Raw genomic sequence first — 144,179 nt, 5'->3', positions numbered from 1 at the left:
GCGTTTTTTGTCATCAGAATAGTATGTGCGTACTGAACGCGCACCACCGAATTTTTGTAACCGCGCATACTTTTTATGCACAGGTCACACGTGAGCATTTAATTAATTTATTAATTTTTGTTGCAGTAATTACTTTATCCACAAGGTGGCAGCCGTGTTCTGGGGGCATCGATTCACAAGGTAGTCGATGAAAAAATGCATAAACAGAACAGATCATTGTGGTGAGAAATCGAGTCAAAGACACTGGAAGGCAAGTCTGCAACCTTTAGCCAAAAAAGCGTAACGGCTAATGTTAACGATCTGGCGGTACGCAGGGAAGAAGTTTTGAATGGCGGGTACTGATGTCACTGCTATTACACGATAGGCTGAGAAGTGAGCATGTGATTGAGTTAGCCGTCACGCTTTCTCCAATGGTAAGAGATAGTCAAGTCAAGTCACCTTTATTTATATAGCGCTTTTTGCAATGCAGATTGTGTCAAAGCAGCTTTACATTGATAACTGGTACATAAATGTTGGCTGCACAGCAGCTCTTAAAGAATAGTGTCAATGCAGATAGATCAAAGCACTGTTGAATAAATGTCAAGAATACTGTTGAATATCAAATGTCAAGTCAAATGTCAAGTGTCCCCAACTAAGCAAGTCAAAGGCGACAGCTGCAAGGAACCCAAACTCCATCAGGTGACATCAGGTGGCAAACAAGTGGCAAATAGGTGTTAAAATGGAGAGAAAAACCTTGGGAGAAACCAGGCTTAGTTGGGGGGCCAGTTCTCCTCTGGCGAACAGTGCTTTGTTACGAATCAGGTTGCTACCATAAGTCTGATAGGATCGCAACAATCAAAGTATTTATTTCAGTTCCATCCAGTTGAGGATCGTATTCATCACGCCGGTATGGAGGGTTTGTTGAGGAGCTGTGCTACTGGCTGTCAAGTCGATGAGGCCTTCACAATGGATGATCTAGTTGACTCGATTTCTGCTGATACTTCAGGGCTGCGTTGTGGTCGTGTCCAGTTGAGGATCGTATTCATCACGCCGGTATGGATGGTTTGTTGAGGAACTGTGGTACAATCTCTGATCGAGTGCCCCCAGGAATCAGGTCAGAGATTGTATTATTGTAGGGAGATAAGAGGGTCTGTATCTCTTACCATTGGAGAAAGCATAAAGGCTAACTTAATCACGTGCGGCACCTCTCAGCCTATCATGTCGCCATTAAAAACTCCTCCCTGCTTACCGCAATGTGTACCGCAAGTTAGCATTAAGGCAGGAACACACCAAGCTGATGGTCAGGCAGTTTTTCTTTGTCGGCCATCTGATCATTCTGGGGTGCGTTTCCCGAAAGCATCGTTGGTGAACCATGGTCGTAAGTCCCATTGAACTCTATTGGTAACGACGGAACTTGCGACCATAGTTCGCTTTGGGAAACGCACCCCTGATTGGCTGTTCAGCTACTGCCGCCTGCTGGTTCGGAAAGGAATTTCATCTCACGCAGGCGCAGAACTGACGTGCTACTTGGCCGTCGGCTGTCGAGCGTCGGTTTGGTGTGTCAGGGCAACTTTGGACACAGGCGCTGCCAACGTGAGCCAACCCCACGGTCTGCTTTCATCGCCACTAGTTTGTCGGCATCGGCTTGGTGTGTTCCGGCCTTTAACCGTTACACTTTTTTGGCTAAAGGTTGCAGGCTTGCCTTCCAGTGGCTTTGATCGGGTCTCCTTTTGGACCCCAAGTGATCCCATTTGTTTTAACTGACTTTTAATAGCTAGTATTTTTAGCACCTGATTATAATTCACGCAAAAATCATGTTATGTATAACATTTAAAATGCTTTACAATGACCATTAATGTCTTTTAAATGACATGCTTCATATACTAGTATATAACTGAAGCAATAGGATGTGAAATCAAGCATTTCTTGTTCTTACTGTTTTTTAGTTGGCTTAATGTATTGTAATTTAGTCATCATCAAACCTCAATAAGTATAATAATCACCCAAAAGGGATTTATACAAAAAAATGACATATCTTTAAACAAATAAAAACATATCAATAAAGTGTGGGGGAAATGTTTTTTTAATAGCAGTGTCATTCAGTCAAATTCCACTCGAAATCAGATGTTAAACAATTGAGTTAACTAAATAAAAATTGGAAGAATAATCACAATTAATTATTTTTCTATAAATTACACTGACTTAAATCTAATACATACTGACAAACCAACAGAAGTACTGGCAATATTTTCACATATGCAAATCCTATGGCGTGATGGAAAACACTGCAGTATATATTAACCTGGTGGTCTTTTCATCTAAGATCAATGACTGGAAACAAAACCTACGCGCTGACACCAAGAACACCTAAAACAACAAGTCGTAATGCTTGCTGGCCTACAAGTGGATGGAGTTTATGGAACATTCTTGAGAGCATATGGGGCAAAGCACCACTCGTTTCTCCAAAAGGGTGTGTGTGTGTGAACCGAGTAGGACTTCCCTTCCTGCACTACACATTCAGCAGGCCTGTGAATCCTCTTGCCTCCTCCCAGTGCGGTGATTACTGCCGTTTACCCTCTTTAATATGTGTAATTCTCATTTTCTCTGACTGGTGAGTAAGAGGCCTCGAGGGAAAAGCGCACTCTGTGGCAGACTGCCAAAGCCCTCCTTTAGAAAAGATTCCCCTCCCGTTTCCCCCCACCCACCCACACACCCCCGTGTGTAGTCAGAACAGGCATGACAGTAAGTGACTGGCTGGATATGTTATTATGATAATTGCACTTTTTTTTTTCTAGGCATCGCTGATAACTTGATTACACGATGGCTATTGTTATGGCTTTCACACATCCCTCAAAATGACATTTACAAAAAGGTTGAGGCCCTGACAGGCTAAATGGCTTTAGTTTGCAACAGGAAGAGAGACCAAAGGTCACAATGGGCATCACATGCTGAATACTTATGCAATTTACACAGCACGACAGCCCGTCCGGTGGAGCTGCCAAAACATACCATTGACAGACACTAAGTATAGATGTTCACAGCGCATCTGTATTTGATCCACGCAGAGAGGGGCTTCTTACTGTCTCTTCAAAGGGATAGTTGAATAAACCACTGATTACTTCTTTCATATAAAGAGTTTTTCCATCTGTCTCTCTAAGCTGTTATGAGAAGCATGTGTTCTGAACAATAATGGTCAAACTGACCAAACACTCATTCCCATAACCACTCTGTGGTAAGAAGCAGTGAACTGGATTTGCACGCTGGCCTGGAAAAGATTGCTTTCAAATGAATTGTGAAATCATCAGCTCAAATGGTTTGGCTAAACTTTTAGAGAGAGAGACAGTCTAACAAAGCACCACAACAGTAGCTTGACTCATTCTGAACCTCATCCAAAACCACATACATTGACACTTTACAGCAATATGCCATTGGCACGAGCGCTCCTTTAAAATGGAATCAAATCACTGCGTGGGTTTTTAAAACAAATATGAGAGAGATGGTGATCGAAACGCCAGGAAGCGCCACGTTTAAGAAGTGGGGGTCCCACCTTTCCTCTCTCTCTTGGTCTGTGCTTTTCATCCAAGGTTTACATTACTGTATACGCTGCACAGAAAGGCCAGCGGCGTCAAAGCACAGCAGCCTGATGACAGAACCGCCAAGAATGTTGACCTTACCGCTATTGGTAATGTTTCACTGGAGTTCCCTTAATAAAGGGGTGAAATAATTTCCACCAAAAGCGGTTGGAGGTGATGACAGTTCAGATTAATGCACTCTGTAATGCCGCCAGAATAACAACTGCTCCCGCATGCATCATGAAAAAGCAGCAAGTTTGGCAGGAGACGAGAGCTGCCAGGTCCACAAACTCATGCATATTTGGGTCTGTGAACATCTGCCAGCACAAATAATTTACTGCTCTCCACACCCCCCAGACCCTCCTTCGCCCCCCCTCCTCTCACTAACGGGTGCTAGATCCCCCTTGACAAGCCTGTTCCAAGTTGCGAGGAAAACGTCTGTCGTATGCGCTCACAAGGATGCATACGCAAATACCTAAACATATGGGTGCACACGTGAAGAAAATTAGAGATTTATGCAGTTATATTGATGCTGTATACATAAAGAAATCTAAACTATTTTGTGTGTAAACCAGAGATGAGTTAATGGGTGTAAACAGAACCAAATATCCTGTATACACACAAGAGCACAAACACTGACATATGCTCTCACAACAGGGATGCATTGATGAAGGATGACTGGAAACACCTAGTCCTCCTCTGCAGCATCCCATACAGGCAGTTATTTTAAATTGTAACAATATTTCACAATATTACTGTTTTTACTGTATTTTTGATCAATATTTTTGAGCATGAGAGACTACTTTCAAAAACATTAAAATCTTAAATCTTACTGTAATGTACTATTAGGCTATATATATATATATATATATATATATATATATATATGATATAGGGTTGTGTAACGAGTTGTAGCCCATTAACCACTTTTAACCATTAACCACCAATAATCGCAATAAACTCTAGACTTTGTTACTTTTGATAAGAAACAACATCTCATCCATACTGTCTGTTTTATCATGAAGTTCAAACAATAAATGCTGTTTTGTCGCTTTTTGATGTGGCGTGACAGATTATCTTTTCCTTTTTACTTCTAGTTACAGAATAAACATGAATAAACATCTGAAGGTATGTTGAAAGATACAGAACAACTTACTTAAACATATCTCTTGTAATCGTTCAAATAGTGTTTCAACCACGGAAAGACGTCAATAAAACAGCTTGTACACAATATGTCATGTAGCATTTACCTCAGAAAAGCCATTCAGTGTTCACAGCTTGTTAGTTCACTAGAGAGATTAACTCTTTTGCTACATATATGCACTATATTAGCCTATATATGGGTAATTGACGAATAAGGTTTTTAAAAGTGTAAAAAACATAATAGAGATCAAATAAATTTTGAAGTTTTATTAAATGTTAACTATGATATTGTGTTTTTTATAATCAATTAACACTGCTTTTGTCATTTTTTACAAGATTTTTCTACAATTTTTACAAAATTAAACAAAATTTCGGTTTTACCTTTGACACTTTTGGTTACACCGAATGATGATATTTTCAAACAATGCTAACAGGCTGATATCTAGCTAGCAAAAGGACAAGCAAACATTATACATTTAGTACAAGTTTTTAAAATATTACAACATTTTCCATGTTTTGTACCGAATTACTTGATGTTTCAGGACATGCATATGTTCAAGTGAAAACATGAATTTTTCAAATAGCTAAAAGAGGGGATTAAGCTTTTTCTGTGGTTGGGCCTCGATTATGGAACAATCTGCCACTTGAGATTAGCGTGGCACCTTCCCTATCAATTTTTTGTTTCTTTTAAAAACACACTTGATTGATCTGGCCTACTAATATCCCATTCTTATTACAATGTATCGTGGTCTTGTTTATCTGTCTTTGGTTTTAAATTCATATGTTTTATTCTTTCTGTTTTATGTGTTTAAGGTTTGATTTTATGTACAGCACTTTGGTCCGTCTTGTGGCTGTTTTTAAATGTGCTTTATAAATAAATGAACTTAAAAGACTTGGACTTAAGAGAGAGTTAGTTACTATGCTTCATGATCATGTGGTCCTTTGCAGGTGTCTGAATGATGTCACATCCTGTCACATGATATTGACCCCATGACTTGATCCAAAATGGTCCCTTTATATTGGTTACTCCGAATGACATCAATGAAATTAATAATTAATCATTTTAATACCATTTTGCACTGTTGACATATGATGTTATAAAATATCATGCCAGAATAAAAAATATATACATTTATTACATTTTAAACATTTTTTATCACAAATGAAATGGCCTTTGGACAGTTAAACCGAATGACCTTTTGACACTTCAAAATCTTTAAAATACCTTTATATATAGCAAAATATAATTAAAACCTTTTGGATTTAATAAAAGAGATATAGTTGTACTACCTTACATACTTTGGATGTCATATCTTTGTTTTTTATTATTATCAAGACCTTTTTGACAAAAAAAAGACCCGTCATGTCATTTACCTATATTCATTATATTTTACTTAACCTGTCTTGATTATTTAATGTATATGTTTAATGTATGTTTAAATAAATCTGTCATGAAAACAAGTTATGATGGCCACTGTGTAAATGAATAGCCTATATTTTACCAACGAATTGGAGTTGAAACATAGTTCAATCAATATATTTGCAATCGACAGGTTTGCATACAAATTTATGCGAGTGTTGATTATTATCAAAAAAAAAATAGCAACTGAATTTAAAAGTTTGGGCTCTGTTGTTAATTGTATCTTTTAATATTATAGTAATGTGCAAGAAAGTTCTCCCTATCGTTATAGCCAGCATTAGCAGAGATAGATTTTTTATCCTTAAGAAATTTTTAATTATAATTGAATTTATTTAAAGACAGAGACACAATTTGTTCAGTAAACCACTGTTTAATAAAAAAAGGAGGGAAAAAAGCAATTTTATGTTTAGTTTCCTCCTGCTGTACCGAGCCTGAACTGAACCATGACTCCAACACCAAGGTACATACTGAAAGTGTTTTTAAGTGTGACTCAAATGTCCGAAAAGTTTCTGTGGCCTCTGTACATAGAGCAGAACTAATGGCTTTGTGCCCACTGAAGAAGCCCCATAGCAGCCTCAACGATCTGCAGAAGCCCAAAGAGGGGCCTATCTATCCGGCGGGCTGAGGAGAGACAGATAAAACAAACTTTGCAGGCAAGCAGGCAGACTCTGTGTTCCAGTCCAAAGGTATCAGATGATTAAACATCTTGGGGGGACTTATTATTATTCAAAACGTTCTTGGCTAACAGACGCTGTATAAATCATTAATGCCCTCTACCCAAATACCTGCCGCTTCATTCAGATCACACATAAGCGCTGTGGTACAGAGGGCAGAAGTACTCACAGACAAAAGCAGCGACATACCAGTGATCTTTCATGCCCACCTTAAGCCTAACCACTACAGATCACGTTTTAATAAAGGGCCCTTCCAGTGCTTGTGTTCCCTCTAATCCAGCTGGTTTGAGCCTGACACTAGTCCGTTCTTGCTCAAGGGCACCTCTATTTCTCCATCATGGCTAAGCTAGCAGGCGTTATTAGGAACATCTGGACACTCCAATCCAGTGCTTAACGGTGGGGGATTTTACAACAATAAATTCAGCAGATGTTGCGGGGCAAGAGTAAATATTTGTAAAGACATCAGTGATTTTCCAACGTGCTCCTCTGGTGATCCGCAGGGGAGGGCACATTCCGGATTACTGCTCTCTTGCTAACATACCTCCCGTCCAGGGCTAAACTGTTTGATAAATCCTTACCCTACTTCAACTCTCCAGCAACAGCTTTTAAGCACATCCACTATCTGTAAAACGTCTGTAGAGTTAAAAGTAAAATTAGGTTTAAAAGTAATGCTTTACAATATTGTGGTACTTCCTTTTATGGAAAGTAATGTGTTACGTTACTTTTATGTTACTTTTTCTGATCTGATCTGTGCTGGGCTTGCTTGTTTGTTTTTTAATAACAAAAAAAAATGTTTTGGGGGAAATGTAAATGCCCTTTCACACCAAAAGTGAAATGAATAAGCCTCAGTCTGAAGGAAATGCAAATTTATGCCTGTACAGTAGAGGGCGCAGCTGAAAAAAACCTTACAGCTGTGATGCTATCTGGATTGCAGAAGAATAGAATGGAGGAGAGGAAAGTTCAAGTTCAAAGTTCATTCATTTTTGTTTATTAGTATGGTTGGATATTGAAGGTTATCAGCAAAGACACTGGTTAATAACGTGAGATTAAATACATAAAGTATATTTGCACCTAACATGATTATTTAAAAGTAATGCGTTACTTTACTAGTTACTTAAAAAAGTAATTTGGTTACATAAATTGTGTTACTTGTAATATAAATACAGTGGGTACGGAAAGTATTCAGACCACCTTAAATGTTTCACTCTTTGTTATATTGCAGCCATTTGCTAAAATCATTTAAGTTCATTTTTTTCCTCTTTAACTCAGGTGCTGTCCATTTCTTCTGATCATCCTTGAGATGGTTCTACACCTTCATTTGAGTCCAGCTGTGTTTGATTATACTGATTGGACTTGATTAGGAAAGCCACACACCTGTCTATATAAGACCTTACAGCTCACAGTGCATGTCAGAGCAAATGAGAATCATGAGGTCAAAGGAACTGCCTGAAGACCTCAGAGACAGAATTGTGGCAAGGCACAGATCTGGCCAAGGTTACAAAAAAAAAAAAAAAAAATCTGCTGCACTTAAGGTTCCTAAGAGCACAGTGGCCTCCATAATCCTTAAATGGAAGACATTTGGGATGACCAGAACCCTTCCTAGAGCTGGCCGTCCGGCCAAACTGAGCTATCTGGGGAGCAGAGCCTTGGTGAGAGAGGTAAAGAAGAACCCAAAGATCATTGTGGCTGAGCTCCAGAGATGCAGTCGGGAGATGGGAGAAAGTTGTAGAAAGTCAACCATCACTGCAGCCCTCCACCAGTCGGGGCTTTATGGCAGAGTGGCCCGACGGAAGCCTCTCCTCAGTGCAAGACACATGAAAGCTGGCATGTGAGAAATAAGATTCTCTGGTCTGATGAGATCAAGATAGAACTTTTTGGCCTTAATTCTAAGCGGTATGTGTGGAGAAAACCAGGCACTGCTCATCACCTGTCCAATACAGTCCCAACAGTGAAGCATGGTGGTGGCAGCATCATGCTGTGGGGGTGTTTTTCAGCTGCAGGGACCGGACGACTGGTTGCAATCGAGGGAAAGATGAATGCGGCCAAGTACAGGGATATCCTGGACGAAAACCTTCTCCACAGTGCTCAGGACCTCAGACTGGCCCGAAGGTTTACCTTCCAACAAGACAATGACCCTAAGCACACAGCTAAAATAACGAAGGAGTGGCTTCACAACAACTCTGTGACTGTTCTTGAATGGCCCAGCCAGAGCCCTGACTTAAACCCAATTGAGCATCTCTGGAGAGACCTAAAAATGGCTGTCCACCAACGTTTACCATCCAACCTGACAGAACTGGAGAGGATCTGCAAGGAGGAATGGCAGAGGATCCCCAAATCCAGGTGTGAAAAACTTGTTGCATCTTTCCCAAAAAGACTCATGGCTGTATTAGATCTAAAAAGGGTGCTTCTACTAAACACTGAACAAAGGGTCTGAATACTTAGGACCATGTGATATTTCAGTTTTTCTTTTTTAATAAATCTGCAAAAATGTCAACAATTCTGTGTTTTTCTGTCAATATGGGGTGCTGTGTGTACATTAATGAGGAAAAAAAAATGAATTTAAATGATTTTAGCAAATGGCTGTAATATAACAAAGAGTGAAAAATTTAAGGGGGTCTGAATACTTTCCGTACCCACTGTATATTATTACGTTATAGATATATATCTATTACAATATCTATCTATCTATCTATCTATGAGCAAAACATGTTTAATTTAATGTTCTTTAGTGTATTTGGAGAGAGTCCTGCAGATGTTTGCCCTTCCTCCCAAACCACATACTTATTAATTTGTTCTTACGCTTAAAAAATATTCAGTAGATTGCAGCTGTAACCTCAGTGGAAATCTGTGGGAAAGGAACTTCAGCTCTGCTAACTCACACACTGTTATCCACATTACACTTAGCCAAAGTACTAACCCTGCCTCCCCTGAGCACCCACAGGCTGTGGGTCAATTCCAGGCCACCTCCAGCCAAACCCACAGGGAGTGGAGCCTGTCAATGTGCAAACCGACAGTGCTGAGGTCTGTGGTTTACAGGGGGGTCACAGTACTGACTCTGGCTCCACTCTCCACTGCACCTCAGCTATCCACACACCCACAGCAAACAACAACGGTCAGCAATGATCTATTTTTGGCAACTGTACATTAATTTATGTAACACTGAGGTATTGGTATGTCTAAAAACATTTCTCAATGTAATTAGTCTGAACAATTTAGTTTTTAAATAAAACTTTGTTTAATTGCCTCTTATTTAAAATGTAGCTAATGACTGATGTTGCACTCACATACACGCCTTAATTCAAACCTTCTTTAGAGCACCTAATTCATCAGTCTTTGTTTAAAGCAGCAACACAAGTGCTGTAGCTTTTGAGGCTGCCATCTGCTGGAGTGATAGAAACTGCCTCACTGATAGACACTGATGTCTCACTGCAATACAAGCCTGCTCTCTGCTGGAGAAAAGGAGTATAGCAGATAGGGGAAAAAAATACTCAAACCCCATGTTTCAGCGACAAGGCTTAAACCTAGTCCCAGACTAAAATGCATGTTTGAGCTGTTTTAACTGAAAGCAACTTAAAATATCTTAAAATGTCAGTGCCATTGTTTTGTCTCAAGATGCACACCAGTAGAGTTTGTTTTCTAATTGTTTTCACATATTCACTATTAACTATGACTTTTGCCTCAATAAACTCTTAATTTACTGCTCATTAGTAGTTAGTAAGGTAGTTGTTGTAGCATTTAAGTTTAGGTATTGGGTAGGATTAAGGGATGTAGAATATGTTCATGCAGAATAAGGCAATAATATGTGCTTTATAAGTACTAATAAACAGCCAATATGCAGGCTAATAAGCAAGTTAAAAGTGAGATTTTTTCTCTTCTCTTCTCTCAAAGTCTTTTATATCAGTTTATGGAATGAAGAAAATTCATCCTCACGTGAACACAAACGCACACACATACATGAATTCACAAGCATCCTATTTTTAAGGCAATTCTTGCATTTTCCAGGTGGATAATCACCTTCTTAAGCAAATTTCTTTTTTCAGCCTTAAAGTCACTCATCAGGGAATCTGCATTTCAATTCACTCACAAATTTGTGGCACAAAGGCTCAATCAAAGTTTCAGGATCACAGGAGGATCAGAGTGATGAAAAGTTGTTGAGGATCCGAGATGAAAGGGGCAGACGAGGCCGCTTGTAAAGGTGACATTAGAGGCTGTTTTACCCTCTATGCAGTCTAATGAGGAGCGAAAGACAAAGAGAGCGAGAGAGAGCACTGTCAAGCATATTTTTCCTCTTCAAACACTCAAAACCGCCCATACAGAGCTTTTACACACCCCTGTGTACTTCAAAAGGCCCAATTCTTCATTCTCCTAAAAAGGTGAGCTGGCTTATTTTTAGTCTCAGTCTTCATTAAAACATCCTGATGATGCTTCATACAGCCTGTTCTTTTATGCCATTATCAATGTCATCCTTTCAATGTTACACACCAGCATGTGATAAAAAGTGTTCGGTTAGGGTTTACTTTGAAGTGCTATACTACGCAAGCTATGAATCTCCAAAGCACAGCATAGAGGATAACTGCTCAACAACTCTGACGTCTCATTAAAGAGTCTCAGGCGTAGACTGACACGTTTCCATAATTGCTTCGTGATCTATTGCTAGCCAAATCACATTTTAATCAGGTAGTTTCTAGTCTGTCCTCAAATTTAGCATTTTTAAAACAGTTCAAGTCAACTAATGAAGACAATGATGTTCCGCAAGACCCACAGCAGCCCTTTCAATCTCAAAAACAGTGTTTCTAACTTTCCAAACAGAGCATGGCTTCTATTAAACCCATAGATGCCTCTCAAAACATGTCGATAATACTTTAAGAGAGAGGATGTGATGCAAGTCGGGTGGGAACTAGTGAGTATATGGGGAATCTTTGGCTGTCCACATCTCAACACTCATCCATTGCAGCACTCCCATAGGAAACAGATGGCAGGCTAAACTTTTTTCACTCTCTGAAGCGAGTGAAAATAATTTTCAGTAAGGATTACCAAATGTGGCCATCTCTGGCTGAAACAAATGAACACAGATGTAGTTTTCCATTTAACAGCCTGTTTATATCTTGCGGATTCCTCCCTCCGGAGGAGAGGGGTTTGATCTTTCGAGTTGTAATAGATGGCGGGGACCACAGCCCCTGCCTGCGGCCAAGGCATTTTCCAATACAAATAATCAGTCAAGCACACATAAACACACCAAAGAACCTCACACACACATACTCATTTACTGTACATATATACACTGGGGTCTAAAAATCTGTGACCATGATGCTTGTGTTTTCTCATTTCCTTTATTACGAAATAATATCATCAGCATACCAATTTGAGTTAACTCAATTGCACAATGACAACATGAGAGGATGTGTATCTCACTTACTCTCCAGTTTCTAAAGGCACCTCTGGGAATTGAACCTCTATCTGTGGAGCCCTAGTCTTCAACCATTAGGTCACCACCCCATGTCACAGAAAACTGGATAAAGTTTCAGCTTCCTGAATAATGCAGGAATGCCCATTCTTGTGTTTTGTTAAGTTGGTTCTTTGAGCTGACACCAAGGTACATCATGTGGTTAGAGTTAAATTACCATCCTTACTAAAATGAGAGCATCTTTTATCCTTTTCTATGATGTCATCTACCATGTAAATTTTTTTAGAGACATTGATTTTGATTTAGTTGTTATTTGGACATGGTCAAAAAGGTGTTTTGAGGTGTAAAAGATGTGCCTAATAATATTTTTATGAAATGGCATTACCATAACTGAGCATTTTATAGTAAATTTACATGGTGACATTGATTGACAAGAAAATGTGTGACACAAGTTAATTTTACAATTGCGAACCATAATTAGGGGTTCAAGCAAGTAGCACTGAAACCCTATTTTAATTGTAACAAGGATCAGCATTCTTCCCTAAAAGTCATCGGGCAGACCAAACTGTAAGTCGTAGAGACTTGAAACAGTACTCACATTGCCTACATCATCACCAAGGCATGCCCTGATCGGCCTGATGGGGGCGCTACAGCGGTGAAAATTACGTAATCGTTCATAACTCCTAAACCGTTAGGCGTAGGCTCTTATATTGTTGGAATCCTTGGCTTAAGATGGACAAAATGCCTCTGAATCGCTCGTCGAGATTTTGGGGTATTTTGGATTTTTTGAAAAACCTACTTTTGCGAACTAGTCTTAGATATTTGGCACGATCGGATCCAAACCAGTTAAGCAGGTTTCTCTGGAGTCTGACTGTCAATAATTATCCCAAAAAAGTTGAAAGTTCGATTCACGGTCCCCAAGGTCCCTAAGTGGCCAGAGCCACTTTTACTAAAAGCTATAAGTTGTAAACAGAATGAGGTATTTTCACCAAACTCAGCACACCTATGTAAGAGCTCATTCTGCGGTCACGTGAAAAAGGACATGGCCACTTGGTGTCACTATAACAGAGAAAAAAAACATTAAATTGGCTATAACTACTTCACCGTAAGTCCATTCGACTTGAAAATTGGCATGCTGTGTCTTCATCCAAGGTGCTATGATTATCTATGAGGACATTGATGCATCTCAAAAAACCACCATTGGCCAATTAAGTTTGAGCAGTTATTAGACAAGGTTAATAGAGGCCGATTGGAATGAAATTTGCTGAGCCTGTTTGACTCACGGCCCTTAGAGGCCTGTGAAAAATTCAAAAGAGGGGGCCTTCGCATTTTTCACATGTATAAAGGATCGTGTATCGCACAATTTTTCGCACATGCCCACAACATTTGCTGCGGCGCCCGGGGAGCACTTGGGGGTTAGGTGCCTTGTTCAAAGGCACCTCAGTCGTGGTATTAAGGTTTAAGCAGGCATTTTCTTTCTAAAATGACAACAAAAAAACTCTCTCTTGCTCTTGACAGTTTCTAACAAGATCTCTAAGGATTTGACAGATGATTGCCTCATTATGTGGTTTATGTAATGAGAGAGATGTGGGGGAGAGTCTGATACAGACACCCTGCAGTAGAAGTATTACAGCAGAACGAGCTCAAACCTGACAACAGCCTGATGGATGAAAACAAAGTCATCAGGACTGGAATATATCATCAACATTTCTGTCAGCAGAGTATATAACCAGTAATGCTATAAATACATCCCATATGCCTTGTGGTTGCGACGTTCCAGCATTTCACACACTAATGTGTGGGTTTGGGGTGAGGAGCGCTCTAACTCTCTTCTCCCATTACAGTGGTGCTGTAACAGATAGGGAATGTCAGCGCCTTGTGAGACGTGTGAATGTGGGATGTCTTCTCCTCCAGGCATTTGTAATTTGTGCTAGGCTGGGACAGAAGAGGAGAGAATGAGAACAGGGCCTTGATCCATTGGTGGTTAACCGTAGCTTAATGAGGGGGAAAAACAGTGACGCAACCCTCAACTCAGATGTCACAAAGCTCTAAGAAGCACTTGAATGGCCACAGCAGGACTAATTTTAACACGGCTGGCATGATCAGAGACAGACATACTGACACCATGACTGAAGAATCTTAGTGAGATTTGATACCACTGTGGAACACTATGCCCAATAAAGAGAGTTTAAATGGTCAAATGGTTTTCTCTGATACTGCTTTCCAGGACATTAATTGATATGGGTCATATTAAAACATTACCTAAGTTAAAAATGCTGGACTAAGTTCTTAATTGTCAAGAAAATGCAAAATAAAATTATGTAAATAAATAAAATTATATATGTGTGTGTGTGTTTTACTTTAGCTTTTACATGATTTCTATAGTGTACACTCTAAACAACCCAAGTTGGGTTAAACATGGACAAACCCAGCATTTGGGTTGTTTTGACCCAATAGTTGGGGCAAATGTTTGAAAAACCTGCTGGGCAGTTTTTTTTTTTTGTTTGTTTTTTAAATGAACCCCAAATAGGTTGGAAATTAAAAATCAGACATATAATTACTACAGGCAACAGTAATAATTAAAATGACAAAATTATTTAATTAATATATATTAAACTTAATAATAAATGTACATTTATTAAACTTTTTTAATAAGTGTTCATTTCCATCCTATTATTGGCTCATTTTAAGTATGAAATAGTCATTTTTAAACAATAGTTGAGTTCAATAAAACTACCTAGCAGGTTGGGTCACTTTTAACCTAATCGCTGGGTTTGTCCATTTTTTTAGAGTGTAGCTTAAATTTAATTTGAGTTAATTAACTTGTGATTTTAAATGACCATGTATATACTTTTTAATATACACTCTAAAAAATGCTGGGTTCAAAACAAGCCAAGTTGGGTCAAATATGGACAAACTCAGCGGTTGGTTTAAATGTTTGCCCAACGTGCTGCGCAGTTGAAAATTATTGTTGAAAAATGACTATATGGCTGGATTAAAATAAACCCAAAATAGGCTGGAAATTAAAAAAACAGCGCATAATTACTAGAGGCAACAATAATAATCAAAAGTTATTAATAAGCAGTTTAATAAAGGTTTATTGTTTAATTATTATTCATTAAACTTTGTTCATATATTAAACATCTTAATAAATGTTAATTTCCAACATATTTTGGGTTCATTTTAAGCAAGCAATACAGTAATTTTTAAACAATAGTTGAGTTAAATAAACTATCAGCAGGTTGGGCAAACATTTAATCCAACCGCTGGGTTTGTAAATTTTCAACCCAACTTGGGTTGTTTTTAACCCAGCATTTTTTAGAGTGTACTTTTTAAATCATATAAATAACTTAAAGTTATCAATCTTTTTTGCCTTACAGTAATGAGAAGGAGTTTTTAGCATTCTGGAACAGGGAAAATGTAGTTATATTTAGGAAAAAATGATCTACACAAAGACAAAAACGTAAAGGTGTACTACAGCAAGACCAAGAATGCTCATATCCATAAGGTGAACATGGTGAAATTACCAAAATTGTATTAGGTCCAGTTGGGTTCTGAACACTTTTTCAAATGGATATGAGCAGTGCATTAAAATCAGCATTACTTACTGTGGTCACGCCCCCTCAGGGGAAGAGGTGTGGCTGACAGCAGTCAGTATTTGTTAGCAGATTGTTAAAAACGATCACCATGCTGTGATCTCGAAGCATACCGTAATATGAGACAAACCGAGTGGGCATCTGGTTCTGGTTAGTACTTTGGAAATCTGATTAAAGGAAAAATTTCCAGGCACATTGAGAAGTATTCACCATAATTACTGAGAACAGCTTAGGCAGATCAGACCACAAATGACAAAACATGAAACCAATGTTGTGGTTCTCTCCTCTATTAAATATGAGACACAATAATAGCTAGGGAGGGAAGTGGGTCTCAAGTGAACAAATTGAGGTGGTTGGAGGGGGGTTTAGGTTGTACGTGGGGAGGGGCAGGGTTCCTTCAAAGTTAATGGGGTATTATGTTCCTTTCCTGTTCAAAATCTTCAGACTTCAGTGGAATAAAACGCTAATGCAGTGCCAAAAAGCTCTTCTCAGTGTCATGAGCTTTGATAAACTATAACTACAACATGAACAGCCAAGCCAAGAAACTGAATGAAACCACAACGACCACAGTCAGTTCATAGAAGAGAAAAAAAAAAAAACAGGTCTGTGCAAGCGTGAGGCTCAGCCAAACCTCAGTGTAGACAATAAATCGTATTAGCACAAATAAAAGTCTTGATGGATGACTGCGCTGAGGTCAGTGTTTAACAACAAGTCTCTCATTTTTCTGTTGAGTGCTGAAATCAAAACCATATGTTGAGTATTTGTGGAGTCGGTATATTAGGGTTTATTGTAAGGGCTCTTCTTGGAAAAAATGCACAACAGAGAAAAGCTTTTTTTTGCCAAGACCAATGGATAGATTTCATTAAGTACATAAACAGCATCTTTCTACTTTACAGATGTTCATTCTTTTGCCTTATTAATACAAATCAGTAAGTAGCACTTAGTAATATGATTTTTCAGGACATTAGAGATGACTACAGAAGCTTGTTTCCACCACTGAATAAAAATAAAAAAGGTAATTGCGACTTTTAATCGCACAATTCTTCTTTCCCCTCAGAACTGTGAGATATAAACTCACAAATTCAAGTTATAAAGTCCAAATTTCAAGATATACTGTCAGAATGAGCCCGTACCGTTTGATTGACAGGCGATACAAATCATAAAGCCGAATCCTCCATTTTGTCCGACAAAGCAGTCAGGGGTGTTAGTAGATTACTTCGGTGGACTTGAACTTGAAAATGGTGTGTACTGACGTCTTTCCGCGGTTAAAACAGCATTACTTCTGATGTTCATTCATGTTTATTTGATGCTATAACTGAACTAGTTGGAAGAGATGATCGGTTCACGAGCCGCTACAGCGATCTGTCACAACACATTAAAGAGCCACAAAAAGGTATTTATTGTTTAAATTTCTTTACAAATGAAAGACTTTGTTTCATATCAAAAGTAACCTGCTCTTGTCTGTCGATGCGTTGTGAGAGCTGCCTGGCTTGTCTGACTGGCTAGCTGTATGCTGATTGGTCAGTTTGAATGTCTCACATTTGGGTTTCAGTCTTAAATTGCCCTAGATTCAAAAATTGAATTTACCTTGGCATAGTTGAATAACAAGAGTTCAGTACATGGAAAAGACATACAGTGAGTCTCAAACTCCATTATTTCCTCCTTCTTATATAAATCTCATTTGTTTAAAAGACCTCCGAAAAACAGGCGAATCTCAACATAACACCGACTGTTACGTAACAGTCGGGTGTACGCCCCAATATTTGCATATGCCAACTCATGTTCCCAACATTATGAAAGGCATTAGACAAGGGCAGAACGTCTGGATGTGCAGAGCTGAATCAACAGACTAGGTAAGCAAGCAAGGACAATAGCGAAAAATGGCAGATGGAGCAATAATAACTGACATGATCCATGATATCATGATATTTTTAGTGATATTTGTAAATTGTCTTTCTAAATGTTTTGTTAGCATGTTGCTAATGTACTGTTAAATGTGGTTAAAGTTACCATCGTTTCTTAATGTATTCAAGGAGACAAGAGCCCTCACCATTTTCATTATTAAACACTTGCAGTCTGTATAATGCATAAACACAACTTCATTCTTTATAAATCTCTCCAACAGTGTAGCATTAGCCGTTAGCCACGAAGCATAGCCTCAAACTCATTCAGAATCAATGTAAACATCAAAATAAACACTGTACTTACGCGATTAGACATGCTGCATGACGAACACTTTGTAAAGATCCATTTGAGGGTTATATTAGCTGTTTGAATTTTTTTTATGTTGTTTAAGGCAAGCAAAGCGCGAGCTCTTGGGGCACGGGGCACAAGATTTAAAGGGCCACACACCCTGAATTGGCTCATTTCTAATTATGCCCCAAAATAGGCAGTTAAAAAAAATAATTTAAAAAATCTATGGGGTATTTTGAGCTGAAACTTCACAGACACATTCAGGGGACACCTTAGACTTATATTACATCTTTAAAAAAAAAGTTCTAGGGCACCTTTAATTTCTCTGGACTTTTCTCGTTTCTTTGTCTCTTCTTCTTTGGATCTTTTTTTTTTACAGTCTAGGTTTAGGCCTTTGCTCTTCCTCTCCATGAGCTCTGCCTTCCATCTCTCGGGTAACATTTTATATACATGGGTACAATTAATGGTATATGATTTTATCATCTCATACATCTATTGTGTAACTATTTCAGGTGTAACCGTAACCAGATTTTGTCATTAAACCCTTTCAATTACAAATGGAGTACTAACTAGTTTTGATTCAGTATTAACTTTGAAGTGCTAACAGTTACCTATTGCAATACAATATCGTCACACTCTAGCAATGCTCTCCCACATATTTTGCAATTCTAACTGCGCTTATTTTCGTCATTGGAATAAGAAGCAGTGGGTGGTAATGGACAAGAAATGTACAGTTTTACACAGTCATAATGATAATGTTTCATTAGTCATTTGGAAATCCTGCAGCCTGAATCAATGTAGTGAAACCACCCTTACAGCTTTCATAGGCCTACTACTCAGCATTCTACATTCCTTCTCACAGCAAAATATATACCCATAGAGAACACAAAATCCCCTAACATTTTTTTTTATTTTTTTTATCAAAAGGCAACCGTGTGTAGTACAGAACACAAGAGGGCAGTCTGAGCCCTTCACATTAAAGAACACATAGTGCAGCTTTGTAAAAGGTCTGACTGTTAATGAATAACACAGGAACAAATGAGTAACACAATTTTAACACTCTAGTAACTACTATTAACTAACAAGAAACTGTTTATTAGTAAGTTCACTATAAGCTAATCAATAACTGCTATTTTTTTCATACCATAATGTATAATTAATTCTATAGTTAAGATCATGGTAACCCCTAGTGGATAATTAAATAAATTAATTATACCCTAATGACTCATATTAGCCTATCAAATCTGTCAGAATGAATGACTAATTATTTGGAACAGTATTCTAAAGTAAAAAGCATGATAACTCCCCAATAATGACTCAAGTCATTGGAAGCATTTGAGATTTTTGAAAAGGTCCTTGCACAATAATCCTTTTTTGTTGAGCCCTGACAGGTGAGTTAAAGGATTAGTTCACTTTCAAATAAAATTTTCCTGAATTTACTCACCCCCATGTCATCCAAGATGTCCATGTCCTTCTTTCTTCAGTCAAAAAGAAATTAAGGTTTTTGATGAAAACATTCCAGGATTATTCTTATTTGTAGTGGACTTCAATGGACTCCACTGTTGAAGGTCAATATTACAGTTTCAGTGCAGCTTCAAAGGGCTTTAAACGATACCAGACGAGAAATATGTGTCTTATCTAGCGAATCGATCAGTCATTTTCCAAAATATTGTAAATGTATATGCTTTATATAAACAAAATCGCCTTCCAAGTGGTTCCACCAAAACCGCACTTTCGTATTCTTGAAAAAGCTTACACTGTATGTCCTACGCCTTCCCTATTCTACTTAAAAAAATGGAATTGGCGCTGCGTTCATTCTGTAAGTAGAATAGGGAAGGCATAGGACATACAGCGTAAGCTTTTTGAAGAATAAGAAAGTGCGATTTTGGCGGAACCACTTGGAAGGCGATCGTTTGTTTATGTAAAGCAGCACTTCTCAAAGTCCGGACTCCGGTCCGGATCCGGACCCGGAGGGAATTCAATCCGGACCTGCCTCTATTTCGTATTTCAACAGCAGTAACTGTGTGTAAGGGATTAAAAATCTGGATTTCTTACTTTGAAAAACGCATGTCAAAATCATTTGTTTAGTGTTTTATGTCTTTTTGGAGATGGTCCGAAATTAAAGCGAAGGCGAGATATTTAAAGTTTTCCTCCGTGATTCGGTTGCCATGACATCCAGTGAGCATATACTTTTGATGTAATTGGACACGAGTCGCGCGACGCAGCGAGCGTTTGAATGGGTGTGGAGCAGTGGTTCTCAGCCTGCGGCCCGTCACAAATGTAAATGCTGCCCGCGATATGCCGACCACAATAATAATAATAAACAAAAATAGCATACAATTTATTTTTGTTTTAAAATTTAAATTAAAGTGAATTAAATAAATATAAATGAGCTATAATGCTTTATTTGTCATATAAAATAATTTTGGTGAGCATTTATTATTTTCAGACATCAGGCAACGTAGGCTAATGACTCAATCACTCAGTTAACGAAACAAACACAAGTGCGCGCTTTGGAAGAATTCAAACAGTAGTTAGGCTAATTTTGTAAATGTAAGCCTCAAAATGGTCAAATTTGTTATTAAAGGAGAAAAGCTAAATGTGGAAGATAAAATGACACGACACAAGAAGAGTCGCAGCATCAGCAGCAAAGGTAAGAAGAATGGAAGAATCAGTTTGCTGTTAGGCCTAATGAGCGAGATGGGCAGCCTTCCTGTTTGCTCTGTAGTAAAGTACTTGACAAGCAAAACCTACAATTTCAGAAGACTGAACTGTGAATTCGAGTTGTTTGTTTGGTGTATTTTAAATCAGTAAAATAACCGCATCAGCGCACCCGCGGCTGGATGAGCCCAACTCTGCGCGCGCTCGCGGATTCTATGCTGCGCGAGGGATTGCGACGTGACAGAATGCTTGATATCGTCAGAGATTGTAATTAGCCTAGAGTGCGCTCAATGTTGTTTGTAAAAAGAGCTGAGTAACATTTGCTTATTAAGGCGTTTATGTGATTGTTTGGTGACTATTGCGATGCTGTTGAAAAGAGTCATAAAGTCATACAGAATTAAATAGCAACTTAAAGTGATTGTATATACAGTTTGTGTGTTCATTGAGCATTACTGATTATTATTGTAAAGCTAATGTCAGTAAGTTAGTTTTTATTTGTTATTTATTGTGTGCAACATCTTAGTATAATAATAGTATTATCTGCTAATACCATAACATTAAATCTGATTGGTTTGCATTGGTGACGTCATATGCAAATTATATGCGGACCGTGAGACTTGCACTTGGACCATTGTGCGGACCACTGGGAAAAAAGTTTGAGAACCACTGATGTAAAGCATATACAGTTGTATTTTTTTCTAAAATCACCAATCGTTTCGCTACATAAGACCATTATTCCTCGTCTGGTATCGTTTAAAGCCCTTTGAAGCTGCACTGAAACTGTAATTTTGACCTTCAACCATCTGGAGACCATTGAAGTCCACTATAAGGAGAGTAATCCTGGAATGTTTTCCTCATAAACCTTAATTTCTTTTCGACTGAAGAAAGAAGGACATGGACATCTTGGATGACATGGGGGTGAGTAAATTATCAGGAAAATTTTATTTGAAAGTGAACTAATCCTTTAAAAGAGAATTCATGCTTTAGCAGTAATGCAGATGGACAAATGCAGTGTCAAAATAAAGGTGCTTCTCATAGGTATCGATTTCCTAAGCATTGCATCGATAGATCATATTGTTCGTTAGATCGATGTTTCGATCCATCCATATCAATGTATTTACACCCCTAATAAATTACACACATCACCTTTAATTTCACCAAAAACAATTATGAACAAATGTAGCCTACACAACTAAAACTCAAAGGCCCAAAAAAAGAAACAAAATATGAGTTGAGATTTTTTTTTACAGTGTAGATATATTTAATTGTTTAATAGTTACAGTTTAATTGTAGTTTAATTAGTTACAAAGAGTCACAGTTAATTTGCACAAGCCATTGGTTAATAAAAGGGGACATAAAAAACCTAAATTACATCAAATTTGATTCTCTGTTTTCTGTTAAAGAATTAGTCATGTCTACACCAGACACAACTAGTTTAATGGATAGGTTTAAGGTGAGGGTTATGGTGTGGTTGGACCTTCTAGCTCCACCGATTAGATCCAGAAAGAGGACTTCAACAGATTTGCAATGGTCCCTTCATTGTGTCAATTAAGCTGTAGTGGCGTGACACAACAACGGTCATGTCTGTTGTAGACACGGTGTAATGCATATATTTACTCTACATTTCAAAAGTTTAGGGTCAGCAATGTATTTTTGACAGAAATAAATTAGTACTTTTATTCAGTAAGAATGTATGAAATTGATCAAAAATGACAGTTATACATATACATCAAAGAATCCTGAAATCATATGGTTTCCACAAAAATATAAAGCAGCACAACTGTTTTCAACATTGATAATAATAAGAAATGTTTCTTGTGCATCAAATCAGCATATTAGAATGATTTATGAAAGATCATGTGACACTGAAGACTGGAGTAATGATGCTGAAAATTAAGCTTTGCCATTACAGAAAAAAAATTTACATAGAAAACTTTTCACAGTCTATCCAATAAAGGCAGCCTTGGTTAGCATACGAGACTTCTTTTGAAAACATTAAAAAAATCTTGCCAACCCCAAACTTTTGAACAATAGTGTATATACATATGCACAATGAATGCTCAGCACACACGCTCCTTTCTCATCTTGGCGATCTGAAGCAGAGCCACTCTGGCCTCTTCGTCCATGAAACCCTGCAAAAGAAGACCACAGCTTCTAGAACATAAACACTGCTGTTTTCATGGGTTTACTTCTGAAAGTGCATTAGATAATAAGAAAATATACATCATAAAAAAATAAAATGTTACCTGTGCTGCACTGAGCAACCGTGTTCTGTATATTGAAAGCACGTGTCTGTAATGCTTTTCAGAGTTCTGGCAATAAAAAGAGAACAAGTTCATAATGCATTGGTTTTCACATCAGTTACAAAAGAAAAATGAATAATGCATACTTGCATTTCATTTAGAAATGTACAATACATGTCATAAAATGCTCTGTTTTGCTGGATTACAGTAAAAGCATTGCGAGAATGCGAGCACTTTGAAAGTTAAGATGTCTCTTGAGAGTGATTCATGATCATGCAGTTTTTGATCACCGTCACAGCAGATTTCTTATAATATCATGGGACTATCTCATGTTACTCTGTGGGATTGCAAAAAATGGCTTCAGCCTGGTGTATCCTGTATGAGTTTAATCAGTTTCATGTTTCCTTTCTATTCCCAGTTCTCTCCAACAGCAACAGGTTTGACTCAACTCAAGGGGCCTATGACATGGTCTGCTTCAAGTGGGTAGAACGTAACAAAGTACATTTACATAAGTAGGCTACTGTACTTAAGTACAAATGCGAGGTGCTTGTACTTTACTTGAGTATTTCCATTTAATGTAACTTTATGTTTTACTCCATATTTCCGAGGAAAATATTGTACTTTTAACTTCATTGCATTTGTTTGACAGCTTTAATGCCCAGAATACTTCATTTTATGTTCCCATCTTGCACACAGTTGAGTGCGCAAGCCTTTCAAAAGTACACGTCTTTGGCTATCTAATGGACTTTGTTTTCAAGTTTCAAGTCACTTGCACATACGCTGTTGTACGCGCACCAAAAACTGGGCTACGCTCCTGATGACGAAATTTACATCATGTGGACAGTGCATGGACCGTCGCAAAGCTTGTACAGATGAAGTATACTTTAGGCTTTAGTTACTGCTGTGATCACAGAGCGGCGAGATCACAGAGTGTCGCAACTCTCTTTTTCAACAGCTCTGCCTATACTAAATGAATCCTATCACAATTGCACTAAAAGCACTGACCTCTCTAAGCGTAAACAAAACAGAATCTCAAAAAACAGCCCCAAGGAATGGAGTAATTGGTGAGGAACTGACCTCTAGCTGCTGTTGTAGGCTGCAGACCTGAGCCTGGAGGGAGCTGTCTGACTGTGATGGTTCACAGGAGCTGACGGGTTCTGATATGTTGACCTCAGCCAACCTCTGTTCCTCATGTTTCACTGATGACTGAGATAGAGAACATGTAATTAGACCTTTTTCTGGGGGGTGTTCTGGTTGGTTGCTGCGTGGTCAACTCAACCACTTTGGTTGTATGTTTAAATTAGAGATGCACAACACATTGGTACTGTAACAGTTAGGCTATTTGCTGATATTAGAGATATTTAATTGTTAATTTCCCACATTTTATTACCTTCGCTGCCATCTAATTCTCTCTTAAAGTTGATTTTTAAAAACATTAACAATTTAATAACACTTCATTTAAAAAAAGTTTTTGTTTCTTAATTAGTCAAAAGTACAGAATTTGAGTATTGGCCATTTATCAGTCGTTTTAATTGATGATCTGTGAGACAAAATAATCATGAATGAATATAATAAATATACAAGCAATAATCATGAACCTTTGCAACCTGATCTGGTGATGTGCTCCCCTGGTCCTCAGCTGTGCTACTTTTGCTTTCAGTTGGCTGCACGATTGTCACTGCAATTCTAGTGACTTCACGTTCTGCTCTGTCACTCCCTGTAGAAGAAGATACTTTGTTATGCTGTACTTCACTTGTGCATGGCTGCTTGTGTTCTTCTCTCTGAACACCTTCCTCTTTTGTGTTTGAGATGCTCACACTGGCTTGGTTTTGTCTCTTCTCCATCTCCTCAAGGGCTACTTTGAGTTGCTCCACCTCTTTCTCCTTTTCCTCCATTAAGACAACAGGAACAAACTTGGCCTGCAGAGCCTTCTGGATGGTATCCAGCTCTGCCTTTTGTTCTTTAAGTTCTCTCAGCAGGCTCTGGTTCTCCTCCTGAGCGCACTGGTACTTCTGTAGAGCCTCGTCAGCTTTGGTTTCAGCCTGTTGCAGTGCATTGTTCAGTGAGCTGGTTATGACTGTGTGCTCACCCTTGCTGATGTAGTTCTCCAGATCTACAGTTGGTTCCTGGGTCTCTGTGATGGTGTCAGTCATGGTGCTCTTCACATGTGTGAGGCACCATTCTGATGGGGTCTGAGCTTCTTTACACAACATCTCAGCCTGCTGTGTCTCCATTCCCGCTAACCTGGTCCTCAGTGTGTTTATTTGCTCTTCTCTGCTAAGCAGCTCCTGGGAAAGCCGGCTAAGTTCCTGCATCAAGGAGCTCTGGTTCTCCTTCTGCTGTTCAACCTCCCTCCTGCTCTGGCTGAGCTCCTTCTGCATTCTCCCCAGTTCGGCTACGGCTGCCTCCCGCTGGCCTTTGACTTCTTGAAGCTGGACTCTTAGCTCTTCCACCAAGTGCTCTCTGACGGCTACTAGATGAGCTTGCATCTGTCTCACTCGGGATTCTGAGCCAGCCATCCTCCTTTGCACATCGCCCAAGGCCTCCTCCAGCTCCCATGCCCGGTTATGGGCCGCATGCAGAGCTTGTTCGCTGCTTCTCCTCAATCCTTCATATTCCTGACAGCGCAAAGCCAGCGCCGTGTCCAGCCTGTGTACCTCTGCCTCAGCTACTTCTTGCCTCCTTCGTGCATCTCGTAGCTCTCTCCTAAGGGCCTCTACCTCACCGGGCAATAACTCCATCGGAGTAGATCTCACTGGCACAGGAGCTGACTGTGCAGGCCTGACCTGAATAATTGACAAGGGTAATGTTGAAGTAAGAAATACTGTTTTGTTCGTCTATTTTAATTCAACTGAAGTAATTTCAGTTTGATTAGAATAGGATATAAAATGAGTCTGATATCAAGTGAGGTTATGGCCCTTTAATCTCTATATTCTGTCATAAAAAAAGTGCTCACATTATAAAAATGATATCTTGTGTAATCTTGTGTTCGCCACTGAATAAAAAAAAAAGATAATTGCAACTTTTTCTCATAATTCTGACTTTTTTCTCACAATTGCGAGTTTATATTTCGCAAATTCTGACTTTTTTTCACAATTCTGATCTTTTTCTCGCAATTACGAGTTTATATCTCGCAATTCTCAGAATTGTGAAATAAACTCACAATCCCGTGTTATAAAGTCAAAATCGTGAGATATAAACTCAGAATTGCGAGACGTAAACTCACAATTGCAAGAAAAAAAGGCAGAATTGTGAGATAAAAAGTCACAATTTTTTATTTTTTATTCAATGGTGGAAATAAGCTTTCATAGTATTATTATAATTTATTATTTACATTATTATAAAATTTAACTGCATGATGAAAGGACTGTGAGCAAGATATCAAGGTCACATACATAAAAAACAAAGTTACCTTAAGATTGATTGATTGATTGATTGACTTATTTATTGATTGACTAATTTTGTGATGAAGACATTAATGTAAAATTTAATTTAAATGGCTGATAAAAGAAGTAGCAAGATATCAAGGTCACATACTTAAAAAAAAAATAAAAATACCTGTGTAGAATCCAGATTATGACCTTGTTTGGCACTTTTTCCTTCAGGGAGCAGAAAATATGTTTAAAACATTAGAGCCCCGACCTGGAAAGCTTTTGTGATGTGACTGATTGTAATCCTGATTTTCTGCAATTTATATATATATATATATAAAAAACACGTTCCAAGTTACCTTCAGTGGAGTGACTGCCATGTTCCCTCTGTAATTCAGACACAACCTTTTAATGATAACATTCACAACTGTTCACAGGACCACAATCAGCTACAGGAGAGGAAAATGATTGCCTGATAACACAGACTTCAGATGTCAATCAAATGAAATCAAATGTCATTCTCTAAAGAAACTCACTGTTAGGGGCTCTGACAAAGTTTTCTCTGTCTTTACTGATCCTGCTTTGGTCCAGGGTTTAGCCTGTTCATTCAGAAAGAAAAATAAATGTAAATCTCATGGCCTTCAGAAAGAAAGAAATCTATTTCCATAATAAATGCAATTCTCTAACGATTCTTTAATAATACATTTCCCTACAGTAAATTAGTGAAACATATCCTGAAGGCTGGATCCATAATATATGTGTTAGGACAAAGAAACTATGAATTTACACATGTATGGCTGAGCATGGGAATCAGTATTCCTCTCCATCAACAGCTGCAGAAATTTCATCAAATTGATTTCCATCACTAGAGAGCTGGAGATCGCACACCATCATCATTTTCAAGTGACTGCGTATTAGAATGGCTCCAATTAAAGTGCACTGCGATTAACATTTAAGACTCTAGATGGAAGTAAGATCAATAAAAGGATGGAGTTAATCTGAGTGCAGCAAATCCATGACCTTATTGTCTGCTGTTACTTCCTTTCCTGTCTTGTATTGCAAATACTTGAACTTGACTGTGAATGTGCACGCAAATGCGCCAAACAGTTAAATTGTCAGCAAAATGTCAATGTTACCTGTTGGATCTTCTGGGAAACATTGGCAGTCTCTTTAGCTGAAAACAAAATGGGGGGAAAGGTTATAGCACATAATGTTTCTGTTCCTAATGCATAACATTTCAGATGAGCATTTTAATATGCTATGAATGTGCTGCTTTGATTTACATGACAATCACTTTATTAACTAATTGTTGCATTTTATCATCTGGTGATATGGCAGATATTATATGAAAAGCATCTTTCAGGGACCAAAGTGATCTAAGAATAAGCAGCTGGTTTGCTTGGAATAAGCCTCTCTGTTTAAATAAGACACTTCTTGGAAAAGGAATACAGACGGGTCACCTCTAGAAATTGATTGCCTTTTCGTGTTAGAATCTGAGAAGTCTATGTGAGCACAGCTGGATCTGCTAGATCACTTCTCTTAAATGACATGACATTACCCAGTAATGACAGTGTGATGGTTGATATGGGATCTAAATTTAAAACTCAACTGACCTGCTGCCTGCATGAGCAGGTTCAGTAATTGCTACATGTGATGATAACAAGACTGTCACTTTGTACTACCTTGCTGAAAAAAAACCCCAGCATTGCTGGTTACAAGATTATATGGCGTTTTGACACATTGAAACAACATTTAATCCCACCGTATACATGTATATTGCTAACAAACAGTAGAAAAATGTTCATTGTCAATGTTCAATATCATTCAACAAGCACATTTGTGTTACCTTTAGTGGTTGTTTCCAAGGCATTTTGCACAAGTGTCATCAAGTCTTGATTCCGACTTAGTCTGGCATAGTGGTAAGCATCATGGCCATAAGCGTCCACTGCAGAAACATCTGCTTTAGTCTTTAGGAGAATCTCCACCACTTCTTTACAGGAGTTCTCACAAGCTAATATTAGTGCAGTCCTAGACAGAACACACACACACAGAACATAAAATATAACAAAAGAGAACACAGAAATAATGATTGATCAGTTGGTATGGCACTACTAAGGTCAAACACACTTTATGATTATTTCTGCAAAGCTAAAGACATCTTTACTTGAATTAACTTTTTCTAGGTGACTCATCAAAAGCAGTTCATGACTTGTACTGAACTATATCATCAGTGTCCGGGAAAGCATTACAAATGCATTACAATACTGCGTTATTTCCTTAAAAAAGTAACTAATTACATTACTTTTGTGTTACTTTTTCTCACCTGGGCAGGGCTTGCTTGTTTGTTTTTTAATAACAACAACAAAAGCCCTTTCACACCAAAAGTGAAATGAATAAGCCTCAGGCTGCAAATTCATGCCTGTACAGTAGAGAGCGCAATTCAAACAAACCTTTCAGATGTGCTGCCATTCTGGATTAAAGAAGAACAGGATACAGGAGAAGGAAGTTCAACACGCTTATTTCTAAATCTAAAGTGCTTTTTGCTTATTTGTATGGTTAAATTAGATCATCGAAGGTCAACAGCAAAGGTATTGGTTAATAAAGTGAGATTAAATACATATAGTATTTGTGTAATTTAATATAGTTAATTATTACAGGTATGTGTACAATTCTGAGATTGCATTTTACTGTTTTTATTCATTTTAAGGAATACTAAATGTTTTTGTGCAAGTGAGATGAGTAAATACATGTTCATATTTACTTTAGAACTACAATAACCATCATGTTTACACAGCACACACAACACCTCAGCACTGTACTTCTCTCAACATGAAGACAGGAGAGCTTAAATGTCAATAAATGTGAAAAAGTAACTTGCGTTACTTATTTGAAAAAGTAACAGATACATTTTAAAATAAGTAATGCGTTACTTTACTAGTTACTTGAAAAAGTAATCTGATTACATAACAAGTTACTTGTAATGCATTACCCCCAACACTGTATTTCATTATGTTATTTATTAAATAAATTGAATGCTGTTCATCCTTTAATTAATTTCATGAGTTAAATTAACTTTGGCAGCCCTAAAAATGTTAATGTTGCTGCACTTTCTATATCAATGAATGCTGATAAATAACAAAAGGTATCACTAGTACAAGTGTGCTTTGCACTTTGTTCCTATTGCTGCTTTCTGCAGGGTACACATGCAAATGTGTCCCACTTCAATGGAAGGAAAACAGGTGACTTCCTTGTTGTAGAAGATGGATTTCTTAAGGACACTAGCACATTGCAGCTGAGATGACCTGGGATGGCCTTTTTCATATTAGGTTGCAAGTTGATTCACATTAGTATACAAGCTGGAACTGAACATAAAAAATTTATTTGAATTTAAAATGTGATCTTCCTCTTCTGGCTTTAATTATACAGATTTGATTTTTGCTAACTTTGTGGATCATTATTAATGCACAACAGGAAATATGATCATTTTTAAATGCTTTCCCTTACTTGTTTTGCTTGTCTCGAAGGACAGTGCGTGCTCCAAATTGCACAAGCAACTGGCATGCTCCTGGTTGGCTCATCTTAGCAGCAAGCAACAAAGGAGATCTACCATCCTGAAAAAGGTACATACTGTATATTATGTATATGTATATATTTTGGTGTTAATTTTCTATCTCCCTTTCTTACTTCACTTCTTAAATATACACAGCGTGCAAAATGAATTGTTGTTTCAAAACCTATTTTACTTACTGCATCAGCAGCATCAATAGATGCCCCGCTGTCACAGAGCATCTTGATGGCGGCTTTACAGCCTACATATGCTGAAAAACAATAAGAAGACACAAGACGTTATAATTGTCTGATCAACTCTGACAGCTAGACATTATATCGGTCCTTGACGCATCCTCATGGAGCAGTTGAAGAATTCATAATGAAAGATCTGCTTGAAAAGAATGATAATAAATCTGACACGCATGCCCAAAATGCAAAGAAAGAATTCATTATCACTTCAGTTTCAGAATGTGGAAGAAAAGGCTCTAAGCATACTGGTGTGCATAAAACCTTTTAACACTGTGGTATGTCCTGTAGGCTTGTCGTTTAAACTATTTGCATGTTATTAATTAAATATTATATCAATAAAATATTAAATAGGACTCATTAAATGTTTCTTGCCTTAGAATCCTAAAAAATGTACATACATATTGTATAGAATGTAAAATCTAAGACTTTTTTATTATTATTTTATATTCTAATACACTAGAGATCATGCAGACAGTCCCACATTAAGGTGTGGCATTAAAATATGTTGCTGCTGTGCAGTTGGTGGACCACTTTATATTTACTATACATAGTTTTGCCATCTTCTTAAAACCACAGAATCTGCTGCCAAGCAGCAACCAGCTTTAAGACTATGGAACAAATGAACTGATTAAATGCCTTCATTGGTGACAGCCAGGTAACAATAGTGTTTTCCCTAAACTTTGTTTGTCACCGTTATGAAATTGAACCACTATTAAAACATCTCAATACAGCCAGCCTAACTTAGGCAATAGTCTGGAAGCTTGTTTCCGCCACTGAAAAAAAAAAAAAAACATAATTACGACATTTTATCTCACAATTCGCAAGTTTACATCTCGCAATTCTGACTTCTTTTCTCACAATTGCAAGTTATAAACTCACAATTGCGAGAAATAAAGTCAGAATTGCGAGATAAAAACTCACATTTGACTTTTTTCTCACAATTCTGACTTTTTTCTTGCAATACTCACTTGAATTGCAAGAATTGCATGATATTGTCGCATTGTGAGATATAAACAATTCTGACTTTTTTTTCTCAGAATTGGACTTTATAACTCACAATTCTGACTTCATAACTCACAATTCTCATTTTATAACTCACAATTGCATGTTATAAAGTCAGAATTGCGAGATATAAACTCACAATTCTGAGAAAAAAAGGTTATTGTGACTTTTTATCTAACAATTCTGACTTTTTTTCTCAGAATTGCATGATATAGTTGCATTGTGTGTTATAAAGTAGATATAAACTCGCAATTCTGACTTTTTTTCTCAGAACTGCATATTTATATCTTGCAATTCTGACTTTATAATTCTCAGTTGAGTTTATATCTCACAATTCTGACTTTATCACTCGCAATGTGTTATAAAGTCAGAATTGCAAGATATCAATTTGCAATTCTGAAAAGAAAAAAAGACGCAATTAGCTTTTTTAATTTTTTTATTCAGTGGCGCAAACAAGCTTCCATACAATAGCCCTTCATTAAGCTTAACAACAAGCAGTTAGTGTGGTGCTGATGTTATTTACAGTGGTCATGAGATTATTGACCAGAATTAACAATAAGAATAAAAAACAATATGAAAGCTTTAATGATGCATTGTTGTTGATTAGTCAGTGAAACAAAAGCAACTGTTTATATTTTAAATGGAATACTAATAAAATAAATAACAAAAATAAAAAATTATAATTTTAAAGAAGAAAAATCCACACACCTGCATCATGCAAAGCTGTACGGCCCTGCAGGTCTGCGCTGTCAACAGGACATTTACACTGTTGGAAAAGAAAATATTTAACACACGCATGAGCAATATCATACAGATTAAGTTCTTTTACATATTCCTCTGCTCAACAAGCAAAGAAAACTGAGGTAAAAACACTAAAGAGAATGTAAATTGCATAAATGCCACTCAGCACATGCTCATCATAAATGCAAATGTATATGTGGAATTTGGCTCAATCATAAGATTCTCCTTTTAATGCTTTAAATTGTTCATGGTTTTAATTATTTTGCTTTAATGCAAAACTGCCAATTGAAACTCATTTGCATTCATATCCTTCGTTTTCACTTCCATTTAATTATAGCTGCATTTACATCAAAGCTTTACGAAAGAAAATTCACATTTCCACACCAGATAACACACCTCACATTCTTAACCATGCGTTTGGAAGCAAAAAAAATTGTTGCTATGATACAAAAAAGTGGAGTAAATTGCTCCATTCCTGCCCTAAGCACACAGTTTCATATGGAGATCAAAAGCAAAGGAAAGTCCAGAGAAAAAAAATCCAAAGAAACAAGGGCTTTAAACATAAAACAGGGTAGGGAAAGAAAAGAAAGCATTGGGCTGTCTTTGGCAGAGCAATTGCTAAAGGGGTTGGTTATACGTCAACAATGTGACATTCCAATGCGGTTTCTCATTAGTCTTTCTTCCTGTGATTGTTAGAGGAAAAACGCAGTGAAAGGTACCTGCAGCAGCTTCTGCACACACATGGAATGACCGCCTGCTGCAGCCAGATGCAAAGCTGTTTTACCTGCAAAGAGGAACGACATACATACAGTGAGGTTCAAAAGTCAGAAACAGTATGGTTATGATTTTGACCTACTTTAAATATGTACTTTTATATATATGTATATGATGCCAATCATTAAAGATGAGTAGTGCAGAGACATAAAGTCTTACCGGCAGCATCTAAAGCCTTCACATTGACACTGTTTTCCAGGAAAACATTTAGGCTATTTATGAGGCCTTTGCTAGCAACAACATGAAACCTTAAAAAAAAAAAAACCATACAAGTAAATATATAAAATAGAAGCACGATTATCATTAGAGATGCACCGATCGACCGGCCAGGGATCGGAATCGACCGATTTCCCACATGTTCGGCACGTTAAATAGTTGAGAAAGCGAGCGCATGTTGTGTAACAGTATATTGGGTCCGTGCATAAACTCTTAAAGTGACAGCAGTCCAATATTCCTGCTGCTGTCATGTTAATCAAAGAGCAAAAGACAAAGAAAATAACTTTCTGCTCTTGACTAAATAAGTTAATTGTAAGCATTAACCTGTATTTAATTTTTACAATGAAGACTATCCAGTGTTATTTTTCATTTGATAACTTTAATTTCTGTAGTATTTCTGTCCTAAAAAAAACCCCCTGAAAACTACATAACCTGAAAAACTTAAAAAGTTTCATAGCTCTCTTTACTCTATTACATTTATTTGTGCTGTTGTTTGCAACTTGTTTATTTGTTCTTATTTTTGTTACTGACATTTTACTTGTTTTTTTTTTTTTTAATGAAAATAAACTTTGCATTGAAGAAAAGAAGATTTCTGTTTATATATGCTGTCAATTATAGTTCTTATAAATAAAATCAGAATCGGCAAAAATCAGTATCGGCAGATTACACTAACAAAAAAATAAATAAAATAAAATCGCAATCTAAACAAATTGCAATCGGTGCATCTCTAATTATCATCAATAATATTGTTGTCATCATTAAAGGGTTAGTTCACCCAAAAATGAAATTTCTGTCACTCGCTCTCATGTCGTTCGAAACCCGTAAGACCTTTGTTCATCTTCAGAACACATATTAAAGAGTTTTTGATGAAATCCGAGAGCTTCTAACCTCCCTATACACAGCAACGTTACAACCAACTGCAAGGCCCAGAAAGGTCATAAAGACATCGTTTAAATAGTCCATGTGACTACAGTGGTTCAACCTTAATGTTATGAGGCAAAGAGAATACATTTTGTGTGCAAAAACAAAACAAAAATAACAACTTTATTCAATAATATCTTCTCTTCCCAGTCTCCTACACTGTTTACGCACTGTGTGTACAACAATTTTAACAATGTCTTTTCTACCTTTCAGGGCCTTGCAATTGGTTGTAATGTTGCTGTACACAGGAAGGTCAGATAGCTCTCGGATTTCATCAAAAATATCTGCATTTGTGTTCCGAAGATGAACAAAGGTCTTATAGGTTTGGAACGACATTTTTAGGTGTCCTAACCCTTTAATGTCAGTGTCAATAATATTATTTTACAACATGAATGATGTATATTTAAAAGCAGATATTTGCACAGGTTAATATTATAAAACTTCCATAGAAATCAAAATATGCATTTACAACATATGTGAGTCTACCAGTGATTTAACAATATGATAATGTATTAAGAGCCAAGAAAGGTAAACATGCAACAACATGGCACCCAAGGCCTGTTTCAACAGAAAATAGACACGACCACTCCTTGAGCCTAGTCACAAAGCAGGCATGATACAAGAGTTAATTAGATCACCAAGACTGTTGCTGCTTTTAAGCTGAAATAGTCAGAGGACAAAAGAAGGATCAACAAGATGTAGGAGTGGGTAATGGGTATGAACATGTTTTGTAGCAGAAAATAAAGGGAAAAAACTATTTTTTAAATCTATTTGAAAAAGGAATGAAAATAAAATGCACAGGAGCTAAATATATAAAATGTAACATTTCTTTATTCCATTATGTTTACTGGCATATATTCATATATTCTATTTGACAGAAAAACATTGGAAGGTAGGAAATATTGAACAACAACAGAACATGACAAAAATCTTATCATGAGGCCTGACACACCTAATACATAACCCCCTTTAAAAACAGCTGACTGGAAGAGATAAAAGAAGAAAAATAGGAAAATTATAGGCTTCATGTAACACCAAACACCATGTTTAATACTCTCCCATAAACATATTATCACTGGAGCACTGCTGTGCTGCACATTTATGATTTAGTTAAACGTCTATGTTGTTAGAAAGCTTTTATGATGATGATTTACTCTCTGGAACTTCTCTGCTTCTCATGTTCCTGTTTTACTACTTAAGAACTTATTTCATGGCTTATATGGCTTTAATGTAAATGGGATATCATGCTGTGATGTCACGGGCTACTGTCAAACTAGTCAGGTATGAAAAATTAAACACTTGTTAAAATCTTGTAATAGGCTTTTTCTTTCGTTTCAAAAAAAAATTATCCAAACCAAATGACAGAGAAGCAGAAAATGTTAATATTGGGATGTTTTTTCTAAGCTAGTATGGAGCTTTTTCTTTTTTACAAATATAATCGTATTCTACCTATGAAGCAAGTGGAGGGGATGGAACTGGAAACAATCACACTTTATCCTGTCCTGGGGGGTGGGTGGGGTGGTTATGTTTTGAACAGCGCACAACACAAAAAGCAAAAAAAAAGGTCAAACCAGATCTCTACAAATCTTCACAAACATCTACTTGCCAATATAAATCTTCTTAAAGATGTTTTAGATTAGACCATGAAAACTTAAGTCATAGAACATAAAACAGTGGACTAGAGTTGTCAAACGTACCGACCATGATACCAGGTCGGTACTGAAATTTTAAAAATGTGATGCTTTGAGTGCTGTTGAGCAGATTCGTAAACAACTCTGATTGGCATTTGTGTTCACGCGCTCGTCAGATACAGTGGATACGGAAAGTATTCAGACCCCCTTAAATTTTTCACTCTTTCTTATATTGCAGCCATTTGCTAAAATCATTTAAGTTCATTTTTTTTCCTCATTAATGTACACACAGCACCCCATATTGACAGAAAAACACAGAATTGTTGACATTTTTGCAGATTTATTAAAAAAGAAAACCTGAAATATCACATGGTCCTAAGTATTCAGACCCTTTGCTCAGTATTTAGTAGAAGCACCCTTTTGATCTAATACAGCCATGAGTCTTTTTGGGAAAGATGCAACAAGTTTTTCACACCTGGATTTGGGGATCCTCTGCCATTCCTCCTTGCAGATCCTCTCCAGTTCTGTCAGGTTGGATGGTAAACGTTGGTGGACAGCCATTTTTAGGTCTCTCCAGAGATGCTCAATTGGGTTTAAGTCAGGGCTCTGGCTGGGCCATTCAAGAACAGTCACAGAGTTGTTGTGAAGCCACTCCTTCGTTATTTTAGCTGTGTGCTTAGGGTCATTGTCTTGTTGGAAGGTAAACCTTCGGCCCAGTCTGAGGTCCTGAGCACTCTAGAGAAGGTTTTCGTCCAGGATATCCCTGTACTTGGTCACATTCATCTTTCCCTCGATTGCAACCAGTCGTCCTGTCCCTGCAGCTGAAAAACACCCCCACAGCATGATGCTGCCACCACCATGCTTCACTGTTGGGACTGTATTGGACAGGTGATGAGCAGTGCCTGGTTTTCTCCACACATACCGCTTAGAATTAAGGCCAAAAAGTTCTATCTTGATCTCATCAGACCAGAGAATCTTATTTCTCACATGCCAGCTTTCATGTGTCTTGCACTGATGAGAGGCTTCCGTCGGGCCACTCTGCCATAAAGCCCCGACTGGTGGAGGGCTGCAGTGATGGTTGACTTTCTACAACTTTCTCCCATCTTTCTCTGGAGCTCAGCCACAGTGATCTTTGGGTTCTTCTTTACCTCTCTCACCAAGGCTCTTCTCCCCCGATAGCTCAGTTTGGCCGGACGGCCAGCTCTAGGAAGGGTTCTGGTCATCCCAAATGTCTTCCATTTGAGGATTATGGAGGCCACTGTGCTCTTAGGAACCTTAAGTGCAGCAGAAAGTTTGTTGTAACCTTGGCCAGATCTGTGCCTTGCCACAATTCTGTCTCTGAGCTCTCAGGCAGTTCCTTTGACCTCATGATTCTCATTTGCTCTGACATGCACTATGAGCTGTAAGGTCTTATATAGACAGGTGTGTGGCTTTCCTAATCAAGTCCGATCAGTATAATCAAACACAGCTGGACTCAAATGAAGGTGTAGAACCATCTCAAGGATGATCAGAAGAAATGGACAGCACCTGAGTTAAATATATGTGTCATAGCAAAGGGTCTGAATACTTAGGACCATGTGATATTTCATGTGATATGTGATATGTCAACAATTCTGTGTTTTTCTGTCAATATGGGGTGCTGTGTGTACGTTAATGAGGAAAAAAAAATTTACTTAAATGATTTTAGCAAATGGCTGCAATATAACAAAGAGTGAAAAATTTAAGGGGGTCTGAATACTTTCCGTACCCACTGTATGTCTGTGATTGGCTAGACAGGCTAGATAGAGAGCTACACATGGTAATTTATCTGTTCAATAAGATACATTAATCACCTGATGAGTATCAAAATCCCATCTCCACATGGCTTTTACATTTCAAATCCCTGGACATCTCCAAAAAGCCTAGCCAATGTTGATTCTTGTTTTATTACGAGCTCTGTCGCGTTCTCTTTTTGCCAGCAAACTCTCCTCTGTTCTGCGTTTTTTAAAGATGTGTGAATACCTTGAGGTTCAAGATTTAGTGTGCTCCATGTCAACCTTTCTCACTCGTTATGACAACTCACCTATGCCACTCCCACAACATACACACCTCAAAGTAGCTGGAGCAACTTTTCTCTATTTACAAATATGATGAGACATGCACGGATGCATGACGTGTGTACGCAATTTCCCATGAACCATCCTGACAGGTCTAAAATATAAACACTTATAATTGGCTTATCATAAGGACAAGACTAAAACACATTTTGGAAGGAGGATTGATGATGTACTTATTATTTATATTTAGTTAAAGCTGCAGTCTGTAAGTTTTGCCTCTTTGTCGCCATCTCTGTTCAAAACCTGTAATTGTATTTATTTGTGGAATCATCATCTTTACATGGGTTGTGTATCGACATGGCTCCTCAGCGCAGCTGAATTTAATGTTTGCTGTCAGTCACCACACCAATGTGGATACTGTACTTTGGAATCACAGCTTATACATCTTGGAAGTATGGCCAAAATAATAATTTTCACCAGATAATATCATCTGAATAATTAAGTAACATATCTGCAACTTTTGTTCTGACCAACTGAGGAAAAAAAAAAACATTATGATAAATCATGCTAGCAATTGCTATCATGCTACCAATTGCTAAATTTAACAATCAGATCACGTCAAACCATGCAAATTATTATTATTGTTATACTTTGTTCTCAAATTGTTAATGTATAAACAACATCAGCATTGCGTGACTATGTGTATTAAGTGTGTATTAGCGTTACCTGTAGATTTCAATTTCTGTAGCCACTACGCAGTCTGAAGTCTTTTGCTTTTGACTTTTACAGGTGAATCTCCATTTGTCACTGATGATTGTCATTTGGACCTTTCTGGATTACAATCCACCATCAAAATGATAAGTTTAATTATTCCAGCTGCTGTGAGAAAAGGCTATAAATGATCCGCCACCAGCAGCATCCTCACATGCCATTTAGCCTACTAGCTGCGACTCCTTCTTTATGTAATGACGCAAAGATGAATGCCGGAAATTTTCCACGGAATCCTACCAGTACCATCCGAATTATAAAACATTACAAGCTTACCGTTGTTAATCAGGTTAAGGTAAGGAGATAGTTTTGAACACTGGCTGGTTATGTACTTGCTCAAAAATTGATTTTGGATCATTTTTAACTCAACGGACCGCCGCTTTAACTTTTAACAAACAAAAAGTTACATAGTATACCTTTAAAATGCTTAATCAGAGGTCAATTTTAATCTTTCTGCAAACATAGTATTGCAGAAAAACATATGTCACTGAAAGAAAGTATACTAATCATCTTGGAGGTTCATGTTTCAACATTTAATTTTGTGTTTTGTTTATCCTTCTTTACACATACCAGTATTTATCATCATGTGTGCGGGAGGCCCATGGAGGAAAGATCTCATTGCAGATTGCAAAAGCAGTACCTAAGCTCTGTCAATTATAAAATAAAGCAATACCAAACCCTCCACAAAGCAAACAGGGCATTCTAGGTAGCTTATCCTTGAGGGTAAAATATAAGAAGAGTAAACCAATGCAGAAGAAGGATTTAAAAAGCATTAAGGGTGAAATTGCCTCAAAATGTGTTTAGCAGTAAAGTCTTAGGTTAGTATGCAATTCTAATGCAGAAGAAAAAAACACTACAAAACTTAAGTGCTACAGACTCCCTACTTTTCATTCAGAAGCCGCTACTGGAAATAAATTAAACCACAATCAAGGCATTGTGCATTGCAGAGGAGGATGAGGGTACAAAAAAATAGGGCTATCAAAATTTCTTCCCTCATCCCCTGGCTGGACATTTGCACTTTTATTAAAAAGCTATCTTTTGTGGCAAGAGACGAGTGATGAAATGCATACAGAAGAAGTGAACACAGGAGTCCCAGCAGGGAGAATAGAGATATGTTGATTCACGCCCAATCAAAGACCGCAAGACCACTTGATCCCAGAGCCCTTCATAGAGGGGTTCGGCTTCCACTTTAAAACATAGTGCAGGAATGAGCTCAGTAGTGCACAGCAACTGACTGTAAAATGAGTTGTCTTTGCAAAAATGTTGCCAGTCAGTTGGTTTTGTTGCATAAGCGTAGAATAAAATATAGAGTTTACTTATGAGGAGAATTATTCTCAGTAAAGTTCAAGTAAAGACAACAACAACAAAACTGCTGTACATTGGACAGAATGGATTATTTTTAACATCACGCAAGCATCATGTTGAAAGTGACACTTACGCAGAACGGCCCTCTGGGTCTAGTTTGGTGGGGTTGGTTCCTTTCTTGAGTGTGGCTATGAGTTTCTCTATATCTCCATTCTCTGCTGCCTTCATGAGACGCTCATCATACTTTCCCCATTCTGTACTCTGAGACATAAGAAAACAAAATATTCATACTATTAATTTCACAACCTATTCTCTTACAGCTCTACTGAAAGTGTAGTCACATTTATCATTGTCTGGTTTGGCTCTGCTAATAAACACTTTCTTTGATTTATTGTTTTAAAACCCTAAAACTTTCTTTATTTACATGTTTAAGACAAACAAATCACATATTTTTAATGTGAAACCTTTAGTTAAGTATAACATTAGCAATTACCATTAAAAATGTTTCCATTAAGTCGCTATGATATAATATTTCCTACTGAAATAACAGAATGTTGCTATGCAAAAAATAAAATAACGTTTACAGGTGCTGTACAGTGATATGGTAAACATATACTGTAAAAAAAATAAATTATATATATATATATATATATATATATATATATATATATATATATATATATATATATATATATATATATAATTACACATATATAACAGGATGGAAAGCTGTATTGACCAATCAGCATCCAGGAATAGAGCCATCCTTTTTATAATGTCATTTATGGTAAGGTGATACTGAATTCCTGGCTCACAGAAGTTTTAAACTATTGATTATTTCTCAATAACCGCACTATGAAGTAGTTCCAGGTCTGTTGACCGCATTACAATTGCATATCCAGAAATTATTATAGTTGTTTCAAATAGCCTTACAGTCTATCACAGCACAGGAACCAATAAAGAAAGAAAGAAACTGGTCAAGTAATAAGGATGAAATAACAAACAATATTTGTGAAATGTTTCTACAGTTTTTTACACGTCCAACAACGCAGTAAACAATCTCTGCTTGTCTCACTCAAGCGCAAAGTATGTCATTCAGCAGCGATAAAATCATCTGTCGCGTAATTTCTAAAGATATGATACACAATAACGCGTCAGACGTCCTTATCACTTTAGCCATAAACATAAACAATACAATATGCAACTTACTACAACCACACAGACTGACCACCCACAGTCCCATTCTCACAGTTTCAGGACATGTTATGGGCTTGGTCCAAAGTCTTGACAAGCTATTCGAAAGAGTGAAAAATTGTATCTAGCCACTAATGTTTACCTCGTTTTTCTTAAGTCGTTGTTTAAAACTTTTCATAGCTCCAGTATAACAGTAACTAAGCCCAGTGCACTTGTCCAGATGTCCAAATCTGCGTCTCTTGTCAAAGTTTGCCTGTAAACTTTATTCCACCCCTCGGTTACAAGGTTCAGGCTCTATTGAGACCTGACGCGCTCCCATGAACCAATCGTCAGGAAAACTGTGTAACAATGAGCCAATCGGCGTGAACAGGGAGTCTCCGTATGAAGGTCATGCCGTGGAAAAGCTGATTCACATGATTTGTGGGCTGCAGATTCCACAGACTCCGTAGATGCCTTCAAAAGCAGCTCGACAATGAGTGTTTGTTTTGGATACAGCCTCGAGTAATACTGTCAGCAGGCTCGTCCTGTTTGCAAACTTGTAAACACAGTTGCGTCAGTGGTTGGTTAGAAATATGCGTAACCTATTTTTTAACCTAAATCATCATATGATTTAAATGAACATTTATTATATAAACTTTTGATGCACTTTTTGTAGATATACTGAATTGATGTTCATTTATTTAGCTGGCACATTTTATTATGTTACATGTTTATGAGATTATTCATATTCTATGTCATAATATCATGTGAAGTATTATCAGACAATTATCTTTGTCAAATAATAATAAATTAAAAAAAAAAAAAAAAAAACAGAAAAGGACAAACTGCAAAATTTGATAGATAAATGTGAACACAAGTCAAAGGTTCTCAACTATATTTTTCTTAAAAAGTCCTGTTGTCGATGTGTATGTTTTGAATTTTGGTCAATGCCACATTATAAAGGGCAATTATTTTCCATCCACATGAAGTAAAAAACACTATAGTATTTATTATAGTAAACTATAGTAAATTGTAGTATACTGTATATATTATAGTATTTACAACACTTTGTTAATGAATGCTACAGCATACTGTAGTGATAAACTGTAATGAATACTGTAGTATACTTTAGTTTTTACTACAGTAAATTGTAGTGTTTTGTAGTATAATCAAAGACTATAGAATAACACAAGACGTGTCACTCGTATTGTTTTGAATGGGAGAAAATGTAACGCGCAATATGGCGGAATAAGTCCCGTCTTCTAAATAAGAGCCAATCGCCGACTGGTAAAGTCACGCGTCACTTCAGCGGCCGTTAAATCACCGCATTAGCTTGATCCAGCCTGAAAAATACATTTTATTTGGTCATGATTCGAGCGTTTAGAAAACTAAATTTATGAGCCAGTAGTTGTTAGATTTGGTGATTTCAAATATGAAATTTAATCGTAAGGTTGGCGAACAGTTTTGGAGAATTTGATGTTTCCCCATTCAGAGATTGCATGATGCCCAGGATGCCCGAGAGGCGTTTCAAAGATGGCCGCCGAGTGAAATGACTTGTCTTAAAGGGACTTTGGATTAATATACCCTATAGTTGTTGAAAACTTCGTAGAGTCTTGGGTAAAGTCATTTGTTTATATTACTATAGGCCTAGTTGTTATATTACCACAACAACTAGCTATATAATTACCACCAAAAATAAAGTACTTTACTATTATATTTTTGCAGTTCCAGAGTATAATTTAAATAATTATCTTCTAATAGCGCCACCTAGTGTCTGAAGAAAGTGTGTGTAGTGTGTATTCGTTTGATTAGCAGTTGGTCTTTGATTTACAATCTATGAAGCCCAGTTTTAGGGCAGAAAAATAATGAAGAAAGAGAAGAAATTCTGTGTTTGGACCCCTAATTATATCCCGAAGCATTTTATTGCTTTACTAAATCAAGCGTGTTATGAATCACATCCTGTGAATCACATCCTTTGTAGGATCATGTAATAGCCCCCTAAACATATAGACATAAAAGAGACTAATTTGTTATAGTACAAAAAGCTGAACATTAATAATGCTGCGGGTGCTACTTCTAATTAAAAAAAAAAAAAAAACATTAAACAGGGTTATGTTATTGGGGGTAAAGTCTGCCATTTTATGTTGTTTGAATGTTGCGCTAGCTCAAGTCTGGGGACTCGCCAAATCCAGTAGACAAACCTGTTTCAAACATGAGCCTCTTGAAAGACCTCATTCATTCTGCCTTTAAAATATGTACTATGTAACAGCAGCCTCCCATATAGAGCGTGTTTATGGCACTGTGCCTAAATATTTTTTTAAAAAGCAGTTATACAAGTGTTCTAACTGTAACAGCTGCAGTATGTTATTTGAAGCTGAGCTATACTATCATGTTACAATGATATGTGGTTTCTAAACCTTTGCAGTGTGCTGAAAAAAATGACAATCTCTCTGTACAGTGAACATGCAGCAAATCCTCCAAATCTGCATTATACTGAAGCAAGCAAAGTTGGACTTTCTTGGACTTTCTTTTAATCAAACTATACATTTTTAAACTTGACTCTAGGTCAACAGCATCTGCTTTAAAGGGATAGTACACCCAAAAACAAAAAAATTGGGAACTATATGCAGGGGAAAACTATTATGCAAGTCAATGGGGCCCCTCAACTGTTTGGTTACAGACATTCTTCAAAATATCTTGTGTTCAGCTGAAAAAAGGAATCCATACAGGTTTGGAACAACTTGAGGGCGAGTAAATGATGACAACTTTCATTTTTTGTGTGAACTATCCCTTTAATGTGGCCATAAACCACTGAACTGCTATTGCTTCATAATCTTTACTGTTCTTAGCATCAAGATCTGATTCTGCTTCAAAGTTATTGAACTCATCTATGAAATTTGGCAGGAGTCTATCTGCGGTTGAAGAATAATGAAACAGAGCCAGGACTGGGAAGGACAATTTATTGACTGACATTTTTCTCAAAGAAAAAAAAAAAAAAAAAAAAAGTTAAAACAATGCAGCATTTCAACTATACATGACCAGGTTCTGTTTATCAATATTACATAAACCAAAAACACAGATCAATAAAATGGGAGCAAAAACCAGCAGCTTTCCGAAGAGATTTAATGTAATTCCTTATCTGGAATACCAGACATTACCCTTAGATTACTGAACCAAATTAACCAATATCGACTGATGTTGTGAGCACTAAAATCTTCCACAAGACTGATGAATGGACTTTAAATAATAAAAATAAAATGAGGTTCAGAATGTAGCACCAAACATCCTCACAGGCTTTGTCCTCAGACAGCTTTGCGATGATATTCCGGAGGTGCAACCTCATAGTCACTTGCACAGAACAGACATGACGAATTCTTCACCAAATACCTAAAACAAGCACAAAATGTTTACATTTCAGCCATTTACTGGCTGCAAATAAAATATTAAAATCAATCTCTACTTACTTTAAAAAATCTTGCAAGTAGCTGAGAAGCAAGGCTAGACTCTTCTCATCCAGAGGTGTGTAAGCCAGCATTGCTCCAATTCGCACTGTCAAAGGACACAAGAGGCCAAACGTTTACAAAAACCCAGAATACTGTGAAGAATATGCCATTACCAATAATGTAATTAAAACATTCTATGTGATATGGCTCTTTCAGAATGTAATTACCTGTTCTTTGCTGTATTTCCATGATTACATTGCTTTGAGGATGAAATTATGAGCATTGCCATGGATTAATGGTTTAATAGTTTATAGCATTCAAAGCTCACATTCAACATTTTCTTTCTTGTAAAATACTTAAAATCGACTGTTTACTTCGCATTTAATGATACAATTAGGTTTCAAAACACAATTAGCTTTTAAAGTTGGCATGAAAAGGAAGTTGCAGTAGTCTTTTCTTCCCTATTGTGACATACAGTATATCCAAGTGAAACGTCGTCCTGACCAATAAAAAAAAGAAAAAAAAAAGAAAAATGTAGGGACTTGATTTTGTTCATTGGGAACTGATTGTATGGTTGTGGTTTGCTATTTCTGTTATCTCATGTGAGTGACAGGTTGTCCTGCCCTCATGACATCAGAGAAGAGATGTTGTTGCAAGTGGAAGGGGAAGTTATTTTGATTTAATATTACGAGGGCACATGAATTAAAAACACCACCAAAAAATAAATAAATAAATACTGCAATTTCATGTTGACTAAGTTCATACCAAAAAGCCTCAGCAGGTGCGGCGCCCCATAGATCTGAGACATTGACGTATCTGGATGGTTTGCTAGGATCTCTGCATACTGCGGCCTCTCAAACTTGTAGAGGAGCTGAGTGCCCAACATCACGTTGAAGTACTCACGGATTCCAGCGACCACCTCGTTCACGGCATATTCCCTGAGCAAAGGTCAAGTGTGTATGAGTATCTCTTTAGAATTAACTGAATGATTTGCACAACTAATTAATATTACAACAACGATTTCAACAAAATGGATCAACTGTAGTTATCATACTTGTTATCACAGTTTCCTCTTGATTTTTTGTAATTTGCATAGTCCTCCAGGACAGCATCCACATTTTTTTTTGCAGGCAAGTGAAAAAGCTAAAAAAAAAAAAAAAAAAAAAAAAATATAAACAACATTTTCACAGTCCATATCTTTCAAAACTCAAATATTATGACCAATTTGTGCAGATATCCAGGCAAATTTTAGCAAACATGCCATTGGTAAAACTTCAAATACCTAATCATATTTTTCCTCTTTGTTTAGTTGCTGCTCTAGACAGTTTAAAAGGTGCAGCAAGTGATTTCTAAGAAATGCTGCTGAAAGTGGATCGGACCGAGCACCACAACATACTTGTTGCCAATCTGCAGTAGGGGGTGTGTCCACTCATGATGGTGGAGGAGAGAGTGAGCAAAATAGAGAGTTGAGGAAAGACTGTAGAAAGAAGGATGGCTGAGAGACATTACAAAAGAGAAAAGGTCAGAGGAAAAATCACTGGAAAAAGAAGGGTTATGATCAGGCAAGCACTTTAGAACCCACGTTAATATTAGAAGAGCTTTCCAGAGCTGGAGAGACCCAAGCAAGAAGGCCTGAAAATGGACACAGAGGTTGCATTGTTTTTGCTCCATATGTGAGTAACACTGGTTCTCCACAGAACCAAGATATGCTGTTGTTGTTACGCTAGCTATAGTAACAGGACAGTTGAGCGTCATTAGCTCCTTTCACACAGTGCGTTGATCCCAGAAAATTGCCAGAGTGCCTTCTGTGTGAACGCAAACCTGTAAAGGTGGATGGGGACCTAGTAACATTGCCGGGATCATCGCCCTCTGGCTTGTCAAATCACTGCCATGATGTTCCTTGTGAGAGACGAGCACGGCTGCACGCTCCAGTAACTTTCCACACTCTACAGGCGCCACATGCAATGTTTTTGTCAGGAGACAGGAGTAACAACTGCAGATTATGAGTTACCTGCGGTGAGTCTGACATAATGAATCCACGAACACGACACAGCGAATGCCGGTGGTAAACAATCGTGTTCCAATACTCCTGCACGAGTTTTGGCAGGCGTTCCCCCGAAATGAGCTGTGAAGGAGGGGGGGCTGTTCTTACGCATGCGCTCATTTCAAAAACTCAGTAACAGTCTTTGGTTTCCCAGTCGACGAAAAGATCCTCTGTAGCACCTTTAAGATGCTGCGGAGACATTACAAATCATGGAAAATCCCTGGCAGTGGGATTGAACCAAAAATAAAATGATTCCGGGACAAATTATCAGAGTATTTTCTGGAAACTGTGTGAAAGGGGCTATTGTTTGTGTGGAGCTGGAGTGCTGCTGGCAACTAATGAACTCTTGCTTGTACTGTATGTTCACTTTTTGCTCTTCCTTGTCGCTCGTTCGCCATCTTCACTTCAGCTATGATAAAGAAAAATCCACTCTTGCGTTGCGTGTGTGGAGCAATGAAGGCAGGGGTGTGTTTGTTTTGGCTGATTTCAACAGTCTTTCTCAGAAATCGCTTACTGCACCTTTAATTATTATGCAATACATCTAAATGAAGAGCAATGCAGGAGTTTGATTAGGTTGAGCATGGGGTGACGTTTGTAGTTACCTGCTTCTGTCTAGTGATCAGATCCCAGTCATCTACCAGCCACGGTTTTAACTCTTCAGGAATTTTCACCTTCACTTCTACTCTGTTAATAAAAGTCTCCTCCTGCACACAAAACCAGTTTGGGTGTCAAAACAGCCTTAGTGTTTGCTTATGTAAAAACTCCAGTTCAAAAAGAGACTCTAAATATTGGCCAATTTGCTTTAAACAGACTTTGAACGGACATACACTCTCCACAGTTGGGTCAACACGTGCCCTCTTCTTGCGTGGGGGGTGAGGCATGTCCCCAGTGCTAGTGCCCTCTCCAGACCCTGGTGCTGAGAAGTTAACAAGGCAGAGTTTATTTTTCAGTAACCGTAATCAATGGCCCCAAGCCACATTTAATAATGTCTGAATACTATTGCATCTGCAACTACTTAAACTTCTGACAAATACTAATGGGAGAACAGCATGACATTTGTAAGCCATCTGTTAAACTCTTTTAATGGTTATTTAATTACATTAACACAATTAAACAGCTTTGACAGGTCAAAATACATCAGTATTTGCATAGGGAAATAGAACTTACTCTTTTGCTTGTTCTTCTTTGTTTTTCTAGTGAAATTAATCGAAAAACCATGGTTAACTATGCATTTGAGTTTGCAGTTCTGAAAAATCATTTAAAAATTTTTAGATAAACTGTTGACGTGCCCATAAATGCACTTTGCTTCTTGCCTCAAGAAATAATACTCACACATCTACATTTTTTTGCTGCACAGCAGCGATTTTCTTGCTCGGTGCGACACCCCTCATCCTTCCCTCAACATAATGGTCTCTGAAAATCAATACATTTCTGCAGTAAATCTTTTGTACAGATTGTGTAAACGATGACAAAATAAAGATGGAAGGGTTATGTACATTATATTGGCTTTAAATTCAGTTCTTTGAAAGATTTGTCTATGTCAGGAGTAACTTGTTTACAAATTTTATGACTCACTGGTTTGCCTTCTGAAGCTCTTTCTGTTTTTGCAGGTTACTGTCCACATATTTGAGCACACGGCTTTCAGGAACCCATTCGTCCCAACTAGAAACACATTAAACACACATTCTTAGAATTAACCGACCAAACCTGTTAAAAAATAACATGGTCATTGGTGGAAATTACAACAACAGGGATGTTAAAGGTGTAACTAGCACTGAATTTTTTAATACATAGACTTACTTCTTATTCCATCCACTGTAATGAATAAAGTATTTCACTTGTTTGTCCTTGATATTGATTTTCACACACTGGGAAGAAATAAAATATGTATATATAAACATCCAAATCATCTTTTAAAGGAAAAAAGTTCAAAAAAATGTATTCGATAATTAAAACGTTTGAAGTAATTTTAAAATCACATTCAGACAAACACAAGCAGGAAAAATGCCTCATCACATAACAAAACATCTTAAATAAAGTTAATTGCTACTGTGTCCATTTTAAGTGCTTTCACTGAATGTAGAAAATTATATCAAAAGCATAACCCTTACAAAACCATTAAGTTACATCAAACACTTGTACAACATTTACACTAAAAAATAAATAAATAAATAAATAAAATGAAAAAGAATGCATAATGGCATGAATGATTCAAACAGATACCTTAGCTTCGTATAACAATGGCCCATGAAAGCACAGCACTCGTTCACCTGAAATACATCAGAAACATTAATGTGTAATAATGGCGTCCACTGGTAGGCTAATGAATGAAGGAGAAGCATTTAATTAGCATTAAATAACGTATATGAGCACAAGAGCAATTGTTTATCATGTATATTTTTAGTAAATGCATTCAAAGTAACAAAACAAAATAGTTTAAACGCATGCGATTATTGTAATTGTTTTCCAATTTCAATTTATTACAACCAAAATTCAAATTTACTTAGAACCTAAATATAATTAGCATTTCCATTAAACAATACTAAAATTAAGTCTTAGCAGAAAATGTATTTGAAAAATGCTATTTAACTAAACCAAGTTTTATTTGTCAACATTTTGGTTAATAAACTCACCCCATATCAGTAAATCCTCTGTTAAATCTGCAAATGCTGCTAACCATCAGCTCATTACAAACCGTGCATGTCTGAAAAACTCTGTTCAGTGAGTCAATAAGTTGTTTAATCGAAACGATTCAACAACACTCTTAACATTATGCTATGAATGGCGATAAATAACTATTCCCGCCAGGACTTTAATGCTATAAATGGAGCTTCCTGTAAACAAGGCCTGCTCTAAGCTAATGGGCTACATAGACAACAGCTAATGTTTTGTTTCAGAAGCGCGCGGCCGCGTGCATGTTTAGAGGCTGTTATATATAACGGAAAGCACTAACGTGCTATTGTGCATGTACTTGATTGCTGATAAACAATTCTGCACACTTTAAAATAGGCAATTAGCAGTGTTTTGCTAAAAAAACTGCTTTTCCATGCACATCTCGCTGTGCACACGCGCCATTGTGTAGTGGCAGCGCCCGCTTCCTTTGCTCGGATGAATGAGAGGATACACCGAACAACTGATGACTCCTTTAGAGGATCCAGAGCTTTCCTGTAGGGTATCTTACCTTCTTGAAATTTAGGTTTAGGGTCCTGTTTAGGCGCCATTCACAGATTAAACAATAAAAATAGCTGGAAAATCAAATCCAGGCATTGCCAGCTCCGATTTAATTCACACAGGGTGAAGGCGTCGCGCTGCGTTTCTATGACGCACGTTTTTGGCGCCCCTGTCAGGTGACTAGAGCATCACAGAATTTGTTCGCTTTTCGCGGTATTAATACAGTATTATAATGTCTGTTTTTTTAATAGATGTTCCAAACGGCTCTTTGTATGTAAAGATGTCTCTTCTATCATTTATGTTGATATTTGCAATGCAAAATATACATGTTTACAGTTGTAATAAAGTAGATTATTGGTATCCTTTGTTGTAATTTTACTTGACTGAAGTTGTAAAAAACGGCCATGAGTGTTCTTACATTTAAATGAGATGAATAATTTTGTTACTTAACTGTTAAACACTACCGATATAGGCTAGCTGTGAAACACTTCTTCATCATCCAGTCATATTCACTATATATTGATCTGGACAAAAGTCAGGAAAAAAATATTTAAAACATAGAAAACTTTGAATGTGTAATATCATTTCGGTTTTCATGGTTTTTTTTTTTTTTATTGTTTGTTCATGTAATGCAGGGATTCCCAAACTTTTTTTTTTGTCACACAAACCCCTTTGACCTACAATACTTGAAGACCCCTAAGACTTTAAGTTAATTTTTCAATAATTTAACCATTTCATGCATACATTATGACAACCTCAGTCAGGATTTATTTTACACATATTTTTCAAATAGATTTTCAGATGTCCACTTGAGTGCACAGTGAATTTTTGGTTTTAACTGAAGAGAACTGTATTAAACATATAGTAATAACACAGCAATACTGTGTGTATTTAACAAACCAATGAATAAAATGATATAAAATACAGTGATCTATTGATGTGTTCAGACTGTGGAAAAAACAAGCAATCAGGTGTCTTCAATCTCATCTGAAATTAGCAGTGTTGGGATTAACGCATTACAAGTAGCATGCATAACATGGTCAGATTTTTTTTCTGGTGTAACAAGTAACACATTACAAGTAACATGCATAACTTAATCAGATTACTTTTCTGATGTATCAAGTAATGCATTACAAGTAACATGCATAAAGTAATCAGATTACTTTTCAGGAGTAACAAGTAAAGCATTACAAGTAACATGCATAAAGTAATCAGATTACTTTTCTGATGTATCAAGTAACGCATTACAAGTAACATGCATAACTCAATCAGATTACTTTTCTGATGTATCAAGTAATGCATTACAAGTAACATGCATAACTTAATCAGATTACTTTTCTGGTGTAACAAGAAACACATTACAAGTAACATGCATAACTTAATCAGATTACTTTTCAGGTGTAACAAAGCATTACAAGTAATATGCATAAAGTAATCAGATTACTTTTCTAATGTATCAAGTAATGAATTACAAGTAACATGCATAACTTAATCAGATTACTTTTCAGGTGTAGCAAGTAAAGAATTACAAGTAACATGCATAAAGTAATCAGATTACTTTTCTGATGTATCAAGTAACGCATTACAAGTAACATGCATAACTTAATCAGATTACTTTTCAGGTGTAACAAAGCATTACAAGTAATATGCATAAAGTAATCAGATTACTTTTGTGGTGTAACAACAAAAGCATTACAAGTAACATCGATAAAGTAATCAGATTACTTTTCTAATGTATCAAGTAACGCATTACAAGTAACATGCATAACTTAATCAGATTACTTTTCAGGTGTAGCAAGTAAAGCATTACAAGTAACATGCATAAAGTAATCAGAGTACTTTTCTGGCGTAACAAGAAACACATTACAAGTAACATGCATAACTTAATCAGATTACTTTTCAGGTGTAACAAAGCATTACAAGTACTATGCATAAAGTAATCAGATTACTTTTGTGGTGTAACAAGTAAAGCATTACAAGTAATATGCATAAAGTAATCAGATTACTTTTCTAATGTATCAAGTAATGAATTACAAGTAACATGCATAACTTAAAAAAATTAAAAAAGTTTTTTTTTTTTACTTAATCAGATAACTTTTCAGATGTAGCAAGTAAAGCATTACAAGTAACATGCATAACTTAATCAGATTACTTTTCAGGTGTAACAAAGCATTACAAGTAATATGCATAAAGTAATCAGATTACTTTTGTGGTGTAACAAGAAAAGCATTACAAGTAACATCTATAAAGTAATCAGATTACTTTTCTAATGTATCAAGTAAAGCATTACAAGTAACATGCATAACTTAATCAGATTACTTTTCAGGTGTAGCAAGTAAAGCATTACAAGTAACATGCATAAAGTAATCAGATTACTTTTCTGGTGTAACAAGTAAAATAACGCATTACAAGTAATATGCATAATGTAATCAGATTACTTTTTTGATGTAACGAGTAAAGTAATGCATTACAATTAACGTACAGTATATAATCACATTACTTATGATTAATCAGAATTTCCTCCCAATCTAAAATCAATACTTGGAAAATGTAACAATATGACTCCTTAAATGTTATTTGTTGCTACAACATTTTTTTTTTCAACCTGCAAGAGTCTCCTAGGATAGAAGGAATGGATTGATATTCCTGAGCAACTTAATAATTACACATTTCTCTGATGTAGGATAATGGTCACAATGAAGACACGCTGATAAACACATAAAATATTAATATTTTGATTGTTTTTATTTTCAAATAATTTATTCATTTTAATTTGACATTTTTATGATTTAATTAATCATTATCTTTTCATCAACTCAACCCCCCTGTAGTTCTTTCATTAACCTGCAGAACCTGGCATAATGTGATGCTTAATGCATTTCATGTTGTTGATTACAAAAAATGGAAAATATTTTCTTTCTCTTTGATAGGCTATATATATATATATGGTACGCAATAATCCCATTCAAATCTAAGTGATAAACGAGTTAGGTCAAAAGTAACCTAAAAGTAATCACAATACATTACCTAAAATGAGTAATCTATGTTCCTAATTTGTAATCAGCATTGACTACAATTAAATAATCAGTTCAACACTGCATAGGTGAAATTATGGTCAGAAACGGTTTACATCAATAATTATTTATTTATGTCAACCTTATTCACAACTGGGAATATGCTTGTGTTTTACAATTGATATGTTTTAGTATTTGTAAAGACAGACTGTTGTTGTTGTTGTTGTTGCTTAGTCGTTTTCAAACATGCATGCATTTTTGAACGTCTCAGATTAACAAAAGATGACATTGTTTAAGATAGACCGATAATCAGTTTGACCATTCTTTAAATCAATATTCACTTTTCAGCTTAATTGGTCATTGTTTTCTTTTTCTTTTTTTTTTTTTTTTTGTATATGGGTCTAGCAATAAATTCAGTCTAGTCTCTAAAGATTAGCATCCAACAATAAATTATCATATGCATCAAAACTTAATGATAATATATTATAATAATTATAATATAATAGAATTATATCCTTATCGATCTGCAATTTTAATATCGATGCATCTCGGTTCACGGACGCCTCCTAGATTTCTGAAAAGACCTCTTTAATAACCAAGGAGCAATATTTGACAAACAATTTTTCAGTTTCTTTCTCAATGCCCTTCTCGTAAGACAATATATAAAAGGATTTAAGCAACTATTAGTGTGAGCTAAGCAAACAGTAACGGGGAACACATAAGTATGGACAATATAATAAGCCTCATCCCAGTGAATCACGTTCAGCTTGACCAGCACACCCCAAAATGTAATCGCGTGGTTCGGCATCCAGCAAAGAAAGAATGAAAGAACCACAACTGTGATAGATTTGGTGACATGAATCCTGTGCTTTGAATGAATGTTATTAAAATTTCGCTTTCTCACAAATCTCAGGAGCAACAAATAGAACACGGAAAGGATCAACATGGGAAGAATAAAAGCAACCAGGATTTTTTGCAAATGATAAAAGGCCAGCCAGTATTGTCCTGCAGGAAACTTTAGTAAACAGAGCTTCTCTCCAGCCACGTTTGTCACAGTGGAGAAAATGGACGTTGGCGCGGTGGCGACTGTAGCAACGACCCACAAAAACGCGCAAACCCATTTGACAGAGCATGATACTGGTGCGCGGACACTATTCTTGGCGGCTGAAGCCACAGAGCAGTATCGAGTGATGCTCATAGCAGTGAGGAAGAAGACGCTGGCGTACATGTTCATCACAGTGACGGACAGTATGATCTTGCACATGGCGTCTCCAAACGGCCAGCTGAAATCCAGAGCGGTATCCACAGCCCAAAACGGCAATGTCAGGACGAACTGGAGGTCCGTGACAGCTAAGTTAATGATGAACACGTTAATGGTGGTGCTCTGTTTGCTGTGTTTCACTCTCATGATGAAGAGGACGAGCGAATTCCCAACTAAGCCTATTGCGCACACCAGAATGTACACCACGGAGATCATGATCCTCAAGACCGGACTCCTGTCCGCGGTTACGTCAATGTCCTCCAGATTTCCAAATGTGACATGACCCTGAGAGGTTCGGTTAAACACCCTGCTGCTGCTGTTGAAGGGGTCACCCATAGCTGAGTATCCAATGGCGCGTTCCACCTGCTACCTGCGCGCGCGCTGCGCTCAGTCCGTGTTCGGTTGTGCTGAAGAGGTTCTCTCAGCGGTTTGCCCACCAGCCGTGTGCTTCCACTAATATATCCAGAGGTGCACACGCACTGGTCTTACCCGCCTATGCGGGGCAAAGATTGGCTAGAAACATGTAACCTATGACTGGGTGGCAATTATTGGGGTTTGATCCCTTGGGAACGCGGTATGGGGGGTTAAAAGTACATATTTTTTCCCCTATGCATTAGTGTGACTATCTTTGTTTCAAGTGATTTCAGTGATCACAAAAGTTAGATAAGGTAACGAAATAAGAGATAGGTAACCATGGCAACAGTACGCTGATGAGCGACTTTTTTCGCTGAGAGTATTTGGGAGCAGACGTCACAGTTACATGACTTGCAGCTGCGCGCGCATTATGGTGGCAGAAAAACAGTGGTAACAAGTAAAGGAAAACTATGGAAGCTTGTTTCCGCCACTAAATAAAAAATAAAAATGGTAATTGCCACTTTTTATCTCGCAATTCTGAGAAAAAAAAGTCAGAACTGAGATAAAAAGTCGCAATTATCTTTTTTTTAATATATACGCAATTCTGACTTTTTTTCTCAGAATTTTGAGATAAATTCACAACTGTGAGTTATAAAGTCAGAATTGCTTGATATAAACTCGCAATTCTGAGGAAGAAAAGACAGAATAACCAGTTTCTCACAATTCTTTTTTTCTTCTCAGAATTGTGAGATAAAGACGCATTTTATTTTATTCTCCACTAGATGGCACACAAATTAAGCTCAGCACTTTTCTCTAAGGGTTAGTTTACCCAAAAATGAAAATGATCCCGTGATTTACTAACCCTTAAGCCATCCTAGGTGTATACGACTTTCTTCTTTCAGACAAACACAATCGGAGGTATATTTAAAAATATCCTGACTCTCCCAAGCTTTATAATGGTAGTGAATGGTCGAGATTTTGAAGCCCAAAAAATGCATCCATTCATTATAAAAATAATCCATACGCCTCCAGGGGTTAATAAAGGCCTTCTGAAACGAATCGATGGGTTTTTTGTAAGAAAAATATCTGTATTTAAAACTTTATCAACTAAAATAACTATAGCTTCCGACAGAGATACACTTATCTTACCTCATCTTAGAGATAATCACTTTAATTATAAGGAAACCATCATATTTAAAAAATATATCATATATCATATTTATAGTTACTACTGTAAAGGTGTATGAAATTATTATAGGATTTCCTTCAATGCTTTCAGAATATTTACTTTAAATAATTTGGTTTCTGTATTTTTAAAATTAACATTTTAATGACATTAATATATATATATATTAAATAATATATATTTATTTGAATAAAAATAAATTATTTTATCAAAATAAATTGAAAATAGTACAAACTTTGCTAAAGTGATTTTTTTTTTTACTTTACATTTTTTCAGCTAAAGTATTTGTACAAATGCTTTGTGCCTTTTGCGCCATGCTGGAGAGCCTTTTACCCCATGTGTGGGGAAAAGCCTTGTCACCTCATTTATAATTTTTTATCTATATATAATTTATATTTATATATAATTTATATATTTATAAATATATAATTTATACAATATATTTTATATTTATATATAATTTATATATTTATAAATATATAATTTATAAAATATATTTTATATTTATATATAATTTATACACCACATTCATATATTTTAAACCAAACAAACCCCTTTTATGATTTATTTTCATACAAAATATGTTGCTCCAACAATGTTCATTAAAAAACAAATAGGACTATGTTTTTTTCTGCAATCGTACACTATGGGAGAAGTGAAAAGCACATTTTTCTTAAGGTGTGCCTTTAGCCCAGTGGTACCCTAAACTCGGAAATACGAGGGGGAAAAAATCAGAATTGTGAGTTATAAACTCGAAATGACCTTTTTTATTCTTTTATCCCGTGTTTTCCATAGCCTGCCACTGCAGAACTACTTACCAACTAGAAGTTAGCCAATGGGTAGTCAGTCTTACTTAGATTCAAATAAGACCAATATACGTTTTTATGTTATCGACAGAAAAATTTAAATAATAATAATAATAATAAAAAAAACACAATTTTAATGACTATGGCACAATATTTCCTTAAAGGATTAGTTCACTTTCAAATTAAAATTTCCTGATAATTTACTCGCCACAATGTCATCCAAGATGTTCATGTCTTTCTTTCTTCATTCGAAAAGAAATTAAGGTTTTTGATGAAAACATTCCAGGATTTTTCTCCATATAGTGGACATCAATGGCCTCCAAACGGTTGAAGGTCAAAATTAGTTTCATTGCAGTTTCAAAAGGCTCTACATGATCCCAGACGAGAAATAAGGGTCTTTTCTAGAGAAACAATCGCTCATTTTCTAAAAAAAAAAAAAAAACAATTAAAATTTTATACATTTTAACCATAAATGCTCATCTTGAGCTAGCTCTCTTCTTCTCTATTATAATTCTGGCAGTGCAGACACTGCTGAGTGTATTACTGCCCCCTACAGGTCCAAGTTTGAACTAAATTGTCATATACAATATATTTGTGCAAGTATATAATAATTAGTTCAAACTTTGACCTGTGGAGGTCAGTAATACACTAAGAAGTGTCTACACTGCTGGAATTCTAATAGAGAAGAAGAAGAGAGCTCAAGATGAGCATTTATGGTTAAAATGTATAAAATTAAATTTTTTTTAGAAAATGAGTGATGGTTTCTCTAGATAAGACCCTTATTTCTCGTCTGGGATCGTGTAGAGCTCTTTGAAGCTGCACTGAAACTGTAATTTTGACCTTCAACCGTTCAGAGGCCACTGAAGTCCACTGGAATGTTTTCATCAAAAACCTTAATATCTTTTAGACTGCAGAAAGAAAGACATGAACATCTTGGATGACATGGTGGTTAGGAAATTATCAGGAAATTTTTATTTAAAAGTGACCTAATCCTTTAATCCATTTTTGCATTCTGCAACCAGAGGTCAAATAAAGATCAAAATACAGATAAGACAGAAATAGAAAAGATTTAATGTATTTGTTTTATTACAGCTAAACCGCTCTCTACATAAACAAGTAACATTCATTAAGTAAACAATGTATCCCAATTCAAATAATAAATAATTCATATAATATTTTGTACAAACTGGTATTGGTTTCCTGTACATAATGGTTTCTCTCATAGCGTACCATACAGTAAGAGAAGAACTTAAGGCAGAGAGTTCATACTTGCCAGTTATTGGTACAGCTATAACAGACTGACTGTCTAGTGGTTTACTTCAAGGACGTAGCGGTTCAGCGGGCACATGAAATGTATGATTTCAGTGCAATGTCAAATGGGAGATTTGTGTAGAATGACGGCCGTCTCAATTTTGTGTGCTATTATGTAACTCAGTGCAAATGTAAAAATATATAAATTAAACAAGCATGGGTTCATCAATCCAATTGTTAATTTTCAACATTGAATACAAAAATCACTCATTTAGAAAGATTAGTGGACTGTGCACTGGCTGTCATTAAAGTGATTAAAAAAATGCGCTAACGTTCATCCAGATCCATCATTAGCTGTTCCACAACCTTTTTTTTTTTTTTTAATGCAGGACAATCAATGACAAATCAAAAACAGCTGTCACTTCACAATGAAGCCAGAGGAATTGGCTTTTATCCTTTAAACGCTTAATTTCAACCCAAGTTGAATCTGACACAGCAAGTACGATTGTGGAATTTAATGCCTCAGATGTCTCATATAGTACAAATGTGAGAGAAGGAGAGACAAGGACACATAATTAGCTACTTGTACAATGCAAAGCAAGTGTTAAGAGCTCTTGAAATAATTACCAAATAAATGCATGATCAAACAAATAGTAAAAATATAATATATAGATAAAATAAATAAATTCAGTTTTACACAGATGAAAATAGACAGCACAGATTATGTTGCAATAAGGTCACCTTCCAAGCACACTTTCAAAACCTATAAAGCTAGAATTAGATGATGGTTGTATTGAAACGGTTGGTTCCCATCTCAATTGTAGCCCAAACCACACAGACCTTGAGAAAATGACAAGGTGTTCTTGACATTTAAAATGGCCACTGGAAGAGACAGAAGACACCAAATCAGAAAGCTGTCAATTGCCGTTTGATAAGCTGAAATCTTGGGACCAAATCTGAATCTGAAGGTCTGCAGGTATGGGATGTTACACTTCATGTCTTGAGGAAATAATTACTCGTCTACTGCAACATCGGTCTGGTTATTTTTCTGTCATTTTTGCAACAAACTAAATGAGGTATACTATAGTGTCTGATACCCTCAGCGCTGTTTTTGCAAACCTCACCTCACCTTTTGAGGTTTAGTTCAGACAAAACAAAACATCAAAGGATATGAGAACGTGAAAATAAAAGTACAAGAGTTTACCTCAGGTACTATCCAGCAAATCTGGGCACTGATGTCTTTAAACTCCGCTTCTTCTTCTTCTTACATACTTAATGTGGTAATGAATGTGCAACTGGAATAAGACGTGACCTCTGTCGACTCTTCAAGCATGTCGTGGCTAGATTCTGTATTGGCATAAGGGAATGCTTCTGTACAGCATACATCCTACATAACTTAAAGCAATAATAAATTACCTGCACAGGATAATGGCATTAAATAATGTGGTGTTCCCTCACTGATCAAACAATGGCTGAGGGAAAGAGTCTCAGAAATAAAAATGATGAAGATGACTGCCATTCTATTACTGTGACTAAAATAATTATTTGAAGTGAAATAAAATAGCAAAAAGTATAAAAGGTACACAATAAGATAATCAAAGAACAACACACAGAGCAGTGAAAAACATCTTCAGTATCCATGGAGAAAATACCAACTGAAGTCACTCACTGGGTAGGCAGCGTCCTATTGTTTATATACAAAAGTAAAACTGAAAATAGATTTTTCTTCTCTGTACACAGCAATTGTATTCTTCTCTTTACAAAAGTCTTTGTTCTCTTTTTTTTTTTTTTTCCTCCTCCAAACTTTCGATCCCATTCATGTCTAAATCCCATCACGAGTGCACTAAGATCCTTCTCCGCCCTCCAGCCGTTTTTGATAAAGGCTTGTCCGTTTGCAGGGCGCCCCAGTGCGGTCAGTCCAGTGATATGACGTCGGGGATGGAGCCGTATATTACGGAGGCGGCGGCGTCGGAGCGCGAGCGGGAGGCGTTGGTATGTGGGTGGCTGTCTCTCAGACTGCTGGAGGACACCAGACTGCTGCTGCTTCCACTGCTGCTGCCCCCGCTGCCGTTGGCAGGCACTAGCGAGCTGTTCGCCGGCGTCCCCGACTGCTCCAGGAAGAGCTGAGAGGAACCGTAGGGCATGAAGCGGTTCAGCAGCAGCTCATGGTCTTCTGATGCTGACGCAGAGGCTGAGGCGGCGGCTGCAGCAGCCATGACCATGTTATAATGCTTGCAAAGGGGATAAAGAAAAACAACTTTAGACTATGGTTGATGTTTTATAAGACAAAAAAAAATTGTATTTGAATTCCATCTAAGTCAGATCTGGGTTCTAGTGCACTCAATCCATGTAAATTTGGTTAAACGTGGACGTTTGTTTAAGAACAATGCTGCCCTCTAGCAGTGATGTGCTGCCGTTTCATAGAGTGAACATACCTGGTGATTGTCCCCTTGTAAAAATGAGAAGAAATTCAGATCTGTAGAACAAGAAAAAAAAATTTGTTTGGTATGAATTTGGTTACATCTGACCTAGATATATTTTAAAACCCAACATATTTTAAAATCCTAAATCTTTGTTCATTGGATTAAGTAAAAAAAGAAATCCAACATTTCATGTACAAAGATTTATAATTAGAGCTGCATGATTAAAGACTGTCAATTAAAGTACAAGTACGATCACAGCGAACATTCGGATCTGCGTTGGTGCTGACCCAGAGAGAGCCGTTATCATATGAAATGGCTTCACAAACAGCTTCTTTTCAACCAAACAGTATCATTATTTCTGTCTTACAGTAATTCAAATGATCACAAAAGTAATGGGATAAAAGTTTATAGTTTGGATATAAACTACAGTAGCGAACAAAATAGAGTAAATCATCTATTAGAAATAACTTGAAGTATCAAATTAGATTGTATCAATTACATCCTAACACCAGCAGGTGGCGACAAGTGATTGTCAAATAATGCAAGTCATTGAATCATTCATTCAAGAGATTTGTTCAAAAACACTGATTCATCCAGTAATGAAACAAGTGAATTATTTTCAATTCATTGATTTGTTTTTAAAGTTTGAAGGAATGATTCAACTTCATGTAATATTTTTAAATACACTGTAGCAATTAACATTTTGACAGAACCTACATGTTATTTTGTTTAGTTGCCTATTCAGAATCGTGACCTTTATTACAAACAAAAAAAAATTGTGATTTTCAATTTATACAGATTCATGCAGCTCTATTTATAAAACTGAAAAATATCATATCAATGATGCCGGTACCTGACAGATCACTGGCTGTGTGGTAATAGTGACGATAATCCTGGATGAGAGGAGGTGGGGGAGGGATATAGTTTGTCTCCATTGCTGGCATGCTGGGAGCCCGTGCCAGTGGAGATGCCTGATGATGCAGATTCAACACTCTACAGCAAAAAAAAAAGTAAAAAAGAAAAAGTAACATACAGAGGCTTCAAAATGAGCTAGAAATTTAAACCACATTTCAAAATGTCTCATATTTGCATTATACAACAAAATAAGAATCCAAATGCCATTTATAAGAAATAAATCACAAATACACTTTATACAAAAACGTTTCTTGGGGTTTAAAAAGATAAATAAATAGACATACTGTTCAAAATGAAGAAAAATATAAATTCTCACCCTTTGTTGACAGGTGGGGAGGTGGGTGATAGAGATGGACAGGCTCTTTTAGGTGGAGGCTCGTCGTCATCATCATCTGAGGAGCTGTCCAGCGTCAAGTCAATTACCTCCACTTTCTTACTGCTACTGTGGGACGAACTGTTTCTGTGGTCTGATACAACAGACCGACACGAGTCTACAAGAGAGGAGCATAAAAAACAGACCTCCCTGAATCAAAAAAACAAGTCAATTCTATCTCATTTTATGTTTAATACAGTAACATTCAAATATCTACACATTTTACTACAGGACTGTGGCAACTGTATAACATATATAAAACATACCATCAATGCCATTTGACGATGCTGACACTTCCTGTACCACTTTCTTGGATCTCATAGGAGCCCAATTGCCATCTTCTTTAAACTGGATCTCATCACAGTCCACACAACTGCTCAGAATCTCCATGAACAACCTGTACAAAAAAAGAAAATCCTTTAGGAAAAAACTACTTTGGCAAGACTTCAATTTTGACAGCACACACTGCCGTTCAAAGGTTAAGGGTCAGTAAGATTTTTGTTGTTTATTTGGAAGAAAATAATACTTTCATAAAGCAATGGCACTGTAAAGATATTTAGAATGTTGCAAATGATTTTCTTTCTATTCATCACAAAATCCTGAAAAAAATTAATCACAGTGTCCATGAAAATATTAAGAATTTAAACTCAATGTTTCTTGAGGAGCAAATCAGTATACAAGAATGATTTCTGAAGGATCATGTGACACTGAAGACTGGAGTAATGACTGCTAAAAACAGAATCATATCACAGGAATAAATTACATTTTAAAATAAAGTAAAATAGAAAACATTTATTTTAAATTGTAATAACATTTCACAATGTTACAGTTTTTACTGTATTTTTTGACCAAATCAAGAGACTTCTTTCAAAAAAAAAATTATATTATAAACTAACTTTTGAACGGTAGTGTATATATGCTCATACACATTAGGCGATCACTGATACAAAACAAAGAGAGATTTCAGACAGCCCACAATCACAGGTGTGAAAGGTGAGACCAGTACTGACCCATCAATAATAAGGTGCTCATATGGGGCTTTCTTGTCGCAGACCGGACACACCCAGGTGGGTTTCTTCTCATTCATTTGGATGTAGAGCGTAGCATCAAAGCACTGCAGGTGCGAGCAGGTGAGCGCTCGGCAGGGAATCGTCAACCGCATCTTTCCGAGCTGTTCATTTACACACAGATGGGCAAACATTATGTTAGCATTCATTATATTGCCACATGCTGCTTTCAAACTTTATAACTGAACGATGATTATACAGTTGTATCTCATTCCTAAACAGCTGGCTTGTGGTTTATTCTCCATAGCTCAAAATTATTAAACTGACAACAAACACAATGTGGGAAATCAGAGTCCTAAGCAGGGCCTGGTGGCCTTGGTGAAAAGAAGCAAAGTTTCATTATTCTGACAAAATGATTAATGCAATTGTGTCCAAAGGAATGTCACAAGGTTTACCAGAATCCATTGAGAGGAATAAAAACTTTATTGAAGGTCCATTACATACCGGACAGAGCAAGGAGACTCGCAGGCTGGTGGTGGCAATTTCACTGTCGGGGTCGGCGGTAAGCTTTTCTTTGACTGAAGAGAGGGCACAGAATGCAAAACCAATCCATCTTTTAATAGGCAATATTCTCTGACAGTGAACAGGCAGCTCAAATAAGACTTGTAACTTGGAAAAACACTTTATTTTGATCATCACTTTATTAAAACAATAGTTGCTGGTGTTAAATGGGAGCATTTCTAGGTGAATGGCGGAAAATCCAAAGAAAACATGCCAAAATACTTAAACTGGCAGAAATTCGCATTTGTGTGTGTAATATTCAGAATGAAAAGGCTCAATAGGCTTTGTGCAGAATGTCATATGAACCAACAGGAAGTGTTACAGCAGTATGAACTGACGACCAGTATTGGGCTAATGCATTACAAGTAATGCGAGTTAAGTAATTAACTAGTTTAAAAAGAAACTAGTAAAGTAACGCATTACTTTTAAATCCACAACAAAATATGAGTTACTTTTTCAAATAAGTAACACAAGTTTTCCCATTTATTGACTGACAGCCCTCCTGTCCCCATGTTGAGAGAAATCGGGAGTGCACAGACACTGTGTAAACATGATGGTTATTCTAGACTAGTTCTAAACTAAATGCGAGCTTACATTTAATCATTTACTACTTCTCCTGCGTCCTATTCTTCTGTGATCCAGAATGGCAGCACAGCTAAAAAGGTTTGTTTGAGCCGCGCCCTCTACTGTACAGGTGTGAATTTACATTTCCTTCAGCCTGAGGCTTAATTTATTTCACTTTTGGTGTGAAAGGGCCTTTACATTTGCCAAAAATATAACTTTTTTGTTGTTAAAAAAACAAGCAAGCCCAGCCCAGGGGCCTGTTTCAATAAGGAGGTTCAACCAACTCTGAGTTAAAACTTGAACTCTGAGCTGACTTACCCTGAAATTGGAAACTCTGAGTTTTCGGTTTCAGAACAGCTGAATCGAGCTAGTTCAATCGACTCTGAGTAGGTTGACTCTGAGTTAAGCACGTGCACCACGACTACAAAAAGCCATCATTAATTGAGCTCCGATATTACGATTCACCATGGCAACAGAAGGAAACTAAAAATATGTATATATCAATCTGCATATGCAATAGACATCTATGGTAGCTTCTCTGAAGGCACCTTTAGTAAAACAGCTCTATATTTAACTAAGTACATACAAAACACCTGAACTGGAAGCAACCTGTTTTACAGAATATGGAAGTTTGTTGTGCATACCATTATAAGTTCAGAGTAAACTTACTGAGTGCTCTTGAGTGGTCTGGGTTTCTAATGCCTTTTGACCGTAGTCTCTGTAGCAAAACTGAGGAGGACTGCTGTCGGACCAAGTACACTGCCATGGAATAGCTCTGTATGGAAAACATAGCTTTTAGAAATTGTCGCATTCTGAGCAACATGACAATGATGTTTCAATTTCAGACCAACCAAGAAACAATTTCAAAACAGATTTCACTTTTATTACCCTTCCGATTTCTGACGTCCATGATACAACAATGGTGTTAGGAACTGTTGTAGACAACCTAACCAGGGAGGTAATGTTGATGGGTCTGCTCGGTCGCTTTGGCTCCACTCCATTTTTGGTTGGAGGAAGATATCCCTGAGGACAACCACACAAAAACATTCAGTTAAACAGCCAGCACAAGAAACAATAAATCACAGAAAAATGTTTGTATATGAAACATTCATTTGTTATAAGAGTCAAATATGCTGACAATAAAAATGATAAAGTTAAAACTAAATCTTTGAAAAATTTCATGTTTGTATTTGTGTTGGTTTCATACAATTTTGGAAAAAGTCATTTAAAAGGATAGCTCACCAAAAATGAAAATTCTGTCATTATTTACTCACCCTCAAGTTGTTCAAAACCTTTCATTTTTGGGTGAACTATCCCTTTAAAAATACATGTGTTAATCATTGTTTCAAACAATTTGTCCGTCACTGGCTGAAAGATTCTTGCTGATTTGTGACCAAAAATAAAGCCAGACTCACAGGGAGGGTACAGGGTTTTCCATTCACTTTTACACAAAGGTTGGGTGGGAAATGATCTTCCTGAGGACAACTTGTCTCTGATAAGCAAAACCTGAAAAATATGTGTTGAGATTCTTTTAGGAATGTGTGGGAAAGATTTCCAAGACTCTCTTAGAAACCCAAACAAAAGCAAGCTCTGAAGATGGGGGTATGTTAGCCTAAAAACAGACAATCAAAACGTAGACACGGCACATTCAAATAAAAAATATTTAACTGCACAGCACTTTAAATAGCAAATAATTTGTTTTACATTATCATAAGACTCTGTGAATACACAAACATTAACAATAGTGGCAAGTAAAATGACACTCTTTAAAAGTAATTATTTAGCAACATGTTTCCCGTTTTTCCAGTTGAGCTTTGTAGATCTTTTGTTGGAAACTTGTTATATACCTTAGCTGTACTTGAACGGTGAAGTCACATTTGGTCCCAGAAATGTCCCTGTCGAGACAAGAGGGTGGGAGTAAAGGAATGTGTGATAGAGCGTAGGAGAGAAAAGCATACCAAACATTCTACAGGACCACTCGCTTGGGCACGTCTGATAAGCACTATCGCCTGCTATGTAACTACAAGAGGAAGATATCTAACAAGACCAGGTAAACTGCTTAACAGCTGTTTTAAATTCAGCCAGGTTTCAGTTATGTGAAAACTGTCAAATTTATTAGAAATCCAAAATTAATTGGGGCATTTCAAGCACTTGAACCATGTTATCTTGTCCAACAATGCAATATGATGTGATATCACCCCCCATACTTACATTGAGCTGCTGATCTGTTGAACTTGCTGAGGCGTTAGTGCAAACGCAAAACATGTTTCCTGAAACCTCTGACTGCTGTCTGAGGCTGTAAAACAATAAGAGAGGAGATGATTATAGAAGATGGAAAACCCACCACATCACTATTGATAAAAAGAAAAACATGAAAATTAAATAAATATTGAATACGAATTTTAATACAGCAATTATAAAATATAGTTCTACAATTAAATTAACAATTTAATTAAAGTTAAATATATATAAAGGAATTTAATCATTTTTAACATTACCATATGCCTATGTATTACAAAACAGCACAGTTCAGGCAACACACAGAATATTCCATTTTATTCCTTTAGCATTAATTTTGATAAAAGGCACATATTAGAGAATTGTGTGCTTCCAAGTTTGGAGAGGGTTTTTTTCTTCCTGTATTGTACAGTCCATAAAGAAATGCTTCAGCAAGTCTGGTGTGTTTACTCAAAAGGAAACTGTTAGGGAGGACCAACTTCCTTGTAATGGTTTTTGTTGGTCCACGTACTTTTGGTTATATAGTAATTATTTGCATATTTCGTGACAGCATCTTTGACTGAGCAGTGAACAGAATAGCATATGAAAGTGAACTTTAGTTAGCAGCATCAAGACAAATTCAACAGTAAGTAAAGTTAATTATCTCAAACTGATTTCAAAGCAGCATCTCAGTTACAGACACAAGGTTGTTAATCCGTGGAACTACTTTAAACACTCGCGCAGTTTAGTTCAAAGCCAAACTCTACAACAGATCCAAAAATAACCCCAGGTTACATAACCCAATCTCCTTAAATGAAGCAAGGGTTTCAGAAGCAAGAGAGGGTGAGAGAGATAAGAGGAAGCTCTATCAGCACCTTTACAGGCACTCCACACCGCACACATAGGTGGCTGAACTCAATGAAAGACACTGAAATGAGAGGTGCGCTTTCCTTGAGTAGCCATGTGAAGAGGAAAATCTATTCCAATTGAAGTGGAGAGTGTTTAACAGTGTGATGCTGGAAGATGATTAATCTGTACTCAATTCTCTGCTGTGTTAAAGCTCCATCAACACTGGTTGCACTCTCAGCTCAAACAACTCAAAATTCATCACATTGGACCAGAAAGAATGTTCAGTCCGAAGGGCTTCAACTCAATACGGAAGAAGGACCATCTTGTTTTCTGGAAGTTGCTTGAGAAGCAATTTAATGTTACAGGGTCCTTTGCATTGCATAGCAAAAAGCAGTTATTATTTAGCAATTTGCACTCAAACTGAGCTATATAAGAGTTCTTGTAAGAAAATGAAACTTGAAATAAGGTAGCTTGCTTCCACACTCCAAAATGAGTTATTGGTTAAGGACCTAGATTTGATTCAAACTGCCATCTGCTCAGCAACTGAATCACTGCAACTCAATTTTTGATGGAGTTTGGCCTGACTGCCTCCATACATTGATTCTGAGGACCCAATTTGGCAGTCATTTCCATTGAAAGAATACAATGACAGGCTTGCACTTGAAAAATCCCAGAAGTGGTCTTTGTAATGTTTAGTTATCTAAACATCACAAAAACCAGTGAAAGATCATTACACTTAAACCTGCTGGAGAGAGAACTATCAAAGAAAAAAAGGCACTAGCACAGCCACGGTGCTTAATCACACTTCCTTTCCATATTGGCCTTTTATTCTTAGCATGAGCTGGATGACTAAATATAGCACAGGTGGCCCCTGTCCAATCTGATAAGCCATAAATCACTTGAAGAGCACCTTTATGTTTGCATCAATGGGGGAGGGAAATCTTCAAGAGACATTCATATTGCTCATAAGGGATGTACAAATCTACAGATTTTCAAAATTGATTAGTCAATCGGATGTCCAAAAGTCTAGTCTTAAGGCAGCATCATGTCCACAAGCTCCGAAAAGATGCTTTTCTAAGCGATCTATTGATGCAATATATAACAAATATAAAAATGAATTATTTAATCAAATCTATGTTGTTGTTGTTTTTAAAATATAATTAGAATAATTATTTAAGGTAACATAGGTACTCATAACATGTTACATATGTTTACTATATTAATAACAATAAATTATGCATGATTACAAGTAACTAACCCAAAACCAAACCATAAGTCTAACCTCAACCCTATATTAAGCAAATGTAATTAATTATTATTAGTCAGCATTTATGTGTAATTACAATGTAATTACATTGTAACAATGTAACGCATAACATTAATAAATATTTCTGTCACACGATATTAATTACACAGAAATGAGTACACCCTAGATTTAATTCAATAGTTAATTCAATTTAATTCTAGTATTTAGTATGCCCTCCATAATTTTGAATATACTGCTCTGATCCTTCTTGGCACGGAGTGTACAAGTTCATGACAAATTGTCACATCTGTCCTGTTTAACTCCTGGATGATGAGCTCCTTAAATGCCCTGATCTTTAATGGGGAGTGTTGCTTAACTCGTCTCTACAGAATCCCCCACAGGCGCTCAAGAGTGTTAAGAGAGAGTGCATATCCTCATTGTCATGTTGAAAAAAAAAATGCCCAAAAATGCAGGAAATGAGAAAAGGGTAACATCTTCTGTTTCAAGTTTGTTTACACAGTGGTGTGGGAATTCATGACAGCATTGATAAAGCACAACTTCCTCACACCTTCAGGACTCATACATCCCTATATAAGAGCTTTACTACCACTGAACTTTATTGTGGGAACCAGGCACTTGTCACTGTACTCCTCCAGCAACACCGTAAAATTTTGGATGCCGTTAGATCTAAAATGACTGATTTGGTCTCATGAGACCAGAGTATTGATTCCCAGAATCTATATTTTGTAAATATGGGCTCTGGAAATGGCTAACTGACATTACTGTGTTTTGGCTACAGTAGGTAGTTTCAGTGAGAACAACAACCATGCATGTCATTTCAGCAGGCTGCATCTTACTCTGTGAGATAAACAGTCACTCTTTTCGTAGCTTTTGCTGGCTCTGAGACACTCGCTTATTATTTCTCCTGCTCTTTGTCTAGCAAAAAAAATCCCTCATCACTAAATTAAAGCTTAAAACGAAGACCTGATTATTTCAGTGGCCTTCTCAGTGACAAGTCCATTGTTTTTGAATTTGTGTTACTTTTGCTATACTTTCACTTAAAACAATGATTTGGTAATCCTCTTGTACCACTGTCCTCTTTTGTGCAAAGAAATAAGTCTCCTGACCGTTCTCTTCCAAGTGGTTCCATTGTTGTCAGTATTAAGTCTGAATGATTCAGTGGGCTGTATAACACTTTTAATTGTCAAGAAATTACTTCTTTTTGAAATGTTTTGGTTCAACATACTTACCTGTTGATCAAACATTGCCTTAAACATACACCAGAACATTTTTATTTCATTTTATTTAGTAACTTTTAGGAGGGTGTACTCATTTTTGCTACACAACATTTTATCACCTTGATAAGAAAATCTTATTTTCCTGAATAATTTTGACATGCTTCTTTGGTAATTGATTAAAGCAGACTTGCTGGAACATTATATCTCTATAGAACCCTAACATGTCTTCTAAGTAACTGAGTAATTGCTGACTTTCAGAAGTTTCAGAGGGGGTGTACTCATTTATGCTGTGCACTGGAGCTGACTGTTAGAGATCATTCCTTATACTCACCTAAACTGGTGGGTTTGATAAGCTCATCAAGTACATCGTAGAAGGGCAGCCTCTGTAGCTTGACGTCTGGATGGACTGGGTGAAGGGCGGAGGGCAGGTGGGGCAGGCCCAGCTCGTGCTTTGGCCCAAGCAGTGCGACAGGTAGTAGAGACGGTGAACCATGCCCATCAAATCCCAGCTGTGTTAGGCTGGCGGGCAGGCCTGCGTGAGCCCCTCCAGAAGTGGAGTGTATGCCAGGGAGGGAGAGGTCTGTCGGGGACACCATCTTTGTGGGGAAGCGGCGGCGGTAGAGCTCCTTGATCTTCATCTGCACGGCAGGGCTGCAACCGGCTTTCAACAAATGTAACGCTTTGGTCAAGAGTTCGTGCTTCCTTCCGTGTTTGTTACGGCCTGCATATCCCAGAAGAACCTGAAGCTCTGAGACACGGAGGCTCATCACCATTTGCTGTTTTTAAAAGAGAGGAAACAGCAGAGAAATTATGCAATTGCCAAAACAAATAATTAAGAGAGCATTTAACTAGGTTAAAGGAATAGTTCACCCCAAAATGATGATCAATGAAGACAGCATACACGTTTGGTACAGCCTAAGGTTGAGTAAATAAATGAAAATAAACTATTAAACTTTTAAAATTCAAACAATGCTCTTAAGAATTGAAATTGTTTTTCTTTAAAAACAATTAAAACACACTACAGTTATAAACTTTGGGGTTGGTAAGAAACAGTAAAAACAGTTACATTTAGACTGGGTAAACCCAGCCTGATCTGCTGGCGATTTGATTTCGCCCGGCAACTCAGTCTGGAAACCCGTACATTCATTTCTGCTGCATCTGTTACACTTTTGCGGGAACCAATCACAGACTGGCTTATCTACTTTGCTCGCTAGGAGCTCTTTCTATGGCTCTGGGCGGGTATAACACGATGACGTCTCTCGCACGACTGTCAATCCAATTCCTTTTAACCTCTCAATGATGCTAAATGACTTCTTTAGTTTAGCAAACAAATCGCTCGACTGGGTGTAAATACCATTCACTTTCATGTTTTTTTGCACAACCTGCAAAAATCGCTCGATGCCATTGCTGCTTCTGCAAACCGCTGATCAATGCTACAAAGTACAAACCAATACAAACTAAACCTGTCTGGAGTTTTCACATCGCTCTGCAAAAGTACGTCACCCGGATCATTGATCTGATTGGTTGAAGGACTATCCAATTGCGTGAATAATGCTTGTTGATCACGCCTCTTGTGCAGTAGGAAATACATAGCAAACTCCCCAGACCAATGTTCAATTTTAAATTGAGCTTGGTCTGGTGATAACCAGACAAAGTAACATTGTGAAATATTACAAATTACAATTTAGTTTTCTATTTTAATATATTTTAAAATTCAATTTATTCCTGTGATGACAAAGCTGAATTTTCAACAGTCGAACATTTACTATCAATGTTGAAAAAGGTTGTGCTGCTTAATATTTTTGTGGAAAACTGATCTTTTTTTTCCCAGGATTCTTTGATAAATAGAATGTTACAAAGAACAGCACATATTTGTAATAGAAACATTTTTTGTTACATTATAAATGTCTTTACTGTCACTTTTTATCGATTTAATGCATCCTTGCTGAATAAAAAGTATTAATTTCTGTATTTAATAGATTTTCCAACCCATTTCTTCATTTCTGACAGACAGTAGGCAGTTCCAATTGAAACCACAGAGTCATTGTTTACTTACTACATTAGTCAACCTAGCTCAGGTTAACTAGTGTTTAGGTGCTTCACTGTTAATGAGGGTGGTTTAAAATGAGGTTATCCGGTCAGTATGGTAAGAGCTATGATTTATACGTCTTATACACAACGTAGGCCGGCTAGAACTAAATTAGCTTCTGGCTCAGTCTTGGACTAGCATTCATTATAAGCCATAAGTCATAGTTATGTTGGCCAAAAGGCATGTCAGTGAGAATAAAATCAGTTCTGTTTGTCAAATGCAGATCATATCAGGTTTTTAAGGGAAATTTAGCCTGTAAGGTTTGTATTGTGCAGACCTGTAATTGTGATGGCCCTCATGTATGTAGCTTGAGCACATGTGCAAACATTAACACCTACATGTGTGGGATCAAAGCCTCTTCTCGTGTGCAGAACAGCAGACTTTACCTCCCCTATCATTGTTGGATATTCTGAGACTATAAAGGACTGTGTTGGTGGTAGGTACCCGCATTTGGATTCTATTAAAATCTATGGGCAGGCCGAGTGGTGAAGAGGGTGAGATAGTGGGGGAAGGGAAGATCAAGCCTGAGCCTAAGCCAGTGAGTTTTCATAACAAAAGCAGTGGAGCACAGCTCCAGGGAAAACAAGAGAACCACAGACCAGCAGAAGATCATATTTCTTCACCTCGGAGAGACCAGAGTCCCCTCCCCAGTTTACTGCCAAGTGCCAACTGGACTGTTCACACAAATACTGACACAAACACTCTTTATTAATTTCCACCCACCCCACCGCCCAACACAAATAAACGGCTTCACTAACGGTGCAGACGGAAGAGGAGACTCTTGCTCTCGTCCTATTGTAGCAAGGAATGGCACTCAAAGTAAACCTAGAGAGATTAGAAGTTTGGTGATTCAAGAAGAACCCATGAGAAAGCCTGAACTTTCTGGTAAATCATATGGTCAGCATAGTTTCAACTTTGCAGGGGTTTTTTTTCTTTCATAATTCTAAGATCAAACGAACATCCCACAACCTGAAAGTATACTCTTGGTCAAGTTCAACAGTTGAAGTCCCAAGTCAACATCCAGCTGAGAGAGCAAGGTGAAGGGAGCAAACACTCCTAAGTTTAAATGGTTATTAGGATGAGCTCATCCTCCTCATGAGGGCCCTATAACCCTGTGAAGACAAAGGAAAAATAAGTGGACCCTGAGCTGTGTAAAAACTAGGGGTGTAACAGTTCTCTGTAAAAAAACAAACCATGATTCATCTTAGTTCTAACAACACATAGGGATTATCTGTTTTGCAAAGAAAACAAAGCATCTCATAGACATTCGGAGTGACAACATCCGCTAATGTCTCGTATGTGTCCATGCATCGTTCTATGAGCACACAACCACACTGCTAGATGGCGCTGTCGGCTACAGGAACAAAGCGTACCAGAAGAAGATCCTTTTATCTCTGTGTGAACCAAGTTGGAGAAGCTGCAGCAATGTTAATGAAAATTCTGATGTTCATTACGCTTTCTCATTTTACCGGTACTTTAAGAATGACAGCGTTTTAATAATAATTAATATTTCCTGATTTTTACGGTAGTGTGCAACAGTGTGTTTGCAGCGCTCTGCGAAACATGACACGTCTCTTAACCTCACCCAGGCTGCATTAATTTGATCAAAAATACTAATATTGTGAAATATTATTACAATTTAAAATAACTTTCAGCAGCCATAACTCCAGTCTTCAGTCACATGATCCTTCATAAATCATTCTAATATGCTCAAATGTTGTTCAAGAAGCATCTTTTATTCTTAATGTTTAAATTAGCTACTTATTATTTTTCAAAGTCCAAAAGAACTGCATTTAATTGAAAAAAAATCTTTTGTAACAAATGTCTTCTTCATTGTTACTTTCGGTCAAAATGATTAATTTCTTTCAAATCTTACTGACCCCATTTTAAAGACAATTTACACTCTAAAGTCATCTCTCAATGACACTGATATCCTATGGGAAATGGGCTCTTGTGTCTGTAAGCACACACTTTAAATATACAAACAGCACTATGCTGCACACAGGCTTTCTACACAAGCTAGATGAACAGGCAGCTAGAAACAAGTACTGCAGGTGATGAAAAAAGCCCTCTTAAAGTGATAGTATAATAACAAAAGATATAATAACAAAAATTACATTTATAAAGAAAAATATACCTTGCAGAAATTGCCAAAAATTGCATTTAAATATAGTGCTGAACTGATCTGAGCTGAATAATGATTTAATTTGAATGTTATCCTCTATAGAGCTGCTTTTAATTTAAATTGAGTTTTTTTTTTATATCTTATGAACTTTGCAACTTTGACATTGTTATTGAACTAAATTGAAACAACACTGAATCAAATTGAGTTGAATAATGACACAGCTGTGTTTTTAGAGATGCTTTAAAGTTGAAATTTTATATTCTTAAAATTAAAAAACTTTGTAATATTAACACTTATTTTCCCATTACTGTAAAGCTGCTTTGAAACAATCTGTATTGTTTTAAGTTCTATTTAAATAATGGTGACTTGACTAAGAATATTCACATAACTTTTGTCATGATGTTGTTTCTGTTATTTTAATTTTTTCCTTGAGGTTCACTTAAAATGTTAAAGTTCTTTAAAAAAAAAAAAAAGCAAATATATGCAGAATAACATAACTGTCCTTCTAACCCTGAAATGATTGGTTACTAAGAGAAGGCTCCTTTAAGGCTTGTCAGCAAATGGCCATTGTTATGATTGCCAACACCATTGCATAGAAAAATAAGTCTTTGAAAATATTATCCCTATAAAACCATAATTTACAGCAAAAAGCATTATCAAATTGTTTACTTATGGTTTGCGCTGTAGCTGCTGTCAGATTCAATATGGTTGGCTCAAATACACTGTGCCTCATTTACAAAACAATCTGCAGTCAAATGCTCTGAACAAACATATAATCCTATCCCGATCAGAAACGCCATTAAAAATAAGCCACCACTTGTTTATGATGCTGGGATCCTTCTGACGTCTGCACAGAGACAAACAAGCCATTTAAACAAGACTTGTCAACGCAAATGTAGTTTTATTCTCCAATTTTTTGTCCTGGTGTCAGCAGACTCAAACACAATGGAGTACATCAGAAATGGACATTTGTATACTGTATATTGTAGGCAGCTTCAGTGACTATAATGGGTTCCATTTGCTTTTGACGCAACGTCAATTAAGTGACTGAACGCCAGTGGATGTAAAACTATTCCTTAATGTCATGCTCTAGTGGCAGTCGTATGCAAATGTATTTCTCTGTGTGACGTTATATGTCCCACAACATCTAAAACAAACCATTTTTAAAGCTTGGCTACATAAATGCTTTTTTATAATGAAGAGGATGTTTTAAACTTTGAACCTTGAAGGATGTTTCAATGGTACAAAGACCCTTATATGTCCCTTATATTTCTCAAGTCATGACCCCTTTCCAAGAATAGAAATCACAATTTTTAAGTTTCCTTCTATCTCATGGTTTTTCGTGATCGAGGGAACCCTGCAGGTTGCTTTCACATTCATTATGACTGGATTGAAAAAGAGCGACCATCACAGACTTCAGAATTTCTCTTTTAAAAGTAAAACAGCATACAGGTTTAAAACATGAGGGTGAGTAAATGATGACAGATCATCTTTTTAGGCCCTCAGATAATTCCAGCACTACTTCCAAAAACATCAAAGCAAGACAATAATAGGCTCTGTTCTACGGTTTGATCGCCTTGCAGAGAACTGAGAACAGTCTAAATAGCACTTCTTCACAGAAAAGGTGCAAATAATAAAACAACTGCTTGAATCAACAATGAGGTTACTGATTTAGTTTCAATGAGCGTGGTTATCATAAGCCTTGACTCATTTATGACAAAAACATAATCTAAAGGAAGCACTTCTCTGAAAGGATGTCATTTTGGTAACTGCGTAAAGCAAGCTTCCGATCTGCATAACCAACAAATGCGTTGATGCTCAATAACATTAAAATAAATCAAATTATAATAATTGATAACTAGTTAAAATGAGGCAGAATTCTTTATAATAAACTACCTCTCCATCCCTAATAATTTACAAAAACAATAGAAGAAAAGGGACTTTTTAATTCATGTTTTAAAATCAAAGTTTGACCAGGAAGGTGTAAATTGTGAACCTTTTGTTTTGACCTATACACTAAACATTATGCAATAGTAAATGCTAGTATTATAGTAACCTATTATATTAGACTTATTACAACAGGTGTATGTTTTATCATAAAATCAAAATTGGATTTCATTTGACAAGTTATGTCAGATGGTGAACGGTAAAAGCAAATAAAACATTCGTGATTTCAAGCAGCACTTAAGGCAAAAAAATATATTTTTTTTTTGTGCTTTCTGGTTCAATGAACACTGGCAATATGATGATTATGTGTATTGGGGGATTCTGGAAGTTAAAAGATGGCCCAAGACAGCGCATTATATATATATATATATATATATATATATATATATATATATATATATATATATATATATATAAAATCATATTCACTGAATTCACATTTAAAAGTTTAATTATTTTCAGTTTGAGTTGAACTCCAAACTCATTTTTGTCTTAAATGGCAAAACCACAGGAAATACCTTCTCTACTGACACACACCTAAAAAATACAGCTTAAAACTACTTTTAAACATAACAGCGGTTTTACCTAAGAAACACTGCTGACTGGATTATCAGCAGTATAGGCCATTGAAGATTTAGACCGAATGCTTATCATCCTGTTTTGCTCTCTGCAAAATTGCTGGTTTTTATTGCTAACAAGAGTATCAAGGTACAATGTGTTATTGCCAAATAAAGTCTTTGTGAAGAAAAAAAGAAAAATCTTCTAATACACAAGTTATTGCCATGTTATCTGTTTCTGAAAACTGCTTAAAATTAATCAACACCTGTCTTATGACAGTATTTTGTCACAACCAGTTTAGAAGTCTTGATGTTCGTCCCCATAAGTAACACTTCAGTACAACAAACAGCTGACCAAAGTCACTTTATTATCACTAGTAATCCATATCGTGATTGGGGTATTCAAACAATCACATCAACAATGACAGAATCCACTTACTTATTAAAATGTCTTCACGTCTTGTCTCAATGCAGGACAAACAACCTCACAGGACATCTCAAACCTAAGACATTAAGCACCCGCTAAACATACACGAACTTCCTACTAAAACACACAGAAACTAAAAGCAACAGGCCGTGGTCGATGGTTCCGTCTCAAAACCTAGTGTTTTGCAAACACTGAGAGCATTTCTGGACGTCACAGACTCAATTCAAATGTTCAAACGTTTCTACGACGCCCAAAATCCAGTCTTGGTTGTCAGCTGTCTAGGTTATGATGCTGAGCAGTTGTCTGTTTTTATAAATGCAACGGGTTAACAGAAGTACTAACTGTCAAAGTACCGAATCTCCAGCCTGTTAGCAGCCTACGCACCACCCACATGCTGCTTCACACTTACGACCGACTCCCCTGACGGCCCATGGATTATTTAATCACCTCATTTAAACGTTAAAAGAACAATTAACAGTATTAATAAATCAATTCAGATGGTAGGAGGATAATTTCACAGCAGCAGGCAGACAGCTGTGCGGGTTAGCTGGCAGCTAACTGAATCCATCACAACAATAACACTGTTCCTTTAACCGGGCTTAAAACTGCGCATAAAGCGCTTTTAAATCAAAAACTTAACGACGCCTCGTACAAAAGTCAATCACAGGGAAAGGTCGGACGGAAAGCATTGCCGAACAGGTCTTGTATAAAAGCTGTATTGACAGTAAATTGCGGGTTACACTTTACCTTCAATTCCGCACTCTCCGCCATCTTGTTTCTCTGGCGCAAGCGTGATCTGAGCCTTGGCACGTGACCAGGACGTGTGTTTGTTCAAATGCTCAGGAATCCCTCTGAAGTTTAAAAATTAGCGCGAGGATTACGCGATTTCACGCTGCTTGAATGGAGTTCATGGCATTACACATCAGCGACAACATCTCCTGGAACGAAACGCACTCGCTTGTTGGATTTATTTATTTATATAATTCATAAATGTGTTTATTGATTGATTAAACAAAATGGTATCGGTACATTTTCCGGGAAATCCGACGAAACTTGGATTCGGTTTTATCAGCTGACGACTCATTTCCAGGAATCGGTTCTTGCGAACAATTTGTTTTAAAAACAATTCCGATTGTGACATGTTTTTACGTTTCTGCATTTGTAATCACGTGTTTTCTAGCATTCCGCCGTGTCACATTACATGCTCTAAGCGTTTTTATTCAGTGTTGTTGTAAGTTCATATGTGTCTATAAGTGCAGCTTGTTGCGCCATGATTCATCTTACAAAGTCAATTTGCATTTTCATTAAATAGTGTCTAAATCCTTTAAAAATCGTGTGTGTGTCCTTAAAAATAAAGACGTAGGCCTAGCTAAACATATAGCTAGCTAGGCCTAGCAAGTTTCTTGTTCTAGTAAGTTTTTCGTAACATTTCTGCTATTTACATTTTTTTGCCTACTTTTCATCCCATCCATTTCATCCCATCAATTTTAGTTGTGCAATTTTTGTTAACAGGCTTAGCTGATTCATTCGATGAAAACATCCGATGAACCATGCGGATTGATTTCCAACTTTATACAGTAGCTCTTTTTTGAAAATATTTGTTTCAATGTGTAAACATCAACAAAACGGTGTCGAGACTATTACAAATCCGCTATGAAAAAGTTGTCCACTAGATGGCAGACTCGCACCTTTTTTGCAACTCTGTCTCTGTTAGTGGTCTTTCTTTCTTTCTTGTAGTAAATTGCAGTAAATTTGGGAGGTCATAAGGATTTATTTTTTACGTAGTTTCTTTTTTTTTTCGTTTTATATATATTTTAAGTTTTATATATATTTTAAGTCCTACACACACACACACACACACACACACACATATATATTATATTTATAAATATTTTAAGTTTATTATTATTAAATTGTTTTTTTTTTTTCATTGTGCAGCCTATTTATTTATTTTAAATAAAGCCATATTTATGATGATATTGGGCACCTAATTTTGCTTATCTGTGCTGAATAATTGCAAAAAAATTAACTGATAAATATGTTAATTTTGGGGGAAACACCGCTTCAGTAGACTTACAGATGCAGAAGTCTGCAAAGGTTGCCTTGAGGAGTGAACTGACTTAAACACTATAGCATAATAATAGGCATTACTGCTAAAATCAATTAATGTGATCTATCAACATTCTAAAATCCTGATGGTTTATAAATAGTAAAGTTTTAAACCTTTCATATTGAATACAACTGACTGCAAAATAATAGTGATTATGAAGGCAGAACATCTGTTTTTACCATATATCTTGAGTTGATACGTGAGGCAGCTGTCTATGAAGTACATGTTTTGTGAAAGTTTTTTTTTCAATTATGAGAACAAAAAACTATTTATATATAGCCTATATGTTCCTCAAATGCAATGTTAGTTTCTTTGAATAAAAGAGTCTGTCAAATGGATAAATGTAAACATCACCAGCACTGTAAAAATTATTGTTGCAATTATCACAACTCAAAATTTAGTGATTTTTGTTGTGTTGACTCAAAAAACCAAGTTGATTAATCTTAAAATTTTAAACCACCCCTTAAATATGAATACAGTTTGTATAAAACATGTAGTAAATTATAGAAATTCATATAGATGATTATGCTAGTGGTTGTATTAATTTCATCAACACCCTGAATTACCAAACCTTTTGGATTTCTACAATGAAAATCAAAACTGTCGATGTGAATATGCAGGAACATTCAATCTAAGATCTTGATAGCAATGTTATGTTGTTCTTCGGGAGTTACAAATATGCAAATGTAGTTCATTGTTATGGAAATAAAGAGAGATTAAGTAAAGACGGACTCAAACAAGATCATTTAATCCACATTTCAGTATAGGGCTGCCAATTTAAAGTGCTTTACATCAATAATATACAAATATGCAGATGAGAATAAACAACTGACATGGACTTGGAATAAATAATATATACAAAAACATTAATTACTGTTGCATCTAATTTAACAAAATGTCCTAACCTATCACAAAAAAAGAAAAAAAAGTAGCACAGTATACATAACAAATATATGCATTGCACATAGCCACTTATTACCAGTGATTTCTACAACTGATGACAATATGTTTAAGTGGAATGTCAATTTTTTTATAATGCAATTTTCTAGAACTTTATATAAATTATACAGTACATACAGTGACTCTGAAAACACTCCTTTGCAAATGAAAATGACTTCATTACAGTGTAAGAGCTAAAACACTACAGTACACACTTGCTTATTCCAGGTCTAAAGGTTGACAGTGTTTTGCAGAGGAAAAAAGTAAAGTTTGATTTGACACAGCAGTATATGTATGTCTTGAATAGGTGTCCATCAAGGTGGTAGAAGAGGAGACTTGAAGGTGCAGGTCCCAGTGCAGTGACGGGGAGTCAGCATCTTACACGAGAAATGGTGTAGTGCGTCGTGAGCTTCTGGGAAAAAAGTGAATGGATCATTTAAAACAAAAGCAGGCATACGATTATGTAAGTGTGTGTGTATAGAGGAAATGTGTTCAAAGACAATAACTGATATAATACACTGCAGTACGGCTCAAATCTGAATTTGAAATACTAACAGTCTACATATGAACATGAGTTATCAAAAATATTCAAGGTCGCACTGTGCCTTCCTAGGATACATCCTTTAGTCTTTTCAATGCTAATATTTGCTTGCCAGAATCAGTTACCTTTTAGCTTTTGCTGAATAGTATATCGTGTTTTTCTCTCATGGTCCAACTCGCTGCACAATGTGTCTGCGCAGGAGAGACAAAGGATATCTCAGGTGTGGATTTTTCCCCTCTCATCTAAACTTGTGCATGGGCTTTTCTGGCATCCAAGTGTATGCACTTCAGAAGCTGACAAAAACCATCAGATCCCTGTCTATGTAACGCCCTTACGCAATGAAAAACTGCATAAACCTACTGATTAGTAGCATATAAAACAACTCAACAAACTCATGTGAACTCCAAAAAGGAGCACAGAAGGTGGTGAGTAGTTCTGATGGAATAGGTTTAGTGTGTTGTTGTTTCATTAAATGCAGTACACAAGCTGTCGTGTGAAGTCGAACGCTTACCTCGAACGATCTGGAGTTGCTGCACCATTTCCTCTCTGTATGAAAGCTCCCTTTTCATTTGGTCTTGAAAACTGTCTAAGAAGAAAATGTGACATAAATTAAATATCAAAATACATATAAACAATATAAAAAACTTTAGTGCTTTACAAAAATGTTTTGATCCTTAATTAATTCTCTCATTTACCCTGCTTTTATATGTGATTTATATGTATATATTTTTATATGTGAAGCTGTTTTATGTATTTTATTTCTTTAAAAAAGTATGTTTTAAAATTGTGTACAGTCATGACATCTTTCGGGGTAATAACATTTTTTTGAATGGATCGTTGTACAAATCAGTTGTCTATTTCCCCCTGTGTTTAAATCATTTTCATGCTAAACTATATCAAGTGTTTTGTTTCTGTTGCAGTAATTCAGTGTTTTCTGTAACATTCATTCTCATTTTTTAAAATATGCGCAGTTTGTGCTGATGAAAAGCCATCCAACAGCAAGAATTAATCCCCAGCATTACATTCAAATAAACTGTCTGCAAAAGCTTTTCACTGTCATGAATTTTGATTCACGTGCCGATGTTATGCAGAACTCTTCAGCTACTGAGCCGAAGTTATTGGACTCTTTGTTGCATCTCTTGAAAGACTCCCTCTTGTTTACACTTGACAAAATGATTCTTTAACTGTGTTTTTTTATTATAGCTATTTAATTTTAAATGGCCAACTATTAATCAGCATTTTAAAGGTAATTTGTAATGCATTTGTATCCATAGTTGTTAAAAATGAATTCTATTCAAACTGCATTTTATTGTTTGCAAAGTTTCGGTTCTTAAATATCACGCTAACAGTACAATAAGGTTAAAATTAGTTAATGCATTATCTAACAATGAGCAGGACGTGTATTAAAGTATTCGTTGTTAATGTTAGTTAATAAAAAATACAACTGTCCATTGTTATTTCACGTTAGCTCAGGTCCATTAAATAATATAAATAAATACTTTTGATTGTAATAATGTATTAAAATGTTGAAATGAACATTAACTAAGATTACTAAATGCTTTAGAAGTATCTTTCATTGTTAGTTAATGTTAACAAATGTAAAATGTTACCAATATCACATTTCAATTTAGGATTACTTATATTGTAGCTAATTGTAGCTTATTTAAATCAGAATCAGAATGAGCTTTATTGCCAAGTATGTTTGCCTAGAAATTTGTCTTAGTGACAATCAATCAATAAATAAAACAACTAATCTGTTAAGAGCATTAACATAAATGTAAATGTAGAGAATTAGTTTTTGATAGCCTTGTATATGTTTAGGAAAGCGCATAGAATACATAAAAAAAGGAAACTAACATAGAACAACCTACCTTTTAGATTCTGGAATTCACGCTCCAACTTTTTTCTAAGCTCCACTTGTTCCACAAGTTGTTTCTGCAATTCCTCTGTTAAAATATATAAAAGAAACAGCTTATTCAAATGTTTCAAAATGACTTTAAATATCAAAATAATCAGCAGTTTTATTACCATGCCATTCCACCTCTATCGTGGAAACCATAATTTCCAGTAACAACAAATTAAGGTTCTATTTTGTGCCATAAATCTCCTCATGATCTCCATCAGTTCTACTAAAAATGTTGACTAATGGTAATGTCCAGTCATGTATTGTTTTGTTTAGTTACCTTTGGCCATGTTCTCTATGTTCTTCCCAATCAAGGAGCCCCTGCTGCCAGTGTCATGGCGCATTGCTTCCTCATCTGCACAAACAACAAATACAGCATGAAGAAAAACCAACAGACTGGTGCTGAATATCAGGAGGTCCAGTAAACGGTACGCACCATCATTTGGTTCCTTCAGGCGCTCCTCGTTGACGCTGGTTTGATCCTGTTGAGTTTTGGGTTCCATCTCCTCCACTGTAGACGAAGGTTCTTCTTCATGCACGTCTTTAACTATAAGCATATTTATGTTACAAACGCGGTATGTTAATAACTTTTTGTTGTAAAAAAACAAAGAATAAAAATCCACATGAATGAAAACAGGCCTACCACTCGTTTCGCGCTGGTACGTCGTCGTTGAACCAAAATAAGATGTGCTCATTTGATGCACGTGCTCGTCTCTTTCCCGCGCATAGACCTGTAAAATTGAGCAATTATTCGCAATTATCCACTTTCACATTTTCTGTGTGAATGTGATGAACAGAATTCGAGTGGAACATTGTTATTTTGATATAATTACATTTTTAATGAACTAAAATTATGAAGAGCCATATCCACTCACAACAAATTACCTGAAATTAATTATTAAGCTTTAAAAGCACCGCGACAATTTTCTCCACAATCTGGATGCGTTCATCTCATTCACAAACTGTATTACATTAATAATAATTAATTAGCCGAATAATGTAAATTAGATTAAAATGAAAATACACTTTAAGAATAAATCGTAAAGATGTAGGCTTATAGTTGAAGAGAAAAAGAAAACACAGCATTCGTATTAATTCTGATTTCATACCTTTTTAATATATGACTGCCAATTTAATGTAGATAGCCTATTTATATCTTAAAAATATTAGGTTAGGCCTATAATATCTAGCCTATTTTTCTTTTGAAAAATATTGAGAGAAATTTAATAAAAAAAAATCGCAGGAATTATCCAATGCGCGGTCCCGTGCTCACCTCAAATCGCGTCGTGTGTTTATTGTCGTGACTCTCCAAATCAGACGACCGCGTTTCACTTGAATTTGTCGTGTGTAGCTCACTCATGGTGTGGATCTGGCTATTCTCTTGGTCTTGACCTTTAACCCCGTCACTCTGCGCTACGGCCAAACTCTGTGGACTCCGCCGGTCATCCACAGACAGCTGCAGACACTCCTCATCCTCGTGCGCCTTATGTGACTCCACATCCACATCCGGATCGTCCACGCTGTCCACGTCCGGAGACACTGACCTATAACTAGAACTTTCACTCAAGAAATCTGGTGACAAATAGCCGGACCGAGGTGCAGAATACGGACCCCTGTTGCCGTATAGTTTCGCGATGCTCTCAACATCTTTAACAACCGGTCTGAATGCGGATATGTAGCTTATTTTTCTGGCGGTGGTGGCTGGCATTCCCTCTATAGACCTGCTCTCGTCCCCTGATTTATCCTCTTCGTTCCGTGTCGACTGAGTGCTGGAACACCGTTCATTATCAAGTAAACTGTCTTTAGGGGTGCTCGTGCTTCGGTCACTTTGTTCTGACGCGTCTAGTTCACTATGTCTGGTGCATAACACGTCAGAAGGAGGTTTAGGTTGGGCATGGTGGTATGTTGGCATGGCCAAGCTGCCTGTCGTAGGCCAAAACATCGGAAATGAGGGATAAGCACTGTCCTTAGCGCTCGGCCAGAACACACCTGACAGGTTTGTCTTGTTTGGCTCTCCCATCACCACACCGTCATCCTTCTTTTGACACAATCCAAAAGCCGGGAAACCGTATGGATGTGGAAAGAGCGGTGGTGGAATTTTCTGTAACATCCCAAAACTCTTACTGGGCACCGGAATCACGGGGTAGCTGCGGATGCTGCTCGGCATGGTCACGTTCCCCCTGTCATCCTCACATCTGAGGGTTTTGTGAGGCACCTCAGACGGTTCCCCCTGGGTTTGACCTCCCGGTCTTTGCGTACTAAGCGAGGACGAACTTTCAGACCCACCGATTGGCAGCGTCCTCTTGCGGCTGCCGCCGTTAAACATGGCTTTGACATCTTCCCAGGCATGGGCCACATCATCTGGTGAGTTTTTGTCGCTCAGTTTTAAGTGTCTTCTCCACGAGTTGAAGTTTGCTGCGTCGGGTTGCGTGTATTTGGACTCCGGCGTGCGATGGGAGTGAAATATGAACTTGTTTGGAGAGAAATACATGTTGCAGAACGAACACTTAATGCACTTCGCTCTCGAGCTGTTGTATCTGGCTGGGATGAAATTGCCCCGGCTGCCCCACGCGCATTCGTGCGACACGTCAAAAGCGAAATTTTCTGGTAATTTCGGCGGGCTGTGGGCGCCCAGGAACGACTTGCAGAGCCTCTCGGCCTCTCTCTTTGTAATCATCCCGCAGCGTCTCGAGGAAATGGGCATAGCCCCCGCGCGCCTGAGAATCTCCAGCTGGACCGGAGTGCACTGCACACAGGTGATGCCCAGGGCCACGCGCCGGTTGTGGATTTCGTTATAGCTGTAGTTCTTCAGAAGTGTGTTGGATATTTGAGCTAGGCAAAGTCTCTCTTGACCGTCTATGACTAGTGAAACGATCGGTATTCCGTATAAAGAGGTCTCACTGACTTGGTTCGGCTTGAGTGTTGGGCCAGAGTAAGGCTGCAAGTCTTGTTTGGAGTTCGGCGAACAGCTGGAGTCTCTTCCAGCCGGCAGCTGATTTGGGATAGATTCCATTCCTGGAAATCTGCGAAGAGGGACACAAAGAATATTTTTAAGGACACTATTATAGAAACGAAAATATAAAAAATAACAACAATGTATTATTTCACAGAATGTTATAGCGATAATAAAATAATAGCAATAGCCTAATAAAATAATAATAAATAAAGAACGTTAGCTGCTGAAAATTCATGAAATGGCCGCCAGGTTTAATTAATCCACATTGAAAGAATTTATCTGTCTAAAGATATTTGTAGAGATACCGATATTATCGTCTTAATGATATTAACTTCGACGTGCTTTTATTGCATCAAAATTCTGGACTTTCTTCGTTTTAGCCCATTTTTAATGTATTTATACGTTTGTTTACAATACTTTTTGTGTGCAATGCAAAAGACCGTTTTGAAAAATGCAAACAAATGCAGTGTCAACACCAGTGATTATAAAGGAAAGAGCAGAAGGAAATGAATCATTGAGCCTTGCCAAAGAGCATAAAGGTGTAAGAAGCTTTAATTGTAATTACTAAAAGATGAGCTTTACGTATAGGCTATAGGATCGTTTTTAAAACCAAGTGAACTATAATTAAGACAGGCTCCTTGTTTTCAATTTCAGTTAAACTTAAAATGCGTTTTTTTTTTTTTTTTTTTCACAAATCGACAAATATAGCTATTTGAATTTATGTCTATCTATTTCAATAGATTTTACATATTTAAAGCCTATGTTTTATTAGGCTACGCATACAGTTTACTTAGAGTATAGCCTATTATTTGGATAAAATTGTGGATAAAGATAGCCTACACACAGTGCATTTCTTTGCGGTTATTTTAGCTTCTGAACAGTTAAAAAAACAATTTACATTGCAGACATTGGACAAATGATCTCACCTTTTTCAGAAGAACGCGAAGAGCCTTTTATATGTGGAGGAAAATGCGTATTCGAAAATGCGTCTTCGACTCCTCTGGATAAATGCGCTGTCCTCTATAGCGCGTTCTGGTAATCAGACGCCTTGGAATCCCGCCGATCTGATATAAAATGTCCACGAGCGTTTGTTTAGCGGTTTTCTTTCAGGCCTATTAGAGCGCGTGGACTTGCATCGTACTCGGCTCTCCCGCGACTACTGTTGAGGTGCGCGCGGAGGGTGACCACATGCTAGTGCGGACCTCAACGACACAACCACTGAAGACATTCGACAGCGCTCAAGTGACAGCTAAACTAATGGCGAGGCACTCCCACTTAGCGCCAGCATATTTACATTAACTATTTGCCTTCGGGACCAATGGGGACGACAGTCAGTGCTGTCATTGAGGCCTGGAGACGTTTAAAGTTCACCACGTGATCTTTTAACACATGAAAGTGATTGCTTGTCTGCCAGTGTGTGCGGGGGCGCGCGTGGCATTTAGGAAGACTTTAGATTAGTCAACCCTAGTCGTATTAATGCTGTATGTAGGCTACGAAAAAGTTTGTTTAATGTGAAATACCAGTTTCTGTGGGAATTACTACGGTGTGTTCTGAGGAAACGTGTTGTTGTTGTAAGTTTTTAATGAAATAAAAGGTTTTTTCAGATTTCTCTACGGTGACTATTATTGTTGTCGCTTGTTAAGTCGCACCAAAACCTAAAAAAATAAGTCCCTTGGATTAAACCTAATGTTTACAAAACAAAAAGGCAGAAAGGATATATAGGCTCAGAAACGGATTCACAACTATTCGATTAAAAACCAGCGTCACACTATAGCGAGATCACACACACAAAAGAAAATCTAGATAAAAGAAATAATTTATTTTATTATGAAATGGAACGTGTTATGGGAATCAAGAAAAAAAAAGGCATATTAAAAGAGTCCATAAACAAAAACGAAAAGGGGGAATGGCCTCGAGGCTTTTCATCTATATTCAGTGTCTGTTTAAAAATAAACTATACTGTTATTGAAAGTGCATGGTGCCGGGGGACTTATAGGCTAAGCAATGATTGTCTCCGGGGGCTATTTGGATCGGTGTGGGTTAGGGGTGTGCTGTTGCCCGCATGTGTTTAAGTTCCCACGGGTTAGTTTAACTTTTAGGAGCAATCATTCTTATGAAGACAAAGCGTAATTCACAACGTTACGCTTTAAACCCAGTTTAAAAGCCGTGTCTGCATTAAATATTTCGGATACAACGCAAAATCGAGTGGATTCCATCTTAAAAGGAGAATGAGATGCTCAAAAAATGACTGCTTATGAAATATTATCACAATACAATAACCTAATAAACTCTTAAATTTCGGCTACAAAATAGGCCCCCTGGAAATGTTTGGCACAAATGACTGTCAAGAAATAGCTAAATCAAATGAAACCACCATATCTTATTTGTAATGCTTTTAAAGCGATACCAGAGTGCATTCCACGATTCAAGTGAAGAGTGAATTTTATCTCTGTTTTTAACCTCGCTAAGTTTAACTGTTCATGATAGTCTCTCTAGAATGCTTGTGATGTGAAAACGAGCGCTTTCTGCAATATTGATAGCGGAGGGAGGTCCTGGGGAGGGAGTTTGGAGTAATGCGACCCAGCCCAGTGCTATTGACTTTCACAGGCAAGAGACTTTCTTTCTCGCCAACAATAATTACCATTTTGGACTGTAATTATTCACTTCTTTTAAATTATTCAGGGACCAAGCTGAATGCCATATTGTTATCCGTTATTTCTTTTACTCACCCATCATGGTTAAATTCAGGGCAGGTACGGGAATCCGACACCTCACACGATATTTAATTTAGCCCTTTTGTTGATCCTTAAGAAATTAGAGACCCCATTCTAGAACAAAGAACACTTAATATGTCAGGCTAATAGACCTACTGATAATGAAATAAAAAACAATGTTAACTGCAAGTTAATAACAATCAAATCAAATAAATCAACAACAATAATAATGACTATATGACTAAATTAATAACAATAATTATTATAGGCTATGATTTCAAATAGAAAATAACTGAGAAGTTCTTGATAGGTTATTAAATGTCATCAACCAGATTTTAAGCGGTTAATGGAAAAGAGATAATTTATTATAGTTTCTCTATACATTTCAATATAAAAGTTGATGTCAGATTCAACGACAGATAGGCGAGCATTATACGCAATTTCGAGTCACCTCCAAAATAGCTAAGATTTGCCTAAATTAGGCATGAAGAATATCAATTACGCATGAATTCTTAAAAGTCAAATAGGCCTAATTAATTACCCTTAGGCTAAATATCAATCTAAAAATATTAAAATATTAGAAATTGAAATGTTCAAATTTATATTTTCTTTTCTAAAAATATCGGAGTAGGTTAATGTTGAAAAAAAGAAAGAAGTAAAAATCCCGAAAAAGCCAAACGCAATATTTCAAGCTTAATTACTATTGGATTGCACGTGCTGGTATATCGACAGATTAGAACAAGAACAAGGAGCAAGCGTGTTGTGTTGTTATAAAGCGGCTGGGAGTTTCCAGTGACCCCTATTCATTCCTGTTAGACAGCTCGTTTGGACAAGTTAATGGCCTTTGAAATAAAAGTGGACAAAATAAAACTTTCTTTAAAAGTTACATTCCAAAACAAATAAATATGAACATTAAATACAATTCGCCTCAGAAATGAGTTTGAGAGTAAACATTATTACTACAAGCTATCAGCATAAAACCATGACCCCAATAAATTTAATTTTAAGGACAAATCAATCCCCTTCTCCTTTATCGATCGCCACACTTGGGCCGCGTTTCAACGCCTTTTTGTTTCACTTCGAAATAGCATTTCGATTAGATCCTTTATTAAGAGCGGATTGCTCCAAAAGGATCTGTGTGGCCAGAAAATTAAATGGTGACATTTTAATTACTGGACATTGATAAAGGCGCCCCGGTAATAGTTGTGTATGAGGACTGGCACGCTGTGTCAACCCAGGTGGACTGAAAAGTGAAGGCTGTGCAGCACAGACTGCACAATACAAACGAGGAAAGGCGCAACAGCTGCACTACAAATGAGAGAATGAAAAGGCTGTGTGCCTGTGAATGGCGAAGCAGTCAGTCAGGGTTAATTTTTAATTTATTTATTAATTATTTAATATATTTATAAGTTGGATGTAAAAGTAGATATTAAATTTACAAATATGCTATATATATATATATGTGTTTCAACATTTCAGTAACCACAGAAATTATTAGTCTGCTAGTTAGGTAAATGTAGCTAGCCGTTTGTTTACATATAGGCCTAACAAAAAAAACGCTAATAGCCGTCTCTATCGGAAGGCTATATCGACAAAAAATAAGTAGGCTGCTGTCATTATTTGCACAAATATCACAAATATATAGGCCTACGACTAATACCTATATATTCTAAAAAAAATTCAAACAGGCCTTTATCAAAATAACAAAAAACTTAGGCCTAAGTTGCGTCTAAAAATCGCTAACAAAAGGTTGGCTCTCCTGAATGTCACTTAACTTAGTAATTCCAACACTATCTCATGACCAATTCATATATTTTAGGAGGTGGATAATAGCCTGGGTAGGTTTAGGCACGGGGTTAGGTAATTCTCACAATGTACACAAGTTCAAGAAAATGAATGGAACATATAAGTGCACACAAAAATAAGTCTATATATGCTGCTTGGTCTCTGTCCTCCACTGTGTCTATAAGGGTCAGGGTAGGGTCATCTGATGATGTAGTGAGGCTGCCCATTTGTGACTGGCAGCTACGGTAATTTTACTTGTCAACTCAGAAAATTAGGTACAAAACAAACAAGGCTTTTAAAACGAACTTGTCACTCTTGGTTCCCTTGACACAGGGTCACTGTGCTTAGACTCCACTAGAAGATTTTAAATTGCAGAGACTAAAAAAAACAAAAAAAACAGCAAGGTTAATAGTATCTACTTGCTTCACTAATTGGGTTGGTCAATCATTGACAGTATCAAAACAGAAATAAACAAAATAGTAGTCTAAATGAAGAATTGAGTGGTGTCATTCTTAAAAGTAGGCAAATGTGTTGATTTATGAACATTAAATCAGACTAATTTTTGTGACATAAGAGTTGATTAAAAGCTTTCTGGATAGAAAACTGAACATTTTAAACATTTTTACACTTTAAATTTTTTTTTTTCATTATTTGTTAACATTTTTTCTTTTCTCAAATCAACTTCAATAATTAATATGGTTTAGATAACATAATATTTTGAGATTCTGTTGATTAAACCAATCGCCTTCATTGTATTAACGAAATTTTTTAATTTCAATGAACTTAAAATCAAGGCAACCAGGTAACTTACTTTTTTAAGTTAAACCAACATTTTTTTTTACATGCTCAAAAAAAAAAAAAAAAAAACACAGCCTCTATTATTACACAATGACAGCAAGAAAAAGAGAATGTTATTAAGAGATGAACCAGGAGGGTCATTATGTGGATCATGCTTACCTTTACAAGACTGAAGGAAAGAAAAACTCATTTAAGTGTTCCTACATTAATCACAGCCTGCACATCAAACTGTGATAATCACCTGAACACTCCATTAAAATAAAACTGCCAGCCCTAGGGAAATCTCACCTTACTCTTTAATTGTTTTGAGGCTTTGATCGGCTTTTTAATCCAAGATTAATTTATGCATTTTTAAATAACTCTACATATGATTAATAAGCTTGAAAATTAAAAGGAGTCTGAAGCAATTATAACAAGTGGTTGGTCATCACCTCATTAGATGGTGTTGGGAGATGCAGCGTGTCTGTGCGCGGCAGAGAAAAGCATGTTTGTGTGTGCGTGCGTGTCTGAAAGAGAGAGGCACGTAGATTTACATAAGACTATCCATACTCATATATTACAGACAGGAAGAATAGCTATGCAGCTGTTTATGTGCATTGCATAATGCATTACAGGGTTGTATGAATTATGATATGACATGGACTCGATGAAAGGCGCAAGCAGTGATAAGTGGGGAAATAGGAGAGAGTAGATTGGCAGAATGAGAGTGGTAGCTAAAAGGGTCAGTATAATAATGGGGACTTTACAGATTTACATACTAATAGTTTTATTCCCAAGAAAGTAAAATGCAGCTCAGAGCTCCCAGACTGCCGGCCATGGCCAATTTCAGTTCCACAGCACTGGCTCTATTATTTTGGGAATAATGTCTCTTTTTAACTAATTGTGCTGTGGAGTACCTTCTCCAAGTGTAGATTTACACCAGCCCTTCAAAAGCCATACAATCTGTCAAGGTCAAACGGGAGACCAAAGGAGCTTCGGCCATGTGTGTATGAGTGTCACGCTTGAAAGAAACAGCAGCAGACAGGGATGTTAGGGAAATCTCTGGAGTGTGGTGGAGAGAGAGTATTGAGAGTAAAAGCAGGAGTTCTTTCAAACTGCTAATGTGTAAACAAGACATCACTCCACTCCTTACCTGATGCTCATCTTCTTCCTTAGAAACCTTCCTCAGCAGCTCTCAAACACACACCTGCTGCAAATAACACCACTTTGTCTTACATCTGCTGCTTGCTTTAAAGCACATCACTTTATCTTGCTGTGGGAGGGCCGAGTGTTTGAAACACACTTGTGTCATATTGTAAAATGCGTTTATAACATGCCTTTATCTCACCAGATTTGAATTGATTTTTGAATTTATATCCCGTATAGAAGTGGAAGGCATTATAGAGGTTATCTGCGACGTGCGTATGCGTGTCTGAGTCTGTTCATGACAGCCAAGAGCACAAGAACCCTTTTGTCACAAACGGGGCCTCATCTGTCACTGCGGAGACCTGTTCTCAGGAGAGAAGATGGGAACAAAGGTGCTAAAAGGCAGTGTGACAGTGAGGGCATCCTGAGGAAAGGGGAACCCTTTCACACACAACCACAGCTGTCAATCATTCTTCAAATCACAAACATGCGCACAGCACGCTTTCGCCACACACACGCTAACGTTTAGAGTCCAGATTGACTGACAAAGCTCTTTTATACTTAAAAGAGGCGTTTTACAACAGCTACACTCTTAAAAATAAAGGTTTAAAAAAGGGGGGGGTTTCACAGCAATGCTGTAGAAGATGCATTCTGGGTTCTCCAAAGAACCTTTCAGGGAACAGTTCTTGAGGAATATTGAATATTGCAGTGTTTATTATAAATGGTTTATTTGTGCACATTATTATTTAATTTGCCCATGTAATCTCTTCTCTGATGGTGTTTACCGGTGCAATGGCGGGACAACCTGTCACTCACATGAGATCACAGCAATAGCAAACCACAACCATCCAATCAATTCCTGCCCGGTGGACAAAATCAAGTCCCGCCCTATATTTCTTCTTGTTTGAGAAGCCGTTTAACTCGGATATACGTCACAATAGGGAAGAAAAGACTATAGAAACTATGTTTTCCTTAGAGTGAGAAACAATTTAAAGGTTCACCCAAAGATGGAAATTCTGTCATTAATTACTCACTCTTATGTCATTCTAAACCCGTAACACTTTCGTTCATCTTTGGAACACAAATAAAGATCTTTTTGATGAAATCTGAGAGCTTTCTATCTCTCCATTGACAGCTACACAACTACCAAAAAGTTCATAAAGAGATCGTAAAACTAATCCATATGAATTGAGTGGTTTAGTCCAAATTTTATGAAAAGATTTGATTGCTTTTTTATGAAGAACAGACTAAATTTAGGCTTTTATTCACATATAAACATCAGCAAACATAAACTGAAGCTCAACCGAACCTGGTTGATGCTTGAGAACAAACCTCTTGCGGAAGCTCAAACATGCTGCGTAACACGAGAATGAACCTCATTGGTTCTTGCAGGAGCTCAAACGTGCTGCGTAAAATGAGAATGAACCTCATTGGTTCTTGCAGAAGCTCAAACATGCTACGTAAGACGAGAATGAACCTCATTGGTTCTTGCAGGAGCTCAAACGTGCTGCGTATGAAGAGAATTAATCTCATTGGTTCTTGCAGGAGCTCAAACGTGCTGCGTAACACACAAGAATGAATCTCATTGGTTCTTGCAGAAGCTCAAACGTGCTGCGTAAGACGAGAATGAATCTCATTGGTTCTTGCAGAAGCTCAAACGTGCTGCGTAAGACGAGAATGAATCTCATTGGTTCTTGCAGAAGCTCAAACGTGCTGCGTAAGACGAGAATGAATCTCATTGGTTCTTGCAGGAGCTCAAACGTGCTGCGTAAGAAGAGAATTAATCTCATTGGTTCTTGCAGGAGCTCAAACATGCTGCGTAACACACAAGAATGAATCTCACTGGTTCTTGCAGGAGCTCAAACGTGCTGCGTAACACACAAGAATGAACCTCATTGGTTCTTGCAGGAGCTCAAACATGCTGCGTAAGATGAGAATGAACCTCATTGGTTCTTGCAGAAGCTCAAACATGCTACGTAAGATGAGAATGAACCTCATTGGTTCTTGCAGAAGCTCAAACATGCTACGTAAGACGAGAATGAACCTCATTGGTTCTTGCAGAAGCTCAAACATGCTACGTAAGATGAGAATGAACCTCATTGGTTCTTGCAGAAGCTCAAACATGCTACGTAAGACGAGAATGAACCTCATTGGGTCTTGCAGGAGCTCAAACATGCTACGTAAGACGAGAATGAACCTCATTGGTTCTTGCAGAAGCTCAAACATGCTACGTAAGACGAGAATGAACCTCATTGGTTCTTGCAGAAGCTCAAACATGCTGCGTAAGATGAGAATGAACCTCATTGGTTCTTGCAGAAGCTCAAACATGCTACGTAAGATGAGAATGAACCTCATTGGTTCTTGCAGAAGCTCAAACATGCTACGTAAGATGAGAATGAACCTCATTGGTTCTTGCAGAAGCTCAAACATGCTACGTAAGACGAGAATGAACCTCATTGGTTCTTGCAGAAGCTCAAACATGCTGCGTAAGACGAGAATGAACCTCATTGGTTCTTGCAGGAGCTCAAACGTGCTGCGTAAAATGAGAATGAACCTCATTGGTTCTTGCAGAAGCTCAAACATGCTGCGTAACACGAGAATGAACCTCATTGGTTCTTGCAGGAGCTCAAACGTGCTGCGTAAAATGAGAATGAACCTCATTGGTTCTTGTGGAAGCTCAAACGTGCTGCGTAAAATGAGAATGAACCTCATTGGTTCTTGCACATCAAGCAAACATGCTTGAGCTTCTGTTTATCATATCTGATGTACGTTGATGAATGTTTATATCTGAATAAAAGCCTAAATTTAATCTGTTCATCATATAAAGTGATCATGTCTTCCAAGAAAATTTGAACTAAACTGCTCGATTCATATGTATTAGTTTTACGATCTCAATGGAGGGACAGAAAGCTCTCAGATTTTCATTTCTGTTCCGAAGATGAGCAAAAGTCTTATGGGTTTGGAACGTCATGAGGGTGAGTCATTAATGACAGAATTTTTTGTCAACAATTTTTGGGTGAACTATCCCTTTAATAATCTGAAGAACCTTTTTTCACTGTGAAGAACCTTTTGTGCAATGGAAATGTACCATGGATGTTAAAGATTCTTCATTAAACCATAGATGCCAAAACAGAACCTTTATTTTTAAGAGTGTAGTGTGTAGAAGTTAAAGAGGTGAGAAAGTACCACCTGACCTCATTTCGACCGATTTTTGCAGCCCGCGGAAAATGCTTATTATCTCCCAAAAAGAGCATCACCTCAGAAAGGCAGTTCCATCACCTCAGCGTGTTAGCCAATAGTGCCAATCACAGAACGAGCCTCAGCCTGCGATAATGGGAATTATAGTAATGAAATCCGGCGCCTGGGCCCGTGAGCTGCCTGAGGCGCTGGTATACTATAGCAGGGCATTAACATAAAGATGCGACTTGCTTGTTTTGCAAGGTCTATCAGAGGGATAGTCCACAGAGATAATAACTATTAGTAAAAGGACAGTGCTTTGCTGGATTCCAGCTGTGGAGGCTACATTTCCATACAGATGGAAAGGCTCTAGAGGGGTTATATGTATGCAGAAAGGAGCAACTGTGTGGGGTGATGCCAACGGCTATCTTCACCGAGAGCCTTGATCTGATCTCCATCCTCATCATCTTTCTCCATAGGAGTAGCAGTGAATTAACTCCTATTAGAATAGTAAAAGTTCTGCTAAAAGAGGTTGGATTGAAGATGTGTGTATATTTGGGGCTCTTTAGGGGGCCAATGTCCAAAGTGCTGAATTCAATACTCTCAGAGGTATCAAGTGCAAACAGCTTGAGCGATCTAGGTGTGACCATCTGCTTGACATCTCTAACAGGTTGGAAATGTGAGAACGTGTGCAAGTTTCAGTGGCGAATAAAAAGTCAAAGTTTTCTAACTCATATTAAAGGGATAGTTCACCCATAAATTAAAATACCATCATCATTTACTCACATTAATTTAATCCCAAACGTGTATGACTGTCTATCTTTTGAGGAACACAAAAGAAGAGATTTTGAAGAACTTTTTGTGCAAACAATGAAAGTATATAAGCAACATCAGACCTCATTGACTTTCATTGTATGGACAAAAAACAGACATTTTTCAATCGTTTTCTTTTGCGATTCTCAAAAAACAAAAGAAAAGAAAGTAACACAGGCTTGGAATGACATGGGGGGTTTGTAAATGGTATAACAGTGGTCCATATGTGCTTAGCCATTATTTAGTGTAATCAGTACAAAAACAGTTCATACTAATTGTTCATGAATCACAAAATGCTGACAGTAGCATGTATGGAACTTGAATCTTTTTATCACTTGCCCTGATAAAAGGGTAAAGTGATATGATGAAGAAGAGAGGATGAGATTTTAGGGTATATCCTGTTAGCATTTGATTAATTATGCATGTGAGGGCTACACTATAAATAGCTATGGAGAGATGGGTATTGGTCCTCTAATGACCAGGCCAATGTCATGCTTAAGGCAACCAGTTTGTGTAAATAAGGCCAGCGGTCTACAAACAGCAGATGTTACACATGCACACAATGACCTTCTTTGGTGTCTCACATTCCCTTGATGTCTAAGTTCTAGTAATAAATAAATAATATTTACACCAATCTTTTTTAAACCATACTGTGTCTTAATTCTCTTCTCATTCCACATTCAGTTGAGCAATATTCATCTCTTAACAGGTGAGTAACAGAAACCAATAATGGCAGTATTTAGATTTGCCCTTGATTAAGAGCTTAGAGTAGTCAGAAACCATTATGTCCCTTCTGGGTTATAATCACAGTCTAAATAATGTTTTTTTTCCAGCACCTGAACCCTCTTTGTTACTTGCTGACAATGGATATAAAGTGTGCTACTACAGAGAACAGAAGACAGCCAGACTGACTCCATCAGGAATATTCTATGTTTAGGAGGTATATCCTCAGTAAGTAAGCAGTACTACATAAGTATGAGTGCTGCTGTAGTGAACATCAGAACTTCAATTTTAGACAAAATATTATCAGCTATTTTAATTATATTTCCTCCACCAAAGAAGAACCATTCCAAGACAAAGCAAGATCTTTATAACTTTATAACTCCCAAACAAAAATCACTAGAGGATGTTTCTTTAATATTGTCCAAAGGGATAGTTCATCCAAAATTGGAAATCATTTACTGCTACTAATGACTTTACGCCATGTTGTTACAAACCTGTATGACTTTTGTGGAACACAAAGGAAGATATGTTGAAAAAAAAAAAAAAAAGTCCATACAATGTGAAAAATCAACTAGGTCCAATGTCATCAGAAGAAATAAAGAAACTCATACAGGTTTGGAATGAGGGTGAGTAAATGACAGAATTAGAATTTTTGAGTGACCTATCCATTTAAGTTAAGATCTTCCAAGTTCTAAATGAAATCATCATGGTTACTAAACAGATAACATTAGACCAAGGATGTTTCTGTAATGCAGCCCCAGAATTTCCTTGCAAGTCATTTTCATGAACATGTTAATATAGCTGAAAATAAATTTTCAAAAACATGTCTATGTGAGGCAATGCACACAGGCCTCCATGAACATGCTGCTAATAATCAGTGTTGGGGATAACGCATTACAAGTAATGCAAGTTACATAATCAGATTACTTTTTTTCAAGTAACTAGTAAAGTTACACATCACTTTCAAATTTGCAACAAATATCTGAGTTACTTTTTTCAAATAAGTAACACAAGTTACTTTGTTTTCCCATGTACTGACTGACACCTCTCCTGTCCCCAGGTTGAGAGAAATTGGGAGTAAGTGCAGAGGTGTTGTGCGGTTATTGTAGTTCTAGACTAAATGTGAACATGTATTTAATCATCTCACTTGCACAAAAACAGATTCAGTATTCCTTAAAATTAATAAAAGCAGAGAAATGCAACTCAGAATTACGCCACCCTGCAATATATGTACCGAGTTTGGTGACTGTAGGTAAGAATAACCCGCCAACTTGTGTCAAAAGGTGGTGCTACAGAGACCCTCCTCCCCGCCCATTTCTAAGGCTTTGCCAATGTCTACTGGCTGACCACTCTGATGTGTGTGTCGAGATTCATGCAATTTGAAGCATTCTAAGAGCATCAGAAACTGCCAAAATTTGATGCATTGCCATGGCAACAGTTTTTAAGATATCAAGAAACCTTTCACAGGTTTACATTTGTCGTGTGTTGTCATTATTCTGTAGAAGTTTGAAGCGAATCAGGTAAAAATAAGAGGCCGATTTCAAAGCATTTTGAAAATGACACACTTACTGCTGCCAGTTGGTGGCGCTACAACTTTGACTCGCAATAATATGATCAAATATACTTTATGTACTTAATCTCACTTTATGAACCAATGTCTTTACTGCTGTCCTTTGATGATCCAATTCAAACAAGTAAAAATGACTTCAGATAAATATATATATATATATATATATATATATATATTTTTTTTTATTTATTGCTGAAGTAAGAGAACTTTCTTCTTCTGTGTCTTATTCTTTTGCAATCAAGAATGGCAGCACAGCTGAAAGGTTTAGTTGAGTTGCGCCCTCTACTGTGTTGTCGTAAATTTGAATTTCCTTTTGGTGTGAAAGGGCCTTTACATTTGACAAAAATATAACTATTTTTGTTATTAAAAAACAAACAAGCAAGCCCAGCCAGGTGAGACACAAAAGTAACGCAACACATTACATTCCATAAAAAGTAACTGTGTTACTTAGTTACTTTTACTTAGTTACTTAGTTACTTTTTAAAGAGTAATGCAATTACTCTTTAAAATGCAATTACTCTTTAAAAAGTAATTGCATTACTCTTTCAAAGAGTAATGCGATATTGTAACTCATTACTTTTAAAAGTAACTTTTTCCCAACACTGTTAGTAATTAAAAGAAAATATCTGATCTGAGGTCGCCAAGAGTAAACAACTCACCTTCCAATTCAAAGCAAATTACAATCATGGCAGAGAGAGCTGTTCAATTCAACTGTAGCACATACAGTGAGAATTCACCCGTGACATCAATCTCATTCATGTTACATACAAAAAACAGTCCCGGAGTTGCTGTGAACATAGCAACAATCACAACAACACTGGGGCAATAAGTGCAAGCTATCAACCCTCACATGCGCAATCTAATTGAAGCTCACAGAAACACCTCTTGGCTGCTTTGCCTCAGCCCCAGTAACCTGCCATAATGCATTCGGCCATTTAAATTAACTCACAACGTTTCTCCTCTTTCTTTTTTTTTTAAGGTGAGAGGGGGTGGAAAAGCTGTGGCTGCTCAGATGAGCAATGTATCATTATCCAGAGTCCTGCATCCCCTCCTAACTGCAGCACCGCAGGCTAGGCAGCCTTGCGTGAGCTCCATCTACTGAGCCAGGCAATCTGGCCAGCAGACATGCATGTATTCATAATGGCAGCAGCCTTTCATGTAGCAGAGAGAAAGAGAGAGAGGGATGAAAGCTCTTTTGGAGGACACTAATGCTCATCATTACTAAATGCTACACACATAACAGCTTATCCCACCCACAGAATGTGACTAGTAAATACATATTACTACAGCGGTTCAATTGGATTTAAAGCAAAGAGGCTAAGTGGTAATTACTGTAAAGATGGTTAAATGCAAGATACTTGTAATGTTTCCTCATTATTTTTTGTCTGTGTCATCACAAACAGAAGGAGGAGCGGATAAACGCAGTGACCGATGCTAGACCTACAACATTTTTAAAAAGTTTTTTGGCTGAATATAGTTTGATTACGGACAGTCGTTTCACACATCTCATTTCTTCACATTTACACTGAACTAATCAAATACTGCACTGCAAAAATAAGTTGGTTACACTTTATTTTAAGGTGTCCATGTTAAGTACTGTAATATTAATTAACTACATGTACTTACTAAAGGTTTAGGATTAGGTTTTGGTTTAGTTGCATGTAATTATAATTTATAGTAGTAATTACATGTAACATGTAACAAGGACACTGTAAAATAAAGTGGTAGCAATGATTTTCTTACTTGCCATTTTTTTTGTTCAGTACAATTATCTAAACATTCTTAAATCAAGATACATTTACTTGAGAAGTAAAATGACTTAAGATATTAAGTCTTGTTTTCTGAAAAAATGCATAAAAATTTAGTAAGTTTATGCTTATAACAAGGAAAAATATCTGCCAATGAGGTAAGAATAAACTTAATTCGAAGGGAAAACAAGATTTTTATTAAAACAAGACTTAATATCTTATGTAATTTTTCTTCTCAAGAAAATACATCTTGATTTAGAAATGTTTAGATTTTTTTTTCTTTTTTTTCAAATCCCAAAATGTTCTGTCACAGTAACTCAAATGAAATCCAAATATCAAACACTAAAAAGTTCAATTTTCTCATCTTGCTCAAAAATACATAAAATAATTTCTCTCTCCATCCAGTCCAATGCAAAATATGCTGAGAAATGGAAACCCCTTGTCCATTCTCTATAATACTTTGTTAATGTCAACAAAAATAATTGAAATAAAAATAAAATAATATAAATAAATAAATAAATAAATAAAAATTAATAAGGGATGTACAATATATCGCTACCAAATATTATAAATAATTTGATGACACTGTTAAATCTAATCTTCAACAAATCTCAGAATGAATCTCCATTTTTCATCCTGTACAAATGCATTTTTACAAACTTAACAAAATGTTCAAGAATTGTTTAACATTATCTCCTTAAGTAAAATCATTTAGAGTGAAACCATTCTGTGTGACTCTCACCTCACACGACCAGGCTAATATTTTTCTCTTTTGTCTCTTTTTTCCCCCCGTCTTCGTGCCAGAGAGTAAAAGCTGAACAGGATTATGACAGGAAGCTGTTCAGTGGGATTTAGAGGCTTTTCGTCCTCAGTGGAACTGAGAGTTTTAATTCAGTCCAGACCCATATTAGGCCGCTGGTCAGCTGAATATAGATGCTGAAATAGGTGTTCTCTAGCCAAGGGGGAAAGAGAGGGGCGGCAGCGCAGCGACTGATTTTGAATGATGCCTTTGCCGTCTGAGTAATGAACAGGTCAGAGAGGTCAACCCATTACAAGTGCAGCTACTTAATTATTAATTACACACTTCTATAAAGCAAAGGACAACTTCGCTGTTGTGTGTGTGTGTCGTGTAACCAGGGGCCCCAGAAGAGGATCCCGTAGCAAAAACTTGCACCGGGGCCCCGGATACCCCAGCTATGGCCCTACGTGTAACCCTAAACACACATGCAGTGGGGTCTAAACATCTGAGACCAAAATAAAAATCTGGGATTCAAAGCCTAATAGGATTTTGAAACATTTTAAAATGAGGAATTATTATGATATACAATGAGATATTCAAATTCTGCGCTATTTCTAATTAGCGACATTGATCATTTGACATCTTTCTACAGAAGGTCAGATGATCTTGCTCTTACTGAAGCACAAGATGCTCTTTGGATCATTCTCAAATCATACTGGAGATCAAAACTTGTGAAAATCATGCAGCTTCAGTGCTGCTGTCATTAAAGCAATAGGGCGACATACAAATCACTGAGACATTCTAAAACTTAAAGAATAGAGACACTCTGAAACTGTAAACTAATAGTTTAGAGTAATACCATGTAGAAATGTTTCATGTTCGACAAGAGCTACACGATAAGAGATGGATTTAACTTAATAATTACACGTGGTGACGGAAAACCACACTTGGCTCACACAGTTACTGTATGCAATTAAAATATTATTCATTACCTTTTAAATACAACACTGGTGCCGAAATCCCATTAAATTTGGGATAATTGAGTGTGTTTAATTATCAGCTGTGGCATGAAGTTAGTTTAGGAGAAAGTCAGCGAGAGAGAGAGAGAGAGAAAGAGAGAGAGAGAGAAACACGAGTGAATGGTGACCTAGTTAATGTCAGAAAGATTGTGTTTTAAAAATGACCTTGCTCTTGAAGCTGGGCTCAGAATAACTCAGAATAACTCTTCTCTTAGACACTCAGGGCATATGAGAGTAATAATGTTCAAATGCTGTATCTTTTTCCTCTCACCTAGCAAAATGATGTGCATTGCAAAAATATTATCGTCTCAGGGCAGGCCACGGACTGTCTTTTCTGTAAGTGTTGCACTGCATGAAATGTCGCTGAGTAAAAGCTGTTTTTGGCTCATAACTGAGAATTATTTGTTATGGAGATGACTTATGAGCTGTAAACTAAGCTTTAAGGCAACTGAGGGGTCGACCCAAGAAAGCGGGTCGCAGGACTGTTGGAAAAAACAATGATAAATGCAAATAATAAAATACAACTAACCATGTCATAAAGTAGAATTAACTTTTTAAGGAAGATGAAAACACTTCCTTGTGAAACTCTATGGTATTTCAGCACAACTTCATGTCATATGGAAAAAGCTAACCGATTCAGTTAGACAAGATGCGTGAGATCCTTGAAAAACCTGCAAAAAATACACAACATAAAAGAGAATGACTCAGCTTATGGAGGGACTCGAACCCAGGTCCGCCGGCACGGGAGTCAGGCGCTCTAACAAGGAGGCTAAAGGGCGCAGTCTCTAGCATCAGTCGTTAGAGTGCCTCTTGAGTTCAGGGAAGTGAGGTTTCATACACACAGCTCTTACTAGCCTACGTCTGTTACACTCACCATCCGGGTCACGGCACCAATGTAACCCCTCCTGTTCGAACTGCCCGCTCTAAGTTTGAATCAAATCCGGGTCACGGCACCAAGTGTAACTGGTTTGCCGCCTGCTGTCCTGTGTCTAACTAAACAACGCACAAAACACACATGCAGACAACAGACCAGTCACATTTCCACTAAATAATTGCAAATTGTAGGATCTATATTGGTCCTAAAACAAAACCAGCCGAGAACCACAGCTGCATGTAATGACCAATTCATAAAATCAGCTGTTAGTTTAGCCACAAATGAAAGATTCTACCTTCTTGCTATTTGTCTGCACGTTTGGTCTTGTCTGAAAGTGCCTCGCCATAACCCTCCGGGTAACATGCTGCGTACTGCCCGCCGAGCTCCCCTTCTCTTTAGGCCGGCTGTGCGGTTCTGCCTGGCCTGTCCGGTTCAAGCTCAGAGCAGGATGGCTGGGGGCAGTTGAGTCTGGTGTTACTGAGCGAGATGGAGTCGCTCTGCCTGCAACTCCACCGTGCTTCATTAGGAAACAAAATATAAGCTTTCCACTCCATTACCAATGACTTTAGGAGTGAAAGCACATAAGACGGCGACTCACCTCATCAGCAATGCATTGCAATAAACGCGCAGGCTTGAACAGGCTACAGAGGCAGGGAGAGAGAGAGAGAGAGAGAAAGAGAAAGAGGAGGGAGAGCGGGGGCAGAAAACAGCATTAGCCTACATATGATGTCTTTACAGTGGAACAGCAAGGAAAAATCATTAATGCAATAAAATGTGCCCAGATTAATCAAACGCATCAAACTCTTATGAAAATATCAGAGGGGTAGAAATGTTCTATTACGTCTAATGGTGTCTAATCTAATACAGGCAGTTAAGGGCTTGGGTATTTCTTCATTGTGAAATGCAATTTGGGAAGTTTAAAGGGAGCCAGTGAAGCGTGGGTCTCACACTGCCGACAGGAACATGGGGCATGATGATATATTTTTTTCTCTCTCTCTCTCTCCCCTTTCCTTCAAACTCATAAAAGCTCACTATTAAAGATCCCTGGATGGAGTGCATTTGAAAAGCTGAAGAAAAAAAAGCAGAGAAAAGATGAGAGGCAATATGTAATTAGCATGTCATAATCAAAACGACTCATTCGGACACATTATGATCACAGGGAGGAAATTATTGCATCGCTAGTGGCAATCTGTGGGCATGTGTTAACACCATTTCCATAATGAAAATACACAAATGTTAATAGCCCGCGCCTTGATTTGGAGGGGGAATACGGAAAAGAACGTTAATTTCACACTGCACTTTCACTAGCCCTTAGGTTGTTGGAGAATTGCAGGGTTGAAGAAACACACATATACGCTCAAACCATTCGCAAATGTTGTTTTTCTGATTTCTCTCTTACGACGACGTTCTTCTCAGGCTGAAAAAAAACTCAGCGTCGCTCCCATGCCACACTTTTCCAGAGAGGCCCCACACAAAAATTCTCATTTTCAATTAAAATCTCATTTAATTTGAAGTTGACATGAAACCATAAATGGGAATTAGCATATTCGGGAGCGTGCCAAAGTGAATGTTGTATATTTTACTATAAAAATTGATTTTAGCTCTATCCATTTACTTCAGAATGGCAATGATTGATGAGAACACAGCTTTCTTTCTCAACACAAACAAAAAGTAACAAGTCCTGGCAAGTTTTTTTTTTTATTTTTTTTTTTAGGATTGAACAATTCTTTTTAAATTCACAACAAACAATAATTTGCATGTCCAATGATCATGCTCAAACGGAGTATCAAGGCAACATAAGACAGACAGAGGAAAGAGTACAAATGCAATAACACAATGACATGTTTCCTCAGGGTTAAAAGACACAAAAAATGAGACAACTACTATATCCAATTTGTTTTTTCCTCAAAGAATAGATATGGTTAAATTAACAACATATTACCTTTAAGAAGTCAACGTTTGTGCATGCAAAATCACTCTCTTTCTCTGCCCTTTACTTTGTATAGGCTATGGCTATGTATATATAAAATGTTTATGAATAAAAGTTAAGGAGGACATGTCAAAATCTTCAAAACTTTCGGTAATAATAGTAAAAATAAATTGTAAAGTAAAAATAAAAAAATATAATAAAATATCCACAAAATATTATACATCAGAAAGGAGTCAGAAGACACATAAGTATTATCTGGTGCATTTCCTGCTAAAACATGAATGGTAGACATTAGCGAATAGCGATAAGCACATTTCCTATTAAATTGTCCTTAGCGTGTTTAAAACAAACATAAAAACTGAAAATCAACTGGCCAGCAGAAGACAAGCTGTCCTTTTGCAAACTGCCAATCAAATCTTGGGCTACTGAGGAATAAAAATGTGCGATTGAGAACGCATGTAACGCACAGAAAACATCTTTCAACAGAGTTATGAAAGAAGGAATGCGGAAACTTTTGTTTTGTCCTGACTCAAACAATCAGAGGACAGGCCTCAGATGTCACAGAGCGCCCTCTCTCCCCCCTTGTGGCACTCTTCAATGCTCTATTTCCTGGACGGGACACAGTAAATTACATGCTCATTTTACAGGGCCTCTTTGACAAAGCTACAATGCATTTATTGATTCATTCTCTAAATCAAATAAGGCTTTACTTCCCCCCCCTGCGTTAATACCTAGAGACCCCCTACCTGACACAATATCCATTCTGCTGCCGGAAAATGAAGTATCAGTCGACGTGGATAATGAATTCATCCTGCATTGCTAAAATAACTCTAATTGCCAACCACATGCCGGAGCAATTGGAAAATAATATTAATGCGCATTTGCTAGGTGTATTATCCATTTGTCCAAGTCAATAAGAACTGTCATTAAAAGCGGCAATAAAACTCACATTTCGCCTGCTTATTTATCTCACAGGGAATTCAAACTTGCATTTAGCACATTTTGCAGACTGATTACTTATCACATTACAATGCTTTTTCATGTTAAAATTCAAATGAGATGTTTCTGGAATGAATGGTACAGTTTAATTTGCATATTTATTATCTTTATGGGTAAGGTTCCAGAGTAGAGTTTGAAAGTAATCATAAAAGCGCATATTTCCTCCTCATCGCATCATTTCTCATCAGCCATATTGGCCCATTTCGACACTTTAGTTCTAATAAATGATTCTTTGCATTATTTTGCGTGCTGCATGTAAAAAGTTATAGATACATTACGTTTACCAACTCTACAATGTGTGTTAAGCTAAAGTTGATCCTGTCTTGGTTCCCTTTCAAATAGCAATCCAAAATAGGCAAATTCAACCTCAAGACCCATCTAATTGACAGACCTTGGAGTTTCTGAAAAAAAAAGAGCGACTACCTGTGATCAACAGCTGCTTTTGAGCCCCTAAGAAGAGAATAAGCTGAGGGAGGACGTTGGGTGCTGAGCAAGGGCATTTGGCTTTGGTCTCCATGGAGATAAGAGTAAAGGAGGACGTAAGATGAGAGAGGGGGAGAGGAAAGCCCTCCGTGTCTCTCTTCACTCTGCCCCATTGTTATCAAAATGACAGTCCTGTGGGTGAAATGAAATCCAGGCAAGTTAGCTCATTCTGGACAGAGGTTAGCACTCCGTTCATCTGTATGGGAATTATGGGCCGGCCTGGTGCCCGCGGCACATGGGTTTAGCTGTGACCTCAGACATGGCCTATCTCAGCAGCGGACAAATTTTTTATCACGCCCACTTTCCGAGGACCCTACCCGAAACCCCAGCCTCTGGCACACACACAGTCACACAGAGTTAAATGCCAAGACACACACACACACACACACTGGGTTTTCTTGTTTTATGGGGACTTTCCATAGACATAATGATATTTACATGCATAAACTTAATATTCTATTCAGTAAACCCCATCACAGAAAACTTTCTGCATTTTTACATTTTCAATAAACATAATTTAGTATGATTTATAAGTTGTTTTCCTCATGGGGACCAAAATGTCACTAACCACTAAGTTCTTTAGCTGTGAAATATTCCCATTCGTACTGTCCCCCATATCACGTCTTTCATGGCAGAACATTTATATGAGTTTGAATGAACATTTTAGTCAAACAAATGCATCAGATCACTATAAAAGGATCTTGCTGAAATGAATGTATCCACACTTTTCTGAATAAAATGCAGTCTTTATACTATGTTGAATATTACTTAGCAGAGAATCAGGCCTCATTACTAAGTGCAACATGTTTTTAATAAAAAAGGGGATTTTTATAGTTATAAATATATGGATATGAAAAAAAATTGGTAACACTTTCTCATCAGCCATGGTGAACACATATTAACTATTAACTATGACTTTTGCCTCAAACTCCTAATTTAGTGCTTATTAATAGTTAGTAAGGTAGTTGTTGTAGCATTTAAGTTTAGGTATTGGGTAGGATTACGAGATGTAGAATAGGGTGATGCAGAATATGGCATTAATATGTGCTTTATAAGTACTAATAAACAGCCTATATTTTAGTAATATTCAAGCAAATAAGCCACTAGTTAAAAGTGAGAATTGTTCCCCATACTGAAGTGTCACCAATTTTTTTCCTCTCTAAAAAAAGAAAAAGTCGAGTGATATGAGAGACATGCAACTATAGGCATATAGCAATGTGGTTGCCTGAGACAATTAATTAAAACTTTAGTGATCATTATACAAACATGTCTAAAATATTATTATACAACACATATAATAAGGAGAAAGGTGCTAGTTGTCACATGGGGATGTTGCACATATCTCAGTTCAGTTAAACAAATACTTTTAATTTAAAATGAATAACTTTTATTCAGCAAAGATGCATTATATTGATCAAACACATTTATAATGTTACTACATATTTCTATTTGAAATAAATGCTGTTCAGTTGAACTTTCAAATTCAAAGAATCCTAAAAAAAAAAAAAAAAATGCCTCAGTTTCCACAAAAATATTTTTTAGAATTTATTATAATATTATAAAGAAATGTTAGTTGAGCACCAAATCAGGATATTAGAATGATTTCTGAAGGATCATGTGACACTGAAGACTGGAGTAATGATGCTGAAAATTCAGCTTTGCCAATAAATACCATTTTAAAATATATTAAAATAAAAACGTTATTTTATATTGTAATAATTTTTCACAGTATTACTGTTTTTGTGTATCTTAATAAAATAAATGTAGCCTTGGGGAGCATATATATATATATATATATATATATATATATATATATATATATATATATATATATACATGGAACAGGAAACGGAACTTCCTGTTCTCAGCTCTTTCATATGTTTCACAAACAACATATGTAAAGGTGTCACTCTTTTCAAACACATCTTCATATTTGTACAGCATATGCAACATCAAAACAATATTGGTATATGCAGATAGCGCGAGCATAACGCTCTCAAAGTTGTATCATACTATGACAAACACTTTCAAACATAAAGAAAAAATGAGGGAGAAGAGGAAAGGCAAAGAGAGAGAGCGAAAGAAACAATCAATCAGAAGGCAATTCGCTGGCGGCTGCATATGCATCAGATCATGTCTCATGTCTTCAAGGATTTTCAGAGCGAATCGTAAAACAAAACTCCATTACCTCCTGCCAGAGCATGCAAATGAATCACACCATGGGGTGAGAGGGAATTAAAGAGCCTTCTCTAATCAATGACAAGCCAGGATGAAACCCTCCCATCCATTCCTCTACTCTCCAGTAACAAAGAAAAGCTTCCCACATCTTCCCTATGTATCCGTCCCTCTGCCACAGGGCACACAAACACACACTGAGCCTCAGATCCTGTGCAACGCTAGTGTCACCTGCCAAACGGGGTGCAGGGACAACATAGCTCAAACCTGACCCCTGACCCCCCCTCCGAAACATTTCAGAATCTGCTGTACTCAAACGTACGTTTACGTCATGTGTGAGTATGTTTGCGCACGGGGGAGGCCGGTCGGTACGCACACAGATGCACAGGGCTGTATAAATGACAGGCTGGGCCCGAGGACGTCTGTTGGCGTTTCCCGCTCCAGCCTGCCTCTCTTCTCTTTTTCCGGTCCTCTCCACCCGCTTCCCACTGCCAGCCTGCTACAGCCTGCAGGTGAGGAGTCTGTGGCGCCATATGGAGCGAGGAAAATTAACAACGAGGAGAAAATCTCCACAGCAGCAGGAGGCCTCTATACCCTCTCACGCTTTGGCTCTCTGCTCTACCTCTCCTCCAAACAAAATTCAAAGATGAGAGAGAGAGAGAGAGAGAGAGAAAAGGAGGGGGGTGATAAAATTAATGGGGTTCAACACTTTAACACAACACCGGCGGCAATATTTGCACAGAATGAAAAAAAAAAACCGAGAGAGAGAGATTTCTTCTTACAGTTCGGTCATATTGTGGTATTATAAATCAGACCCTGGCTTAAGTATTTTACGCCCCTGTTTTATAAATGTACATTAACCCCATTTGCCCCCCTCTACCTCCGGTAGATAGTCCTGAACGCAGGCAGATCATGCTGAGGGAGATTCCATTGTCCCTGGTGTGTCCTCATGTTTGATACCATCATGGAGGAAAAGTCCCCCATGGAGCCTCTCCCGGTCTGGGTCATTGATTACAAAGAGCCTCCTGGTTTTGTCTGACAGATGTGAATCTGTGCTATTTAATTTGGAGCGTTCCCCTCAAAGGGAGACCATTAGCCCATCCAATAGGAGCACAAATAGGATTCCATTAACAACTAGTGTTTCCGTAGAGCCAAGAAATGGGGAAAAAGCTGCACTTTATGCTCCCGGATAGAGGAGGAGGCCATTTGCGTGGGGCGACCTGCATAAAGTGCGTAAACAATGTAAAGCATAATCTGCGTAAAGCACGACGGCGGCGGCCGAGTGACAATCGGACTCTCATCTCAGGGGTACGACTGCCACGTGTTGGTGGTGAGAGTGTCCTTGTTTGGCACCTCAGGAAGGTGGGGTTGCTAGTTAAAATGTTAATAAGTGTGATACAATTTTAATTTAACAGCCTTCTGCATTTCTAATTAGATCAGTGTCTGTGACTAAATGAGAAATAGAGAGAATCTGTGGCTTCTTACACTCAGGCTACAGTTTGTTATGCTTCTGTTTGTTGTTTACATTTTTAGTACAAAATGAAGTTTAGAACTGTGTTAAACAGGAGTTTTCAAACTTTAAAATGCCAATGACCCCTAAATATGATGATCCCACTTTAATATGTATGATATTATAAATACACGTTGCTTCCAAAATTAAATTATTAAATTGTTGACTATTACTTGTCATAATACTTATTCAAAACAAATTAAAAACATTACTTGGAACATATTTCCTTTAGGTAACACTGTACCTTTTATCTACCCAATATTAGGAAATTTTCACTTTAAATAATAAAAAAAAAAAAAAAAAAAAAAAAAAAAAATATATATATATATATATATATATATATATATATATATATATATATATATATATATATATATATATATATATATATATATATAAAATAATAATTTATATATTAAATATATTTGTTTTCGACCATTTTGAAAACCCCTCATATATTCAGACACCTTGAACATTTCATTTAGAAATACAGTTTATTCACTATAGTTTAAAAAATAGTAATAAAATATGACAAGATCTCAGAGTTAAACTGTGTCAGAAAAAAATAATCTTAATTATGTCAGATAACACTTAAGCAAAAAAAGGTCAGGTCAAAGTGTCTGAATAGTTTTTTGTTCCAAATTTTTATCAATTTTACTTGGTAGTCCACTGTATGAAATATTTTCTGGGTATAATTTGTCACAGTTTACTGTATTTTGCGATCCTCACTTACAGAAATGAACTAGAGTGTCCTGCACCCACTAGTAAAAATATATCAATAATATCAAAAATGCCTGAAAAATTCTAATATCCTGTAGATTCAGGATATAGCATATCCTCCTCCTCAATTTCTCATCACAATAAAAGACACACTTTAACATTAAAGTTAGCTCTGTCCACAATTAAACTATGAGCGGTGAGTGAACTTGGTGATAAAAATATGTGGGCAGCCAACAGAGGCACTTTCTTACATGTTTCTGCAGTAGAGATGCTTCTCTGTGTGTAGCCTTGCAATAAAAGTGTGCATAAATTACTTTATGTAATCATACAATGTAGATTAGCATGATAATGGCAGTGTTAATAGATGCTGGGAAGCAGGGAGTGACAGCACTCTGAAACGAGACATGCCGGGGGCAGAGCGCGCACGTACACACACGCACGCCGCAACTGGGAATAGCCAGTCGCACAGGCCTCAACGCCATCACTACGACTATGAGTGACAGAGTGTGGAGCCACTTCATCTGTTTTCCCTGAGGCAGGCACAGTGCTTTCACTCTGCCACGGGCTATGGGCCGCAGGGGAGAAGATGTTAATACGGGCAAGTCAACAACTATCACTTATACATTCAGGATGGAAGGTATTCTGTGGCAACAGTGTGATTTGCCACAGAGTTTTCTAAGGTAAATAACTAAACGTATAGATTAAAGTCGCCATGAAACAGATGTTTTTTTTTCCTTATTGTGACGTATATCCTGTTGAAATGGCTTTTTGAACAAGAAAAATTTAGGGCAGGACTTGATTTTTTTTGTTGTTCGCTATTGCTGCAAATCTCATGTGAGTGACAGGTTGTCCCGCCCTCGCACCGAAAAACACGTCATCAGAGAAGAGAAGACGTATCGCTGCAAGTGGGAGGAGAGATACATCATTTATAATAAACACTGCAATATTCTTTAAAAACAAAAAAACAAGATAGTCAATTTTTTTTTAGTCTGGAATACACTACATGAACTTTGTACAGATTTTGTCTGGACGCTGTGAGTCAACGTTAGTTGTCGAAAGTCAAAGCCAATTTGTAGGCTTTGGTCAGTCAAAGTCAACAGATTTCACAGGAAGTCGCATAGTGTATGATGGCCAAAAATGTTTTTAGCTTCAGACTATGATTCTATCCAGTCTGAGGATATCAAACATGTTTGATATTTTAAGCCGATTTTACAGCTCATAGTCCACATGCACATTGCAAAGTTTGGGGAGTGACATCCGCATTTAAATACAGGAGTGAATTGGTGTGTGTAAATTGCGAAATGATTGACAACGTGGTAACCATAGCAAAGTTCAAATTTGGTATCCACAATTTTTTTTCTTCTATTTTTGCCTTTATTGTGATAGGATAGTATAGAGTGGACAGGAAGCGAGGTGGGGGTGGGATCGGAAAGGTCCATGAGCCGGGACTTGAACTTGGGTCGCCCGAAGCGCGGCGGCGTTATATCTTGGCGCTCTGCCCACAAGGCTATCGGCACCAACATGTTCTGCATTTTTAACTAAACCACAGAGATGCCACGTTTTATGTTCGCAACGCTTCTTTTGCAGTGTTGACATGTCCACTTACTATAAGTGTCTATGGGTTTGGCTCATAAAATTATCAAGTAATTTATTATGAAATTATTAAAGTGGGCAGGTGTGGTTCGCAATATTTTGATGTTATTTTCAATTTAAAGCATTTGGATTGATTTTTTTATTTTGGGCTTGTTTTTTTTTCTAGCAAGGTCATCCCTGTGATTTTCATGTTTATACAAAAGACACATCTCTGATACGCCTTCATTTACAACTAGTTGTTTGGTTTGGTTTTGCACACACTGCGTAGAATTTTTGTATCCTGAAGTTTTCAGGAGTTAATTTAGTTGTAGTTAGTTTAATTTAGTTGTCCAGAAAATACTGTACACATTTCTAACAACTGTCTAAATGGCTCTTTAAAAATATATTTTTTATGATTATATATAAATACCCATTTATGGCCCAACTATGTTATTAGTTAAAGGGATAGTTCACCCAAAAATGAAACCGTCAACAGACAGTTGACTTCCCTAGTAGGAAAAAAATACTCAAAAATGTCAACCATCAACTGTCTGGTTACCAACATTCTTTAAAATGTCCTCTTTTATGTACAACAGAAGAAAGAAACTCTTATAGGTTTGGAACAACTTGAGGGCGAGTAAGTGATGACAAAATGTTAATTTTGGGGTGAACTAAGGGGTCTCTGAACATTATGTTTACTGGTTTGAAAGCCCTTCAGTAACCATTAACAAAGTCAGCAGGTGTATGACGCCTAGTGTTTTCAAATCTGTTCTGATTTTAAAAGTCGTGTAGTGTATTCGAGCCTTAACTCCGCTCTGATGATTTCGAGAGTTTGCACATCAGCTTCCCATCCTGGGAGGTCTGATGGTGTTGACCGTACTCTACTGGGTGTCAGGCTACCTGCTGCTGGGCAGACTGGCTCAGAGTCTTGAAGAAGGGCAGCTGGTTTAATCTTCTAATAGGCGTCCAATGGCTTTGAAGGGACCTCTGCTCCCACGACCGGATTTCTGTTCTTAAAGCACCACCACCATTAGTTAATCACCTCCTTACGGCCTCCTGCGGTGCGCCTCAACGCAGTGGCTACAATGAGCATTGGTCGAGCACTATATATATTAAAGCTATCATGAGCAACGGACCACTTCAGAGACAACATACAGTTCAAGCCCTGTTTCATCCTACAAAGACCCAGCAGGCCAATTCAGTCCATCAAACACCCAAACAGCATGAAGGACAAAAGACTTACTCACCAAGAGGATACACTTCATCCTGGGGCTTAATCTGAGACGGGCAAAGTTCAAGACCACGGCAATTTTATAAGCCTCACGATCTGGCTTATCCACAGATGTCTAGGAATCAAAGCAGGCGCAAATGTTGCCAAGAGCAACGCGGCTTAATCAGCGCAAAATCAAGCCGTGTGGAATTTTTCTCAAATGGTTCTATCAATTACCAATAAAATTAAGATTATGTCCCAAACATTCAATAAACGGCAATGGGAGGGATGCAAAGCCATTTGCGGTCACCACGGGAAGTCAGTACAGAGCAGATGTAGAATCAATAGTCTTAATCAGCTGAACACGGCTACCATATTGAAGTGTAAAACGAGACTGTTATTTCAAAACGTAGCCTGTCACTAGTGTCTCAACTGCAGTGATTATCATGTACCTGCATTGAAACACACATTCACTCATGCTAAAGACAATGTGCAGTCTCAGGGGCCCGGTTTCTTGAAATGGAGAACCAGAACCAGCCCTTCTGACAGCCCTAGATGGGTAGATGGCTCCATTCAGACTGAGATGTGGGGGTCAGCAGCACCAGGAGATAGAAGGATGAGAATTAATTAAAGTTGTTGCGTGTAGTGAATGACGCGTGGCTCTGGTGCATTCAGAAAGAAGGCAGCTCTGCCCCGTGTCCCTGGTGCAAACACTACGCCCAGGCTATTGTGTGCCAGCCCGCCACTTGCCCAGCCACCAACAGCATATCAATGAAGCTGCTCTCCTGTTTTTGCTAATGGTAATTACAACATGGGCAGTTTTGTGCTGAGAGACAATGGGTGGGCGGCCATGAGGGAAAGCAGGGTGATGCAGTGTGGAGTCTTAATGACTGCAGGACTGATGGGACCACAGAGGGCAGGGTAAAGAATAGAGAGGACGGTCTCTTGGTAAGCTAGAATGGGAGGATACGCAATAATGCTGTAAAAACAAGGCGTTACTAATGCTAATCGTACCAAATAATAACTCAAACCATGCTACATTTATAATTATGCAATAAGGCGGCGGTACTATATTATGAGTATAATCATGGCATGCAACCCCTTCAGCAATAAATACTGAGATAAAATGTATAAATATAAATACAAACAAAAAGTATTATTATTATTGTTAATAACAAATATTTATATGTATACAGTATATACACTGCCCTCCAAAAGTTTGGAAACGCCCTAGAAAAGTGGGGTTTTGGACAATATTGGCACGAATCCTTTTTAATTTGTGGTAATTTCGCACTGATAAGGGACAACACAAACTACGAAAACATTTTAGTACATAAACAGTTTATACATAGAAAAAAATTTAATTTTCAATTCATCAAAATATCCACCATTAGCAGCTATCTGACCTAAACTGGGTTCTAATTGGCTCATTGTATTCTAAACTTGACTGGCAATCAATTGTTGAAGCTATTAAGGTGTGCTGACCCAAAAATATTTTACAAACCTGGGCCAAGTTTAAACCAGTAACCAGGCATCACAGCTGGCAAAGGGGCATGTCTGACTTTGACATGTATATATTGTAATCAAAACGAAAAATTATTATTGCTGGTCTTCAATGATAATGCCAAGTTACTTTAATGTATTTGCACCAAAAAATGATAAGGATTTATGCTTATATCATCCAAAACCAGACTTTGCCAGGGCAGTGTATATATAGTGCTATCAATTCAATTAATCGTGATTAATTGCATCTAACATAAACGTTTGTATATACATGTGTATGTGTGTGTGTGTGTGTGTATATATATATATATATATATATATATATATATATATATAGTATCTGATTCCTGACCTTAAAGGTGCCATCGAATTGAATATTGAATTGAATATTACCTCGGCATAGTTGAATAACAAGAGTTCAGTACATGGAAATGACATACAGTGAGTCTCAAACACCATTGTTTCCTCCTTCTTATATAAATCTCATTTGTTTAAAAGACCTCAGAAGAACAGGCGAATCTCAACATAACACCGACTGTTACGTAACAGTCGGGGTGTACGCCCCAATATACAGCCCATGATCGAGGCATTAGACAAGGGCAGCCAGTATTAACATCTGGATCTGTGCACAGCTGAATCATCAGACTGGGTAAGCAAGCAAGAACAATAGCGAAAAATGGCAGATGGAGCAAAAATAACTGACATGATCCATGATTACATGATATTTTTAGTGATATTTGTAAATTGTCTTTCTAAATGTTTCGTTAGCATGTTGCTAATGTACTGTTAAATGTGGTTAAAGTTACCATCAGGGGCGTAGCAACCGGGGGGGGGACGGGGGGGACACGTCCCCCGCACTTTTAGAAACAGGTGATTCTGACCCCTGCTATTTTTTTTTTTTTTGGATCCAGCGTGAATATTTCCGGCACCGGCAGTGTTCTCTGATTTGTTACTTAGATTTGAGTGAACTAACATTCAGCCAATCACAGAGCGAATCATCTCTTGGGCGCGTCTGCTATGAGCTTCAAATCTCGTGTTGCTGTTGTGAGTTTTCGTTAGTTCATTCACTTTGCTATTAGGCCGTCTGGGATAAAATGCACCCCCAAAAAAAAGCAAAGGACGATTACATCCTTTTTTCAAACACACACTGTAAGTATGTTACAGTATGTCGCGATGACACGAATCACGCGATAAAGTTTTCATGTTGTGATTTAAACTAACTGTTACTGTAACGTCAAAAGACAACAGAACCCGTATGGACCTCGTCACGTCGCGCCGGATTCAGTGTGTTAAATGCTCTCCTACTTGTCGCTTTGTATAAAAGCGTCTGCTAAATGAGACGTAACAAATTATTGGTTTCTTCTGTCTTTTGTTGCCTACGTGCTGCTCGCGGAGTAGAATTATCCTTTCACAATAAATCTAAATTGTTTTGCACCGAATATCTTAAAATACTTTATCAAATTTAAAATATATATATTTTTATACTTTATGTAAATATTCTACTTTATGTCCTAACTGGTCTGTAGGAAAGGCAGGCTGTGACGTCACTGACAGAGAGAGGGGACAGTTGCTCAACCTCTCCAGAATGTGTAAAGGTGCGATTTGTATAAAAAGAGCAGATTGACTATTTTAAGGCAGTGTTTTCTTAATTGGAACTGCCAAAATTTTAAGGAATTACACATCAATTTAATTCCTTAAAACAAAAGATCAACCATCAATCACCTTTATTTAGTGCTTTTAATAATACAGATTGTGTCAAAGCACTGAACATTATCAAATAGGAGAATAGAGTAATTTATAATGACAAGATTAAACACAGAATTTCCAGTTTAAGGCATTTTATTATTGAATGCAGAGACGTCATTGTCTAGGTCAGCTCAGTTTAAATAGGATCTGTGTAATCAAATCAACGATAATCGCTAGAAAAAAAAAGATAACATTTTCTATTTTATGTTGAAACTGTTAAATAAAATTAGTTTTATGTATAAAGGCTGTGTGTTCCAATAGTGTTAACTACTGTATTAATTAATGTATAATTATAATTATATTAATTAATGTATATTAATGTATAATTCAGTTTGGAAGTTTTGATTAAAAATCTCACTTCGATCTTGAAAATATTAAAAACTTGTAAATACATTGATTTAGGTTCTATTGATATATTTTCATAAAATGTATGCTGTATAAAATTACTGTAGATGTAATCTGTATACTCATTTAACACAACTATTAAGAAGTAAGAAAAGTTATTGTTCAAATGTAGTGTAACTGAAATATTTTAAATATCATAAAATATCTTTATCTAAATAAAGTATAGATGGTCTCACATTGGTCTCAAAGTCCTGCAGTATATTTTAAAATTTTGAGGATGATTTCACAAAAATACGTTCCTGTAAGCTAAAGCTATCACGGCATGTTCCCAAAATTGCCACTAGGGTGCTGTAAAATGCCAATCGGTATTCTATTTAGAATTTATTATTATGAATATCAGCTTTGGGTCACATCACCATACAGCTGTCCCCCCACTTTTAAAATGGCTGCTACGCCCCTGGTTACCATTGTTTATTACTGTATTCACGGAGACAAGAGCCGTTGTTATTTTCATTATTAAACACTTGCAGTCTGTATAATTCATAAACACAACTTCATTCTTTATAAATCTCTCCAACAGTGTAGCATTAGCCGTTAGCCACGGAGCACAGCATCAAACTCATTCAGAATCAAATGTAAACATCCAAATAAATACCATACTTTAGATTAGACATGTTGCATGAACACTTTGTAAAGATCCATTTTTGAGGGTTATATTAGCTGTGTAAACTTTGTGTATGCAATGATAGAGTCGAGAGCTCTGGGGGGGCGGAGAGCGCGAGCAATTAAAGGGGCAGCAGCCCTGAATTGGCGCATTTCTAATTATGCCTCAAAATAGGCAGTTAAAAAAATGATTTAAAAAAAATCTATGGGGTATTTTGAGCTGAAACTTCACAGACACATTCAGGGGACACCTTTGACTTATATTACATCTTGTAAAAAAACGTTCAATGGCACCTTTAAGAATTTGATTTTTGATTCCCAAACCTAATTATGAGTGTTGAAAATTGGTTTTATAAAATGGTTACTAAGTAAATAAAGGAATAACAATATTTATTATTATTATTATTAATAACAATAATAAAATGCACATATATTTATATATAATAGTATTTTTATATTATTAATTATTATTATTATTATTATTAATGTAACTATTACTACTATTACTTTTACTTCTAATAATAATAATAATAATAATAATAATAATAATATTAATAATAATAATAATAATAAAACACAGATAGAATACAGTTTTTGATCAATCAGAAGCCCTGGGACTGGACTTGAACTATCCAATTTATAATTTTCAACAGTATGATAGTTCACTATAAAAAGTCAATTTTGTTACTACAACTCTGACAGCCATTAGCTGTTACAGGTTTTACTCCACTTCAGTTAATGCAAAGATCATATTCGCTGGAAAACAACAGAGAAGAGAGGTGTCAGAGGTCTTAAGCAGTCTTTATAGATGGAGAGTCAGCCAATGCATTAGTAAGGCAAAAAGGCAATTTGGTTGCACTCAAAAATGTGCAACTATTAAGTCACTGTCAGGAGCCACAGGGGACTAAATGATCCCAGCATTTCTCGATGTTAACTACTGCCATTCCCCTGGTTCCCCACTCATTAAAAGCAGACTGCATCTGCCCATGTAGCTTTTAACACACACAAACTGACCAACGGTACATCTAACAGCTCTTTACACAGACATGTTCAAGCCGAGAGGTGTGAATGGATGAATGCCTGTGGATTTGTGAAGCTGTTTCACATTCAGACTGACCTTATCCTTGCGCTAAAGAAAAGAAAAAAAGAAAAAAAAGATTTTAAAAAGCAGACAGAAAAGTTAAACACACACAAATGCTATCAGTTGGCTTGGCAATACCTTGCCTGAAAATACTACTTAATAAATCATTATAAAGTAGAAAAAATATTTATGATTGACTTTGTGAAGTACAGATATTATATTTCATGCAATCATCTCCAGACAGAGCTACCAAATTTGATATGAGAAACAAACTTTCTTCTCATTGGAGTTTGTATTATGCAATATACAACAAGGGATCCCAGCTCAGTCTATTTATCCTCTAAAGGGTCCTTGGCCTGAAAAGGTAAATGTGAACTATGTCAGCACCATGGACAGTGCAAAAAGCAATAGAGTAGGAGAAACAACGGACAGAGGCAGAGAGAGGGAGAAAGACAGTAAGGTACAGAGGTCATTCTAGGGACAGAATAGCTTTCTCTTAGCTCAATACCAACAGTTAAACAGTTCAATTACAAAATGTGCCTTTTGTGCTCACCTAACAATTAGAGAAGGACAATTACAATCCCCCCCACTGAACACAGTCATTCATCACCCACACTCTGCTGTATCTCTCTCCCCCGGTGGACCACAAGTCACCAGGGGCACGATGACCATCACCGGCCACTACAACCCCGCAGAGCTGACTTGGCTTCTATAAACTGCTCTCGAGCTTTCCAGAGCCATATGTGTGGAACTGCTGCACTTGTTTGTGGTTGCGAAAATGTACTGAAATTACACACATGTATATATTGCTGTTACAGTTAAATGATGTCTATCTTTACTGGTACTGGTTACAAAATGGTTACTTGACTGAAATTAAGTTTCTCATTGTATTTTTACCTATTTTTACTTATGATTAAATACTTGAAATTAGTAGAATAACTAACTAACAAATAAATTAATAAATAAATAAAATATGTATGTATAAATTCAGTATTGTTATCATTAACTAAAATTAAAACTAAAACTATTTTAAATATTTTTATATTCGATTAAGTTGAAGTGCTAAAATCTATGGAAGCTTGTTTCCACCACTGAATAAAAAAATAATAAAAGGTAATTGCGACTTTTTATCTCACAATTCAGATTTTTTTCTTGCAATTGCAAGTTTATATCTTGCAATTCTGACTTTATAACACACAATTGTGACTTTATATATAAACTTGCATATATAAACTCATAATTGCAAGAAAAAAAATCAGAATTGCGAGTTTATATCCCGCAATTCTGACTTTATTACTCGCAATTGCGCGTTTATATCTCACAATTCAGAGAAAAAAGTCAGAATTGTGAGCTTATATCTTGCAATTCTGATTTTTTTCTCGCAATTCTGACTGTATTACTCTCAATGCAAGTTTATATCTCACAATTCTGACTTTTTTCTCACAACTCTGACTGATGTAACTCACAATTGTGAAAAAACAGTCAGAATTCTGAGATAAAATGTAACAATTATCTTTTAAATTGTTTTATTTCATGGCGGAAACAAGCTTCCATAAAAATCTGTAAAAATAAAATGAAAATAAAAATAAATTAAAGCTAAATATAAATATAAATAACAAAAATAGCATAGCAAAATTACTTAAACTAAAATTTAGGATATTTGTGTAAGATATTCTGACTTCATAATACACACAAGTTTGTGTTATTTTGTGGTTTGATCACTTTATTTTTTTCAAAACATTCAGAATAATAGTAATCATCAAAAATGAATAGGTTTGTCCAAAATGTTGACTGGTAATGTTGTATATGATAGTATATTGCACAGAATTATTGTAGCCAGACACAGCTTACGAGAATGAGAAGCAGTAAATAAGGCAGTAAATAAAGGTGCTCCAGCAGTAAGTAAGCATCACAGTTCAGAGATGTTCAGATAAGCACTGGTCGGGTGTTAGGTGGGCCAGCTTGGGTCTATGGGCAAGCTTCGCTGATCTATTCAGAGGGCAACATGGGCCCATCAGTTTGTCAGCACACGAGCCTCACTCAGTGTACTCTTACAAGATCCCAGAGTGCATCAGGTTACATGCCGATTAAAAGAGAGGGGCTGATGATTTAATTATAATGCTGGCTCATTCAGACTCTCAGATCAGATGTCTGATAGAGTACAAAGAGTGACACACAGAGGGGGAGAGAGAGGGAGAAACACTACACAGACATTTACAGAATTCAGGATGATCATTTAACATTTAACAAGCATTGGGGAGTGGAATACACCAGACAGGACAACATGTCTCACTGAAACTATATTCCTTTTTAAAGTCCCCCTGAAATCAAAATGTAAGTTTTTCATCTTTTAGTATTAATATGTCAGCCTTAATGTTATGAATAGGCTGGTGTGTGCCAAAATTTGCATTTAGGAGATATAAGCATTCAAAACTTAGTCTCTCACTTCCGCTAAAATGGATCACAGATTTTGATGACACTTCAGCTTCTCATTAAATCTTCTGTCCAATCAAATGCTCTCTAGAATCTGAACCCCCTCCTACACTATAAACAGACCATGAAGCTGCAGTTGAAATCGGTCATTTGTTCACTCATTTACTAGTTTCTATATGGTGAATTGCACATAGTGCACTATATAGAGGATAGGGAACGATTAAGACGTGAATGAAGTCCGTTTTCGCGTTAGTGTCACGTGAACCACCGCAGCGTGAGTACAGTCTGCTCCGGTCCAGAGACATGAGAGCACAGAGCGGATCATATGCGTGAGTCTGCGCAGACCACAAAACGTTTGGATTCTGCACAGAATGCTGTATTTTAAAGCGATATGGAGGAGATTAGGAGGAGAAACGGTTAGGAAACCAAAGCCTTACCGAGCTTAGCGGCTCTGGCCGAGCTGTGATATAAATGAAACACTATTGGCTATTTTTAAAAAAGGGGTGGGGCTGTTTGATATATCCTGCCCTGTCTTCCTGTTTTATTTGAAATTATGTCAACACATAGAATAATGCTGCATGTTCCAAGACACTTCAGTGGGCCTTAAAAAAAAAAAAAAAAAAAAAAAAAAATGTATTACTGACCCAACTCTCCCTGTATTCAAAGATGGCGCTTCTCCAGACAACTGTGATTAAAAGAATATAGTTCAAACTAAAATGACAATTCTGTCATCATTTGCATTATCATTTCAATTACACTGGTCACTCGTTTCTGTAAAATGAAAGAGAATGAGAACCGTATCATGAAAATGGTGCATATGACTTGCGAATTAAAGTCTTCTGAAACTACATGATATGTTTTATGAGGAACAGAATGAAATCTAAATGGTTATTCAGTGAAAATCATGCTGCTCTGATCACATTAAAGGAACACTCCACTTTTTTTGAAAATAGGCTAATTTTCCAACTCCCCTAGAGTTAAACAGTTGAGTTTTACCGTTTTCGAATCCATTCAGCCGATCTCCGGTTCTGGCGGTACCACTTTTAGCATAGCTTAGCATAGTTCATTGAATCTGATTTGACCGTTAGCATCGCGCTTAAAAATGACCAAAGAGTTTTGATATTTTTCCTATTTAAAACTTGACTCTTCTGTAGTTAAATCGTGTACTAAGACCGACGGAAAATAAAAAGTTGTGATTTTCTAGGCTGATATGGCTAGGAACTATACTCTCATTCAGGCGTAATAATCAAGGAACTTTGCTGCCGTTCCATGGCTGCAGCAGTGCAATGATATTACGCAGCGCCCGTGAGCCCCTGCTTGCACAGGGAACGTGCCTTGCAACCATGGAGACGTTTGTGAGAGACGCTGCGTAATATCATTGCGCCTGCTGCACCCATGATACGGCAGCAAAGTTCCTTGATTATTACGCCTGAATGAGAGTATAGTTCCTAGCCATATCAGCCTAGAAAATCGCAACTTTTCATTTTCTGTCGGTCTTAGTACACGATTTAACTACAGAAGAGTCAAGTTTTAAATAGGAAAAATATCAAAACTCTTTGGTCATTTTTAAGCGCGATGCTAACGGTCTAATCAGATTCAATGAACTATGCTAAGCTATGCTAAAAGTGGTACCGCCAGAACCAGAGATCGGCTGAATGATTCGAAAACGGTAAAACTCAACTGTTTAACTCTAGGGGAGTTGGAAAATGAGCCTATTTTCAAAAAAAGTGGAGTGTTCCTTTAAGTGAGTTGGACTCAAGAAATGGATCAGTCAAATTTGTGAACGAATCATTCCAACTGGTTTCGTGAACTGGATTCATTGAAAAGAACAGATTTAAAAGATGAACAAAAATCAGACATCTTTCTCAAATCGTTATGTACGGTTGTCTGCGGGAAGCTATTTATTACAGTTAATAATGTTTTAAATATGGTATTTTTTGTACAAAAACCATCGCTCTGCTTCAGAAGGCCTTTATTAAGCCCCGGAGCTGTGTGGAGTACTTTTATGATGGATGGATGCACTTCTTTTTTCTTTTTTCTTCAAAATCAGACCATTTACGGCCATTATAAAGCTTGGAAGAGCCAGGATATTTTTATATTTCCGATTATGTTCGTCTGAAAGAAGATAGTCATATACACCTAAGATGGCTTGAGGGTAAGTAAAATCATGAGATAATTTTCATTTTTGGGTTGAACTATTCCTTTAATGAAGTTGTCAAGAGAATGCCAAGGGTGTAATAATCAAGAATGTCCACTTTTGTCTATTTCTCACACAAAACTAACATATGGCTTTAGAGAACTTCAAGTCATATGGAAAACTTAATAATCCTTTATGACACATTTTGGAGCTTAACAGCCCCAATCCTCATTCACTTTCAATAAACAGAAAAGAATAGCCAGGATACTCTTCAAAACTTCACGATCTATGAAAAAAAGTCAGTCCTACGAGTCTTAAACTGCACGAGGGTAAGTAAACAATAACAGAAGTTTCATTTTTGGGTGAACTATCACTTTAAAGTGGTCCTGTATGAGACCCCTATCAGATCTATTCACCTTATTCTATTGAGCAGATGGCAGGGAGACCATCAGTGATGAAAGCCGTCAGTGTGAGGTTAGGTTTACCTTCACCTCTCACAGGGCTCTCTGCATTCTCTCTTGAACTTCTAGTCAAGGGCCTTTTAGCACTGATGGGTTACATTTCCTATGAGCCACAATCAATACCTGTTAAGCAACACTTTCATTTCTTAATTAAATGAGGAGAGAGATATTAATTTTGAAGCGTAAGGAGCCTTATGGTGTCTGACAGTTTATAGTGATTACCCTCTTCCATGTATGCAAGCACAAAGGTAATTAGACTTCTGTCAGCACAAGATGTTTTTCCTGAGCCAAACCGATACAGCCTTTGAGCAACTACGCTGTTAAGCACTTCCGCCTTTCTACGATGGCCTACTGACTCTTTTTCGCAGTTATTTTTTGTGATTGTGTTGCATGTTGTATGGATATTCTCAGTTTTTCCAACATCATGTGGCACGTTTGAGCACTTTCTGTATCGACTGAGTTATTCAAAGCAATGTATAATAACGAGGAGTCAAAGGACACAGATGCAATTTTTTTTCATCCCACTTTTCTGGTTAAATAGAGCCATCTTCTTATGAAATCTGAAGAAAATGACCCATGCTGCTGTGTATACCTGGTAACCTTGGGGAATGAATAGACTTGTGCAATGCAGATTTGACTGACAGCTCCTACCTATCCAGGCTTGTCTGACCCCTGCGACGGCGCTCCACTATCCTGGTCTTCCTGTATCTTATTTACAATCTAGTCTGGCCTGTAATGAAAGCTTGGCCATGCACTATTCATGGTCCACTCTAAAAGACCCTTTACTGCACTCTCAAAAGCTCAGAGAAAGAGAGAGAGGCAGATCAGCTCACCGTCAGGGTATGATACCAGTTGGCCTCGGGTATCAAATCGGCCACCACGATCAGGTCAGAGCACAGCTCTGAATCTATGGCTGGGCTTCGCTTATATAAAGTATTCAGTATGAGAAGCACTCCAAAGACAATAAGCACGGAGTAACATCCGCAGTTTCAATTACAGCAAGGCCATAACGTTGGCTATGTCTAAATTCTTCTTTCCTTTTACCTTTTCACAGCTTCTCTTGGGCTTTAATTACAGAGGAAGAAAGTGATTAAACAGCCACATCACCAACAATGGAAGTGTCAGGCTTCAAAATATCTTTGTCTCGAAAAGGTAGAGTGCAAATAGTAGGTGTGTGAGTGTAGGCGCGTGTCAAAATAAAAGGGAAAAAAATGCACGCTTGTTATGGCCTTGTAATGACACGGCCAGGAAAAATGCAGGTTTAAAGCCCCATAGACCAGTGGGTTGAATTATATTCCAAAAAGGCAATACAGGGCCATATCCCAGATGCCCTATTCTGATACAAATAACTGCATGCAAGCACAACCCTCAGAGTGCTTTGTGTTTTACATCACAGGCAACAAGCACTGGGGTACAAAAACAAATTATAGCCCAGTCAAATGGCAACAGGGGTGAGCTCAGCCAGCGTCAGAGAAAATACAGTACATCTGGCTCGATGTCAAGGTCTGACCTACTCAGGTATGCCACTCTCTGGAGGAACGTACGAATACAGGAACAAACTCACACACAGTCACAGAAAACAGTTATGGGTTTTGGGTCGCGTTGACTTCCATTGTATTTTTTTGTCCATGCAATTGAAGTCAAAGGGAACTGAAACAGTTTGGTAACCAACATTCTTCAAAATATCTTCTTTTATGTTCAACAGAAGAAAGAAAGTCATGGAGGTTTAGAATGATATGAGAGTTAGAAAATGATAGAATTTTCATTTTGGGTGGACTATCCCTTTAAAATAATTATATATATGTATAACAATAAGGAATCTTCTAGATTTACTGCTCAAATGACAGCACTTGTAGCATTAAAGCACACAAATTAATTTCAACTTGTTCCCTCATTTTTTCATAAAAGCAAAAATCTGGCTTACAATGAGGCACTTACAATGGAAGTTAATGGTGCCAAAATACTCATTTTCATTAAGTACAGCCACAATATGTGAACAATATGCATGTTAATATGACTTTATTGTGAAAAAATGCTTACTAACCTTTTTTGTGTGCAAAGTTATTTTCATTTTCATTTTTATAATTTGCTGCCATTAATTTATATATATATATATATATATATATATATATATATATATATATATATATATATATATATATATATATATATATATATATATATATATATATAAATATATATATATATATATATATATATATATATATATATATAGAGATTAATTATTAAATCTGGAATATTCCTTTAAAGGGGTCATGAATTGAGAAATCAACTTTTCCTTGGGCTTTTGATATATAGAGGTCATCATACTATAAGTATATCCTTTAAGTTTCAGAATTGAAAATGTCCTTGTTAGTCCAATAAAAGCTTCTATTGACACCAGGCCCAGCAAACGACTGATTATGGATTGGAAAAATAACATTACCTATCAAAGGATCCAAATGCTAGGAATATGGTCTCAGTTGAGCTTTATTTATTTGTATTCAGTATTTCACTGTGGATTCTTTGGTAAATCAATCACATTTCGGTGCAGGTTTTGCAAACAGACTTTTACAATATGGACTCGACAGCAACAACATGTAAGTAACTGTGTTAATTCTATTGCCTGATCTGATATGTAATGATTCATATACAGTCAGATGTTCTTTGTCTATGTGTCAGTAAATCAAACCAGCTTCACATTGTTTCTCTTAGTAGGGTGAAAATAATCTGTCATTTAAATGGTGATTAAATTATATATAGAAAGTGATCAAAGAACGCTCTCTTTGCAATCGCTGGAGCTGTCAATCAAATAGTGCGAGTTTATCTGTGACTGAGATCTGGACACGTGCCAAAACTCCCGTTTTATTACACAAATCTCTTAGTTAAATCGCGTTTGCACTGTTAGTTACAATGAAAGCATTCTTTAGTGTGCAGAAATTGAGTTGCAATAATGAGATCACTGCTTTCATGTGTCTGTGATCAGCTACAATCTTCATCACTGCAACCATTCATGCCACGATCTAAATCTAACGCCATAGATCTAAATGTAATCAACACTTTTCACGATTAGTTAACCTTGAGACCAGTAATAGTAAAACATGCTAAAAGTTTTTGAGAGAGTAATACTTAGCTATTTCAAATGAAAAGATGTTAGCCAATCACAGCGGTGGGCGTTTACACTGAAGTCTCACAGCAGACATGCCCCTTAAAACAGAGCGTTCAAATCAGAGGGCTAAAATCAGGGTATAAAAAATGCCTTTTATTTCTAAATTATGACCATTTTTGATGTAAAAAGCATACTAACATTATAAGTGCACCCCAGAAAACATTATAAAACAATAAAACAACGCAGTTCATGACCCCTCTAATTCTTTTCAGCACCATTATTTTCATATAAAATCTGTGAAATTTCATTACATCATGGCCCGGTTTCACAGACAGGTCTTAGATTAAGCCAGAATTAGATATTAGTTCAATTAGGGCATTTAACAGATTTAACATGTCAAGAACACTTACAATTATTTAATGATTTTCAAATGCTTCTAAGGCTATACTTTTAATGATATTTTATTGTGTGTCGTATTGTTGTTTGTTGTATATTTGTATAATATATCTTGGCCGTCTATCTTGGCCAAGAGACTCTGGGAAAAAAAAATAAAAATAAAATCAGTGCTTGGAAAGCAAGGCATTGCAGCTTTAAATGAGACAAGGCTATTTCTCACTGCCATAAAGGGACAGTGCTGCGCTGTATGGATTTTCTGTAGAGTTCAATTGAGTGAGAAGTTGTTTGGCTTGCAGTATTGACTTTCCCTGAATGCAGGCTAGTCAGGTGCTTCTGCTCATCTCCAATTATGCTGTCATAAAAAGACCACAGTGCAATAGTGAGCTATAGTGGCAGGTCTATGACATTAAGCAGCAAGCAGAAATCCCTCAAGGTTATTTTTTCATTAATAGACGTCATGTCTTAAGAATGCTCTGATATTGTTCATGGTAAGGAGGGTAATCAATAATTTTAATCGGAATAAAGCGCTTGAGATTGCCGAGATTCAGATGACAGGGCCAAACATGACATATAAAGTTATTAGGGTGGGACACTGTTGATAATAGAGAAGGATGATCTGACCAAACTAAATCTGTGCATGTCAGGAAATGTGCTCATCCCTCAAACTCAAAATCAATGAAAGAAAGGCTCTCATGCTTGGAAATCAGAGAAAGAATTTGATAAGCATTTCACTTACAGGCTACGTCTAGCTTTTTTTTTTTTCTTTTTTTTTTTTGATAAAATTGCAAAGAAAAAGCAAAGCAAACAAAGCACATAATTTTCTTGCATAAAAACTGGTGAAATTATTTTTTTAAAGCAACAAATCTCTATGCATTGCTGTGGAAATTTTATTCGAGCACATGCAATGAATTTTGCAATGACTATAGATATATACGGTCTACAAGAAATACATAGCAGTCATTGGAGGACTGTAACTATACTTCATTAAGCCATTTTTTATGCATATTCAAAAATCATAACGTGTGAAAAAACAACAACAACTAAATAAATGTCCACTTCTTTATTTGCTCCAGATGATGGATGGTCACTATAAGAAACATAACAGGGCTTAGATTAAACCAGGATTAGGCCTTAGTTCAATTAGGATATGTAATTGGCTTTTATAAACATTCCTTAGAAAAAAAACATTCAAGTGTTCATCCTGAAACAAAACAATGACATTGACATATTTTAAAGGGATAGTTCACCCAAAAAATGAAAATTTTATGTTTATCTTCTTACCCCCCGGGCATCCAAGATGTAAGTGAATTTGTTTCTTCAGTAGAACACAAAAGATGATTTTTAACTCCAACCGTTGCCGCCTGTCAGCCGTATAATGTGGGTCAATGGGAACTTCTTTTATAAGAGTAAATAAAACATGCACAGACAAATCCAAATTAAACCCTGCGGCTCGTGACGACACATTGATGTCCTAAGACACGAAACGATCGGTTTGTGCGAGAAACCGAACAGTATTTATATGATTGTTTACCTCTAAAACACCACTATTCCAACTGCATTCAGCACTCGTTTAGTGAGGTCTGATGGCGCTCTGACAACGGCAGTGATGTCTCGCGCTTATACTTCAATGAGTGCGAGACATCACTTCCGTTGTCAGAGCGTGATCTGACCTCACTAAACGAGTGCTGAACGCAGTTGGAATAGTGGTGTATTAGAGGTAAACAATCATATAAATACTGTTCGGTTTCTCGCACAAACCGATTGTTTCGTATCTTAGGACATCAATGTGTCATCATGAGCTGCAGGGTTTAATTTGGATTAGTCTAAGCAAGTTTTATTTACTCTTATAAAAGAAGTTCCCATTGACCCACATTATACGTCTGACAGACCACAACAGTTGGAGTTAAAAATCATCTTTTGTGTTCTACTGAAGAAACAAAGTCACCTACATCTTGGATGCCCTGGGGGTAAGCAGATAAACATCAAATTTTCATTTTTGGGTGAACTATCCCTTTAAGATATGTCATTGTAAGTTGCTTCCAGTTAAAACAGTTTACACATGCATATTAGTCTGGGACTAGGCTTAAAGGGGACCTATTATGCCCTTTTTTACAAGATGTAATATAAGTCTCAGGTGTCTCCAGAATGTGTCTGTGAAGTTTCAGCTCAAAATACCCCGCAGATCATTTATTATAGCATGTTGTAAATGCCCATTTTTGAGTGTAAGGAAAAACATGCTGTTTTCATGCATGTTTCTTTAAATGCAAATGAGCTGCTGCTCTCCACACTCCTTTCCAGAAGAGGGCGGGGCCTGTACAATTTGTGCCTCAGATACTCTGCCAAAACCTTACAAAACATTACACGTGACATTGCATTTCTTCGTTATAATGAAAGTTAATTATTTGCATGTGTTTGAACAGTTTAAACTTCTGATGGTTTTCTGAGCCCACGCATCCAAAGCACGCGCACAGAAAGCTGGCTGTCAGACGGCGCGTCCAGTGAGTATTAAACTGATTTCTCTTAGAAGTCTTATTGAACTTAAACTGACAAACACACACAAGGTTATGTCAAAAACACAAAGTTCACAAAAACAGTCGGTTATGTTTGTGAACGTAAACAGCGGGGAAAGCAATCGTATGTTTATATTAGATCTGTAGATAGAGTAAGCTATTGCAGTATATGCTGTTAATATGAACCAAACAACAAAAGAAAAACAGAAAGTCACTCACTGCTCTTGATTAAATAATAAACATTTAGTAGCTTTAATAACAATACATTTCTTTGCTCTGCATGGCTGACTGTATACAGCTCACTCAGGGGAGGAGCTAAGCAAATAGGGCAGATTCCTTCACCATTTATGAGTGGGGCTTCCTCCAACTCTTACGTAGGGGTAGGGGGAAATCTGGAACAGCTCGTTTGGAGAGACTATTTATGATTTATGGAGATTATAAAAAAAAGAGTGGGTGGATTTTTACTGTTATAGTCTGGTTGTTTACACACACTGTGGACACACATCTGTTTAAAAGTGAATTTCGCATAATAGGTCCCCTTTAAGCTTTGTCTGTGAAACCGGGGGTATATGTACTGTAATTTTAAGCCTTTTTACTATGATTACCGATTAACGTTTCGGCCTTTGTGGAGTTGGAAATAGCAAAAAGCAATTTCATCTAGCTCTTGTAGACCACATATTCAGACAGAACAGAGTCAAATGCAAAGAAAATGCCTACTACATCACAGTTAAGTGAAAAATAAGAGAGTGTGACATATTACATGACCACAGACAGCCAATAACAAACCCAATACGCCACCGTGTTGCCGTACCATCCTCTGTGTGTCAGATGTATCAAATAACCTATATCAATAAATCTCTTCAAGGTGTGAGGTGGAAGCTATTTGCTTGCCCATCGATAGCTGATTTTACCAGAGGATAATCATTTTTTTCTCCCAGTGGCCTGGCCTGATATTAAGTCGATATCTGCTGTCAGAGTTCATTTTGGCAACAGAGGCTGGAAACATCGTGGCTTGGGAGAGTAGTGATGAGCCTTATCTGATGTTTTACGTGATTTATTTGATGCGTGGGATTAACAACAACATAATAAAACTGTGTATCGGCCTTACTGTATTAGGATAAACATTAATAGCATATAAACAGACTTATAGGCAAAACCTCAGGGTCATACAATCCCATTTATGCAGGCCTGGCTTGTGTGCATTTGTGAGACAATTCACCATCGCCAATCAGTCAAGATAAAGATCTCCCCTCAGCTGCATGAAAGGGGAAGTGAAAAGCGCTAGAGAGAAAAATCAATGAGGAACCACTCATTGAGGAGGCCACATGTGTGTCACTGTCAATAGGAGTTAATAGGCCTGGGTCCATCTCAGCAGACTGGCCCGGCTCAGGCTCACTGCGTCCCCCTCCATCACCGCATAGTGACAACTTAATACATACTGATAGACTGACTGCTTAATGCCACACCAGCCTTAGCATCTAATAAACAGGCTTGTTTAATAGGCCAGCATTAAGAGAGAATGAACAAAAGACGATGCATTTTAGATTAAGGGCACCCTCCTGAAAGTGCAAAAGGTGTAAACAATAGGGTAATTTGGTGTTTCTTCAATATGTATGTACATATATATATATGGGAACAAAATTCAGTGATCAGATCGGAGCATGTTGTTGCATCCTTATAGCTTGATCAATTTCAATAAGACCTATAGGCTGACCTCTAAAGCAACACAGAGCAACTAGATCTCCAAGCTGCCATTACGAAATCTAATTTTAATGACATTTGTCCAAACAGAAGATAAATGGTAAAAAATTAACTTGTTAATTGGGGTCTGCGGGTCACATTGTTTGGTCCAGTTACACATTCTCTCCCTCATTAACACCCATTAAGACCTCATTTAAGGGGATCTAATTTTTTAATTGATTCTGGTTTAATTAATTTGTAATTAAGGAGGACCTCAGGAGAAGTTCTGCAAATTTTATGGCCCTTTGGAAAATTACATGTAGGCAGAGAGAGAGTCCCAGAGTTATAATATGAATGTAAAATTGTGCACTGATGGAAAATATGAAAGAGAAAGAGAGTGAAGCAGAAAATAACATCAAATACCTATAAGTTTTGTTATTTGAAAATCATTATATACCTAAAATACATATGTAACATGCACAATCAATACTTTTACAGCATTTAAGGGGTTAGTTCACCCAAAAATGAAAATTCTGTCATTAATTACTCACCCTCATGTCGTTCTTCACCTGTAATACCTTTGTTCATCTTCAGAACACAAATTAAGATATTTTTGATGAAATCCGATGGCTCAGTGAGGCCTTCGTTGACAGCAAGAAAATTAACACTTTCAATGCCCAGAAAGTTACTAAAGACATATTTAAACCAGCTCATGTGACTACAGTGGTTCAATCTGAATGTTATGAAGCGACGAGAATACTTCTTGTGCACCAAAAAAAAAAAAAATAATAATAATTTTCAACAATATGTAGTGATGGGTGTTTTCAAAACACTGCTTCATGAAGCTCCGAAGCTTTACAAATCTTTTGTGAACGAAGGTCTTAAGGGTGTGGAACGACATGAGGGTGAGTAATTAATGACAGAATTAAATTTTTTTTGGGTGAACTAACCTGTAATCTTGGTTAGTGTTAATTTATATATATATATATATATATATATATATATATATATATATATATATATATATATATATATATATATATATATATATTAGGGCTGTCAAAATAACGCATTAATTTCGATTAATTAATCTGAGAAAAAATAACACAGATTAATCCATTCCATATTGACCTTCTAACCTGGAGCCGTTCTTGTGCGCGCAAGCTCTTTCAAAGTAAGCACCGTCTTTGCACTCTCTACCTCACACATAATAATCTAAATCAACTGACACAATGTTAAAAGTTCGTAAGACCGAATCCATGTTTCACGTGGCGCATTCGGAGAATGTTTTCCTGAATAACCGCTGGGTGTGAATAGTGCTCAAAAGAACGTCACCTCATCTTCTCTGACAGGCGCCCTGCACATGCAGCTGACATAAACCACACTTTCAGTAAACAAAAAGAAAATCCTATCCAGTGGTGAAGTGTTTTCTGTGTTGACAAATCTTTTGCAATGTCCTAATAACAGTCGCGATTCGCACGCAACGCATCAATGTCCGCTAATGTCCTAATGACTCATTTGAACAGATTCATTTTAATGAATCATGACAACAACAGATCTGTCCACACGGTCTATAATGAATCATTTACTCGAACAACTCTGAAATGAGAACATAAGTGTGCTGCTTACCCCATTTAGCAAGAGTGGTTAGTAAAATTAGCCTTAACAATCCACAGTATTTTCAGGTTATTTAAATGACAATGTAGTAAATTAGGCCTAGAGAGTGAGTGAGCTGAAACCAGAACAAAGCAAGTTGTTGTTAGCTAGGTGCATTCAATTGTATATGGTAGAAAATTATATTATTAGTTAACTTCTAAATGCTACTTTTTAATACTTTACAGGTTAAGCAAAAAAGCATCTTCTCTTACAAAGCTATAAAATCCCTTTTTTTTCTCTTTTTTTTGCAAAAAGGGCAAGAAAGAATTACAGTGAGAGTGACGGGTACTTTATAGTCAGTATCAGGCTCGCAGATCACGTGGGTAGGGCACTTTTTACTGTTTGTGTGGATGACCATGTCTGTCACCACCGAAGACCATTTTTGACCCAGGAAAAACCCTGCATTGATTTATTTCAATTGAAAATATTTAATACTTTCACAGCAAAAAATATGTATGCGATTAATTTAGATCAATTAATCACAGAGTATGTAATTAATTAGATTAAAATTTTTAATAGATTGACAGCCCTAATATATATATATATATATATATATATATATATATATATATATATATATATATATATATATATATATATATATATATATATATATATATATATATATATATATATATATATATTATTATTATTTTTTTTTTTTTTTTTATACACATACTTTTACATTTTTACCATTTCAAGTTGTATAAATTAACATTAGGTTAATATGTACATAAATGGGCAACAGTATATTTACAAATCAGGATTTATCTAGATTATTAAATGTTGCGGAAGATTGTTGTTCATTAGTTAATTATACCAAATGCATTAACTAAATGTTAACAAATTGAATCAAATTGTAAAGTGATACCAGTACATGCAAGTCATCAAGAATTACCTTGAGAGAGCAGTCAAAGAGTCAAGTAGTGTTTGCACTGAAGCACTTCACTTCAGCTGAAGCGCAACGCAGCAATTCCTACAAATGAAAAATTCAGAAAGACAATGTCATAATATCCTATGATACCCATACAAAAGCACATTCCTTTCCCTTCAATATCAGTCCAGGTTTAAACCGAAAAGCAGATGTGAACAACACGAACCAAACATCTGTTGCACTCTCCTTGCTTCAGGTCAGACACATAAAGAAGAAAGGAGATCTATACATTTTTAATGGAACATAGAAATGTATAAATAGAGAATGGTAAGTGTGAAGTCCTGGCTCCAATTGACATTTCAATAAGTAGAACACAGCGTTACCGATCCATTCCCAACTTTCCTGAAACAATTATTGAGATGGTACCTTCAGGCCATGTGTGCTCGGCCTCCCTGGAGCCCCAGTGGCTGAAACAGTAATTGACTAAATTGTAGAACACATCGGGGCCATTTACTGTACAAATGTGCTGAAAATGAATCGTTTAAAAAGAAATGAGGGTGACTCTCAAATTAGCAGGGAAAATGATTGAGATGTGGCTCAGGGAATTAGGAAACATGATTTAGAGGTCTGCTAGAGCCTGTGTGTGTGTGTGCGTGTGTGAGAGAGAGAGAGTTAGAGCAGGCCGTTTTACACACCACACGGGTCTGACTCGTATTTAAACACTGCACCTACACACAAACCTGACCTGTGCTTAAGCAATACACCATCATGATAATCATCTAGTGAGCGCACTGTCAGCTTAGACTGGATTGATAGATTCAGAAATGTATTCCATAAGCCTAATCAACTGCTGTCAAACTTGCATTTGACCCCGACTCACAATACCAATTTTTTTCTGTCTAAAACAATAATGCATTTGACCTCAATCATAGCTGCCAATCCCATGACACCTTGTCACTTCTTGCTAATACTTAATTCGTGCATAATTTCTACTGGCTGGGCAGAGACTGCTACCTAAAACATTTACCAGCACCCAAGATATTTCACCTACTCGTTTTAAAAAAGCTTAAAACCGGCAGCGACAACAAAGGGCAGAGTCACAGATCAAAGGACACAGCCCAAGATTGCTTTCAATGTCAACTGCTGCGAGGTGTTACAAAGTGATCTTAGCTACACATTACAGAGTGTACCCATTTCCTAAGAACAATTCCAATAAATTACACACTGTGGTAAAGGCGCTGACAGATTTGATTGATTGTCCTGCAGCCAGTGTTGATTTTTGCTTCTTGTGTCTTTTTTTCCTCCAGCTCCCAGCTTTCTTTATTTCTTAATCATCCCTCACAGTTCTCTGCCAATTAACTGTAGATTTGTGCTCCTTGGTGGCCTGTAGATCTATGTGTAATGATGTGTTTATGATGAGCACTCTGGCATTTTGGACTGCTAGCCAGATGAAACTACTGTCTCATTATGGTTATCCCTAGGTGGTTCATGGTAAACATAAATGCACATTAATCTACATGTATATATACATACACAACTGTTCATGTAGCTATACAGATCTAATACATAGAGCAGGGACTGATCTAAAAGAGAGTGTTACCCTGTCTAACAGTGTTGGGGAAGCTACTTTGAAACTGCAGCTTGTGCGGTACAAGCTAATCATAATTTGTAGTAGTTTAACTACAACGACACTTTTGTTTTGAAAAAGAAGTTAACTGTGTTGCAAGCTAAAGCTAATGACCTAGGAGTTATTAAAGGGGCTTTATACTATACCAGGATAAAATGTATAATTTAGAGCTGTATTTCATAAATTTAGAGATGTATTTTCCTTAAGTAGGGTGAAAGTAACAAACTGGAACAGGTAAATGTATGCTACAAGAAAAGCACTAAAAAAAGTGTTTTTTCCATCAGTTAATTTACATGAATCATCTAAACCAGTGGTTCTCCACAAGGGGGCCATCATTAAATTATGTTTAAAAAAATTAATTAAAACTTGATTAAAATATTTAACACCAAAAAAAGAAGAGATTTAAACGAAACTCATACAGAACCACAAAATGAATCACTTTTAATTAATTTAATATATAAACACTCCCAATTTCTGTTCAATAAATACGTTTGAAAACAATTCACTGTTTAATTTCCATATGATAGAGGACCATCTGAACAAACCAATTCATATTTATTCAATACTATTCAATGACAGAATTTTAAATTTTATAATTTAGAGATGATTTTTTTCTCAGTATTGATCTTGAACAGGTAAATTTATGCAAAACATCCCAAGTTACTGTAGATAACTGAGCTGAAGTTACTCGAATCAGTCAGTTATCATCTGTTCATTTACATGAAGCATCCAAAAACAATCGATTCAGTACAATGAATTGGAGTTTTGTTACAAAGAGAGAGAAAGAGGACCATTTAGGTGTGTCTGATTACTCCTTCAGCTCAGACATTAAAAACAGCCATGTACTACTTTAAAAATCATTGCTACTTTTATTGGTTACTCCCCAACACTAGTACCTAGTGTGTCACTCCAACGTTGAAAATGTTGACCAATTTAAGTCTATCAGTGATGGAGCCGCCCCTGGCTATTTACAGCAATGTTCACGTAATCTTTCTTTAATGGAAAATTTGCTGCTTATCGATCTACACTTTGCAATGCCTGCCAGCCATACTCCAATTATGACAGCTGTCAAAAACATTCAAGGGCTCTCCATACACCTGATGTGAAGTCACAGCACACTGTTTACATACTACAGATCATCTGATCTGTTTATTTTGATGTGATACTACTACACTTTCAAAAATAAAAGTTCTTTGTTGGCATTAATAGTTTCATGAAGAACCTTCAACATCCATGGAAACATTTTTTAATGCACAAAAGGTTCTTTAGATTATTAAAAAGTTCTTTATACTAAGGGGGTGTTTACACAACACTATTTTCAACTAAAAACAAAAACCTTTTTATGCGTTTTGGTCGTTCAGTTACAACGACAACATTTTGGGGCCCTGAAAACAGGTTTCAAAGAGCAAATTTTTAAAAACAATACCGTTATTGTCTCCGTGTAAACTACAAAAACACAAATTTGTGAAAAAGGTGACATCCTGTGCATGCAAATTATGTGTTTAGTCTATAGGTTTGTTTCTTTACAAAGTGACATCGCCAACTACTGGCCTGGCATGCATGACACAGCGTTTTAAGTCATTTTTGCACATCTGTGCAAACAGGGATTGCTTTAACAACGTTGTCGACTGTACGTGACTTTTCCGTTTTTAGTACATCATTGTCATGTAAACGTACCCCAGGAAAAAGATGGTTCTTTGGTTCTTTGTAGAACCAAAAAAAGGTTCTTCTACGCCATTGCTGGAACCTTTATTTTTAAGAGTGTTTACTAGTACATACTGGCTTTATCAGAAATCCATCTAGAGTAAAATTTGTGAAGAAAAAAACAGTGTGTTTGTATTTGTTTCAGCGTTAACTCCAGGACAGAGCTGTGGTTCGCTGGCCGTGGCTATTAGGTGCTGTGATTTGCTATTCCGATCGCGCTCTCTTTACAGCCCATTTCCTCTCCACACAATAACATAAAAGACCATTTTTGTTCAATATCAAAGACTCCAACCGAATAATCACAAGGGTGAAACTGTAACTATTTTACAGGTACCTCTGGGATATCCCCATACAACAGGGGTGTCAAAATCAGCACAGAGAAAAGTTTCTGCAGGGCAAAGCCTGTTTTGGCATTTGTTCCAACATCTGCCTATAATTACTTAATTATCCCAATCAGTTACCAGCTTTGACATTAACATTTCACCAAATGCTAAATCATAGCCGAAAGTTGCCCTTTTCTATGCCGCCAAGGTTTTAAAACGGATCATGAAAAATGCATAGATGATAATGTACATGGATACTTAACTAATTGAGCCAATTAAGGCGGGAGAATTGGTTTGAATGAGAGCGGGGAGACAGTGCCCTAAAGGAACCCGCTTTGACATCTCTGATATACTGCCGTGACTTTCGTTAGTCATTCATTCAAGCCTCAGGTCATATTTCGGCAGACAAAAGAACTTGCCCTCCATCTAATGGCTTGGTTAAAATCAACATAAAAGCAAGCAGCATGACTTTAAATACAAGAGAGAACTTCTTCAGGCCACACACATGCACACTATGAGCTGAAGAGATATAAATGGTGTAACAGCAGAGAGTCATAGATAGATAAAATGATAGATGGATCGACAGACAGACGATAGATAGATAGATAGATAGATAGATAGATAGATAGATAGATAGATAGATAGATAGATAGATAGATAGATAGATAGATAGATAGATACTACAGACAGACAGACAGATAGATAGATAGACAGAGATAGATAGATAGATAGATAGATAGATAGATAGATAGATAGATAGATAGATAGAACTACAGACAGACAGATAGACAGAACGACAAATAGAACGATAGAACGATAGATAGATAGAACGATAGATAGATAGATAGATAGATAGATAGATAGATAGATAGATAGATAGATAGATAGATAGATAGATAGATAGATAGATAGATAGATAGATAGATAGACAGATAGATAGAACAGATAGAACGACAGATAGATAGAACAACAGACAGAACGATAGAACGATAGAACGATAGATAAATAGATAGATATATAGATAGATAGATAGATAGATAGATAGATAGATAGATAGATAGATAGATAGATAGATAGATAGATAGATAGATAGATAGATAGATAGATAGATAGATAGAACAACAGACAGATAGAACAATTGAGGGATAGATAGAACGACAGAGAGACAGACAGACAGACAGACAGATAGAACGATAGATAGATAGATAGATAGATAGATAGATAGATAGATAGATAGATAGATAGATAGATAGATAGATAGATAGATAGATAGATAGATAGACAGAACTACAGACAGACAGACAGACAGATAGATAGATAGATAGATAGATAGATAGATAGATAGATAGATAGATAGATAGATAGATAGATAGATAGATAGATAGATAGATAGATAGATAGAACAACAGACAGACAGATAGAACAATAGAGCGATAGATAGAACGACAGATAGAACGATAGACAGAACGATATAGATAGATAGATAGATAGATAGATAGATAGATAGATAGATAGATAGATAGATAGATAGATAGATAGATAGATAGATAGATAGAACAACAGACAGACAGATAGAACAATAGAGCGATAGATAGAACGACAGATAGAACGATAGACAGAACGATATAGATAGATAGATAGATAGATAGATAGATAGATAGATAGATAGATAGATAGATAGATAGATAGATAGATAGATAGATAGATAGATAGATAGATAGATAGATAGATAGATAGATAGATAGATAGATAGATAGTCATTCTGCAGGAATACAAAGAAAAACACAGGCAATATTCATGCTGAATATGCAAGAACATGGATCTGCAAAGAGCCTTGATGCAGAAACACAAAGTCATTGGAGACCTGAGAAGAGATGAATGATTTGGTTGGGTTGAGAAACAACACCCTCTAAAAATCCAAATCTGTGAAATCACCAGATCCCCTCCCCTCCAACCCCCCAAAAAAGACATATTGGAGCCCTACGGTTGTGATTTCCTTCTTGCTATAGATGCATAAATAAACATAGAAATAAATACACAGAGGACACAGGCTGTGAGTGGCTGGCCAAGTGGGGCAGCTGTTATTAAAAGGGCTATTTATCACTGTCACCCTGCTCAGGTTTCATCCCTATCTGCCCGCCAGCGTTGTCACTAGGCCGCACAGGAACAATGAGGCTCATCCAAGCAGACCTAGCCCCACTGTTTGAACCCACACAAGCACAAACATATACATAGACTCTCTTTCTTATACTTATGCCAAAATCAGGCTTCAACTCAAAATGCAGGCTTGCATGAAAGACACATGGCTAGAGCACTGATATGAAATGAACATATGCAATCTATAGCTGCCATAACACACCAAAAAGACCCAGCAAACCCATTTCAGATCCCCTCCCACACACAATTGCACCTTTTATTTTATGCTCTGGTGACTTATCGATTATGGCAACAATTACCCACTAATTTCTGCAGGTTGTGTTAAGTGAATTCCCCCTTTGTTGGACAATAACTAAACAAGGATGTTGTATAAATGTCTACCTCATTGCCTGAGGGTTCAGGTCTGTACCCTTCCAATCACATCATTAAATTTACATATAGGTAATAAATTAGCAGGCAAGAGACTCCACCCCTCAATTACTTTATCCCTGAAGAGGGACCATGATAGGAGTACACTTGGCTTTTCAGGTCAAGCTTTCATCCTGGTGTATGTCCTCATAGACACTAGTGATCCACACCGTTGATTTAAATTTGCACGGTGGTTGTAACTTTCACATTTTTTTAGAGGGATGTGAAGCCAGATGCATCATTTCCAATGAAACTGAGAGCATTAATTTAAAACTATTTAACACTTATTTTTCAGGTCTTTAATATTGGGATTATCAATAAATCCACCAAATGGATAAATGGGATTATCCATTTGGTGGATCTATGAAAAATATTGCCCACAAACGCCATCGCACACCTGACATTTCAAAAGGAAAAAACACTGTGCACAGATGTAGAAACTTACTTAATGTACTCTTCTCATAATTACTAATATTAACTACTTTTTAAATTTTTTTTACAGCCATTCCTTCTTAAGTGAAAAGTGTGTAGCATTTTAAACTTAAAAATATGCATAGCCCATAATAAAGATGAAAATAATATTTTTTATTTTTATTAATTATTAATCTTGATTAATCACATCCAAAATAAAAGTTTGTTTACATATATATATATATATATATATATATATATATATATATATATATATATATATATATATATATATATATATATATATATATATATATATATATATATATATATATATATATATATATATATATATATATATATATATATATATATATATCTCATATTTCAATCATGACAACTCTGAAGATTTTTAGCATGGTAATGTATATGTAATTGGTCTTGTCGGAATAGATCTGCTACGCTGCTGTTGTTAGATTATTGCTGCTGCTGCAGAGCAAGTACAGGGACTGCCAATACATACGCAGACACGCTGCTGCGAGTACGACATACTGCTGCTGCACAAATAGCATATATAAAATCACTCATTGCAGATCTATACAGGTGGAGCTGGGGAAGGTGGAGGGTCTCAGAGGAACTCTGAAGTGCACTGCAAACTGCTATAGTGAATGTAACCAGCCATTAAAATGTGTGAGCAACAAGCTCGTTGGCTGCAGAAGTGACATGAACCAATCAACTTGTGCCAAGTAGTTAATGCTGTAATTATCATCAGCTTGCGTTAAGGACCCATCAGCCTGTGCCATCTAGAGTTTCATGACTGAACTATGTATATATACAGTACAGTCCAAAAGTTTGGAACCACTAAGATTTTTAATGTTTTTAAAAGAAGTTTCGTCTGCTCACCAAGGCTACATTTATTTAATTAAAAATACAGTAAAAAACAGTAATATTGTGAAATATTATTAAAATTTAAAATAACTGTGTACTATTTAAATATATTTGACAAAGTAATTTATTCCTGTGATCAAAGCTGAATTTTCAGCATCATTACTCCAGTCTTCAGTGTCACATGATCCTTCAGAAATCATTCTAATATGCTGATTAGTTCCTCAATAAACATTTATGATTATTTTCAATGTTGAAAACAGTTGTGTACTTTTTTTTTTTTTTCAGGATTCCTTGATGAATAGAAAGTTCAAAAGAACAGCATTTATCTGAAATACAAAGCTTCTGTAGCATTATACACTACCGTTCAAAAGTTTGGGGTCAGTAAGAATTTTTATTTTTATTTTTTTTAAAAGAAATTAAAGAAATGAATACTTTTATTCGGCAAGGATGCATTAAATCAATCAAAAGTGGCAGCAAAGACATTTATAATGTTACAAAAGATTAGATTTCAGATAAACACTGTTCTTTTGAACTTTCTATTCATCAAATAATCCTGAAAAAAAAATATTGTACACAAATATTTTGTACAATTGTAAACATTAAATGTTTCTTGAGCAGCAGATCAGCATATTAGAATGATTTCTGAAGGATCATGTGACACTGAAGACTGGAGTAACGATGCTGAAAATTCAGCTTTGCATCACAGGAATAAATTACTTTGTCAAATATATTTAAATAGTACACAGTTATTTTAAATTGTAATAATATTTCACAATATTACTGTTTTTTACTGTATTTTTAATTAAATAAATGTAGCCTTGGTGACTAGACGAAACTTCTTTTAAAAACATTAAAAATCTTAGTAGTTCCAAACTTTTGGACTGTACTGTATGTAATATATATATGTCCAAAAATTATTCAAACATTTTTGATATATTTTTACTAATGGGTGCAGGACACTATAGTTCATTTATGTAAGTGAGGATAGCAAAATAAAGTAAACTGTAAAGCCCACTTAATACAGTGGACTGCCAGTAAAAATTATAGAAATTTGGAACCAAAAATTATTTAGACACTTTGACCTGACCATGTTTTGCTTAAGTGTTATCTGACATAATTAAGATAATAAGAACATTTAAGATAATGTTTTTCTGACACAGTTTAACACTGAGATCTTGTCATTTTTTATTACCATTTTTTAAACTATAGTGAATAAACTGTATTAATGAATGAAATGTTCAAGGTGTCTCAAATGTTGGTTTGACTGTATATTTTATATGTATATAAAATAAATTTAACTGTAATCCGTTACAGTTGCTGAGAAAAAAAAAGTGTAATTAAATTAACGTTACTTATGAAAATGTTAATGATTACAAATGAGGTTACATCTGAATATTTTCTGCAAAAAGCTAGGATATGTTGAATAATATTAATTTGTTTAATTGATTTCTTTCCCAAATTCTTTCCTAAAATATGAGACACCAATATTTCAGGAGTTTAGGACACAGAATAGGACACATGCTTATTCAATAACTGTTTTATTTCCTATTTGGGTTTCCTGTCATAGCTATGCAAAGATTTGATTTGAACATTATCATAGCTATTAAACTATTTCTTGTTATGATGTTAAATCTGTATTTGACCTCAGAATGATCTCAAAGTAAAAATAGAAGCTAAAGTCTTATTTTATGGTGGATGTGCTTCAAAGTTAAATTATTATAATCTTAATTCATGTAATGAAATTTTGAAAGTCTGACAGTAATCAGTCTTGAATACTACTGTAAGGTTAACCCTGCCTGGTTTAAATGTTTGAAAATGATTAACAGTTGAAAACATTCCTTAGAAATTTTGAAAAGTAATCAAAAAGTAATCAAATGTAATCAGTTACATTACTTTAATTAAGTAACTGAAATAGTTAAACTATCTATTACATTTTAAATAGGGTAACTTGTAATCTGTAACCTATTACATTTCCAAAGTAACATGGTTATCGTTAAAGTTATCTTTGTTTGTGTGAACGGTCCTTAATGTCTAATTGCAATGGCCAAAATGGAAAAATAAAAAGTAAGCATCTTAAGATCTCTGTCCAAGCTCTTTTGCCGTGTATAGTCACAGTCTGTGTCACCTACATTCATGAAGCTGCTGGACTGTGTAAAGCTTAATCAAGTGCTTGCTTAACCAACTCAATCCTCCTTAATTCCTATTAATTTAGCATAATAGCAATCCTCTCATCTGGAATTAGCGACAGCCCAGCAGAAACCCTTCGGTCTCTGTGGAGCAGCAAACAGTCCAGCCAGCACATTCACATCCAATTGGATATGTATGTACATACAAGTGTGTAGATGAAAATGGTTAAAATTCATAACCCTTGCATAAGACCCCCATCAAGTCTGCTTTACACCTGTATTACATTTTCCTCTTCAATCAGCAGCTTTTGGGTCGAGCGTACGACTCGCACTTCCCATGAGAAGCAGAAAGCCATTACAGAGAGCCAGGGCTCATTTGCAGAAAGATTGGAGATCCAACATCACATTTGAAAAAAAAAAAAGAGAATGAGTATCAAAGTGGATAACAGGAATGATTTATTTCACTTTCTTTCCTCCACATTTTACCTTTGTAAAGGATTGCTTTTTGCTGCTTGCTCTCTGAAAAAGTGTATTTAAAGTGGATGGCAATTTCACTGAATGCAACTATAAGGCACGATTCCTGCGGTAACTATGAGAATGCATACATACACACACATACACATTTCTAAGAGGAATAAAACTCAATCCTGAACTTTGGTAGATGACATTTACCTCTAGGGGGAGAGGTGACCAGTAAAAAACGTGGCGCTCCCATCGAAAACAATTGGAAAAGTACGTTAGCCACTGGAAAAAACGCTTTGGCAGACACACGCCTTAGGGACTGTCGATAAACATTCGAGATGTGAATCAGTGTTAAATAAGTATAACCTACATCAAAAAAACAAGAAAAGCAAGTGAAAGCTCGACTGGACCAAGCCAGAGTCGCTTTAAGACAAGTAATTTCACTCGGCGGCCATCTTTGAAACGCTTCTTCGGCATGTAAGTGTAGCTCCTATCTCTTTGAATGGGGAAACATCAAATTCTCCAAAGCTGTTTGCCAAGCTTTTGATTAAATTTCATATTTGAAATCACCAATGAAATCGGACAACAACTGTCTCATAAGTTTTGTTTCTGAACGCTCGAATCATGACAAAAAAAACGCTATTTTTTTTAGGCTGGATCAAGCTAATGCGCATGCGCAGTCCTAAGCGCGTCTCTGTAGGAAGCGCGCGTTTGACTGTTTCTATAGAAACCGGAGCTTCTAACGACCGCTGCAGTGATGCGATGACTTTACCAAATAGCGATTGGCTCTTATTTAGAAGGCGGGACTTTTTACGCTATATCGCGCGTTGCACTTTCTCCCATTCAAAACAATAAGAGTGACACGTCTTGTGTTATTTTATAGTCTTTGACCAAGCTTTACAACATTCATACTTATTTTAAACATAAACAAGCCATAGCACCTCAGGTTGCTTAGATTAGTGTAGACTCTTCCAATAAAACTACAAGAGTATCTGAATGCAGAATCAAAAAACAAAGCATTAGTTCAGAATATTGTAATAATGCTTTTCTGAAGAACAGATATGATGTAGCCTGTGGCAACAAGGGCATCACTGCACACTGGCAGGGGGTAAAAGACAAACTTGGGGTGGGGGGAGGGGGCCGTCTGGTTTTTAATGACCCAAAACTTTAAATACTGCATAATATATAATAAAATGGAGAGTTCATTTAACTCTCACAATAATTCATGGAGACACCATTAGTATCCATTATTCTTAATGTCAACACTGTAAACAGTAAATATGAGCGAGGCATCTTCCAAGCTCCAAGGGAGAAGCAAAAGCGATGTTGTAATCAGCTCGAAGGAGAACCAAAAACAATGCATTAAGCTAAATATCAAAACAGAAAACATGAATTCAGACGGGATACATTTACACGGATGTGTCAGTCAGATGATGAGCCATTAACATGAAGCACGTTTTATAACACATTCATAAATAACATCATCTGCACTGCGCACTTCAAATGAACAACTTTTTAATGAACTTCTGCATTAATTAATGTTGCATTTATTTAAACACAAACTAAAGAGCGCTTCAGAGACGGCCTTGAGGAATTGTTCTGCGAGAATCGTGAATTACTTGCCTGAATCCAGACTTGAAAGGGTCAGCGCCTCGCA

The 144,179-nt window shown here is 36.7% G+C and overlaps 5 protein-coding genes across 17 annotated transcripts; all 5 read right to left on the bottom strand.

Annotated features, from left to right (window-relative positions):
- Positions 1–21,658: 21,658 nt before the first annotated feature.
- uacaa (uveal autoantigen with coiled-coil domains and ankyrin repeats a) lies at positions 21,659–41,100 on the bottom strand. Of its 5 annotated transcripts, none has more exons than XM_067390337.1 (16): positions 40,785–41,100; positions 39,582–39,709; positions 32,731–32,819; positions 32,517–32,581; positions 31,765–31,822; positions 30,004–30,074; positions 29,761–29,867; positions 28,103–28,284; positions 27,393–27,430; positions 26,793–26,855; positions 26,616–26,643; positions 26,444–26,484; positions 24,484–25,671; positions 23,963–24,091; positions 22,889–22,954; positions 21,659–22,793 (listed from the first exon to the last, which is right to left on the bottom strand). In XM_067390337.1, the coding sequence occupies exons 1-16, from the start codon at positions 40,818–40,820 to the stop codon at positions 22,638–22,640; spliced, it is 2,445 nt and encodes an 814-aa protein (XP_067246438.1). In that variant the 5' UTR covers positions 40,821–41,100; the 3' UTR covers positions 21,659–22,637. The 5 variants fall into 5 exon arrangements, with proteins under 5 accessions (XP_067246438.1, XP_067246440.1, XP_067246442.1 ...); XM_067390339.1 differs by lacking the exon at positions 40,785–41,100 and adding an exon at positions 40,658–40,766; XM_067390338.1 differs by having other exon boundaries at positions 21,660–22,793; positions 24,493–25,671.
- A 2,473-nt stretch (positions 41,101–43,573) lies between these two features.
- morf4l1 (mortality factor 4 like 1) lies at positions 43,574–49,434 on the bottom strand. The gene is made up of 12 exons (XM_067389295.1): positions 49,290–49,434; positions 48,332–48,378; positions 47,909–47,976; positions 47,684–47,770; positions 47,441–47,521; positions 47,276–47,301; positions 46,936–47,024; positions 46,711–46,812; positions 45,119–45,207; positions 44,830–45,002; positions 44,086–44,170; positions 43,574–44,008 (listed from the first exon to the last, which is right to left on the bottom strand). Exons 1-12 carry the CDS (start codon positions 49,327–49,329, stop codon positions 43,924–43,926), a joined length of 972 nt encoding a protein of 323 aa, XP_067245396.1. The 5' UTR covers positions 49,330–49,434; the 3' UTR covers positions 43,574–43,923.
- A 1,623-nt stretch (positions 49,435–51,057) lies between these two features.
- Positions 51,058–53,890, bottom strand: rxfp3.3a3 (relaxin family peptide receptor 3.3a3). The gene is made up of 3 exons (XM_067389396.1): positions 52,917–53,890; positions 51,229–51,248; positions 51,058–51,122 (listed from the first exon to the last, which is right to left on the bottom strand). Exons 1-3 carry the CDS (start codon positions 53,888–53,890, stop codon positions 51,058–51,060), a joined length of 1,059 nt encoding a protein of 352 aa, XP_067245497.1.
- A 2,980-nt stretch (positions 53,891–56,870) lies between these two features.
- Positions 56,871–76,861, bottom strand: pias1b (protein inhibitor of activated STAT, 1b). Of its 5 annotated transcripts, none has more exons than XM_067390331.1 (15): positions 69,611–74,997; positions 69,415–69,459; positions 68,876–69,320; positions 65,206–65,290; positions 64,842–64,889; positions 64,410–64,500; positions 63,883–64,017; positions 63,664–63,769; positions 62,374–62,447; positions 61,873–62,033; positions 61,129–61,259; positions 60,806–60,980; positions 60,428–60,567; positions 59,587–59,627; positions 56,871–59,382 (listed from the first exon to the last, which is right to left on the bottom strand). In XM_067390331.1, the coding sequence occupies exons 1-15, from the start codon at positions 69,689–69,691 to the stop codon at positions 59,065–59,067; spliced, it is 2,076 nt and encodes a 691-aa protein (XP_067246432.1). In that variant the 5' UTR covers positions 69,692–74,997; the 3' UTR covers positions 56,871–59,064. The 5 variants fall into 5 exon arrangements, with proteins under 5 accessions (XP_067246432.1, XP_067246433.1, XP_067246435.1 ...); XM_067390332.1 differs by having other exon boundaries at positions 70,972–74,997; XM_067390334.1 differs by lacking the exon at positions 69,611–74,997 and adding an exon at positions 76,437–76,861 and having other exon boundaries at positions 56,872–59,382.
- Positions 76,862–78,576: 1,715 nt separating this feature from the next.
- skor1b (SKI family transcriptional corepressor 1b) lies at positions 78,577–132,795 on the bottom strand. Of its 5 annotated transcripts, none has more exons than XR_010895443.1 (8): positions 86,868–86,967; positions 82,456–84,205; positions 81,826–81,913; positions 81,619–81,729; positions 81,463–81,537; positions 81,151–81,225; positions 79,791–79,861; positions 78,577–79,147 (listed from the first exon to the last, which is right to left on the bottom strand). XR_010895443.1 is itself a non-coding variant. In XM_067389294.1 (8 exons), exons 2-8 carry the CDS (start codon positions 84,193–84,195, stop codon positions 79,053–79,055), a joined length of 2,262 nt encoding a protein of 753 aa, XP_067245395.1. In that variant the 5' UTR covers positions 84,196–84,205; positions 86,868–86,967; the 3' UTR covers positions 78,577–79,052. The 5 variants fall into 5 exon arrangements, 4 of the variants coding, with proteins under 4 accessions (XP_067245395.1, XP_067245392.1, XP_067245391.1 ...); XM_067389294.1 differs by having other exon boundaries at positions 78,577–79,150; positions 79,791–79,865; XM_067389291.1 differs by lacking the exon at positions 86,868–86,967 and adding an exon at positions 132,441–132,795 and having other exon boundaries at positions 78,577–79,150; positions 79,791–79,865; positions 81,463–81,729.
- Between the last annotated feature and the right edge of the window lie 11,384 nt (positions 132,796–144,179).

This window comes from Chanodichthys erythropterus, chromosome 7, assembly GCF_024489055.1.
Source record: "Chanodichthys erythropterus isolate Z2021 chromosome 7, ASM2448905v1, whole genome shotgun sequence".
In the NCBI taxonomy this organism is placed as follows: Eukaryota; Metazoa; Chordata; class Actinopteri; order Cypriniformes; family Xenocyprididae; genus Chanodichthys; species Chanodichthys erythropterus.
The sequence above is the reverse complement of the archived record's forward strand: the minus strand, read 5'-3'. Positions and strand labels throughout refer to the sequence as shown.

Coding starts and splice junctions, on each gene's coding strand:
- uacaa (XM_067390337.1), bottom strand. CDS start 40,820: ATGAAAAGTTTTAAACAACGACTTAAGAAAAACGAG. Junction 28,285..29,760: donor CTTCGAGACAAGCAAAACAA/GTAAGGGAAAGC, acceptor TGTTCTGTCTAG/GACTGCACTAATATTAGCTT. Junction 26,644..26,792: donor CTTTGTCAGAGCCCCTAACA/GTGAGTTTCTTT, acceptor TCTGAATTACAG/AGGGAACATGGCAGTCACTC.
- rxfp3.3a3 (XM_067389396.1), bottom strand. CDS start 53,890: ATGGGTGACCCCTTCAACAGCAGCAGCAGGGTGTTTAACCGAACCTCT. Junction 51,249..52,916: donor GCATTGAGAAAGAAACTGAA/AAATTGTTTGTC, acceptor ACTTGTAATGCT/TTACTTGTTACACCACAAAA. Junction 51,123..51,228: donor TTACTTGTTACACCACAAAA/GTAATCTGATTA, acceptor TTGTTACGCCAG/AAAAGTACTCTGATTACTTT.
- pias1b (XM_067390331.1), bottom strand. CDS start 69,691: ATGAATGTACGGGTTTCCAGACTGAGTTGCCGGGCGAAATCAAATCGC. Junction 69,460..69,610: donor TGGGTTTACCCAGTCTAAAT/GTAACTGTTTTT, acceptor ACTCAACCTTAG/GCTGTACCAAACGTGTATGC. Junction 60,981..61,128: donor ATCGTCAAATGGCATTGATG/GTATGTTTTATA, acceptor CCTCTCTTGTAG/ACTCGTGTCGGTCTGTTGTA.
- skor1b (XM_067389291.1), bottom strand. CDS start 84,195: ATGGAATCTATCCCAAATCAGCTGCCGGCTGGAAGAGACTCCAGCTGT. Junction 81,226..81,462: donor CATAGAGAACATGGCCAAAG/GTAACTAAACAA, acceptor ATATTTTAACAG/AGGAATTGCAGAAACAACTT. Junction 79,866..81,150: donor TGAATTCCAGAATCTAAAAG/GTAGGTTGTTCT, acceptor TTTTCTTCTTAG/ACAGTTTTCAAGACCAAATG.
- morf4l1 (XM_067389295.1), bottom strand. CDS start 49,329: ATGGCGCCTAAACAGGACCCTAAACCTAAATTTCAAGAAG. Junction 48,379..49,289: donor TAAACCTAAATTTCAAGAAG/GTAAGATACCCT, acceptor GATGTATTTCAG/GTGAACGAGTGCTGTGCTTT. Junction 45,208..46,710: donor TGATCACTAGACAGAAGCAG/GTAACTACAAAC, acceptor TTTTTTTTTTAG/CTTTTTCACTTGCCTGCAAA.